General features: G+C 38.2%; 5 protein-coding genes and 1 pseudogene across 13 annotated transcripts in view; 2 read left to right on the top strand and 4 right to left on the bottom strand.

The window, feature by feature from the left end:
* The window catches only part of LOC125473442 (polygalacturonate 4-alpha-galacturonosyltransferase-like), a 5,970-nt gene extending 1,964 nt beyond the window's left edge, over positions 1–4,006 (bottom strand). Inside the window, exons 1-9 of the mRNA XM_048576253.1 lie at positions 3,837–4,006; positions 3,577–3,732; positions 1,759–1,793; positions 1,597–1,656; positions 1,348–1,476; positions 1,167–1,230; positions 1,043–1,086; positions 503–837; positions 28–385 (exon numbers count right to left, since the gene is read on the bottom strand). Coding sequence (XP_048432210.1) covers positions 28–385; positions 503–837; positions 1,043–1,086; positions 1,167–1,230; positions 1,348–1,476; positions 1,597–1,656; positions 1,759–1,793; positions 3,577–3,718 — 1,167 coding nt within the window. The 5' untranslated portion in view covers positions 3,719–3,732; positions 3,837–4,006. The remainder of the gene's footprint in view (positions 1–27; positions 386–502; positions 838–1,042; positions 1,087–1,166; positions 1,231–1,347; positions 1,477–1,596; positions 1,657–1,758; positions 1,794–3,576; positions 3,733–3,836) is intronic.
* A 75,052-nt stretch (positions 4,007–79,058) lies between these two features.
* Positions 79,059–86,962, top strand: LOC125473435 (agamous-like MADS-box protein MADS3). 7 transcript variants are annotated; one of them, XM_048576224.1, is made up of 10 exons: positions 79,059–79,464; positions 81,846–81,921; positions 84,849–84,910; positions 85,008–85,107; positions 85,197–85,283; positions 85,567–85,608; positions 85,699–85,746; positions 85,982–86,023; positions 86,135–86,274; positions 86,686–86,962. In XM_048576224.1, exons 1-10 carry the CDS (start codon positions 79,283–79,285, stop codon positions 86,771–86,773), a joined length of 867 nt encoding a protein of 288 aa, XP_048432181.1. In that variant the 5' UTR covers positions 79,059–79,282; the 3' UTR covers positions 86,774–86,962. The 7 variants fall into 7 exon arrangements, with proteins under 7 accessions (XP_048432181.1, XP_048432182.1, XP_048432184.1 ...); XM_048576225.1 differs by having other exon boundaries at positions 79,060–79,464; positions 85,699–85,719; XM_048576230.1 differs by lacking the exon at positions 79,059–79,464 and adding an exon at positions 80,459–80,582.
* A 14,527-nt stretch (positions 86,963–101,489) lies between these two features.
* On the top strand, positions 101,490–104,472 carry LOC125473447 (annotated as a pseudogene).
* Positions 104,473–105,284: 812 nt separating this feature from the next.
* On the bottom strand, positions 105,285–112,669 carry LOC125473441 (MADS-box protein SOC1-like). Of its 2 annotated transcripts, XM_048576251.1 has the most exons (8): positions 112,090–112,669; positions 111,730–111,946; positions 106,786–106,873; positions 106,615–106,676; positions 106,398–106,497; positions 106,235–106,276; positions 105,987–106,028; positions 105,285–105,649 (listed from the first exon to the last, which is right to left on the bottom strand). In XM_048576251.1, exons 2-8 carry the CDS (start codon positions 111,909–111,911, stop codon positions 105,518–105,520), a joined length of 648 nt encoding a protein of 215 aa, XP_048432208.1. In that variant the 5' UTR covers positions 111,912–111,946; positions 112,090–112,669; the 3' UTR covers positions 105,285–105,517. The 2 variants fall into 2 exon arrangements, with proteins under 2 accessions (XP_048432208.1, XP_048432209.1); XM_048576252.1 differs by lacking the exon at positions 112,090–112,669 and having other exon boundaries at positions 111,730–112,026.
* Positions 112,670–120,461: 7,792 nt separating this feature from the next.
* LOC125473443 (lysophospholipid acyltransferase LPEAT2-like) lies at positions 120,462–126,976 on the bottom strand. Of its 2 annotated transcripts, XM_048576254.1 has the most exons (14): positions 126,409–126,975; positions 125,724–125,904; positions 125,551–125,610; positions 124,790–124,953; positions 124,641–124,704; positions 124,468–124,536; positions 124,233–124,334; positions 123,919–123,963; positions 123,102–123,172; positions 122,396–122,462; positions 121,657–121,707; positions 121,252–121,362; positions 121,094–121,141; positions 120,462–120,986 (listed from the first exon to the last, which is right to left on the bottom strand). In XM_048576254.1, exons 1-14 carry the CDS (start codon positions 126,870–126,872, stop codon positions 120,816–120,818), a joined length of 1,668 nt encoding a protein of 555 aa, XP_048432211.1. In that variant the 5' UTR covers positions 126,873–126,975; the 3' UTR covers positions 120,462–120,815. The 2 variants fall into 2 exon arrangements, with proteins under 2 accessions (XP_048432211.1, XP_048432212.1); XM_048576255.1 differs by lacking the exon at positions 124,468–124,536 and having other exon boundaries at positions 126,409–126,976.
* Positions 126,977–132,882: 5,906 nt separating this feature from the next.
* On the bottom strand, positions 132,883–141,603 carry LOC125473444 (TMV resistance protein N-like). Its single transcript, XM_048576258.1, has 5 exons — positions 140,626–141,603; positions 139,431–140,520; positions 139,034–139,306; positions 136,380–138,154; positions 132,883–136,248 (listed from the first exon to the last, which is right to left on the bottom strand). Coding segments are annotated over exons 1-5 (3,633 nt in total). The 5' UTR covers positions 141,120–141,603; the 3' UTR covers positions 132,883–136,247.
* Positions 141,604–144,179: the final 2,576 nt, after the last annotated feature.

Raw genomic sequence — 144,179 nt, 5'->3', positions numbered from 1 at the left:
CCAGCATAGAATAACAGTTCAGCTCACCTTGGCATTTATGACAGTAGAGTTGACGACGACTGATGCAGCCAAGACATTGTCCGAGAAGAGAGCATAATGATAAAGATTTGGATTTTCCAAGTTCTCACTTCTAGGGAACTTTCTCTTCTCAAGGGGGAGGAGGTAATAATCTATGGTTAGGCGCATAGATAAGCAGTGGATTCCATTTGGGATGGTCTTGGCAGCTAACTGACTAAGAAATGTGCTCTGCTTTTTCAAGCTCCGAACTTGTTCATCTGCAGTCTGAAGCATTGCTCTCAGCTTCCCAGTGACCAGGTTGCAATCATACAGTTGCTCTCTTGCTTTTGAAAGAACTTGGCCCATAGCTTTTATTTTCTCCAGTGCACTACAAGCAATTCAGGTGTGGAATAAGTTACTGTCATAATTACCAGTACAGATCAAAGGAAGAGGTGGTAATATTTACTATGTGCTTACAAACATTACATGCCCATAATCGCATTACCTTTGAGATAAATCCGCATCAGCAGTTGCCTCTCCCACTGCACGCTGGGATTCTTTGAGTCGAGTTTGTAGTCGTTGGAACAGATCAGGCTTGTTCTTCATCTTTGCAATACTCAAGTAGACCCTTGCCATTATGATTTGGTCCCGTATCAAGCGCACAGTTGAATCAGAGTTCTCGTTCTCATTTTCTTTCCTCCAAATACTGTATTTTCCTAGAACTGCAGAATCAACTGATTTGGACCGCTCAATGGCTGCAGTTTCAAGCCTTACAACTGATTCATCATCCCGTTGTATCAACTCATTTGCACGCTTTTCACGTCTCTTCTCTCTTAGTTGCTGCAGAAGTGTTTATAAAAGAAAATATTAGAACCTCAAAAAAAATGATAAACAGTTACAGAACTAATAAAACTTAGGTAGACAGAACCATGATTTAAGTTTATTTCATTTTGATTCTATGAGTTGGAAAAAGGGAAATAAACAATTAAAGTCAAGAAACATATGACCGTGGCAAAAATATAGCACAATGAAGTATGATCATTACCCTTCTGGCTAGTTTTGCAGGATCAAGAGGTTGAGCGTGATCATCTGCAAATGATACAAAGTCAAAAAAGCAAGTAGAAATGTATTACAGACAAAAGAAAGTACTACTAGAAAGTTATTACCACCTGAAGAATCATCCACCTTAACCCTAGGTGTCTCTTGTCTGGCATCTACAGCAGTCAAATTTATCTTCACAGGCAAATCAAAACACAAAGAATCAGCAGTGACAAACAATGATAACTTTGCAGCAGAGAACAAAAGATATCAAGAATGAAAAAATTCAAGAAGCATACAAGGCTTACTGACCTGAGAATCTGTAACAACTGAATTATTTGCTCCAATGACCTTCCATGAAGCCGACAAATTGTTTTTCCTAAAGAAATCAAGGCTCAAAGGCCCCATGTCATTTGTGCTGGCTGAAATTACATCAATGACCTGATATGTTGATCCAATCAGTGTGCTTGTTAGCAACAAAAGTCAACATAACAGAAAAACCGCTGCCACTTATAGGAATTACATGTGGATAACTCATAGATTCATTAAAGTTGCACTTGCCTCTTTTGAGAAAAGTGATTTGACATGTTGCAGTGCCAGCTTTTGTCTCCAATCCAGATTCTGCACCAGCTTCTTGTTCTCAAAACGTATTTTGTTTTCCAAAACAAACTATTATACACTACGTAAGATATCCAGCTGAATCGATGAAAGTATGAAAAATACCTTTTCACCAGGACTAGATGTGATGTCACTATGATCTGCAAAATTTGCAATAAAAAAACAGTTATACTACAGCTGGTAAACACAAGTATTTCATACCCATATTCAAATCAGAAAGTAACGAACAAAGCTGGGCCATAAAAAGCAGCAATTGGCAAAATCATTTTTTCTTTTAGGTTTTGACATTAGTAAAAGTTTCAAGATTCCAACAGGAGTTGACCCAAGTGTACAAGTAAACAAGCTATCAACAGACGTCTTTCCCATAGGATTTTTATTGGATCTTAAGCCCCTGTGGGTTGATCAATAAGGTATAAAATAACCAAGTTCACACAAACTCTGACAAACTACTTCATATCAATCGATTGAAGAATTTAGAAAACGAATATATCTGAGGCAATGATGGGAAGCATCACAAAACATGAGCAATGTGTTGTAAGACTTGTGACAGAGAGGGATATATAGCTCTCTTCTTAGACACTCGTATAGGTTATAAGATTCATAAGTAATTTTCAAGATTTATGTCCTCTGAATTCTTGTCAGTCTATTTATCAAGAGACAATAACTCCAAAGGACAGCCCAGTGGCACTTCTTCCATTTTACCACTTCGAAAAAAACTTCACAATTAATAGAATATTATTTTCATCAAGACGTAGTCTTAACAAACTAATTACTTCACAAACTGAACCGTATGAGCAACAAAAGATAAAATCTTTCATTGTCTACTTTTTTCTGAGAAAAATAAATATATTCTTGTCTATGTAGGGCGTCTGTTCGCTATTTCTTCTATGCATGTAACAGAAGCACATAAAGTCTCAAAATGCTATTTCGTTTTCCAATATCCAAGAACAAACAGTCTAATACAAATTGAAGTTAGGAAGAGGCTTTTTTTCTTTTTTCTTTTTTTTTTTTTTTTTCTGTCAAGGGAAGAGGTTTTGTTAAAGTTGCATAAATACCAAACAAGACATATGAATATTAAGCATTCTGTGATCACGCTTCAAAGTATGTGACTCAACTATCATAGCCTCTTGTAATGCTAAAGATAAAGTATATTAGTCCGCCAGTCAGCGTAAAACAGACATGGTAAAGTTATCATTTGCTGAACTGAAAATGGTATCCATCACACAATGCTCATCTTCTTTATTACATAATATGTGGTAGACCCTTACAATGCATTTTGAATCCAGATGTCAGCATCATGAAAAGAAAAAAAACTCAGCAATTCTTTGAATAGTAGGCTAGACTGGTATACAGCCCAGTATACAGTACACGGTGTGACCATAACTGTTGTATAAAAATTGTATATTTTCATTTTTCATTGAAGGGATGATACTAATAAGCACAATGATTATAAATCCTAAGCAAGTTAAATCTATCACCATAATATGCTTAAAACTTGGTGGCCGAGGTACCAAAAAGAACAAGGAGCAACATGAAGCATTAGATTCAACAACAAAAATACTTGATAAGTCTGAAACAAATGCAGCATTCTTCTTGACTCAAAAAGTACCAGCATCGCGACACGAACACTTGGAAAGTGAAGCAACAATCTTGTTTTTCGAAGCGGAAATTGCCCCAATATGGCATCGATTTAACTGTTTTCTGATTTTTCTGAAGCAACGAAAATAGCAATTGCAAGCAAGAGAGGTAAATTATACTAAATTGGAAAGCCGAAAAGGATCTAATTGAGATCTGAATTCTAATGCAAACCTAAACTTTAATTGCACAGAATTAGTTACATACGCATACATATAATATTACACACACATACATTTTCAACAGAAATGGAAATAATAAATTAATTGAGAGGAATTGAGCACTGACCGGAGATGTGGAGGCCACGGCCGACGAAGAAAATCAAGGGGACAAGAAGCGCAAAGAAAATAAGAATCGCAAGAGGGAATCGAGATCCAGAGGCTCGGTTCCTGTGGGCGCCCGCATTCGATGGCCCCCGCTTCGACGCCATTGCCGATCAATCCCCTAAAGTTGATCAAACCAACAGAAAAAGTCAGACTTCCAGAATCCATAGATAAGAGAGAGAGAGAGAGAGAGAGAGAGAGAGAGAGAGAGGGGGGGGGATTTACAGAGGGGATCTTGCTGAATTGGAGACGATATGAACCGAAGCTAGAGCCGAAAGTGAGGGAAAGAATCGGAATCCATGGATGGGGAAGGAGAGTGAGTTCGGGAGGAGTGTGACTGGCAAAACACAGCGATTTTTTATTTGGATAGACTGCCAATTCCTCGTGAACTATCACTTCAACTTTCCATTTCCCCTTGAACTTTTTAATTAGAAAATTAATCACTTAAACTATTTTTTTTGGCCTATTTTTTATTTAAATTAACGTTAACTCTTGTCATGTGTACATCACGTAACTCTCATTTATGGCCAAAAACATCATTTTACTAGACCTTTAGATACAAAAGCTATAAAATCACACATATTTGCATAGGTTTATATTTTAGAAATCTAAGGTTTTCAATTATTTTAAAGAACGAAGCGATCGAACTATCTAGACTTGTTATGCACATGCTTTCATTTAACATAAATTAGGATGGAATGAATGAAAAATTAACAGCAGGGGTAAATCGCCCAAAAAAATTAGTTTAACTCCTTAATTTTCCAATTAAAATGTTCAGGGAGGAAATCAAAAGTTAGGTGATAGTTCAGGGGTATATCAGTAGTTTACTTTTTATATTTTTTTCATTTTTTTTTAATTTATAGTTTTGGTTTTTTGGGAGTGTTTTGCTTTTTCTCAACATTTTCTTTGCCTCAATTACTCAGATGCTTTATTTTGTTTAATAATGGAATTTAAGTACTAGGACCATCGCTATCGCTAGCTGTAATTGTGATAGCCCGTTCTAGATTTTCGAACCGTAGGGGTGAAATGACGATTTTGCCTCTAGCATGGTTGTTTCGTTGTGTGGTTGTTTTTGGGTGTTGCTTGGCTGGTTTTGGACCACACACTCTCCCACACCCCCTCACCCTTTTCCCTGCCCTGCACCCTTATCCCGAGCCTTTCTCTCTCCCATTTCCATCCCCATTTGTACGAACACACCCCAAAAAACCTCCAAAGTTTCACAGATCGAGGAAACAAAGTACATATTCATGCTCATGAGGTCTGTAGAAGTTCAACCATACCTATTTCAAGAAAGGATACCTTCGTTTTCACATCGAACTCGAGATACCCTGATTTTGTCACTGTTCATGCACACGTTAATTCTTGTGTTTTTGGGAATTTCAAGCTTGTAGGAAGCTTGGTGAGGTCCTTAGGAGGCTCGGGGTGGTTCGTGTGAAGGTTTTGGACGTCGAGATCGTGAGTTATAAGCTTGGCCAGAGTTGGTGGTGTTTTCCCGTCGAGATTCCGTGGGTTTTGTGCTTAAAAGTGGTATGGATTTGTTCCTCTCTTTGTAAGCTTCATTTTGGTACCAATTTTGTGAAATTTGGTTGAAAAACGAAGAAGATATGAAGTTTTGAAATTTTCACGATTTTTCGGTGATGCGAACTAAGTAAGCACACAAATTAAAACCCTCTTGTGACAATTGTAGTATATGAATAAGTAGGGATCGTTCTTAACCGGGGATTAGGAGGGATTGCAAAATCACTTGGAAACTAACTCAAAAACGTAAAATAAAGTTTGAAACACTAAACTAGACTCAAAGAATGCAAAACTAAACAATAAAACACAAAAACAAATCAAAAGACTCAAAACAGCCCCAAAACACTCAAAACTGCCTTAAAATCACTTTCTGGGCAGTTTTGAGCACTTTGACAACTTTGGACGAAATTGGGTAATAGAATGACTCAAAATGCTTAAAAACACAAACTAAGACACTTTCTAACTAAATTGGACACTAAAGTAAAGGGGGATTGAGTTTTTGATGAAAATAATTAAAATGCACAGATTGTAAATTAGGCAGATTCTAAATATGAATTGGATGAAATTATGGATGAATGCTAGCTAGAAGGTTCTTCTCCACACATGTCACACTTGCATACACTTTGATTTTCAGTTGGTCTTTCGATAAATTATGAAACTCAACACTCCGGGTTAATTAGGTCCGCTTAAATTAACCGTCAAGTTCTCCTTAAGTTAATGAATTGGATGGGTTAGCGCAACGCAATTCAAAACATTCTCCAAAAGTCCTTTACGTGAAAAGCACAATAAAGATACAATCAAAGATCATTAAACATCATGAAAACTATAAGTGTTGACGAGGCATTTGTTACTATGATGAGCATGAAACTAGTGCCAAGAATTCATTTAACACGATTGTTTATAAGCAACCTCCACTACTTGTGAATATAAGTTCATAACTATTAGGTGAAACTCACTTATATTCTAGCGTCAAATTCATGCATGAACATTAAGCGTGCACTCTCAATAAACATACACAAACAAGTTATCAATCACACAGTTAAACGAATTGAATCAATCATTCATGAAATTCCAACCAAAAGTAATCAATTCATATTGCAAGCATAAACATGGTTTCGAATCACCCCCTAGCTAACTAGGGGGATTTAGCCTCTCATGTTCACAAAAAGAGAATTACAAATGAATTTAAACATAAAGCACAAAGGATTGATTACACCTAGAACGCCCAACGAATCCACGTGAATTGATGCGCGTCGAAGCTCCTCTTTCCTCTTCTCCTTGCTGCGGCAGATTGGTTGTGGGTGGTTTTTGGATGTATTTCTGGGTTATAGATGGGTTTAGGGTTGTTTAGGGGTGCGGCAAGGTTGGTAGATGGTGTGTGAAGGTTTGTATGGTGGTGGAAAGTGGTGGAGATGGCACGGCAATGGAGAGGATGAATGGGTTTTTGTGATGGTAGCTGCGGCTTGTGAATGAATGGGAGAGTTTTTGATGCACGGATTGGGGGGTATGGTGGCTGAATGTATGATGGTGGCTGCGGATGGAGGAGATTAGGGTTATGGAGGCTACGGTTTATGGGAATTTTGGGTGAAAATCTGAATTAGGTTGAATGGATACGGTTTATGGAATGAAAAAAATTGATGTGTGGCTGAATGAATTAGGTTAAATGAGAGTGAGAGGGTGCGGCTGCAAGGTTGCAAAATGTGTAGGGTTCATGAATAAATGGCTGAGATGGTTTTGAAGGCTTAGGGTGAAATATGGATTGATACTTGCGGCTAAGAGGTTTTGTGACTGAAAATCTGAAAAGAATGGATGAATAGGGTGCGGCTAGGTTTAGGAACATGTATGATTTCAGAAAACAAACCCTAGCTTATTTTGGTTAATTAAAATTAAGTTAAAAGCTTCTAAAACTAGGAAATAAAATCAGAAAATAAAAGGGATGGCTGCAAGGAGCGGCTAGGGTTAGGTTAGGAGGGGAAATAGGGTTTAAGTGAATGACAATGGACCTAAATACCCCCCCTTGCACGGCAAGGGAAGGAAAGAAAGGCTTGGGCACGGCAAAAGGTTGTGTTTGGGCTAGGGCCTTCGTTTTGTGTCCTAAAGCGCCTACAAGGACTTCAAAGTGGCTAGAAAATACGGACGTTTAAGTTTAGGAAAGGTTACCAAAACGGGAAACTTAGGGTTAACTTTCCTAAAATAGGAAACCTTGTTTGAGTAGGATTCCTCGTTTTGGTAAGAATTCATCGTTGGCGTAGGAATTCGTCGTTTCTTCAAGTCTTCAACTCATTCATTCCCCTTTCGCTCCAAAAGACTCCAATTTGCATCTTCTTGCACACTTTGGCCTTATAATCTGAAAATACACAAAAGTGGCCTTAAACACTAAAATAGATAAGTAAACACAACATAAATGCACGAGAACAAGCTAATTAAGTCGCATGAATATGCTCCTATCATTCGGCGCCAGCGACGGCGCCAGAGCCTCGCCGGAGAAGACGATGGAATATTCCTTCAGTTTGGACGGAATATTCCTAACAACGTTAACGGAATCCGTTAAAGTTAATGGAATATTCCTGACGGCGTTAACGGACGCCGTTAGTGTGCCAAGCACGTGCCTGCGCGTGGCCGGCGTGTGGGGGCTCGTGCGATGGTGCAAAATTTTTCTAAAAATATGGGGATGTTCCTGAGGTTGAGTAGATCACGTTGGTGTATTCATACTCCCCATTTGAGCATTGTATGAGAAGTTATTTCATAAGGTTGGTTATGTGCTTTAAAATTAACGTTTTTATAGTTGTTTCGCATATAGGTGAGACCTATCCCGAGGACGAGCACGATCACTCAAGGCAAGGGGGTTACGACCCTTCTACGTACCTGTGAGTGGGCTTTTGGTTTTCCGAATATACCTATATACTTATGTTTTTCCCAGAAATTGATTTGAAACATTATACATTTATATGCCATGCTTATTGTTTGCCATTTATTTACGCATTATTAGTCACATATGTTTATATATGTTTGGTGCTGTGGACGCACAGGTAAGTGCCAAGTGATTTATGATTTATATTTATGTTCAGTAGTGGTTTGAGATGCATAAAGAGCTCATAACCTGCACCCCCGGTATTAGTGCTTCCGCTCAGAGTTGGGCACAGTCCTTCACGTGATGTTCACCTCCCGCACCACACGCTCATCTTGGATCCAAGTTAGGTGCACAGTCCTGTCGTACAGACCACTCTAGGTGATTCCGACTCGTGTGCAGGTATAGTTAGTGAGATAGAGAATTGAGCTCTAGATTTAGCCGTACGGGTCACGTTAGGTGACTCCGGTTGACAGCTTACATGGCATTGATTTGACATTCCTGAGCACTTGCATTTATTCGAGGCATTTGGTATGGCATATATTTCTGAGCATGACTTATATATATGTATATTATGTTTCTGGGAAGTATACAGGTTTTACGGCGAGGGGTTAGAATCTGTTTTTGAAATGGTTTTTGAAAAGTTTTGTTTTTGCCCACTCACGCTTTTGTTTTGCGCCCCTCCAGGTTCTAGTTGGCTAGCACTATTGGTGGCTCCCCAGAGGATTTCCCCGACATATCTGATAGATTATCACCAGTGTAGGGCCACCTTCAGGTGTGTTTATGTAGTGTTGTTTCTCTCGGACTGCATTAGGTTTTCGAGCTCTGAACTTTGTTTTTTACACTTACGCTTGCACATGTATGTTCTTACTTTGTGTAAAGCTGGTTTTTATTTATTCGTACTTTTATTATTATTTTATTAGCTTCCGCACTGTGCACATGGTTACGTCACTCCCACATGACGGTCAGCATGCCCTGATTTTGGTCGGGGTGTGTCAATAATTGTGGCTTAAAGAAGAAAAAATAAAATAAAAATAAGAAATCACAACTACACACATTTTTATCTTTAAATAGTTTTGTTAATTTTTTATCATCAAATTAAATCGAATCAAACGAAACGCAAAATAATATTAAATAATATGTAAAAGTATTGTTCTAAAAATCTCCACCTAAGGCCGCTCTCAAATTTGAATTCAAATTAGCCACAAGATAATTAGTCCTCGCACCTGAACCCGTACTTTAAATCACTAAAAGCATCTTACTGAACTAATTAATACATTCAAGTATTAACTAGCAATTACATGCACAAAGTTTATTTATTTATTTACTTTTTCTTTCTTGATGATCTTTTTTAGAGAAAAGAATTGGTATAAAATGAGGAATCATGGAACCAAAAGAATTGACTTGGACAAACAGGAATTATAAATTCCCTGTAGAGTTTACGGAGGAGATGCGTCAAGTAACAAAATTGAGTTGGACGAGATTCTGAAAGTTGGAATGGAAGACATAACTCTTTCGTGCATATGCATAAGCCCGGGAGTTTGGGAATGAATTAAATCTATTATAAACCTAGTAAGTTGAAAAAAAATTCAATATATATTTGGTGAGCTGTTAGACATTAAAAAATGAGATAGTTTAGTTGTAATCCTTGATCCCTAACTGTTATAAACTCAAACTTTATGTACTTCAGGTTTTTTATTGAAGTCTCTCTCCTACCACATAAATGATAAAATAAAAAAGATGCAATAATACCAACAAAGACTCAACCGTCTTTTTTTTTTTTTTTTTGCATTCATTTACACTACCAATTCAATTATTCAAAATTGGATTTTAATTTTATTTTTATAAAATGTGAGTACATTTATATAATAAAATTTGGCTGCATTTTACATGAATAATTGGTACATTTATATAAAAATGTGGGTACATTTTACATACAAAAAATTGATACATTTTATATAAAAAACAATTGGTACATGATATATATATATATATATGTGGGTAAATTACATCTTACCTCCTTAAATTTTGGGTGCAATTGCAACCACATACAACATTTTTAAAACATTTCAATTTCATATATTTAGTTATCATTTCATTTCAATTTCATAAAACATTTAAAATATTTGTTAAGTTAGTTGTTAAGTGATGATATGGTAACAGTGGATCTCCCATTTTTGCTTATGTGGATGACAACTTCTGCCACATGGACAAACAATTAATATTTTATTTAAAAAATTACAGGAAAAAAAAAAACCCTTAAAAAAGAGAAAAAATAAAATAAAATCAACCTTCCACAACCGCTCTCCACCCCACGCTGCAAATGTAAAGGCCCAAACCCTAGATCTTCCATCCCCTCCAGTACGTCGTCAACATCTTCGTCCACAACACATCCACCACTGCAAGCTCACCGGCAACACCAACATTGCCTCCAACCCCACCCACGTCGACTGGCGTTGCAAATAAGACGACAACATCATCTTCTTCCTCGCGCGACAATCTGTTGCGGGTCGCGGTGGTTCAGGCAGAGAGCACAAAGTGGTGAACACCCAAACTCCGGCTGACGAATTAGGTGGCGGTGTTCAGGAAGAGAGCGGAAGCGGACTGACAATTTGAGACGTGGATCGAATTTAGGGGTTGGGTTGGATTCGACAAAATTTGGGGATTGGATTTGGTGAATTTGGGGTTTGGATTTGTCCAAATCCCAAATTTTCCCAAACCCAGGTCCAGGTTGCAGGGGTCGAAGTCGGCGTCAATGGCAACGACGGATGAGGAAATGGGGTTTGCAGGGGAATAGGGAGAATGCGGCTGGGGATGGGGATCGAAGGGGATGACATGAGTTTTAGGGTTTTTTTCTTTTTTAATAATTATTTTAGTATTTAATATTCTGATTAAATTATTATTTTTTAAATACATAGAATTTTTTTTTGCATAAATTTGGTAGCCACATCAGTATAAATGTGGATCCCATATTTATCATGTCATCACTTAACGATTTACTTAACGAATTTTCTAACGGATGTATAAAATTGAAATAAAATGATAAGTAAATGTATGAAATTGAAATGTTTTAAAGATGTTGTATGAGGTTTCAATCAATCTCAAATATGAGGGGGTAAAATGTAATTTATCCTATATATATATATATATATATAAACAATGGTACATTTTAGATTAAAAAAAATGAGTATTACTAGATCCACAACAGTGTCTTATTTTCCCATCTACATGATAATCACACACACCATAAAAAGTTAAAAAAAGTAAAATGTTATTTTCATACCCACCGTTGTTCCCAAAATAGCCCTAATATATTTCGTTTTAAATAACTCTAAAATATCTTTAAATAAATGGAAAAATGAAAGAAAATGCAAGACCTAGACATTCATCATCTCCTTGAAACCACGTATGTCTTTAAAATCATGGCATACCTTTCATAATATCTCTTCCTACTAACCCCAAGTTGCCACCCGATCTCTTTCCAAATCCCCACCCTCTATTTTCACCGAATTCCATATCTATGTCCCAATATTCACTACCCCTCCCCTGAGGCAGACCCTATTTGCACGGACCTCGGATCCCAAACCACTTTTCGTCCTCTTTTTCTGTTAAAGTGGCAAATCTCACTGCCAAGTCTCTTTCTCCTCCGTTGAAGTTTCTCGCCTCCATCTAACACACCCCATTCCTTCCTCCAACCTTTCCGTCGATTGTAGCTCAAATGTGACAACCCGTCCCTAAATTTACGTTTTTATTTATTTTAATAGAGGGAATTGATGGAAATGCCCTAGGGCAAAACGTAATTTTTCGAGGACGTATTTGATCCTCATATATTCTGTTATGTTTCTTGACATATTTGGATAGAGCTCGACCTCACGAACACGTAGGCGCAATAACACACCCTAACCTGGCTCTAACGCCTCGATCTAGGTTGGGGTGTGTCACGCAAACCGTTCATGAAATGGAGTGATAACTAAGGAGTTATTAACGAGTGAAATGGAGGGCAAAATATATAATTTACCATTTAAATAGAAGGCTCCAGAAAATCTAGAGTAATGGGATGAGCCACATATGTGGCCGAGATTGAAAAAGGAAGTGAGAGATGGATGGTTGGGATGAGAAGGAGAGAAGAGAAAGGAGAGAAATGAGGAATGGAACCGGCCAAGGAGGAAGAAAAGGAAAGGAGGGAAAGGAGGGAAGGGAGAAGGAGAGAACACGCCTAAACCTGGTTTCTCCACCCTACTTGCCAACTTGACCCACTCATATCTCCTTCAAATGAACTCCGTTTTAGGCGATCTTGGTGTCCATGAAAAGTCATTGACGAGCCCTACATCTCTGTTGTGTTAGATTTTCCAATTTCTTTCTCATTTTCTAGTTCGAAGCCAAAAACCCATGACCTTTCCCGCGGCTTTAATCTTTTTCCGATGGCTCCGGCGAGCTTCACCGTCAATGACCACCACCAAAAGACTTCTCTCAACTCCAAGAGAAAGATCCAAGCCTTGTATAAGGCATTGGAGTTTGTTTTGGTGACGAATCAACAACTACCTACATCAAAAGTTTCCAGAGGGTTCGAGTCAATTTGGAGCCTTTCTCGGCCAAATTAGACTTGGCCACAGGTATAAAACTTGCTCTACTCATTGAGATCTTCATTCTTGTAAATTTTGGTAATTTTTGGAAATAGTTGGATTTTCCGGCGAGTCGGGGCGGCCTACTGCCATGTGCAGCGGTGCGTGGGCCGAGGTATCCCCTGACCTTCCTAGGCTAGATTTGATACCCCCAATTCTAAATGTGAAGTTTGATTGATGAAATTTAATTGTTTGAACATAGTTAAGATAGAGACCGTCACTTGATCCTTATATGAATTGACGATCCAACCGTTGGATCGTCACCAAACTTTAATACATTATAATATGTGATATTTGAGGACAATAGGAACTAATGGATTGGAAATCCAACATACAGATCTTCTCGAACTGAATTTGTAAGCTCGTAAAATAAAACGTCAGCCCCCCACTTAAATCTAGCATTTGGCAGAGATCCGACCGTTGGATCGTAATGAAATTTTAGTATGATGTTCTAGAAGCATAATGTGGATCTTTGGAAGTTATGGATCGGAAATCCGAGGTGTGGATCTTCTGGCTTGAGTTACGTAGGATTGTGGACCCTACTGTCAACTTTTGACCAACGGTTGACTTTTGGTCAATGGGTTTCAAATCATTCTAGACCGTCCTTGGGGATGTATTTTATGTAAATTACGTGTTCTATCAATAAGAATTCTGAGACATTATTTGATAATTGTTCTAGGTGATGATGGTTCATGACGCCTCGATATTCGTGTTAGGGAATTGTAGCGCAGACTTCAGGTGAATAGGTCTTTTCGTTTTTATAGTATATATATGATTGATAGTTCCACATGCTTTTAAATTGATTTATGCATTTTATGCCATGTCATAAATATATATATCTATATATATATATATTTATATAAAAAAAAATACTATGATATGGTTGAGTTTTAGATTGCATCATGACATATCCATATGCATATTACCTGCATATAATTGTTGTGAATGCTTGGAAGTGCTAAGGTGAATGCGGGACGCGCAGGTAAGTTCAAGTGAGTTTATGGTGTTATTTGAAATGATTGAGTTATGGCATGACTATATTTATGTTTTATGCAACTTCAACATTGTCGTACAGGTTGCAATAATAGGCAACTCCGACACTATCGTACAGGTTGCATTAGGCAACTCCGACTAATGTGTTATCATATATTGATTTATGAGTCATAGGGGTTGCCTTAGACAACTCCGACTCATGTGTCAGCATAGATTGATGAGCACCTAATTTTATTATGCTGCTGCTAATATGTAGTGATTTGGAATATTTCTGGATGATTTCATACTTATACGTAGTATGATTTTCTGGAAATTATACAGGTTTTACAACGAGGGGTTACAACGTTTTCAAAAGGTTTTTATTAAAACTTTATTTTCAGGCCCACTCACCCTTCTGTTTTTCACCCCTCCAGGTTTTAATAGCTGACCTTTCTTATCGATGAGGATTCATGGAAAATCTTGGTATTGGAGATTACCTTCGATGGTATGATTCTCAATCCACTCTACTGTATTTTACTTATACTCTAATGCCACGTGTGAAATGGGTTCATTCCTGCTCACAATGCACTCTTGTATTTAGGCACTTTTAGGTTTAAATTCATTCACATTTTCCACATCACTGCACTTTATGACTTCGTCATCTTCCAGGTGTCGACTAGCACAACTCGATTCGAACAATCTGGGTCAAGATGTGTCACCAATTATTTCCCAGTGTGTCTCCGCGATATCACACCTACCCATAATTATATATTTATTATTAGGTAAATATCAGTTTACTAACCTTATGTTTCGTGGTTTTCAACATTTAATACATCAAGTTTTTTTCGTCCCAGAGTCATATCTAAAGTGTTCATTTTAGGACAGTCTCATACATCCGTTAGTCAAACTGTTAAGTCTGCCGTTAACTAATGACGTGGCGCCTATGTGGACAATGACTGGGTGCCACTTGGACCCCTTAATGGCACGTGGTGCCCAGTCATTTTCCACATAGGCGCCACTTCATCAGTTAACGGCAGACTTAACAGTTTGACTAACGGATGTATGAGATTGTCCCAAAATTAACACTTTAGGTATGAATCTGGGACGAAAAAACTTAATGTACTAAATGTTAAAAACTGTGACAGCCCGTTCCGGAGATTTTAAGAACGTACACGTGAAAAGACGATTTTGCCCCTAGCGTGATTTTTCGTTGTGTGATTGTTCTTTTTGGCTTGGTGTGGCTGGTTTTGCACCACACACTCTTCCCCACACTCACCCTCACCTTTCCCCTGCCCTGTACCCCCTATCCTGAGCCCTCTCTTTCCCATTTTCCATCCAAACGTACGGACACACACACAAACACACCAAATCATCACAGATCGAAGGAACAAAGTGCATATCCATGCTCGTGAGGTCCGTAGGAGTCCATCCATACCCATTTAAGGTAAGGTTACCTTCGTTTTCACGTCGAACTCGAGATACCTGATTTTTGGCACTGTTCATGCACACGTAATTTCTCATGTTTTTGGGAATTTCAAGCTTGTAGGAAGCTTAGTGAGGTCCCTAGGAGGCTCGGGGTGGTTTGTTTGAAGGTTTTGGACGTCGGGATCGCGAGTTTCGAGGTTGGCCGGAGTTGGGGGTGTTTTCCCGGCGAGATTTCGTGGATTTTAGCACTTGAAAGTGGTATAAACTTGTTCCTCTCGTTGTAAGCTTCAATTTGGTACCAATTTTGTGAAATTTGGTTGAAAAACGAAGAAGATAGGACGATTTAAAGTTTTCCCGATTTTCCAGCGCCGGCGACGGCACCGGAGCCTCGCCGGAGAAGACGACGGAATATTCCGTCAAAACTGACGGAATATTCCTAACGCCGTTGACGGATACCGTTAAAGATAAAGGAATATTCCTGACGGTGTCAACTGACGCCGTCAGTGTGCCAGCACGTGCTTGCGCGTGGGGGCGCGTGCGGCGGTGAAATTTTTTTCTAAAAATATGGGGATGTTCCTGAGGTTGAGTAGATCACGTTGGTGTATTCATACACCCCATTTGAGCATTGTATGAGAAGTTATTTCTTAAAGTTGGTTATGTGCTTTAAAATTAACGTTTTTATAGTTGTTTCGCATATAGGTGAGACCTATCCCGAGGACGAGCGTGGTCACTCGAGGCAAGGGGGTTACGACCCTTCTACTTATCAGTGAGTGGGCTTTTGGTTTTCCGTATATACCTATATACCTATACTTTTCCCAGAAATTGATTTGAAACATTTATTGTTTATATGCCATGCATTATATTGCCGTTTGTTTATACATCATTGGTTATGTATATGTATGTATGTGGGTGCTGTGGACGCGCAGGTAAGTGCCAGGTGAGTATGACTTATGTTATGTTTAGTAGTGTTTCGAGATGCTTAGAGAGCTTATAACCTGCACCCCCAGTGTTAGTGCTCCCACCCATAGTTGGGCACAGTCCTTCACGTGATGTTCATGTTGGAAATGTGCCCTAAAACCAATCATATGATGATACTTTACGGACATTTCAAACTAATGTAGTTCATTTCAAACTAATGTAGTTTAAATGTAAAGGGCAAAGATTATTGTTTGAGCCGTCTAATATAAATGTTATATGCTTAAACGATAAGTCCAAGGAATATGTGATTGGAAGAATGCGATCTAAAGAAGTTAGATTCATGAGACCATTCTTTCGTTGACACATCCTAAACGTTCCTGATCATAGGATTGTCAATTGGGCATTGACAGTCCGTTAAGATCAGTACGTGCTATGTCTTCTCTCAGGGAGAGTGACTAGTCTCGAGTCATTGGTGTGTGTGACATCAAGACAAGTACGTAGGTGCTCAATAGAGAATGAGTTCACTGAACACGATCAACGAAGAGTTCTCATATTCATGTCACATGAGAACTCATGGTTAGGATAATGCAAATTAGTCTTTTGACCTGAGGCATCACAGTTGTCTTGTGGTTAGGTCCTTAATCTTTGATTATGTCAAAGTCACTCTATCAGGGTGTCCACGGCATCGTTGGGGTTAAGCCACTTAGCCATGGAGGCAAGTGAATGCGCAACAAGGGATCTCTAACCTTCAAACTGTTTGAGGGAGAATACTCTATGATATGATTTAGAATCTCTGGCCAGAGTATGAATGAGATGTTGGAATGCGTTCCAGATCACATTCAAGGTAATCATATAAGTACAAGATTCACATTGGATAGTAGACATGAATAAACTATCAAACCAAACAATGTGGTCAAGAGTATTGTATTAGAGAAAGACCGTATTGCATTTGTAATCCTAAACTGAATAGGTTCTCCACCTCTTCTGATTAGCTTGGGTAACCATGATATGCTGCTAGGTGTCACTCATGGTTTGTGGAAGCCCTAAAAGTGTATTATCACTAACGGGAGAATTGAAAGTAAGTTTCAATTCACAATCGATTTGAAAGAGTTTGAATCGCCCACTGCCTCGCTAAAAGGAACCTAATGGATCGTACACCGTGTAAGGTAGAGATTGAAGATTCAACGGAGATGAGTAAGAATAATTAAATGGTTTAATTATTTATCTAAGGCTAGGATTAATTAATATGTTAATTAATCAAACGAATAAGTTCGTTAAAGACCTCGGGTTAGTATTGGGCCGCAAGGCCCAATGGGATTTGAATGTCAAGCCCATTAACTCAAGTTGTATGACAACTTGAATAAAACAAAGGGCTTGAAAGCCCAATAAACCTATAGGCTAGCCATGTGTAAAAGAATAGGGCTTTTGGTCCATTAGGTCACTTATTTGAAGGGACTATATAAAGGACTTTATAGCCTAAAATTTACTAAGGGTTATTTTTGGGGAAAGGATGAGAACACAAGCTCTCCTTTCTCTCAAAAATTTTGGCCAATCTAGAGGGGAAAATCTAGCAATCTTACTTCCTCTAGGTCACTCATTTCTTCTACAATATACCTTGGTGTGGAGACTTAGAGGTTCTCAATTTTGGGAACTTGGAGAAACCTTTTCATCCATCCAAATCCATGGATCCAAGATGCAAGGAATGAAGGCCCTCTCTTTGGGTGATTAGCCTTTGCTTATGCAAAGAGGAATCTACAAAGGTATTGATTTCTCAACTCACTTTGTTTTGAGTTGAGTCTTGGTTCACCTATCTACTAGGCTTTGAATTTCATGGGTAAATGTTTTGTTTTAAGTGCATACAAGCATGATTCCGCCTTTAATTGTTAATTGCATGCTATTGATGTTGCTTAAATGAACATGTTTTTCACAAATTTTCCTTCAAGTGGTATCAAGAGCCTAAGTCTAGTAGTTGGTGAATCCTTTTGGGTTTTGTAGTTCATAGTTTGTGATTTGAATGTTGTAATTGTTACAAGCTTTATTCTTGCTTCTTTGAATGTAAATTTTGTTAGAAAATTTGCCATCTCAAATGTTGTAGATGTAGTTCATATGAGCATGAATTTTGGAGCTAAAATTTGGTGCCATGTTTTTGGGGAAATTCGGCCAAATCCAAAGGGTGGAATTTTGGGTTCTTGTTTGACTTGTTAAAAGTGTTTTAAAGTGACTTTTGGAACCCCTATGTACCCTAGTATGGTTGTATGTTATTTCCCTTAAGTTTGAGTGGTTTTGGTATGTTTTTGGGTGAAGAATGTTCATGGAGCTCTTATGGGTTTTCATGAATGTTCTTCATTGTTCTTGATATGTTCTTGCCAAGAACAAAAGGTTTGGTGTTTTGATTCAAAGTTTTGATTTATTTCATAAAGTTTTTGTTTTGAAATATTTCTTATGTTTAAATATATTAGATATTTATTTTGAAAAATTAAAGAAATTTTAGTGGGTTGGTGTGTAATGATTTATTCCATTACACACACCCCACTTACAAAAACTTTGAAATTTTTTTTTATTACTTTGCTTCAAAATCAGCCACCCTACTCAATTAGGGTCCTTGTGGGGCTTTTGTGCAATTATATAAAGTTTTGATACTTTTGTGTATTTGCATTTTGACCCAAAAGTTTACGTTTTTACGTAAAGGTCCAAAATCACTAAAAGGACAAATTGTTTTGCTCCTTTAATGAAGTTTTATTTTTTGTGGAAATTTTGGGTTCTAGTTGTAATTACATGAAGTAGTGGACTTTTGTGTTTTTACAAAGTGACCCCAAAAGTTTAAGTTTTTGCAAAATAGCCCAAAAGTTGAGGTTAATTGCACTATGGCCCAAACAAGTTGAGGTCATAGCATTTTGGCCCAAATTAGGTAGAGAACAAAATTGTTTTGTCTCTTTAAATGAGAATTGGATTTTCATTTCATTTAGCTCCATTTAAATCAATTCTATGGATACAAAAACCAAATGAAAATGTTGCATTCAAGTTTAATTAGTTAAAGCGTTAATTAATTAAAGAAAGGGTGATTATGAACCTTAGCCTACGATAATTGAGCTATGTGAAAGGCCGTTTCAAATTTGTTTGAACCATGGGAATGTGTAGATTAAATTTTGGTTGTAATTTGATATGATCAATTGTTGTAAAAGAGCATAAGCTCTTCTTTACTTTAAAGTAATTTGATTTGATCAATTGTTGTAAAAGAGCATAAGCTCTTATTTACTTTGAAGTACTCCTTTCTTGTTTTATTCGATATGCATGAAATTGGAGTAGTTGGGTCCAACGCCCAATAAGACAACACGCCTTAATGTGATTAAACGCGTAACTAAAATCAATCTCCATCCCTAGACCGAGATTCAACACTAGGCTCGTGTTGAATCGAATCAAAGGTTCATAGTCATCCTAAGGCCCTAAGGCAACTATATAGTCCATCAATGAATGCAAACCTTATGTTAGTAGTATCATATACTCTTGCTTTAAAAACCGTTTTAAAAGCTTAGTGGGAGTATTATATACAACTAAATCAATCAAATGGACCAATAGTTGTAATAGGACCAAAATGTTTTAATTGGATTAAAATGTATGTTTATATGTGATGAGACCTAAAAACCCTCAACCAAATCAATATTAAGTTGATAAGCGAGAGATGCTTTGAATATCTCTTCGTGGCCTTCCACCGTGGTAGGCTCCAATCGTTTGTGACTTGTACACCGGCTTCACCCTATCATGGGGGAGTACAAAGTGCATGCTTACACTCAGGAGGAGTCTATACGCATATGATGAGGTGAGTGTAGGCAACGAGGATGGCCAATATCATATCATTGTGAGGCTATTCTTGAACCCCTTCATGAACTAAGCATGGTGGGAATAACTTAACTAAGTGCAATGGCGCCGATATCATATCATTGTGAGGCAACATTCTCTAGAGGCCAAATAAGATGGGTACTTGCATGAGATGCAAATGAGTAAGCGTACTCTCTCATTATTATTAATGCTAGCCAATATCGTATCATCGTGAGGTGGGCTTGGTAATAGTGAGCCTCTCATACCCTACTAAGAGTTTCCTCCAAAACTCTCGAATTCCGATGAGGGATATGGAATTTGCCAAAAAAATAGTGGGTGGTGCTATTTGATTTAAAGACCCGAATCAAATGGCTTAAAATCAATCAATTTATATTCGTTATGTATTTGTTTACCAATATATTTGCATACGCTATCCAAAACTTGACAAAGAAAAACCGAACGCTTTAATTTCCGGACTTAGTTCTACAATCCCATAGATTGTCTTTAATGGCTTGTAGATGTAACTAAGTAGTCTCATCCTCACAATCTTCCTATTGATAATGTATCAATGGAAGAACATGTTAGATAAGTCTACCATGAAGAGGACAATGCAAACTCTAGTGCTTGTCTCTTTGTTACACGAACAAGGAACTTGAGAAGTAAGCACAAGGGCATGGACACTTTATGTGCCATGATTCTTCACTTACAAATGTTGTATGAAGAAATGAGAGTTGCCTTGAACAACTCTTGAGAGTTTGTTGTTATGTTTAGAACATAATGGTTGGTTGACAAAAATAGTCCATTTATATGGACTTATGATGATTTTGAATCATTGAGTGTTGAAGTGTTAAACCACTTAACGAGACGGAAACTAGGCAAGGACTTCACCTTTGTGTCCCTATCCTAATGGTTCACTAAGTTTATTGTAAACTATATAGTGAACAATAACCGCACGCTCTCCAAATCGTTTGATGTGTATAACACATTTGAAATGAGTTTCAAGAGAGATAGTGGGAGTTTAGGGACCATGACTATTGTAGTCAAAAGGGAAGTCAAATGAAGAAAGCAAAGTAACTCCAAGGGAACAAACTTTCTTTATGAAAGGATGGACATTGGAAGGGGTATTTGCAAGAAATGTCTTGCAAGTGTCAAGAACACACCTTTCGAAGGTGTTGTAATATGTTCTTGAAATAGTTCAAAACAGTTGGTTCTTCTACTTGAATGCTTGATTCCGTATTAGTAACTATGTTTTACAATTGTTGTAAAAGTGTGCTAAAAAGAAGTAGAAGATTAAATGAGAGAAGAGAAAGTACTTCACATTCCAAACGTGAATCGAATATAGATCTCTGCGAAAGCGGATTGTACTTACTTCCTCATATGAACTACCAAAGAAATTGGAAAATACTAAAGATTGTCTTTACATTCCAATTTTAAGGAACTTAAATCCGTCACTATAGTAGATATGGATAAATGTTTTGTTTGACAAAAACATTGTTCTTTATTAATCAATAAATTAGATTATTGTAATTTAATTGGTTGTCTCTATAGTAGAGATGATGAGGTAGTTTAACTGTTTAGAATACGATGATGCTTAAAACCCAAAAGGTTGCAAGGTAGTGACTAGTCCCAACTGAGTTGTGATACCTCTAAAACATAAGTTATGAGTTGGTCATAGATGGATGCTTTGGATCGTTAGATCCGGATCCAATACCTTCTTGTTAAAATTGTATAGAGGCGAAATGTTCGAATCTTTATTCTTTTGGAAAGAAGAAAGAATCACAAAGTTGTTGAGGTTAATTCACTTAGATGTTAGTGGCACTTGTCCACAACATAATACTACTCATGTTGTATGACATTCACCGAAGATCACTCTCGGTTGGACTATAGTTTATTTTGAATAAACACAAGTCCGAATACTTTGCAAAAGGTTTCAAAGAATTCAAGAAATGTAAGTAGATGAGTAAGACGTCTAAAGTATTTACCTCCTTAGATTTGATCCAAGGAAAAAGTAACACTTTAGATTAATTTCCTTGAAAAATATCAAGGAAAGTAGCATCGTAAGATAATGAATTTCTCCATTAGGAGAAGAATGAACATGAATAAGATTTAGTTCGTTGGACATTATCAATTACCCATATATATATGATATATACTTCTAAGACATGTTAGTTGTAGAGATCCATCCATCATGGATCTTAGCAAGCTAGTGGGAGCTATAAGCTTCTTATGAGAAAAGATCAATTGTTTGATTTCTCATAAAGATGTAAATGAATCTTTTGTTTACTAGGTTTACAAAAGATTAGTGGGAGTTGATCATATTCCTAAATTAGAATATATATATACATGATATATATTAATTTTGAAAAAGAAAGGAATTCTTCATCGTTAAAGTTATGACTTTAAACATTCTATAATGATAGAATGTATATGGGAGACATAGTCTATATACATAGGATGGAAATCTATAATGATAGATTTCAAGATATAATTGGATTATATCAATCCCTAAAATAGACAAGAGATGCTAGGAAGTTTCTCATATGATGATAAACTTCAATTAGAATGACAATTCTAGTGAGACTAGGAAGTTGTTCTTCTCAAAGGGAATGTACCCTTTGACTCCCAAAGAAATAATGCGTAAATAGAATCTTTATGCATACGCAGAAAGGTGATTTATGTATTTCATATTGTATGAAAACATTGATATAAGTCGTACCTAGAACGGTACAAGATGATATCAGTGCAAGCCCAGGATCAGAACCATGGCAACTGTCAAGTGAATCCTTAGGTATTTAAGAAATACTAAGGATGAATTCCTCAAGAATGAGGAAGAATTAGAGTAACGTAATGGAAGCGTAAATGTATTAGATTATGAATCTAATCCATCATAGAATATCTCTTCATTATGAATGAAGTGATAAAGAGATATCTCTTTATTATGACTAAAGAGATATTTGGATGGAAACGTTAAAAGTAAATGACTTTAATGTGTTCCATCATGTATGCAAAATATATTGCCATATAGAAGCTTACAACATTGTTGTTTGGATGGGAAAGTTCATTCATGAACTCTCCATTCGGTTCCAACCAGAAAGTGTATGACACTAATGGGGCGATAGCTCAAGCCAGGGAATCAAGGTCTCATCAAGGTCCGAACTCAAATGAGAGACTGAACCACATGATTGAGAATCATGTATAATGGTGACGTCGTTATTCTCAAGGTTGCTTCTATGGATAACATATAGATATCCATTGTTTAGGCCTACTACTCAGCCATTTATGAAATGAATTACAGAAGAGGTATCATCAAAGATGACTAAGCTGATTGGCTCTAGTGCAAGTGGGAGATTGTTGGAAATGTGCCCTAAAACCAATCATATGATGATACTTTACGGACATTTCAAACTAATGTAGTTCATTTCAAACTAATGTAGTTTAAATGTAAAGGGCAAAGATTATTGTTTGAGCCGTCTAATATAAATGTTATATGCTTAAACGATAAGTCCAAGGAATATGTGATTGGAAGAATGCGATCTAAAGAAGTTAGATTCATGAGACCATTCTTTCGTTGACACATCCTAAACGTTCCTGATCATAGGATTGTCAATTGGGCATTGACAGTCCGTTAAGATCAGTACGTGCTATGTCTTCTCTCAGGGAGAGTGACTAGTCTCGAGTCATTGGTGTGTGTGACATCAAGACAAGTACGTAGGTGCTCAATAGAGAATGAGTTCACTGAACACGATCAACGAAGAGTTCTCATATTCATGTCACATGAGAACTCATGGTTAGGATAATGCAAATTAGTCTTTTGACCTGAGGCATCACAGTTGTCTTGTGGTTAGGTCCTTAATCTTTGATTATGTCAAAGTCACTCTATCAGGGTGTCCACGGCATCGTTGGGGTTAAGCCACTTAGCCATGGAGGCAAGTGAATGCGCAACAAGGGATCTCTAACCTTCAAACTGTTTGAGGGAGAATACTCTATGATATGATTTAGAATCTCTGGCCAGAGTATGAATGAGATGTTGGAATGCGTTCCAGATCACATTCAAGGTAATCATATAAGTACAAGATTCACATTGGATAGTAGACATGAATAAACTATCAAACCAAACAATGTGGTCAAGAGTATTGTATTAGAGAAAGACCGTATTGCATTTGTAATCCTAAACTGAATAGGTTCTCCACCTCTTCTGATTAGCTTGGGTAACCATGATATGCTGCTAGGTGTCACTCATGGTTTGTGGAAGCCCTAAAAGTGTATTATCACTAACGGGAGAATTGAAAGTAAGTTTCAATTCACAATCGATTTGAAAGAGTTTGAATCGCCCACTGCCTCGCTAAAAGGAACCTAATGGATCGTACACCGTGTAAGGTAGAGATTGAAGATTCAACGGAGATGAGTAAGAATAATTAAATGGTTTAATTATTTATCTAAGGCTAGGATTAATTAATATGTTAATTAATCAAACGAATAAGTTCGTTAAAGACCTCGGGTTAGTATTGGGCCGCAAGGCCCAATGGGATTTGAATGTCAAGCCCATTAACTCAAGTTGTATGACAACTTGAATAAAACAAAGGGCTTGAAAGCCCAATAAACCTATAGGCTAGCCATGTGTAAAAGAATAGGGCTTTTGGTCCATTAGGTCACTTATTTGAAGGGACTATATAAAGGACTTTATAGCCTAAAATTTACTAAGGGTTATTTTTGGGGAAAGGATGAGAACACAAGCTCTCCTTTCTCTCAAAAATTTTGGCCAATCTAGAGGGGAAAATCTAGCAATCTTACTTCCTCTAGGTCACTCATTTCTTCTACAATATACCTTGGTGTGGAGACTTAGAGGTTCTCAATTTTGGGAACTTGGAGAAACCTTTTCATCCATCCAAATCCATGGATCCAAGATGCAAGGAATGAAGGCCCTCTCTTTGGGTGATTAGCCTTTGCTTATGCAAAGAGGAATCTACAAAGGTATTGATTTCTCAACTCACTTTGTTTTGAGTTGAGTCTTGGTTCACCTATCTACTAGGCTTTGAATTTCATGGGTAAATGTTTTGTTTTAAGTGCATACAAGCATGATTCCGCCTTTAATTGTTAATTGCATGCTATTGATGTTGCTTAAATGAACATGTTTTTCACAAATTTTCCTTCAGTTCACCTCCCGCACCACACGCTCATCTTGGATCCAAGTTAGGTGCACAGGCTTGTCGTACAGACCACTTTAGGTGGTTCCGACTCGTAGGTGACCCACGATTATTCGCCCAGCCTTCATGTGATCGTAGCACTTGAGCGTATTTATACATTACACCCAGGCCTGTTGTACAGACCACTTTAGGTGGTTCCGACTCGTGTGCAGGTCTAGCTAGTGAGATAGATATTTGAGCTCTAGATTCAGCCATACAGATCACGTTAGGTGACTCCGGCTAACAGATTATATGACATTGAGGTGACATTACCTGAGCACTTGCATTTCACTTTGAGGTTTTAGCATAGCATATTCCTGAGCATGACTTATATATATATATATATATATATATTCTATTTTTCTGGGAAGTATACAGGTTTTACGGCGAGGGGTTAGAACTTGTTTATTAAATTGGTTTTCGAAAAACTTTGTTTTTGCCCACTCACGCTTTTGTTTTGCGCCCCTCCAGGTTCTAGTTGGCTAGCACGTTTGGTGGCTTCCCTGAGGATTTCCCCGGCATATCTGACAGACCACTACTTATGTAGAACCACCTTCGGGTGTACTTTTGTTGTGTCGTTTCCTTTTGCACTGCGTTAAGCGTTCTTGCTCTGAACTTAGTGTCGCACTTACACTTGCACTTACTTGTTATTACTTTGTGTAAAGCTAGTTTTTATTTATTCGTACTATTTATATTACTATTTTATTAGTTTCCGCACTGTGCACATGGTTACTGATGCGAGAATTATATGCACACAAATTAAACCCTCTTTTTGTCAATTGTAGTGAAGTGTATAAGTAGGGATCGTTCTGGACCGGGGATTAGGAGGGATTGTTAATCACTTGGATTTGACTTAAAAACGTAAAAACACAATATAAAACAATATTTAATGCTCAAAGAATGCAAAACTAAAAATAAGAAAGATTAAGACTAAAACTTAAACAAAATAAGGGGGGATTGGATTTGGACGAATTTACTAAAATAAATACTTAGACACAAAACAAATTGTGAAAATGGATTTGACGGAAATGAATGGATGGGAAGCTAGCTAAGGGGTTCTTCTCCACATATGTTATACTTGCATACAAGATTGACTCTCAGTTGGTCTTTCGATAAATTATGATACTCAACACTCCGGATTAATTAGGTCCGCTTAAATTAACCGTCAAGTTTTCCTTAAGTTAATGAATTGGATGGGTTTGCGCAACGCAATTCACAACATTCTCCAAAAGTCCTTTACGTGAATAGCACAATAAAGATACAATCAAAGATCATTAAGCATTATGAAAACTATAAGTGTTGACGAGGCATTCGTTACTATGATGAGCATGAAACTCGTGCCAAGAATATGTTTAACACGATTGTTTATAAGCAACCTCCACTACTTGTGAATATAAGTTCATAACGATTAGGTGAAATTCACTTATATTCTAGCGTCATATTTATGCATGAAAATTAAGCGCGCATTCTTAATAAACATTCATAAATAAGCTATCAATCAAACGGTTAAACAAATTGAATCCACAACTTATGAAATTCCAACGAAAGTTAATCAATTCATATTGCAAATATAAACATAGTTTCGAATCACCCCCTGCCTAAAGGGGTTTAGTTCCTCATAACCTTGAAATCAAAGAAACACCTAAACATTCCAACAACTCAAAGCTTGAATTGTATGAACGTTTAAGCACTCTTCTCTTCCATACATACAACACAAAGAGAATTAAAATGAAACTTTGAAATCAAAGAAACACCTAAACATTCCAACAACTCAAAGCTTGAATTGTATGAACGTTTAGGCACTCTTCTCTTCCTCGTTGTTGTAACACAAGGTTTAAGGGATGTTGTTGGTGTATTGAATGGATTGGGGAATTTATGGAAATGGAAGAAATGGAGGAGAAATGGAAGGGAAAGCTTGCGGCCAAAGGGAGAGGAATGGATGATTTTGAAGAGTGTTGTGTTGTGAGTGAAAATGAGGAATGCCTTGAATGATGAGAATGCAAGGTATTTATAGGAGTAGTGGAGGGAACATATGGCTGCAATGCATGTGATAAAAGACTAGGAAAGTGGGTGGAAAGCTGAAATTTTCACAAGGGGGCCAAAGGGATCCCACGGCAAAGGAAAGAATTTGATGCATGTGGGCTGATTTGTTTGTTGAAGAAACATGTGTTTGGGAAGCTTTCTTGCTCATTTTCTGGATGCAATGATGAAAAGTTTAATAAATAATGCATGTAGGTGGCTGAAATGATGAAGAATGAGTGGTGGAAATGCAAGGGAAAGCTAGAAATACATGTGAAGATGTTGGAATTTCACAAGGTGAAGTGCACGGCAATGATGCTTGTTTGTTGATGAAAATGTGTTGGTTGCATGTTTGTGGATGAATGGGGTGTAAAGGTGGCTGCAAGGTTGAATGATTAAATGTGCATGTGGGTTGAAATGCAAGGTGAATGAATAATGAATGCATGTGTTGATGAAATTACATTTGGAAAGCTGAAATGTGGAGGGGATGCACGGCATGGATGTTTTGGTGTGTGAATGGTTATTGTTTTGCATGTGAAGTGTGTTGTGAATGTATGTGGGTTAAATGATTAAAGGGGGTGGAAGATGGATGAATGATGGATGAATGGAATGAAATGTGTATGCACGGTTTTGGTATGGAGAAAGGGGTGAATGTGCATGTGGGAGATGGAATGGAATGTATGTGAATTATGTTGGGAAAGCTATGAATGTGCATGGCACAAAGGTGTGGATGATTTATGAATGCATGTGGGTGAATGATTTGTGGTGCAATGATGAAGAGTGAATAAAGAATGCATGTAGGGTTAGCTAGGAAAGTGGGAATGTGGTTGAATGATTAAAGGGACATGCATGTGGCTTGTTTGATTGCTTGGTGAGATGATGCATGCTTGTAGTTTAGGGTGTTGAATATGGATTTGCATGGCATTTGAATTGATTGTGGGCTTTTGGAATTGGAAGGAAATGCATGGCAAAGGGCTTGGTTTAAGAGAGAATGGGCTAGGCCCTTTGTTTTATGTCCAAAATGAATACAAGGCCTTCAAATTCGTCCAATATTTTGGCTCCAATCATATGCCATCCATTCCAAGCCCAATTTTGCTCCAAAATGCTCCAAAATGCATCTTTTTTCTTCCTTAAGCCCTTAGAACCTGAAAACACACAAAAGAAGCATAAAGGACTAAAATAACTAGAGAAACATAACGTAAATGCACGAGAACAAGCCGTTTAAGTCGCATGAATATGCTCCTATCAAACTCCCCCACACTTATCTTTTGCTAGTCCTCGAGCAAAACAGAAAGAAAAACAAAACAAAACGAAACGAAACAAAACAAGTAAAACACACCTAAACCTTCCAACAATCGTCTTAGGGATTTCCAATGCACATGACAAGTTAAAAATCATCATTCCCACAGATTTTAGTCATCTTCACACTTAAGTACATTCTTAATCATAGTCACCATATACTAGTTCACAATTAAGCATTTAAAACCATGTTTTGAATGTAGTAACATGCCTTAGAGAATTTGCTCAATTCCTTACAAGATATGCACTCAATTTTCACTCAGATTTTCTAACTACACACCCTACACTAAGTATATGTGAGAAGATTGATGTAAATATGAAAACGAACACTCACATATATGTATCACAAGGAACGCAATTTCTGGAGTTAATAAGCATGTTTAGATATGATCTCATGAATGGAATGCTACTACTTAGACGCGAGAACCAGTGACACCATATGCTCATACCAAGTTCAAACTCCACAAATTGAAACACATAACACTCAAGATTGAAGTCACGGGTTGTAATGGGGCTTGGGGTGTGTGGATAACAAAGAAGGGATATGGAAAACAAAGGTTCTTAAAGAAATAGTGAGCAAGACAATTGAATCAACTTAGAATTCACTCAACTTTGGAACAAAAAGGGAGACAATTTAGGGCCAGAATTGGTGTTTTGAGCCCTTTCTTCAATCACTCATTCTTTCATTTTTCAAGCTCTTTTTTTTTTTTTTTTTTTTTTTTTTTTTTTTTTTTTTTTTTTTTTTTTTTTTTTTTCTGTTTGAAACTCAAAACATACTTAAGAACAAGCATTCCTTCCCCCACACTTATTTTCTTACATAATGTTTTTCAAAAGGAATTCATTTAAGTTATGCTCACTATCTTTTAAGAACAAGGGTGTGGATTGTCCTAAACTAGGCTAGGTGAGGAAAATGTGGGTAAACAAAGAATAAATGCTACACAAGGCTCAACGGGGTTAAAACTTATAACAAATACGAAATATGGGAAGTGAGGCTATTTGGCTGTGGTGGCAACTACACAACTTCATCTTGATATATGTTATGCAAATCAATAACATGCTTTGAATGAAATGGGCATGAGTTCTAGCATTTGGAACTATATGATGAAACGCCTTCTAAGTAGTAACCAAGCAAAGAATAATGAGATCATGCAACGACTTTAGAAAACAAGAAATCACAGATTATACTCTCCAAAGAACGTTATAGGCTTAAGTCTCTCAGGGTTGTAGCGTTTGTTTGAGTTCCTTCCTTCAAGCATGTTACAAAAACGAATTTTTCTTTTATGATTGCATGTGAAGTCATACATTATAACCATAATCAAGCATATACCAAGAGTAAATCAAACTTTTCTCCATGTTTATAACTCTTTTCAACAGTCATGCAATTAGAAACCAAATCCTTATTATTGTGTTGGAAGGTGACCTACGACACAAAAACGACTCAAAACACTCTTTTTAGGCTTTTCAAAACATGTTTTTCAAATTTTTATGTGATTTTCAAAATTTTAAGTCAAAACACACTAAACACACTTAAAAACAGCAAGAAACAACATTTGAGGTTTATGGTGGATAAAACCCTACGAATTTGCATCAAAACACTTTAATAACTCCCCCACACTTAAATCAAACATTGTCCTCAATGTTAAAAACCACACTAAACACAAACAAACATATAAACAGCAATTAAACATACTAAACATGGCTGAATGTATCTAACAAAGAGAAGAGTTTAGAAATGCAAATCTGGTTGTGGAGTGTTCGTTCCATCTTCTCCTTGATCATTGCAGTGAGGCTTGGATCTTTGTGATTCCACAGGCTTACTCTTGAACTGCGCTGCTCCCATCGTTGATTTTCCTTTGTGCTACTCTTGAACTGGGCAGCAGGCTTCCTTTCGTCTCCCCCGAAGGTCTGAGCTTCCTCCTCTTATCTGTTTCTTTGTTCAATCTCTCCAATTCGTATTGAAGAGGGTTAGAGGATAGCTTAGCAAAGCTAGGTAAGCAACCAGGGAATAGAGTCCAGATAGACTCCAAGTGCCGGCTGATTGCTTATTTCACTTTGCCATGCAAGTAATATCAAGGACAAAGGAAAAGACAGGGAAAAAGCATGATATGAGATACCTTTGCTTTTGCCCTTGATGATATGAGATACCTTTGCTTTTGAAGAAGCGGTGAATGAATCAGCACATGTATGTGTTGTGCTGCTTCCTCCTGGATCATCTGTACTCCAGGCATCTGGTATCATCTTTGGGAAAGAAGAGAGAATGGAGTATCTCGAAAGGCTTTGCTGGGAGTGCACCCTCAGAGGTGAGAAAGAGTTGGGCATTTTCTTCAGTTCTGTCTTGCCAAAAAAAAATGAAGGTCGACATATATAGGGAATTCAATAGCAAGTGGTGATACTGTGCTTTTACCGTTGTCGACAAACATTTTGATCCCGCAAATCCGGCTTTTTGGAATAGTGACGACTCCTCGATCTTTGAAGACGTCTCTTCGATAAGGCTGCACGCGCTTTCTGAAAAGCAGAGAAAGCGTCGCCGAACTTTGCGCCTGTCGGCTAAAGACGTGTAGCTGCGATGATGGCCTCCACGTGTTGAACGCGTTTTCTGAAAAGCTGAGGGAGCGTCGCCGAACTTTGCACCTCAAATTCCGGCTTTTTGAATCGGTGGACGCGTTGCCTTGGCCTTTTATAGAGCTATCGATCACCGCCAACTTACACACTCTGAAGATTTCCCATTCTGAAAAAAAATTGGTTCCGGCCTTTCGAAAATTTACTCCGTCCACCCCTTCTTTTTGAACACTTTTGAAAAATGGCAAACCCATCGAACCTTAGCTTAGAATTGAGTCTCCGCAGTGATTCGGGCGTGCCGCAACAAGATAACGTATGGCGCCCTTCTTTCTTATCTTCTGACGGTCCTCTTACAGTTGAAGACTCCGTGATGCAGGACGCCACAACAGCTACGATAGTAGCTCGGAACCTCCTCACTCCCAGAGATAGTCAGCTGCTTTCAGGACGGTCCGATCAGTTGGCCGTTCAAGAGTCCCTGGCTCTCAGCGTGCAGTGCGCAGGCTCTGTGTCCAACATGGGCCAACGCCTCCTTGCTCGCTCCCGTCAGGTTGAATCTTTGATGGCGGAGGTTGAGATCCTGAAACAAGAGATCAAACAACTTAAGTATGAGAATAGAACTTTGCATGTGCTTGCCAATAACTATTCGTCGGGCATGAAGAGGAAGCTTGATGAGATGCTGGAATCTCAAGGTCGGATGCAAAGTGACCGTCAACGGCTTGCGTCTTTCTTCCAGGGGCACCTCTTTCCTGGGTCATCCAGCGTTTCGCCAAGTATTGGGGCCTGGAATGCTCTATATCCTATGCCTCCCGCTCCTATGCCTTCTGCTCCGATGCCTCTTGCTCCGATGCCTCCTGCTTCGATGCCTTCCGCTTCTAGAGTTTTGCCTCGTGGCGGGTCTTCACGCAAACAAAAACAAAAACAACCTTTGTGAAGCTCCATTTGTTAGATACATTTGTAATTTCTCGAAAATTAATGAAAAAGCTTTGTTTTATTCACTGTATTGGGTTGCCTCCCAAGTAGCGCTTTCTTTTACGTCTTGCAGCCGGACGGTACCTCCATTTAAGCTTGACTAGGTTCCACGGCATGGAGGGGTACCTCCTCCACGACATGCTCCTCAAACATCTCGTAATAGGGCTTCAATCGATGCCCATTCACTTTGAATTCTTGCTGCGTCCTTGAACTTTTGATTTGCACTGCACCATGAGAGAAAACATTAGTGACAATAAAAGGGCCAACCCACTTTGAACGTAACTTACCGGGGAATAATCGAAGACGAGAGTTGAATAACAACACTTTCTGCCCAATTGAGAAGGTTTTGCCTCTAATCATCTTGTCATGAACGGCCTTGGTCTTCTCCTTGTAAATCCGGGCATTCTCATACGCTTCATGCCTAATCTCTTCAAGCTCGCTCAATTGTAGCTTCCTATGGTTTCCAGCCGCGTCCACATCCATATTGAAGGTCTTGACCGCCCAATGTGCCTTGTGCTCAAGCTCTACGGGTAGATGGCACGGCTTGCCATAGACTAGCCGAAATGGGGACATTCCAATGGGCGTTTTGTACGCCGTTCGATAGGCCCATAGTGCATCCTCCAAGCGCAAGCTCCAATCTTTTCTATTCGGTCCAACGGTCTTTTCCAGGATTTGCTTGATTTCTCGATTTGAAACTTCGGCTTGGCCACTGGTTTGGGGGTGATAAGGTGTGGAAACCTTATGCATCACGTTGTACTTCTTGAGCAATGCTATAATGGTGCGGTTGCAAAAATGAGTCCCACCATCGCTTATGAGCACTCGAGGCATCCCAAATCTAGAGAAAATGTTAGATTTCACAAAGTCTGCAACAACTCTAGAATCGTTAGTTCGGGTGGCTTTAGCTTCCACCCACTTTGACACATAATCAACGGCAAGTAAAATGTACGTAAAACCAAAAGACATAGGGAATGGACCCATAAAATCAATACCCCAAACATCAAAGATTTCAACAACAAGGATTGGGGTTTGCGGCATTTGGTCTCTTTGGCCTATACTTCCGGTCTTTTGACATCTATCACATGTTAAGCAAAAAGCCCTAGCATCTCTAAACAATGTAGGCCAATAAAAACCACTCTCAAGAACCTTAAACGCGGTGCGTTGTGTGCCAAAGTGTCCACCACATGCATATGTATGGCAAAAACTCAAAATGGAATTAAATTCAGATTCATGAACACAACGACGCACAATCTGATCAGGGCATATTTTCCACAAATAAGGGTCATCCCAAACATAAAAACGTGCATCCTTTTTTAATTTATCACGTTGAGCCTTGCTTAAGGTGTTAGGAACTTGCTTAGACACCAGAAAATTAACCAAATCAGCATACCAAGGCTCACTTACCTGGATAGACATTAATTGCTCATCGGGAAAGGTTTCAGAAATTGGCGCTACTTCCTCATGTACCATTCGACTTAGGTGGTCAGCCACCACATTCTCCACGCCTTTCTTATCCCGAATCTCAATGTCAAACTCTTGTAGAAGCAACATCCATCGAATCAATCTAGGCTTGGCCTCCTTTTTCGTGAGCAAATATTTGAGAGCTGCATGATCAGTAAAAATAACAACTTTAGTACCAAGTAAGTAAGATCGGAACTTATCTAATGCAAAAACCACAGCAAGTAATTCTTTCTCAGTGGTTGAATAATTTAATTGAGCATCATTTAGTGTCCTAGAAGCATAATAGATGGCGTGGGATTGCTTATTCTTCCTTTGACCCAAAACAGCCCCTATTGCATAATCGGATGCATCACACATGAGCTCGAAAGGCAACGTCCAATCAGGTGGAAGGATGATAGGTGCCGTGGTAAGCTTGTTCTTGAGAAGCTTGAATGCCTTCTCACACTCCTCGTTGAACTCAAACGTCACTTCTTTTTGCAGGAGACGGCATAAGGGTTGTGCAATCTTGGAGAAATCTTTGATAAATCGCCTATAGAATCCTGCATGGCCAAGGAAAGAACGAACCTCTCTAACAGAAGTAGGAGAGGGTAAGTAACGTACAAGATCTATTTTAGACTTATCAACTTCAATTCCTTTTTCAGAGATGATATGACCCAAAACTATGCCTTGTTTAACCATAAAATGACATTTTTCCCAATTTAAAACAAGGTTAGTTTCCACGCATCTTTTCAGGATTAAAGTAAGATTATGCAAGCAATCATCAAATGAGTCCCCGAAGACACTAAAATCATCCATAAATACTTCAATTATCTTTTCAACATAATCTGAGAATATACTTATCATGCATCGTTGAAAAGTGGCTGGTGCATTGCATAAACCAAATGGCATACGACGATATGCAAAAGTACCAAATGGACAAGTAAAGGTAGTTTTTTCTTGATCATTTGGCGCTATGACAATTTGATTATATCCCGAATAACCATCAAGAAAGCAATAAAAAGAATGACCGGCTAACCTTTCAAGCATTTGATCAATGAATGGCAAAGGGAAGTGATCTTTCCTTGTTGCAGTATTTAGCTTCCTGTAATCAATACAGACACGCCAACCTGTTTGGATACGGGTTGGCACAAGCTCTTGTTCTTCATTCTTCACCACCGTGACTCCGGACTTCTTCGGAACAACCTGCACAGGTGACACCCAACGACTATCAGAAATAGGATATATAACACCACAATCAAGCAATTTTATAACCTCCTGTTTTACTACTTCCAACATGGGTGGATTAAGGCGACGTTGAGCTTCACGAGATGGCTTGGCTCCCTCCTCCAAAAGGATGCGATGCATGCACGTGGTGGGACTAATGCCTTTGATATCCGCCAAGGTCCATCCAATGGCAGATTTGTGCTCCTTTAACACCCTTATCAACTTGTCTTCTTCTTGGGCCGTGAGTGATGAGGAGACAATGACGGGCAATGTCTCGTTGTCTCCCAGAAAGACGTACTTTAAATGATCGGGCACTGGTTTAAGCTCAAGTACGGGTGCCTGAATCGCTGAGGGTAACAACTTATTAGTGAGAACTGAAATTGAAATTGGGTTAGAAGGCTTACCATGGTGTTGAGGTTGTGACTCAAGGGCAGCCACTATCTCGGCCTCCTCCACACTTCTAGGTACGGCAAAACCAGATTTTTGCCCAATTCCTTGTGCAAGTGTTGTTTCAAGTGTATCCCTCTCCAAAGAATCGAGAAAATCCTGCGCCAAATCATCAATTATATCAATAGAAAAGCATGAATGGTCCTCAATAGGGTATTTCATGGAATCAGAAAGATTAAAATTAACAACTTCCCCATCGAATTCCATGGACAAAGTTCCACTATACACATCAATCTTCGTCCGGGCCGTCTTCATGAATGGCCTTCCAAGTAGAATGGGCAGTGAAGGAGCATGGTCCGATTCATCCATTTCGAGGACATAGAAATCCGCCGGGAAGATCAAATGATTAACCTGCACAAGAACATCTTCCACAACTCCCTTTGGATAGGCGTTAGATCTATCGGCCAATTGTATTATTACCCCATCATTTTTCAATGCTCCTAAGTTCATAGATGCATAAATGGAATATGGCATAACATTTATAGAAGCACCTAAATCAAGCATGGCAGATTCAAATCTAGTATTCCCAATGACACAAGGAATGGTAAAGCTACCTGGATCTTTGCATTTGGGAGGTAGTTTGCGTTGCAAGATGGCGGACACATTCTCACCTACCTTTACCACTTCTTTAGTCGACATCCTCTTCCTAGTGGTACATAACTCCTTCAAGAACTTAGCATACCTCGGAACTTGCTTGATTGCATCTAACAAAGGTATGTTAACTTGCACTTTCCGAAATGTTTCAAGGATGTCCTTTTCGGCTTCTTCTTTCTTCATTTGCCTGAACCTACTAGGAAAAGGAACATTTGAAGGGAAAACATTAGTAGGAACTGAATTTAACACATTTTTACCTTTATTGGCCGAATTGGGCAGATTTGGGACCATAGGGACTTGCGGCAAAGGTGGAATCACCTTTGCCGTGGGCAACCTTGTTTCTTCCTCTTCCATTTGCAAAATTTCATCCTCGTTATGACCTGTTTTTGATGTAGGACCTGCCCCAACTTCCTTACCACTTCTTAGGGTGATTGATTTGGCTGATTCGAAACCTCCCTTCGGATTTGGAATGGTGGAACTAGGGAGTTGTCCGGGATCTCGAAACTTCCCTACAAACTCGGCAATCTGCCCAATTTGTTTCTCAAGTTGATCCACCCTCTTATCTTGGTTTTGCATAGCCTTCGCTTGATCTTCCTGCCCATTAGACAACTTAGTTAGTATCTTAAGAAGTGCATCATTGTCAAGAGACGTACCTGAGGCACTTGGGCCGGATTGGGCTTGATTTTGGGGTGGGTCGTAGGTTTTGGGAAAGAACCCCGGTGGTTGTTGCCTAAAGCCTCCTTGGTTCTGAGGTTGCTGGGAATCCCTCCACTTGAAATTTGGGTGGTCTCGCCATCCTGGATTATATGTGTTGGAGTATGGATTATGTCTTGACTGATTTTGGCTTTGAAACCCAATGGCATTCGCACTCTCCAATCCGCCATTCTCAATAAGTTGAGGACACGTGTCTGTAGGGTGTCCTTGCATGGAGCATACGCCACAAGAAGCTATGGGTTTGACTTTTGGACCTTCCACCACCTGAGAAATCAATGTAGTAAGGTTAGTCATTTGATTTTGAAGTTCGGTTATGGCACTTACCTCATTGACTTGGTGTTGCCGTGGGGGGTCTCTTTGTCCAACACCTTCGTATTGTTGTGCATTATGTGCTCGGTTGGCAATTAAAACTTTTGCAGCCCCCGGGGTTTTATCCACCAACGCACCTCCCGCCGAGGCATCAAGCATTTGGCGTTCCATGGGGAGGAGTCCTTCGTAGAAGTATTGAATGAGCAGCTCCTCCTTCATTTGATGCTGTGGACAAGAAGCAACAAGTGATTTAAAACGTTCATAATAAGAAGGAAACGATTCACCTTGATTTTGTTGGATACCACTAATCCGTTTCCTCAAGAGAATGATTCTTGAAGTTGGGAAAAACTTCTCCAAAAAAGCTCTTTTCATACTATCCCAAGATGTAACCGTTCCGGGTGCTAATTCGAAAAGCCAATCCTTTGCTTTTTCCAAAAGTGAGAACGGAAAAGCTTTCATCATCAGAATGTTCCCGTCAACATTTATGGGTGTCATGCTCGAACAAACAACCTCGAACTCCTTGAGATGCTTGTTGGGATCTTCCATGGAAAGCCCATGGTATTTCGGAATGTGGTGTAACAAACTTGACTTCAACTCGAATTCATCGGTCTTGCCTTGGGCGGCCGCGGGGTATTGAATGCATAATGGTGCGGCATTGGCCAATCCAGAAGCGGAAAGCTCCTTGATTGTTCGGTTTTCTGCTGCCATGTCTTCTTCACCCACTGTTATCTTGGGTTCTTCTTCAGATTCAGAAACGGACTCGGAGCTTTCGCTTAATTCGCTAGGTTCTGAGTTCTTTCTCTTTCGTCTTAATTCTCGCTCGAAATCGGCGTTAAAGCTTGAGATATGTTCACGAATCGGATGAGAACTCCGAGTCATAAACTAGTACCTAAAACAAGAAACAAAACAAGATTAAAAATCTGAAATAAAATAAAACAAAAGGAAATGAAACAATCCAAGAGATTAGCAAAATTGCTAATCCCCGGCAACGGCGCCAAAATTTGATGCGAGAATTATATGCACACAAATTAAACCCTCTTTTTGTCAATTGTAGTGAAGTGTATAAGTAGGGATCGTTCTGGACCGGGGATTAGGAGGGATTGTTAATCACTTGGATTTGACTTAAAAACGTAAAAACACAATATAAAACAATATTTAATGCTCAAAGAATGCAAAACTAAAAATAAGAAAGATTAAGACTAAAACTTAAACAAAATAAGGGGGGATTGGATTTGGACGAATTTACTAAAATAAATACTTAGACACAAAACAAATTGTGAAAATGGATTTGACGGAAATGAATGGATGGGAAGCTAGCTAAGGGGTTCTTCTCCACATATGTTATACTTGCATACAAGATTGACTCTCAGTTGGTCTTTCGATAAATTATGATACTCAACACTCCGGATTAATTAGGTCCGCTTAAATTAACCGTCAAGTTTTCCTTAAGTTAATGAATTGGATGGGTTTGCGCAACGCAATTCACAACATTCTCCAAAAGTCCTTTACGTGAATAGCACAATAAAGATACAATCAAAGATCATTAAGCATTATGAAAACTATAAGTGTTGACGAGGCATTCGTTACTATGATGAGCATGAAACTCGTGCCAAGAATATGTTTAACACGATTGTTTATAAGCAACCTCCACTACTTGTGAATATAAGTTCATAACGATTAGGTGAAATTCACTTATATTCTAGCGTCATATTTATGCATGAAAATTAAGCGCGCATTCTTAATAAACATTCATAAATAAGCTATCAATCAAACGGTTAAACAAATTGAATCCACAACTTATGAAATTCCAACGAAAGTTAATCAATTCATATTGCAAATATAAACATAGTTTCGAATCACCCCCTACCTAAAGGGGGTTTAGTTCCTCATAACCTTGAAATCAAAGAAACACCTAAACATTCCAACAACTCAAAGCTTGAATTGTATGAACGTTTAAGCACTCTTCTCTTCCATACATACAACACAAAGAGAATTAAAATGAAACTTTGAAATCAAAGAAACACCTAAACATTCCAACAACTCAAAGCTTGAATTGTATGAACGTTTAGGCACTCTTCTCTTCCTCGTTGTTGTAACACAAGGTTTAAGGGATGTTGTTGGTGTATTGAATGGATTGGGGAATTTATGGAAATGGAAGAAATGGAGGAGAAATGGAAGGGAAAGCTTGCGGCCAAAGGGAGAGGAATGGATGATTTTGAAGAGTGTTGTGTTGTGAGTGAAAATGAGGAATGCCTTGAATGATGAGAATGCAAGGTATTTATAGGAGTAGTGGAGGGAACATATGGCTACAATGCATGTGATAAAAGACTAGGAAAGTGGGTGGAAAGCTGAAATTTTCACAAGGGGGCCAAAGGGATCCCACGGCAAAGGAAAGAATTTGATGCATGTGGGCTGATTTGTTTGTTGAAGAAACATGTGTTTGGGAAGCTTTCTTGCTCATTTTCTGGATGCAATGATGAAAAGTTTAATAAATAATGCATGTAGGTGGCTGAAATGATGAAGAATGAGTGGTGGAAATGCAAGGGAAAGCTAGAAATACATGTGAAGATGTTGGAATTTCACAAGGTGAAGTGCACGGCAATGATGCTTGTTTGTTGATGAAAATGTGTTGGTTGCATGTTTGTGGATGAATGGGGTGTAAAGGTGGCTGCAAGGTTGAATGATTAAATGTGCATGTGGGTTGAAATGCAAGGTGAATGAATAATGAATGCATGTGTTGATGAAATTACATTTGGAAAGCTGAAATGTGGAGGGGATGCACGGCATGGATGTTTTGGTGTGTGAATGGTTATTGTTTTGCATGTGAAGTGTGTTGTGAATGTATGTGGGTTAAATGATTAAAGGGGGTGGAAGATGGATGAATGATGGATGAATGGAATGAAATGTGTATGCACGGTTTTGGTATGGAGAAAGGGGTGAATGTGCATGTGGGAGATGGAATGGAATGTATGTGAATTATGTTGGGAAAGCTATGAATGTGCATGGCACAAAGGTGTGGATGATTTATGAATGCATGTGGGTGAATGATTTGTGGTGCAATGATGAAGAGTGAATAAAGAATGCATGTAGGGTTAGCTAGGAAAGTGGGAATGTGGTTGAATGATTAAAGGGACATGCATGTGGCTTGTTTGATTGCTTGGTGAGATGATGCATGCTTGTAGTTTAGGGTGTTGAATATGGATTTGCATGGCATTTGAATTGATTGTGGGCTTTTGGAATTGGAAGGAAATGCATGGCAAAGGGCTTGGTTTAAGAGAGAATGGGCTAGGCCCTTTGTTTTATGTCCAAAATGAATACAAGGCCTTCAAATTCGTCCAATATTTTGGCTCCAATCATATGCCATCCATTCCAAGCCCAATTTTGCTCCAAAATGCTCCAAAATGCATCTTTTTTCTTCCTTAAGCCCTTAGAACCTGAAAACACACAAAAGAAGCATAAAGGACTAAAATAACTAGAGAAACATAACGTAAATGCACGAGAACAAGCCGTTTAAGTCGCATGAATATGCTCCTATCAGTTACGTCACTTCCACGTGACGGCCAGCATGCCCTGATCTCGATCGGGGTGTGTCAGTTTGGTATTAGAGCTTAGGTTTGGCAGTCCTGTACTTTTGTGAGTATTCTAATGATTTTGGTGTCTTCTGTCAGAATTATGCCGCCTCGTCGGGAACCACGTCACTCTGCTGAGCCTAGTTTCCCCGATATTGCTCAGCTGGGGGAAGCTATTGCTACAACTATTCATTCAGCGATCCGCCCTCCCCAGAGGACTCCTCTGGAGACTATGTACAATTTGAAATTGGATAAGTTCGAAGGCAACGAGGGTCATGAGGGTGCAGAGCGGTGACTAGAGCATATTGAGAAGACTTTTCGTGTTTTGCACAATCAGGGGAATCTCTCTGTCGAGAAGTGGGTAGAGACGACCTCGTGGTTTTTGGGTAAGGATTCTGCATCCTGGTGGGAACAGGAACTTCATCGTTTGACTCCAGCTGAGAAGACTGATTGGGATGTTTTCAGTGAATTGTTCAAGAAAAGGTTTATGCCTCCTGAGTATATTGACCGTAAGAAGCAGGAATTTACTGAGTTGAGACAGGGGAAGCTGACAACGAATGAGTACCACCGGAGGTTCACTGATTTGTCTCGCTATCATCCTGAGGTTGCTGGTAATCCGGCGGAGATGCTTCGCCGTTTCCGTTTAGGCACTAAGAAGAAGTGGCGTTCGATAGCGACCACTACCCACTGTGATACCTACCAGAAGTTTTATGAGATTCTGCTGAGAATTAAGGATTCAGAAAATATGCCGAGCGAGAGTGAAGAGAAAGAAAAAGACGGGAATCAGAAGAAAGATGATAAGGGTAAAGGTCAAGCGTCGCTCGGGCCTCGTCAGACTCAGAACTTCAAGAGGGGTGGCACTAGTTCTAGCTCTTCTAGCGGTGGTTTTAGCGCCACTGGTCAGGAACGTGGAGGTAGGTTTGCTGGTGGTGCTAGAGGCCAGAGACAGGGTAATGGTGGTAGAGGTAGGGCCCCACTTTGCCGCAGGTGTAATAATCGGCACTTTGGTGAGTGTAGACGTGGCAGCAGTGGTTGTTTTACTTGTGGGCATGTGGGACATCGTGCTGCAAATTGTCCCCAGAGTCAGCAGCAGAAGCCGCAGCAGACTTTCTTGCCGCCACCTGCACCGATCCAGCAGATTCTTGGTCCTGGTAGTTATGGGCAGACGGGCCGATATTGTGCCTTTTACTATCAGGGCGATGTTGTTCCTTATGCCTCGGGACAATATTAATATCCCCAGGACCTATATTCTCAGGGCGGTTATCCTCCGTATTCTGGCGGCTATATGCCATATCCTCTAGTTCTAGCAGGTGGTTCACAGTGGTTTCAGGGAGGACAGATTCAGCAGGGGGACATTGCTACGAGTAGCGCGGGGTCTTCGAGGCAGTCTGGTCAGCCCAGTCAGGGGCGTGGTACTCATAATATTTCTCTGCAGGACGCTCAGAACAATCTGGATTTGATCATGGGTACGTTAAATATCCTTGGTTATTTTGCTAGAGTATTAATTGATTGTGGTGTGATGCGAGAATTATACGCGCACAAATTAAACCCTCTTTTTGACAATTGTAGTATAAGTATAAGTAGGGATCGTTCTTAACCGGGGATTAGGAGGGATTGCAAAATCACTTGGAAACTGACTCAAAAACGTAAAATAAAGTTTAAAACACTAAACTAGACTCAAAGAATGCAAAACTAAACATTTAAAACACTAAAACAAACCAAAGGACTCAAACAGCACCCAAAACACTCAAAACTGCCTTAAAAACACTTTCTGGGCAGTTTTGAGCACTTTGACTACTTTGGACGAAATTGGGTAATAAAATGAATCAAAACACTTAGAAACACAAACTAAGACACTTTCTAACTAAGTTGGACACTAAAGCAAGGGGGAATTGAGTTTTGGACGAAATTAAACTAATTGCACAGATTCTAATTAAAACAGATTGTAAGTATGAATGTGATGGATTGCTAGCTAAGGGGTTCATCTCCACACATGTTACACTTGCATAATAAAAAGATTTCCAATTGCATTTCAATAAACCATGAATTCTCAACGCCCCGGGTTAATTAGGTCCGCTTAAATTAACCGTCAAGTTTTCCTTAAGTTAATGAATTGGATGATTGCATACGACAACCCAAAGCATTCCTCACAAGTTCCCTACATGAATTGCATAATAGAGATACAAGCAAGAATCATTAAGCAACATGAAAACTATAAGTGTTGACGAGGCATTCGTTACTATGATTGCATGAAACTTATGCCAAGAATATGTTTAACGCGATTGTTTATAAGCAACCTCCACTACTTGTGAATATAAGTTCATAACTATTACGTGAAACTCACTTATATTCTAGCGTCAAATTCATGCATGAAAATTAAACGTGAACTCTCAATAAGCATACATAAATAGGTTATCAATCAAATAGTTAAACAAATTGAATTCACAACTTATGAAACGCAATTAGAAGTAATCAAATCAAAATGCAAGCATAAACATATATTTCGAATCCCCCCCTAGCCAAGGGGGGTTTAGTTCCTCATACGTACAAAACAAAGAGAATTGAAATTAAACATTGAAATCAAAGAAACGCCTAAACATTCCAACAACTCAAACTTGAATTGTATGAACGTTTAGGCCCTCTTCTCTTCCTCTTCGTTGTAGCACAAGGTCTAAGGATAGGTTTGGAGGGATGGGGAGTTATGGATGGTGTAGAATGATGTGTTTAGGATAGGGATGGATGTAGGGGACCTCAAGGCTTCTTTTTGGGCAGAAAATATGAAGAATGGTGAAGTATGGATGTGTTATAGAGAGGGGATGAATTTCTGGCGTGAATGGTGAATGAATTGTGTATGAATGGGAATGAATCCATTGTGGCTGCAATGGATGCTTATTTATAGGTGAAAATGAGGGAATATGACAGCTAGGAACTTGGTGGAAATCTGGAATGGTGATGGGAGATGCATGTGGCTGATTTGTGAAGGGAATGCATGTGGATTAAAGTGGAATGACAGCTAGGTTATGATGATGAATGCATGTGCAAAGTTGGTTGAATGATTATGGGTGCATGTGGCTGATTTATATGAAGGGAATGCATGTGGAATGAATGTGTGAATGATGGCAGATTGTGTATGTGAATGATTAGGGTGAATGTGCATGTGCTTTAACAGCTAGGTTGAATAAATTAAAGGGAGTGCATGTGGCTTGGCTGGAATGATTGGAATGCAATCTGAAATGGGATGTGTTGGTGTGAATTTCTAGTACAAAGGGCCTCCTTTGGTCTTCAATTTCGTCCATCTACTTGGCTTCAAGTATATGCAATCCATTAAACGCCCCAAACTACTCCAAAATGCACCAAAATGCACCCTTTTGCATACTTTGCCCTTAGAACCTGAAAACACACAAAAGAAGCATAAAGGACTAAAATAACCAAAGAAACATAACATAAATGTACGAGAACAAGCCATTTAAGTCGCATGAATATGCTCCTATCAAATACCCCCACACTTATCTTTTGCTAGTCCTCGAGCAAAACAGAAAGAAAAACAAAACGAAACGAAACGAAACAAAACAAGTAAAACACAACCAAAACCTTCGAACAATCGTCTTAGGGATTTCCAATGCACATGACATGTTAAAAATCATCATTCCCATAGATTTTAGTCATCTTCACACTTAATTACATTCTTAATCACAGTCACCACATACTATTTCACAATTAAGCATTTAAAACCATGTTTTGAATGTAGTAACATGCCATAGAGAATTTGCTCAATTCCTCACAAGATATGCACTCAATTTTTACTCAGATTTTCTGACTACACACCCTACACTAAGTATATGTGAGAAGATTGATGTAAACATGAAACCGAACACTCACATCTATGTATCACAAAGAACGCAATTTCTGGAGTTAATAAGCATGTTTAGATATGATCTCATGAATGGAATGCTACTACTTAGACGCGAGAACCAGTGACACCATATGCTCATACCAAGTTCAAACTCCACAAATTGAAACACATAACACTCAAGATTGAAGTCACGGGTTGTAATGGGATTCGGGGCGTGTGGATAACAAAGAAGGGATATGGAAAACAAAGGTTCTTAAAGAAATAGTGAGCAAAGCACTTGAATCAACTTAGAATTCACTTTTGAATGAAAACTCAACTTTTGAACAAAAAGGGAGAATTTAGACAATTTACGGCCAGAATTGGTGTTTTGGACCCTTTCTTCAATCACTCATTCTTTCATTTTTTTCAAGTTTTTTTTTTTTTTTCTCTTTCTTTCTTTCTTTTCTTTTTTTTTTTTCTTTTCTTTTGAATCTTAAACATACATAAACACTTAAACATTCTCTCCCCCACACTCATTTTCTTTCATAATGTAACTCAAAAGGAATTCAATTAAGTCATGCTCACTATCTTTTAAGAACAAGGGTGGGGATTGTCCTAAACTAGGCTAGGTGAGGAAAATGTGGGTAAACACAGAATAAAGGCTAAACAAGGCTCAACGGGGTTAAAACTTACAACATATACGAAATATGGGAAGTAAGGCTATTTGGCTATGGTGGTGGTCACTACACAACTTCTTCTTGAATATGTGTTATGCAAATCAATAACATGCTTTGAATGAAATGGGCATGAGTTCTAGCATTTGGAACTATATGATGAAACGCCTTCTAAGTAGTGACCAAGCAAACAATAATGAGATCATGCAACGACTTTAGAAAACAAGAAATCACAGATCATACTCTCCAAAGAACGTTATAGGCTCAAGTCTCTCAGGGTTGTAGCGTTTGTTTGAGTTCCTTCCTTCAAGCATGTTACATAACTAATTTTTTCTTTTATGATTGCATGTGAAGTCATACATTATAACCATAACCAAGCATATACCAAGAGTAAATCAAACTTTTCTCCATGTTTATAACTCTTTTTAACAGTCATGCAATTAAAAACCAAATCCTTATCATTGTGTTGGAAGGTGACCTACGACACAAACACACAAAAATGACTCAAAACACTCTTTTTAGGCTTTTCAAAACATGTTTTTCAAATTTTTAAGTCAAAACACACTAAACACACTTAAAAACAGCAAGAAACAACATTTGAAGTTATGGTGGATAAAATCCTACGAATTTGCATTAAAACACTTTAGTAACTCCCCCACACTTAAATCAAACATTGTCCTCAATGTTAAAAACCACACTAAACACAAACAAACAGCAATTAAACATACTAAACATGGCAGAATGTATTTAACAAAGAGAAGAGTTTAGAGATGCAAATCTGGTTATGGAGTTTTCGTTCCATCTTCTCCTTGGTGATTGCAGTGAGGCTTGGATCTTTGTGATTCCACAGGCTTACTCTTGAACTGCGCTGCTCCCATCGTTGATTTTCCTTTGTGCTACTCTTGAACTGGGCAGCAGGCTTCCTTTGGTCTCCCCCGAAGGTCTGAGCTTCCTTCTCTTATCTGTTTCTTTGTTCAATCTCTCCAATTCGTATTGAAGAGGGTTAGAGGATAGCTCAGCAAAGCTAGGTAAGCAACCAGGGAATAGAGTCTAGATAGACTCCAAGTGCCGGCTGATTGCTTCTTTCACTTTGCTATGCGATTAATAACAAAGACAAAGGAAAAGATAGGGAAAGAGCATGATATGGGATACTTTTGCTTTTGACCTTGATGATATGAGATACCTTTGCTTTTGAAGAAGCGGTGAATGAATCAGCACATGTATTTGTTGTGCTGCTTCCTCCTGGGTCATCTGTACTCCAGGCATCTGGTATCATCTTTGGGGAAGAAGAAAGAAGTGAGTGTTTCGAAAGGCTTTGCTGGGAGTGCGCCCTCAGAGGTGAGAAAGAGTTGGGCATTTTCTTCAGGTTTGCCCTGCCATAAAAGATGAAAGTCGACAAATATAGGGATAGCAAGTGGTGGTACTGTTCTCTTACCCTTGTCGACAAACGTTTTGATCCCGCAAATCCGGCTTTTTGAAATAGTGACGACTCTTCGATATTTGAAGACGCCTCTTCGATTTCTGAGCAGGCGCTTTCTGAAAAGCAGAGAAAGCGTCGCCGAACTTTGCGCTTGTCGGCTAAAGACGTGTAGCTGCGATGATGGCCTCCACGTGTTGAACGCGTTTTCTGAAAAGCTGAGGGAGCGTCGCCGAACTTTACGCCTCAAATTCCGGCTTTTTGAATCGGTGGACGCGTTGCCTTGGCTTTTTATAGAGCTATCGATCACCGCCAACTTACACACTCTGAAGATTTCCCATTCTTGAAACTCGTTTCCGGCCCTTTGAAAATTTACTCCGTCCACCCCTTCTCTTTGAACATTTTTTTTAAAAAAATGGCAAACCCATCGAACCTTAGCTTAGAATTGAGTCTCTGCAGTGATACGGGCGTGCCGCTTCAAGGTAACGTATGGCGCCCTTCTTTCTTATCTTCTAACGGTCCTCTTACAGGTGAAGATTCCGTGATGCAGGACGCCACAACAGCAACGATAGTAGCTCGGAACCTCCTCACTCCCAGAGATAGTCAGCTGCTTTCAGGACGGTCCGATGAGTTGGCCGTTCAAGAGTCCCTGGCTCTCAGCGTTCAGTGCGCTGGTTCTGTGTCAAACATGGGCCAACGCCTCCTTGCTCGCTCCCGTCAGGTTGAATCATTGATGGCGGAGGTGGAGAACCTGAAGCAAGAGATAAAACAACTTAAGCACGAGAATAAAACTTTGCACGTGCTTGCAAATAATTATTCATCAGGCATGAAGAGGAAGCTTGATGAGCTTGATGACCGTCAACGGTTTGCAGCTTTCTTCCAGAGGCACCTCTTTCCTGGGTCATCCAGCGTTCCACCAAGGTTTGGGGCCTTGAATGATCTATCCTCGGTGCCTCCCGCTCCTATGCCTCCTGCTCCGATGCCTCCTGCTCCTATGCCTCCTGCTCCGATGCCTCCTGCTCCGAGAGTGTTGCCACGTAGTGGGGCCTCACGTACACAACCTTTGTAAAGGCTCCATCTTTCTGCCATGTTTAGATACAATTGTAATTTATCGAAAAAAATCAATGAACAAGCAAAAGTTTTATTTACTGTATTGGGTTGCCTCCCAAGTAGCGCTTGCTTTTACGTCTTGTAGCCGGACGAAGAACACAATCATGCCTTAATGGAACCCACGGCATGGAGTTGATCATTGAATGGATGATGATACTTGAAATGTTCCGGCAATGGTTGAATTTCAAGAGTGGGTGCCCTAATCATTGACATCAACAACATATTAGTCAAAAACGACTTTGGATTTTGAGTTGGTGGCTTACCTATGGGCTGCAATATTGGCTCTAAAGTCGCAGCACATTCAACAAATGCACAAGGGATGTTTTCATTCAGATTGGACATTTTGAAGGTTGTGGCTGTGTGATCCACTCCAATTTCCTCCTTGATGAATTCAAGATGCTCCTCAACCACTTTTTCCTCGTGAATTGTTGGAAAGGTGTCCAAGATGTCTTTCTTCCCCTCATCTTTCATGGATTGCATGAACCTGCCAGGGAAGGGTGCATTTGGGGGAACAAAGTTAGAAATAATTAAATTTGGAACAACCTTACTTGAATGGGGTGGTGTAGGAATATTGGGAGGTTGCGGCAAGGGTTGTTCTTCCCTTGCCGTGCCTTGTGCATCCTCCTCCTCTTCGAGCAGTAGCAATTCATCCATGGGCTCATCTTCAACCATTTGTTCTTGAATTTGTTCCATGCATTCTGCATTCTGCCTAAATTGACTGTTCCACTCAGCCAACTTTTTTGCTTGATAGAAATCCTCAATTGGTCGCCAAAATGCGTCTTGTTGAAATGGTTGAGCTTCCCTGCCCTGCTCCACAGAATTCAGTTGTTGAATAACTTCATTATAATAATTTGATATACCTGAATTTGGATGTGAAGATTGAGGGGAAGGCTGTGGTGGTGCATATGAATCCTCATATGGTTGCCAATATGTTTCTTGGTGAGTCTCCTTAGCTTGATTTTGTGAACCCTGCACCAAAGAGTTTAATTCATTAAGAATTTGATTATAATCTATTGACGAATTTGAGTTTGGTTGGGCATATTGAATATGAGGTGGCTCCCAATATCTTTCTTGTTGAACATTTTGAGGTTCCCACCACATAGAAGTTGAATGATCACTCCAATCCGAATTGTAAGTATTGGAAAACACGTTATTCCTTGATTGAAGATCAACTATATCAACGTTTTGCATTTGGGACCTTTCCATGAGCTGTGACAAAAGATAAGCATTATCAAATGCCATGTTGTGCTTCTAAAATCAACAAAATAAAACTAAAAATATATACACACAAACGAAAATAAAACAATCCAAGGGATTAGCAAAGTTGCTAATCCCCGGCAACGGCGCCAAAATTTGATGCGAGAATTATACGCGCACAAATTAAACCCTCTTTTTGACAATTGTAGTATAAGTATAAGTAGGGATCGTTCTTAACCGGGGATTAGGAGGGATTGCAAAATCACTTGGAAACTGACTCAAAAACGTAAAATAAAGTTTAAAACACTAAACTAGACTCAAAGAATGCAAAACTAAACATTTAAAACACTAAAACAAACCAAAGGACTCAAACAGCACCCAAAACACTCAAAACTGCCTTAAAAACACTTTCTGGGCAGTTTTGAGCACTTTGACTACTTTGGACGAAATTGGGTAATAAAATGAATCAAAACACTTAGAAACACAAACTAAGACACTTTCTAACTAAGTTGGACACTAAAGCAAGGGGGAATTGAGTTTTGGACGAAATTAAACTAATTGCACAGATTCTAATTAAAACAGATTGTAAGTATGAATGTGATGGATTGCTAGCTAAGGGGTTCATCTCCACACATGTTACACTTGCATAATAAAAAGATTTCCAATTGCATTTCAATAAACCATGAATTCTCAACGCCCCGGGTTAATTAGGTCCGCTTAAATTAACCGTCAAGTTTTCCTTAAGTTAATGAATTGGATGATTGCATACGACAACCCAAAGCATTCCTCACAAGTTCCCTACATGAATTGCATAATAGAGATACAAGCAAGAATCATTAAGCAACATGAAAACTATAAGTGTTGACGAGGCATTCGTTACTATGATTGCATGAAACTTATGCCAAGAATATGTTTAACGCGATTGTTTATAAGCAACCTCCACTACTTGTGAATATAAGTTCATAACTATTACGTGAAACTCACTTATATTCTAGCGTCAAATTCATGCATGAAAATTAAACGTGAACTCTCAATAAGCATACATAAATAGGTTATCAATCAAATAGTTAAACAAATTGAATTCACAACTTATGAAACGCAATTAGAAGTAATCAAATCAAAATGCAAGCATAAACATATATTTCGAATCCCCCCCTAGCCAAGGGGGGTTTAGTTCCTCATACGTACAAAACAAAGAGAATTGAAATTAAACATTGAAATCAAAGAAACGCCTAAACATTCCAACAACTCAAACTTGAATTGTATGAACGTTTAGGCCCTCTTCTCTTCCTCTTCGTTGTAGCACAAGGTCTAAGGATAGGTTTGGAGGGATGGGGAGTTATGGATGGTGTAGAATGATGTGTTTAGGATAGGGATGGATGTAGGGGACCTCAAGGCTTCTTTTTGGGCAGAAAATATGAAGAATGGTGAAGTATGGATGTGTTATAGAGAGGGGATGAATTTCTGGCGTGAATGGTGAATGAATTGTGTATGAATGGGAATGAATCCATTGTGGCTGCAATGGATGCTTATTTATAGGTGAAAAGGAGGGAATATGACAGCTAGGAACTTGGTGGAAATCTGGAATGGTGATGGGAGATGCATGTGGCTGATTTGTGAAGGGAATGCATGTGGATTAAAGTGGAATGACAGCTAGGTTATGATGATGAATGCATGTGCAAAGTTGGTTGAATGATTATGGGTGCATGTGGCTGATTTATATGAAGGGAATGCATGTGGAATGAATGTGTGAATGATGGCAGATTGTGTATGTGAATGATTAGGGTGAATGTGCATGTGCTTTAACAGCTAGGTTGAATAAATTAAAGGGAGTGCATGTGGCTTGGCTGGAATGATTGGAATGCAATCTGAAATGGGATGTGTTGGTGTGAATTTCTAGTACAAAGGGCCTCCTTTGGTCTTCAATTTCGTCCATCTACTTGGCTTCAAGTATATGCAATCCATTTAACGCCCCAAACTACTCCAAAATGCACCAAAATGCACCCTTTTGCATACTTTGCCCTTAGAACCTGAAAACACACAAAAGAAGCATAAAGGACTAAAATAACCAAAGAAACATAACATAAATGTACGAGAACAAGCCATTTAAGTCGCATGAATATGCTCCTATCATGGTGCTACGCATTCTGTGATTTCTCATACATTTGCTCAAGTAACGCAACCTCGCCCCACACCTCTAGGGTATGATTTAGAGTTCTCTATGCCTAGAGGGGAGAGATGTATTGTAGATCGTGTGTACCCAGGTTGTCCAATGATAGTGGAGAATGTTGTTATGCCGGTTGACCTTATCTCGTTGGATATTGTTGATTTTGATGTGATTCTGGGCACAGATTGGTTGCATTTCTATCGTGCCAATATTGATTGTTACGGGAAAATAGTTACGTTCCATCGTCCTGGACTACCTGTGGTTACTTTCATGGGTGAGCAGAGTGGGGTGAGACATGGCGTTATCTCTGCTATACGAGCGAAAAGGTTGTTATCTAAAGGTTGCCAGGGGTACTTAGCTCATGTGATGTTGGATGAGGCTGCTCCTAGTAGAGTTGAGGATGTGAGGGTAGTCAGACACTTTCCTGATGTTTTTCCTGAGGATTTACCTGGCTTGCCGCCAGATCGAGACATGGAGTTCACCATTGAGTTACTTCCAGGTACTAATCCTATTTCCTTGACTCCTTATCGTATGGCTCCCGCTGAGTTAAGGGAATTGAAAGTTCAGTTGCAGGAATTAGTGGATAAGGGTTTTATTCAGCCTAGTACTTCACCTTAGGGAGCTCCAGTATTGTTTGTGAGGGAGAAAGACGGAACTTTGAGGCTATGTATTGATTATCGGCAATTGAATCAGGTGACGATTAAAAACCGTTATTCGTTGCTGCGTATTGATGATTTATTTGATCAGCTTCGAGGCGCTTGTGTATTCTCCAAGATTGACTTGAGGTCTGGATATTATCAGCTGAAGATTAGTAGGGACGATGTTCCTAAGACGGCGTTCAGGACTCATTATGGTCATTACGAGTTTCTGGTTATGCCATTTGGGTTGACGAATGCACCAGCTGCTTTTATGGATTTGATGAATCGGGTGTTCCAGCCATATTTGGATAGGTTTGTTATTGTTTTCATCGATGACATTTTGGTGTACTCTAAGTCTAAAGCGGAGCATGTTCGACATCTTACTTTGGTGTTGAAAAGGTTGAGGGAACACCAACTGTATGCAAAGTTTAGCAAGTGCTAGTTTTGGTTAGACCAAGTTGCGTTTTTGGGGCACGTCATTTCAGCTCAGGGTATTTTGGTGGATCCTCAAAAGGTGGCAGCTGTAGAGAAATGGGAGCAACCGCGAACTGTCACTGAGGTGAGGAGTTTCCTTGGTTTAGTAGGGTACTATCGACGGTTTGTTAAGGATTTTTTTGTGATTGCTTTACCACTAACGAGATTAACGAGGAAAGACGTTAAGTTTGAGTGGGATGATAAGTGTGAGTAGAGTTTCCAGCAGTTGAAATATTGTCTCACTCATGCACCTGTTTTGGCGTTCCTGGACGACAGTGGTGACTTCGAGGTCTATAGTGATGCTTCTTTGAGTGGTCTGGGATGCGTGTTGATGCAGCATGGTAGGGTGATTGCTTATGCTTCGCGACAGTTGAAACCCCATGAGTTGAATTACCCTACGCATGATTTGGAGTTAGCCGCTATTATCTTTGCGTTGAAGTTATGGAGACACTACCTCTATGGAGAGAAATGTAAGATTTTTACAGATCACAAGAGTCTTCAGTATCTTTTTACGCAGAAGGAACTTAATCTTCGTCAGCGGAGGTGGATGGAGCTGCTCAGTGATTATAACTACATGATTGATTATCACCCTGGTCGTGCAAACGTCGTAGCTGATGCACTTAGTAGGAAGTCTCAGGGCCGTATCAATGCGTTGTACGCTAGTCGCATTCCTCTTCTGGCAGACTTATGTTCTACGAGAGTGAGGTTGGAGGCAGAAGATCGAGAAGTGGCTTTACTTGCTAATTTTCAAGTAGGCCAATTTTAGTCGATCGGGTGCTTGAAGCTCAGGTAGCTGATAAGGAAACTCAAGAACTAATCCAAGCTCGAGATGGAGGGAGGAGGAGAGACCTCATAGTTCGTGATTCGGATGACATGCTGATGCAGGAAAGTAGGATGTTTGTGCCTAATAATTTGGATTTAAAGAAAGCAATTCTCGATGAAGCACATATCTCGGCTTATGCTATGCATCCAGAAGCTACTAAAATGTATCATACCATTCGACCGTTTTATTATTAGCCCGGTATAAAAAGGGAGATAGTTGAGTATGTGAGCAGGTGTGTTGTTTGTCAGCACGTTAAGGCGGAAAGGAAGAAGTCGTTTGGGTTGTTGCAGCCGCTTCCCGTTCCAGAGTGGAAATGGGAAAATATTACTATGGATTTTGTGTACAAGCTTCCGCGTACACATAATGGTTTTGACGGCATTTGGGTGATTGTTGATCGGCTTACTAAGTCAGCACATTTCATTCCAGTGAGGGAGAAGTATTCTTTGGGCCGATTAGCGAAGTTGTTCATCTCGAAGATTGTGAAGTACCATGGTGTCCCTGTGAGTATTGTCTCGGATCGTGATCCACGATTTACATCTAAGTTTTGGGTGGCTTTTCAAGAAGCTTTGGGTACTAGACTACTTTATAGTACGGCGTATCATCCTTAGACGGACGGACAGTCAGAGAGAACCATTCAGACTTTGGAGGATATGTTGCGAGCTTCGGTGTTATAGTTTGGGGATGCTTGGCACCAGCGATTGGATTTATCGGCATGGCACCATTTGAGGCATTGTATGGCAGATCTTGTCGCACACCGTTGTGTTGGTCAGAGGTCGGAGAAAGAGTTTTAATGGGTCCAGGGATTGTTGAGGAGACTACTCAAAATGTTCAGGTAATTAAGTCTAACCTGAAAGTAGCCCAGGACAGGCAGAAGAGTTTAGCAGATCGGCATGCTACTGATAGAGTGTATGAGGTTGGCGATTGGGTATTTCTGAAGCTTTCACCATGGAGAGGCGTTGTACGGTTTGGAAAGAAAGGCAAGTTGAGTCCCAGGTACATCGAACCATACATGGTCACTGAGCGAGTGGGTGAGGTAGCTTACAGGCTGGAGTTGCCTCCGGAGTTGGCTAGAGTACATAACGTTTTTCACGTGTCTATGCTTCGACATTATGTTGCTGATCCATCTCATGTGATACCTCCTCAACCCTTGGAAATCAACCCGGATTTGACTTATGACGAGGAACCAGTGACGATTCTAGATTGGAAGGGAAAGGTTCTGAGGAACAAGACAGTGAACTTGGTGAAAGTTTTGTGGAGGAATCATTCCGTGGAGGAAGCTACGTGGGAAACAGAAGATCGGATGAGGGATTTGTATCCTCGGTTGTTCTTTGATCACTAGGGGTTGTGTATGATTGTTTTGAATTTCGGGACGAAATTCTTATAAGGTAGGTAGGTTGTGACAGCCCGTTCCGGAGATTTTAAGAACGTACACGTGAAAAGACGATTTTGCCCCTAGCGTGATTTTTCGTTGTGTGGTTGGTTTTTTTGGCTTAGTGTGGCTGGTTTTGCACCACACACTCTTCCCCACACTCACCCTCACCTTTCCCCTGCTCTGTACCCCCTATCCCGAGCCCTCTCTTTCCTATTTTCCATCCAAACGTACGGACACACACACAAACACACCAAATCATCATAGATCGAAGGAACAAAGTACATATCCATGCTCGTGAGGTCCGTAGGTGAGATTCCATACCTATTTCAGGTAAGGTTACCTTCGTTTTCACGTCGAACTCGAGATACCTGATTTTTGGCACTGTTCATGCACACATAATTTCTCATGTTTTTGGGAATTTCAGGCTTGTAGGAAGCTTGGTGAGGTCCCTAGGAGGCTCGGGGTGGTTCGTTTGAAGGTTTTGGACGTCAGGATCGCGAGTTTCGAGGTTGGCCAGAGTTGGGGGTGTTTTCTCGACGAGATTTCGTGGATTTTAGAACTTGAAAGTGGTATGAACTTGTTCCTCTCGTTGTAAGCTTCAATTTGGTAACAATTTTGTGAAATTTGGTTGAAAAATGAAGAAGATAGGACTATTTAAAGTATTCCCGATTTTCCGGCGCCGGCGCCGGACCCTCGCTAGAGAAGACGACGGAATATTCCGTCAAAACTGACGGAATATTCCTAACACCGTTGATGGATACCGTTAAAGATAAAGGAATATTCCTGACGGCGTCAACTAACGCCGTCAGCGTGCCAGGCACGTGCCTGTGCGTGGCCGGTGCATGTGCGGCAGTGAAAATTTTTTCTAAAAATATGGGGATGTTCCTGAGATTGAGTAGATTACGTTGGTGTATTCATACACCCCATTTGAGCATTGTATGAAAAGTTATTTCTTAAAGTTGGTTATGTGCTTTAAAATTAACATTTTTATAGTTGTTTCGCATATAGGTGGGACCTATCCCGAGGACGAGCGTGGTCACTCGAGGCAAGGGGGTTACGACCCTTCTACTTATCAGTGAGTGGGCTTTTGGTTTTCCGTATATACCTATATACCTATACTTTTCCCAGAAATTGATTTGAAACATTTATTGTTTATATGCCATGCATTATATTGCCGTTTGTTTATACATCATTGGTTATGTATATGTATGTATGTGGGTGCTGTGGACGCACAGGTAAGTGTCAGGTGAGTATGACTTATGTTATGTTTAGTAGTGTTTCGAGATGCTTAGAGAGCTCATAACCTGCACCCCCGGTGTTAGTGCTCCCGCCCATAGTTGGGCACAGTCCTTCACGTGATGTTCACTTCCCGCACCACATGCTCATCTTGGATCCAAGTTAGGTGCACAGGCTTGTTGTACAGACCACTTTAGGTGGTTCCGACTCGTAGGTGACCCGCGATTATTCGCCTAGCCTTCACGTGATCGTAGCACTTGAGCGTATTTATACATTGCACCCAGGCCTGTCGTACAGACCACTTTAGGTGGTTCCGACTTGTGTGCAGGTCTAGCTAGTGAGATAGAGATTTGAGCTCTAGATTCAGCCGTATAGGTCACGTTAGGTGACTCTGGCTAACAGATTATATGACATTGAGGTGACATTACCTGAGCACTTGCATTTCACTTTGAGGTTTTAGCATAGCATATTCCTGAGCATGACTTATATATATATATATATATATATTCTATTTTTCTGGGAAGTATACAGGTTTTACGGCGAGGGGTTAGAACTTGTTTATTAAATTGGTTTTCGAAAAACTTCGTTTTTGCCCACTCACGCTTTTGTTTTGCGCCCCTCCAGGTTCTAGTTGGCTAGCACGTTTGGTGGCTTCCCTGAGGATTTCCCCGGCATATCTGACAGACCACCACTTATGTAGGACCACCTTCGGGTGTACTTTTGTTGTGTCGTTTTCTTTTGCACTGCGTTAGGCGTTCTTGCTCTGAACTTAGTGTCGCACTTACGCTTGCACTTACTTGTTATTACTTTGTGTAAAGCTAGTTTTTATTTATTCGTACTATTTATATTACTATTTTATTAGCTTCCGCACTGTGCACATGGTTACGTCACTTCCACGTGACGGCCAGCATGCCCTGATCTCGATCGGGGTGTGTCATGTATATACTTATTTAGTATTATGCTTTTCATTTAAATATTTATTGGTTTAAAATATATTTTCCTTAACGGGTAACGGGTCGGGTCATATTACCTGTTAATATTATTGGGTCGATTTCGAGTTGGGTCATTTTACCCGTTTATTTTAACGGGTGTTACGCGACATGACCCGTTAAGATATCGGGTATGACACGAACACGGAAAACACAACATGAATGCCAGGTCTAATCTCATTCGTTAAAATAAGTAAATGAGATAAAATAAGATTGTCCCATAAAGAAATAATAGCATACAAAATGAGTGTATACCAGTTGCAATAGTGCACCAAATGTATACCATTAACATTAATTAGAGAATAAAAGTTTTAGAGTAATGCTAGGAAGACTAAATTTGTAGACTTATTTTACAAATAAATGATGTGTCACCAATAAGAAATGAGCACATTTATCAACGTTTAAGTAATAATCTAATCATCAATTTTCATGTCATTTAGTTTATAAATGGGAAATTTTATTTAAATCCATCTAACCTATTTCTACACCCAACTTACTCTTTGCACCCATTTGATTTTTAACTAAACTATTAATATCTCTTTAAACCCAAATTTAATACCTAATATATCCCCATAAACCTAATTCAATATGTGGATTTATTTTCACACCCATTTCTTCAACAATTGCTTCAAAGCATTTTTTTTTTTTTTTTTTTTTTTTTAGAAGAATGAAAAATGTAACAGCTTTATTCTCATTTCTTTTATTCAAGCAAAGTAGATGAACAAATATACATACATACATACATATATATATATATATATATCAAAGCAATTCACATATTCCTCGACTCGAGAATCATATCATGCCATGCAGCACTCTTAGTCCTTTATTTTCCGAAAAGCCTTCAATTGTAAAATGATTGAATTCAAATGTACTCATACAAATTTACAGAGAACAAGTAAAATGATTGAGATAGGGGCTTGCACGCACTTCACTTTCATCATCGAGAACTCTTTTCATGAGATACAAATCACAAAATTTTGTGATCTCCAAGAGTGCTTCCAGCACTGAGTACCCTCACAATCACTTGTTTCTGCCAGGAACAACGTTAAAAGGCAATTTTAATCATTTTTCAGTTACAATTTCTATCACCAAATTTAAGGAAAGATGTTGATGGAAAGAAAAGTAGACCACCTGAAGTTCCTCTGCGGTACTTTCCTCAAGGACTACTCCGAGTAAACGACAAGTTACCTACAGACAAGCTTAAAAGGGTGAATTTGTTGATTCAAATTGTCACCCCTATAAAAATCAAACAAATTCTCGGGACATTAAATTATTTCACAGGGTATCATATACCAATTATTAGCCATTATTGAACATTTGAAGCTTAGCAGTTTTAATCGTGAAGTATAGAAACATCTAAAAGTAAAACCCATAGGTTCCATAACTTCACCATGAAATTTTCACAACATGCAGGTGCATGCCGCTTTGGTTGCCTTCTTTGTGGTCCACTGGGTGATCTAAGCAACCTCAATGTGAAAACTATTGCAACAGAAAATCCCGTGATGGCTTCAATAGAACGCGAATTCTGACACCATTTAAAATTTCTTGAGAGAACTCAACTGTACCATCTCCATTCGAACACAACTTCGATACTTAAATGCCAAAGATGAAGCAACAGACTGGGATAATCCCAAAAGTGATGTACTGATACTAATTGCAAGGTAATTCACATATTCCTCGACTTGAGAATCATATCATGCCATGCAGCACTCTTAGTCCTTTATTTTCCGAAAAGCTTTCAATTGTAAAATCATCTTCCGAGGATTGTATTTGTAAAATAGAATAGCCTTATAACTTGCGGCAGAGGGCGAAGGCAGCGATTCATCCTTGGCCTTAACGATAAGTTCATAGTGTGAACCTCCTAAAAGCAATGCGGATCTCCCCGAACCACGCGAAGAGCAAGAAGGACCATGTTGAGATTCTTAATCCTAAACTTCAAGGTTACCCAGACACACAGGTACAAGAAATGCTCCAAGCTCTTGGAATCTCACTCCTCTGCACCAGTAACCAGGCGGAGGATCGTCCCACTATGAAGGACATGGCTGCATTGTTGAGAGAAATTCGACACGATCAGGGCCCTGTGGGAAGTGAGGTGCATAAGCCGGGCTACCAACGCCTTGAAGAATTCATCGTCTTCTGTGAAGTCCAAATATATGTAAAAAAATTTACCCCAAATTTAGACACAACGTAATTAACACTGAACTTTATTAACGACAGTAAATCATATTAGAGTCAAACTGCATTATAATTAAAGTGTGAAATCAGGATCACTGCAGTTTACAAGCCCGGTGCTACCACACTGAAGTCCCCTCGAGCAGTCTACAAAAGAAATTGGGCATCAACCGACATACATATTTACACTATTAAGACTAACTTAAATAAGGTCTGAGTTCTGTTCATGATACACAAATTGAGGTTCATGGGTGTCGAGAAATGTTTTGATGTTTTAATCATCTTCAAGATCCACAATCTCATTAGTGGCTACATTCTCTAGCCCTCGAAGTTGCTTAAATTGATCCACATGCCCCTGGTATTTTGAGTACAAGTTTTTCACTGTAATATCACCACTCGTTTGACTCTTTTTGTGCCACATGGTAGAAACTGGTGGCATAGGGTGACCTTCACACAAATGTACCTACAGTACACAAAGTCATCAATCAATTTAGAATTATCAAATAAGATAAAATACACACACACACACACACACACACACACACACACACACACACATATGTAAAAAGAAAAAACATATCCTATACCTGGATAAAATGATGATCTTCAATTAGATAACCAATGGCAAGCTCACATAGGTTAGTATCACTTGATTGAGTTGATGACTCTCGAGAGTATGGAAGAAATGTAATGCATTGTGTCATGCTCAAGTGTCTTTGATAGAGACCAAGATATCTTTGGGCCTCACCAAACTCTTAGACATGTCCACCAACAATTCATTCTACTCTTTAGAAAGTCGCCCCGCAAAAGAATGTCCTTAAAGATACTCTGAAGCAAGATGATTATGCACTCCACATACTACCTTCAATGTCCAATCGTCCTTATTGCCAATATTCACACCTTTCAACAAGAATGGACATCCACATTTTTTCGTACCAGAACTCCTAGATTGTTTTTTTGTGTGACCAATCTCATCTGACCTTTGGCCATATGCTACAACACATTTGTATGACGGATATGTACCGTTTCTTTCACAAGCAAGTGTTAGTCGAGGGTGACTCACAGTCTTACCTTCACCTCCTAAATCAAACCTTTTAATAACAATTACCATATTATTCAGCTTTCCCTGTTCACGAACCCATGTAATCAATGCATCTTTTCCTTTGAATATCTGCACGTAACACGTGAACAACACTATAAATATATAATTACCTCGTAAGTTATGAATTGATCAGTATAATCCACCACACATTCTTGTCCAACCTCGTTGCCTTGATCAGAGGCATCATTGAATTCTTGTTGCTAAAAAATGAATGACAAAATTATGATTACAGTAAAAAATCTTTAAGTTATGATTAAAAACAAATGGACAAATAGCTACATTGATGTAACTGGTGTTTGGGGTGTAGTCAAACTACACCGACAGAGAAGAAAAAAAAAATATAAAAACAGAAGAAGCAATCCTTGCAATATCTGCAAGACATTTTTGGGGTGCAGACTTTGTATTAGGACTTTTAGTTTGCACCAATAGCGATGCTATGATTTTGGGCTGACAGAGAAGAAAAAAAATTATAAAAAAAAATAGAAAACAATCAGAATCGCAACCCAGCGTTGGTGGTAAAGTGCTATAGCATTAATCCTCGTGATTTTGAGTTCGAAGGCTGGTAAGGAACCAATCAGAATGCCTTGCCTCGTCTGCATGTCCTCCCCTACAGCGGCATCGATGCAGGCTCAAAATAAACTATGCAGTATTTGCCAGTAAGACTTTTTTGGGGTGCAGAATTGGGTATAAACAAACCTTAAGGCCAGAAAAAGCTGGTGAGTTTCGAAGTTAGAGAACTCATGGGAGGTAAAACAAAACAATCACATAGAACACAGAGAAAAGAGTGGTTATAATCATAACACAATGAAGAGAATGGTTTCAGGTTTTAGGGGTTTAAACCCATGCAACCCTAATGATCCAACTACTAAATTGAAGAGAGTGGCCAGAATCATTGGTTGCTGGACGCGACCCTATGTTGCAGAAAGATAAACAAACTATGCATGATTGATTGAAAAAGAAGTATAACCAAAATACTCATCTTCTAAACTCTTAAAAATTGAAATCGAACGAATAAAAAATTCATAAATTGAGTCATACCTTAGTTGGAGGATTCGAAACTTCAAAATCACCATCCATCAATAGAAAAACTTATTTTTCTCTATGAGGGTGTTTGGGCCCAAAATAATATTGTTGGGCCGAGTGTAGGTTTGTGCTCGACCCAAGGTCGTGTCAAAATACTATGGGCTGCCTGATGATTCCAGGCGATTTAGCAGGGATGGTCGAGTCTTATCGCGAGAAGGAGTAGTCCAGATAAGCAAAGAGGGTCGAGGAGGTCCTGGTGCAACTAGGATTCTCAACCAGCAATGAATAAAGCCCCGAAGGGGGGTGAGTTCAAAGTCCTAATGGGAGTAGGGTTGTTCAAAGCAAAGTTGGAACGGAGCAAGGACTCCCAATCCAGATAGGAGTCTAATTTGATCTCAGGAGTTGGTGCTATAAATACAAGAAATCATGCAATAATTGAGGACCTTCAATTTAACACATAATTGCCCTGCGCAAAACTTCTCAACATCTTGAGATTTTTTATTTTCTTTTCTCTAGCTGACACATCTTCAGTTTGGATAAACAGCACTGTGAAGGCAACCGGCGAACACCTTCAGTTTGGATAAACAACACTGTTGCCGTAGAATCAGCCGACCAAGGAACACCTTCAGTTTGGATAAACAGCACTGCGTCGAGGCCGACTGGTTACCTACCCAAGTCTCGGCCGAGAAGGGTTTTCGAATCCTTGTCGGCAGAGGTCACCTTATTAGCCCTTTTGGCGAAGTAAGGTGGCACGAGTTACGACATTCGGCGTACTAGACGCTGAGTGATTTTATGATTGGATACTTACAAGTGAGTTTCAGAGTTCGACATTTTAACGGCCGAACCACATTCACCATCAAGACATACATCACCTTTGAATATTTGTGTCCGTACAGTCTCGTGTCGATTCGACGTGCTTATACTCTTACGAATATAATTACGGTGACCGAATCGGGCATCGACGATTTGTGAACTTCGCAGAACTAGCAATCTTGTCTTCAAGCTCAAGAACCCAAAGACCGAGGTCCCAATCGCAAGATAAAAAGTCAGTAACGCGCTCAACGCGACATCAACAAATTCTACTCCTCGGCTAGGCTTGGCCGACAAGTTGGCATGTCCCGCATCCAACTGAAGGACTTAGTTAGCTTATTAGTTACTCGGTCTGCGCGCCGCGTAGGTTTTGTAATTTTTAGAGTCAACATTTTGGCACGCCCAGTGGGACCTTGTGCTAGACCTTCGGAGTTCATGACCATTGAGATACGATTCGTAAAAAAGAAAACAATCATGGGAAAGTCAACAACTGACTTACCTGGGCGAAAAATCCGATCATTGTTGCGCCGCCCGAGGCTATATGTGCAACATGCCGAGATAATGAAATCTGTCTCGGTGGATAGCCTCACAACCCAGAAGTACCTAACCAAACAGCAGGCATTTTCATTGAAGGAATAGTGGAGGATTGCGACAAAAATGGTGGGGAGGGTTCTGATCCGCCAACTAGGTCGTTTCTTTGGAGACGTCTCGATGAACAATATCGACAGGTCGAGCAATCGATTGGCCAAAAAATGAATGATTTACTAGACGCAATACGAAGCAACAGTGACACACAGACAATGATGCTTGAACTATTGGTCAGTAAAGCTTTTGAAGATGGCCATATTAACCAACCTCGGTGACTTTCTTTTCCAAATGTTCCCGCACAAGTCGAGAAAGGGTCCGCTCGGCTGCAGCCAATCGATTTGGAGAAAAGAGGCGGATCATGCAATAGATCTGACAGACCAAACCAAGTAGAAGAAGCAGCATCCGTCAATATGACCGAGGTCCAACAAATGATCGACTCGGCCCTAAAAAAAGGGCTGAAGTTCCCAAAGTTCATCTACCCGTACCCAGCTTATGTAGAAAGGTTCGAATACCCTCGAGGCTTCAAGATCCCCGATTTCAGTCTGTTCGCCAAAGAATCGTCCTTATCCTCGTTAAAACATGTGGCTCGGTTCACAGCGCAATATGGAGACGTCAATAGTGACTTCCATAAACTACGGTTGTTCAACTTTTCACTGACAGGGTCAGCTTTTGCTTAGTACATTAATCTTCCACCAAACTCCGTCCAGAGTTCGGAGGAACTGGTCGAGAAATTCCATGAACAATTCTATCAACCAGGGATGGAGATGTTCGTTTCACCATTGGCTAGGATGGCTCAAGCGTCCGATGAATCCCCAATGGAATACTTGACAAGGTTCAAGTCGGCCAGGAATTGGTGCCGAGTACCTCTTCCTGAAGTTGAATTCATCAGAATTGCCTTAAACGGCTTGGACGTGGAATACAAAAAGAAGTTTCTGGGGGAAAATATTCGAGATATGTACGAACTCGCTCAACACGTCGAGTAGTATGATTATTTGCTCCGAGAGGAAAAGATATCGAAGTCACCATCCCGGGGAACATTATATAAGAATCCCATGGTTAGCTATGCATTGGTTGAAAGCGAGGGCACCCAGTATACTAGTGTGGACGAGGCCGAAATAGTGATCGATAAACCTTACTTTTGCAAGGCGTTAGCTCAAGTTAGTCCCAAAGATGCCAAGACCCGCTTGGCCGCAGAAGAGATGAGTAAAACATCGAAAGTTTATACTTTCGATTTCACCAAGGCCAATGCAATTTTTGACCAGCCGTTGGTAGCAAAAATCATCAAACTTCGGCCAGGACACAACATCCCTAAGGCCGAAGAATTGAAGGGCAAAACATATTGCAAGTATCATAATTCAAACAAGCATGCCACCAATAATTGCGTTGTGTTCCGAGACACGATTCAAAATTGGATCGAGAAGGGAAAGCTAAAATTCCCGAAAAAGCAGATGGCGGTCGATGTCAATCCCTTCCCCTCGACAACAATTGGTTTGGTAGATGCTCATCTCCCTAAAAATAAAGGAAAAGGGAAGGTCAAATACATCCTGGTGCAGCATGTCCGTAAGCAGAATGGTCAACCAAGACTAAAGATTGATTTATTTTCAAATGCACCACCTACGGAGCCCTCAGCGCCCGCCATCGATAAACCTATGTCAGGTTCTAGTTCCGAAGAAACTCATGAATCAATGGTTTTATGCGACCATTGTAAAACACCAGTTGAACCTAAAAAGAGAACATCTTCGGCACCAACTTCAGGCCCACCATCCACGACCTTTACAAAATCGCCAAAGGAACTCAGTAACGGTCCACGACGCCAAGTGTTTGAGAGACTTGGCCCACAGGTACAAACAAAAGACCAGGCCCCAGTTAGGCAGCGTCTTGACATTCAAACCACCCAGGCCACGAGACCAACGTTGGTACAGTCACAATTCTCCAACCGGCCTATATACGGCGTTGTCTAAATCTCGAAAACGTCATCGCCAGCGGATAGATTGCATGGCTCGACGACAAGAAGCGTAGGCCAACTCTGCTACCCGGTGGCAGCCAAAAGAGGTCGTAGAAAGCGTTGACGATCGGTCGACCCCGACTATCATGACCGAATTACTCGAAAGCGGGACTTTCATAAGAAATATTCCGTCAATGACTTGTACGGACTACCCAAGGCATGTCAAGAAGCCCTCGACCTAGCACTAACTTGCCCTGATGCCAAGCAAATTATCCAAAAAACTTCTGATCCAACAATGAAAGCTAGGTTCCAGCATATACGGGAGGCTCGGGTCCTCGGCTTTGAGGTCAATCCCTACACAGATATCGACACCGTCGAATTACCTTTTTCACCCAAAGACCTTTAGCATTTGCGATATCATTTCGAAGTTTTCTCGGCTATATCTCTTTTCGACCTTACAACCGATGAGGAAAATTGTGTGGCACGTTTAGATGCGTATCTAGACACAAGGAACGCCCGCATCGTCTACGAAGAATGAGCCCGTAAAGTACTACAAGAATGAAATAAATCTTCGACAATAAACGCACTCGAGGAAGATAACCAGAATAAGATAAATTCGATCCATACGCCTCAGGAGCAGGTTCATGCCGAAGCACTAAAAATTCCAATTGAAGACGTTTCAACGACTGATACTACGTTTACTACTCTGGAAGACGACGACCAAGACCGGATGGGTCCCTCGGTCCTCGAACATATGGAGATCAGTATGGTCCATGTCCTACAGGCTGAGTTCCATCCAAACACCCATCAGTTAAATTTCTTAGATGAGGACGTAGTTACCGAAGAAGTAATACAAGTAGACTTCGTCGCTAACGACGACGATAGGGAGGTCCGAAAATGCAACAACCTTAAGGTAGCCCTGGCCAAACTATTTCCCCATTCCCCTTCGATTAATCTCCAACATCTAAAGCCGTTATACGTCACGGCTCATATTGAAGGATTTTCCATTTCTAAGGTGTTTGTCAACTGTGGAGCCACAGTCATCATCATGCCGATGTTCGTCATGAAGGCATTACGCCGTTCCGATGACGAGTTTATCCTGTTAGGGATAACGATGAGCAGCTTCATCGGCGATAAGTCTCAAACCAAAGGAGTGCTCCCGTTAGAAGTCAGCATTGCCGGTTGTCACCACATGACAGCATTCTTTATAATTGACTCCAAGACTGATTATAATGCATTGCTCGGCCACGATTGGATCCACCAAACCAGTTGCATTCCTTCATCACTATACCAAGTTCCCATCTTTTGGGATGGCAAATCGGTCGTAGTACACCCAGCCGATAATCAGCCATTTGAGACCAACATGATTCAGGCTCGCTATTACGACGATCACGTCGGCTATATCACCTTCTAGGGTTTTAACGAGGATGGACGGCCGACCAGAATTTCGGTACAGAAAGCTATCGAGGTAGGTGCTGAGACTGTCCAACAGGATTTGGTGACACTCAACTTAGCAGATTTAATTACCAATGCCGATGATTAACGCCGCCAAACAAGAAAGGTGTCAGGCCGCAATTTCGTCGACCATGGAACGTCTGCTGGCCCATTGGTACGCCATTGCCAAGCAACCACATTCTGGCATAAACTTAATCGAATTTTTGGTCGAAGTGGATAACGGCCCCATTCTATCTTTCGACAAAGTTCAGGCCACACCGGCCGAACTCGAAGACAATCGGCCCCAGGTTAAGTACCCATTGGAAGAAATCAATGTTGGCACAGCCGATGATCCTCGACCATTGTTTATCAGCGTGTTACTACCACCTTCTATGAAGGTCGAGCTTTGTAAATTGCTTGCTTCATGAGTTTAAAGATTGTTTCGCGTGGAATTATCATGAGATTCCAGGCCTTGATCGAAACCTCATCGAACATGAGTTACGCATCAAAGAGGAGTGTAAGCCTTTTCGACAACCCCCACGTCGGTTCTTGATCGAAGTACAACTTGGCATAAAGGACGAATTAGTTCAGCTTCTAAAAGCTGGGTTTATTCAGACCGCTCGGTACGTCGAACGGTTGGTGATAGGAGCATATTCATGCGACTTAAATGGCTTGTTCTCGTGCATTTACGTTATGTTTCTTTAGTTATTTTAGTACTTTAAGCTATTTTCGTGTGTTTGTAGGTCCAAAGGGCTAAAGGAGCAAAAAGATGCATTTTGGAGACTTTTGGAGCACTTTTGGGCTAAGGATGGATAGCCTATGCTTGGAGCCAAAGTGTTGGACGAAATTGAAGACCTAATTGAAGACCAAAGTGTTGGAACCTTGTTCCCTTTAGTTTTAGGACATTTAAACCTTTCCTATATCCTTAGCTGTGCATAACATTCCAACATTCCACTCCTTCATTTCAGCCACACTCCCACATATCATTACTTATCATCAGCACTTATCACTTATCCTAATCACATATCATTACTTATCATCACCACTTATCACTTATCATAAATCATTACTTATCATCACCACTTATCACTTATCATAATCACATATCATACACTTATCATCACCACTTATCACTTATCATAATCACCCATAATCATTCACATAAATCAGCCACATGCATTCACTCTTCATAATTCAACCTAGCTGTCATGTTTCCCCTTTCATCATTCCCTCACATTCTTTAATTCAGCCAACACATGCTTACACATGCATTTTCAGCACCAAAGAATCATTGCACATGCATTTCCAACCCACATGCATCATTTAATCATTCAAACATGCAGCCACATTCACTTTACCTAGCTGTCATGTTCCCTCTCCCACCCATTTTCAGATTTCCACCAACCAATCTAGTTGTCATTACACATGCATTCCCTTCTTTAATCATTCCTAGCTGCCATTCACATGTTCTCCCATCCCTTCTCTCCCTATAAAACCATGCATTGCATTCATTCAATGGATCTCATTCTTCCATACACAATTCATTCACCATTCACGCCAGAAATTCATCCCCTCTCTATAACACATCCATACTTCACCATTCTTCATATTTTCTGCCCAAAAAGAAGCCTTGAGGTCCCCTACATCCATCCCTATCCTAAACACATCATTCTACACCATCCATAACTCCCCATCCCTCCAAACCTATCCTTAGACCTTGTGCTACAACGAAGAGGAGGAGAAGAGTGCCTAAACGTTCATACAATTCAAGTTTGAGTTGTTGGAATGTTTAGGTGTTTCTTTGATTTCAATGTTTAATTTCAATACCCTTTGTTTTGTACGAATGAGGAATGGAAGAGAAGAGGGCCTAAACGTTCATACAATTCAAGTTTGAGTTGTTGGAATGTTTAGGCGTTTCTTTGATTCTCTTTGTTTTGTATCATGAGGAACTAAACCCCCCCTGGTTAGGGGGGGATTTGAAATATATGTTTATGCTTGCATTTTGATTTGATTACTTCTAATTGTGTTTCATAAGTTGTGAATTCAATTTGTTTAACTATTTGATTGATAACCTATTTATGTATGTTTATTGAGAGTGCACACTTAATTTTCATGCATGAATATGACGCTAGAATATAAGGGAGTTTCACGTAATAGTTATGAACTTATATTCACAAGTAGTGGAGGTTGCTTATAAACAATCGCGTTAAACGAATTCTTGGCATAAGTTTCATGCAATCATAGTAACGAATGCCTCGTTAACACTTATAATTTTCATAGAGCGTAATGATTCTTGCTTGTATCTCTATTATGCAATCATGTAGGGGACTTGTGGGGAATGTTTTGGGTTGTCGTATGCAATCATCCAATTCAATAACGTTAGGAAGATTTGAAGGTTAATTTAAGCGGACCTAATTAACTTGGGGTGTTGAGAATTCATGGTTTATTGAAATGCAATTGGAAATCTTTTATTTATGCAAGTGTAACATGTGTGGAGATGAACCCCTTAGCTAGCCATCCCATCCATTCAATTCCATCACATTCATCTTTACAATCTGTTTTTAAATACAATCTGTGCATTTTAGTTAATTTCGTCAAAAACTCAATCCCCCTTTACTTTAGTGTCCAAATTAGTTAGAAAGTGTTTTAGTTTGTGTTTATAAGTGTTTTGATTCAATTTGTTATACAAATTCGTCCAAAGTACTCAAAGTGCTCAAAACTGCCCAGAAAGTGTTTTTAAGGCAGTTTTGAGTGTTTTGGGTGCTGTTTGAGTCTTTTGGTTTGTTTTAGTGTTTTAAGTGTTTAGTTTTGCATTCTTTGAGTCTAGTTTAGTGTTAAAGTGTCTTAATTTGTGTTTTAAAGTGTTTTGAATCAACCTATAATCTTAAATTCGTCCAAATTTGTGTTTAAGGTCAGAAACTGCCTAGTTAGTGTTTTTAGGCAGTTTTGAGTCTTTTGAACCTGTTTTGAGTCCTTTGAGTCTTTGTGAACATTTTTAACTTTGTTTTTATGTTTTTGAGTCAATTTAGAGGTTTTAGCAAGCCCTCCTAATCCCCGGTCTAGAACGATCCCTACTTGCATCCTTACTACAATTTGACAACAAGAGGGTTAATTTGTGTGCGTATAAATTTCGCATCAGTTGGCCAATATCGTCCTGGTGTTAAAGAAAAGTGGAGCCCTCCGCATTTGCATCGATTTTTGCAATTTAAATCTGGCCACTCCCAACGATGAATATACAATGCCAATCTCGGACTTACTAATTGATGCCACAACCAATCATGAACTACTGTCCTTCATGGACGGCCATGCCGGTTACAACCAAATCTTTATCGCTGAGGTCGACGTCCACAAAACTGCCTTCCGCTGCCCAGGGGCACTCAGTACCTACGAATGGGTTGTCATGCCATTCGGCCTCAAGAACGCCGGCGCCACATACCAACAAGCCATGAATACGATATTCCATGACTTGATTGGCATGATCGTAGAAGTTTATATCTATGATGTGGTGGTGAAATCAAAAAGTCGCCGAACGCACCTAGATGATCTTCGACAATCGTTCCTCCGCATATGCAAGCATAATCTAAAAATGAACCCGGCCAAGTGTGCCTTCGGTGTATCAGCCGGTAATTTTTTAGGGTTTTTGGTGCACCATCGCGGCATTGAAGTCGACGAAAATAAAGCTCGCGCAATCATTAGCGCTTCACCCCTAGCAACCAAGAAGCAGCTCCAGTCATTGCTTGGGAAGATAAATTTTCTTCGCTGTTTCATCATTAATTCGGCAGTCAAAATGAAAGCATTATCTACGCTTCTCAAACTCAAGGATTCCGACAAGTTTGAATGGCGCGAAGAACACCAAACGGTTTTTACGCAAATCAAGGTGTCCCTTTCCACACCACTCGTACTAGTTCCACCTTGTCGCGGTAAACCTCTCAAACTATACATTTCAGCAGCCGCTGAATGTCGAAACCATTGGTTGTTTCCTCGCGCAAGATAATGATGTTGGGCATGAACAAGCTATCTTTTATCTTAGCCGTAATCTGAATTCGTCGGAGCTCAATTATTCACCCATCGAAAAACTTTGCTTAGCTTTGTTTTTCGCCGCATCAAAACTTTGGCACTACATGTTCCCATCTATTATGCAGGTCATTGCCCAAACAGATGTGATTCATTACATGCTCACTCTGCCTATCGTCAAAGGCCGAATTGGGAAATGGACACTAGCTTTATCCGAGTTCAGTCTACAGTACATACCCTAAAAGGCCGTCAAAGGCCAAGCTCTCGTCGATTTTTTGGCCCAACACTCTTCTCTTTATGGTTTTGGGGGCAGTGACGTTGAAATCGGCTTAATCACAACACGCGACAACCACTAGACTATGCATTTCGATGGTTCCAGTACTTCGACCTCGGTTGGTGTTGGTATTGCCATTCAATCACCTGACCACTACCGCTAGTATTTCTCTCTCAGGTTGGATTTTGGCTGTACAAATAATCAAGCCTAGTATGAAGCTTTTATCATCAGCCTTCACGTCTTACACGATTTAAGAGCAACCCGTGTTCTCATCTTCGGTGATTCTAAACTAGTGATTAACCAACTCAATGGCGTGTTCCGTTGCATGAGTTTTGCTTTGGCGCCCTATCACATGGTCGCCACCTATTTGGCCGAGTCGTTTGAACGGATTACATTTGAGCATATTTCGCGTATTCAAAACACGGACACCGACGAACTCACCCAAATCGCCTCCGGAGCACAACTCACGGGGGCAAGCTAAGCTGGGGAACACCCACAGTCCTGCGATCGTACCCAGCCTTGGTCAATCAGCAAATTCTCCAGCACAATCACGTGATACGCACAAGGGTGATGTCGTTACCATCATTAATGGAACGGGGAGACCCTGTAGAAGTATGTGCCGTCGAGACACTACCAGACGATTAGAGAAAAATGATTTTACGATATCTCGATAACCCTAATAGGAAACATGACCAAAAAACGAGGGTTCACGCCACGAATTACGTGTCATACCAAAATGAATTATACCGAAAGGGTAAGGATGGGTTACTATTATTATGCCTCGCCCCACAGAAGGCTGTCTAAGCAATGGCCGAGGTACATGAAGGAATTTGTGGAGCTCACCAATCAAGACGTAAAATGCACTAGTTACTCCGACGACATGGTTACTTCCGGCCAAGTATATTAAAGGATTGTATCGAATACGCATGGGGATGCATACCGTGCCAAATTCATAGACCAGTGCAGAGAGCCCCGGCCGAATTACTCCACTCAGTTACTAAACCATGGCCATTCAGGGGATGGGCAATAGACGTAATCGGCAAAATCACACCATCGTTGGGAGCGGCAAAACATGCATGGATAATAGTAGCAACCGATTACTTCACTAAGCGGGTCAAGGCAAAATCATACGCCGAATTAACAGCCAAAGAAGTCTGCAGTTTTGTAGAGGAAAATATTGTGACCAGATTCGACGTGCCAGAAACGATCATAATCGACAATGGCACAATCTTCACGGTCGACAGGTTTAGGGAATACACGGCAAATCTGAATATCCGACTTGAGCAGTCTACGCTGTATTACCCACAAGCGAACAAGCAGGCCGAAGCAAGCAATAAGGTATTAATCGGCATTCTGGAAAAAATTGTAAGAGAGAGGCCTGGGATGTGGCACTTAAAGTTAAACGAAGCATTATAGGCATACCAAACGTCACCTCGGACGGCCACAGGAACAACTCCTTACGTGTTAACTTACGGACACGACGCTATGTTACCAGTCGAGCTAAGTATAAACTCATTACGAGTAATCGAGCAGAGTAGTTTGTTTAGTGCGGAATATAGTCAAGCTATGCGACAAGAATTAGAAGACTTAGAAGAAAATCAGATCGACGCGGGTAATTTATTAATGACACAGAAGAAAATTGCCGAGCGAGCTTATAATCAACGCGTCAGACAAAAAACGTTCGGCAAAGGAGAATTGGTTTGGAAAACGGTGTTGCCTGTAGGGATTAAAGACCCCAGGTTCGGCAAATGGTCATCGAATTAGGAAGGACCATTCATCGTTCACAAAGTTCTCGGCAAGGGAGCATATCATCTTAGAGATCAAACCGGTTTAATTTACAAATTGCCGATTAATGGAAAATTTTTAAAAAAGTATTATCCAATCACGTGGGAAATGCAAGAATAAATATCATTGTATTAAACTCATGAAAAGGGGCAAACAAATACATTCAAAAGGCTCCTAAAAAATTCTAGGGGGTCGAAGGGAGGAAAGTTTCGAGAGCAGCCTTTAACTCCAGCCACCTCACTTCACTCAAAATTATCTCAGCTTGCCTCGTCTTCTTATTAAGCTGCAGCTAATGGATGTGCTTTAAGCCGGCAGCGAAGGTCGTAAGCCGAGCTTTATTTGCCTCGAAGTCCCTCTCAAGCTCTGAAGCAGCAGCTGACCTTTACCGTTGAAGCTCGGTGATTTGACACTGAAGCTCGGAAATCCGACGATCAAACTCAGTCAGCTGCGCCTTCTTTGCTTTTATCGCCTCCACCTCTGCCCGGCCAGTCTTATTCGTAATCTTGGCCGCCTTCAAGTCGTCCTCGGCCCGTAAAGCTTGTTAAAAAATGATGAAGTGTTGCTGAATCCGCTTTAGAAGGGCAGTCAGATAAGCGATATTCTCCGTGCTCAGGAAACCGCCATTTGCTAGGTCATTCAGGCACTCCCCGACGGATTCAAGACCCTTGCATTGGAAGACCTGAGAGGCAAAGAGGGACATAAGCTATTGTAGCCTAATAAAAGCCTGGGCCTCGGCCACAACCTCCACTGGTTCGGTAGGGGCAGCAAAGGAACCGGCCGGGCCAGTCGTGCTTTGAAGAAGAGCATCGAGCTCGACCTCCCACGAAGGTTGCATGTAGAGAAAAATTCGTAAGCAGAAGGAAAATTAGATGGAATGCATGACAGAGGGAATGTGTTTCTAGACTTGCCGGGAAGAGACCTCAACCATGCCCTCTGGTTCATTGCTCGAACCTAAATAACTTAATGGCCGAGCCCAGTGCCTAAGACCACTTCTCAATTCACCCGCCCGATGGAGGTTATCTACATTTGATGGCCACTGAGGCGGCCAGGAAATGTAGACAATACCTTTCGGCGCATAAAATTATCGATGAAATGAACGTTCGAGCACCTGACATTGAATATTATCCTAAGTTCAGATGCATCATAATAAAATTGATGAAGGAAGGAGAGTGAGCCTTACAAAGGCCGAGGTAACTTCTTACGGAGGAATGTTGAGGTCTTCATCTTGTGGATGAAGCGGCATTTCGGCCGTTGCCTCAGGCTTAACCAGGGGCCTCTTCCCACGGTCGGCTATAGGAGGATCCGGATGGACAGCTGCCTCGACCACAGAAGGAGGAGGGACGGAAGAAAGGTTGGCTGGTCGAGGACGACACTCTAGCGGAATTTCGTCGCTCTCGTCGTTCTCATCGTCCTGAAAGAAAAAGCTGTTATGATTTGAAAATCAGATAAACAAAGATCATTAGTAATGGAATCATACCTCTTCCAGAATAATCGTTGGTCGCTGGATAGAGGGCGCCTCGACGGGTGCAGTCGTCTCCTCCAAGACGGGCACAATGACCAGCTCCGAAGCCACAGCTGGAGCAGTGCCTGGTTTGGCCAGGGGTGGTTGGTCCGCCAGGACTGGGATAACCGGGACGGGAGGAGAGACGACAGAAGCGGTTGATCCCGTGGTCTGGCTGGAGATAACGTGAATCTCCTACTCCTTATTTTTTGCCAATTTCTTGACGCATTTTGAAGGGCGAGGAGCGTCGTCTACCATCTTAACGGCCTGATGAGGTCATTTGGTCGGCACAGTTCACTCGGTGGTTTTAAACTTCAAGGAAGGGACCGATTTTTTCTTGGTTGCCGCCCCGACGACCACATCCACTTTCTTCAACGACCTACCATCTGAGAAAACAGGATCACATTAGAAAAAAGGGTATTGATAATTAAGGAAAGAAATAGGAGAAAATGGTAGCTGTCTACCTCGGGTCGGCTCTTTGGATTGAAAGGCAGAGATTCTCCTCGGTCGATCACCAAAAAGTCTGTCGGTAATGTTTTCGACCACAGCCCCAAAGAAGGCTCCAGTATATTCTTCCCACCAATCACCGAAGGTGTCTGTGCCGAGAGATTCTAGGAGAGCGGGTTGGAGGTGGAATGTTTTGCACCGATCCTGAAACTCCTTCTCGGAATCTCGGTACTCCCTCTCTGATGAGCCGGAAAGGCGTTGTCGGTTGAAGAGGGAACGGGAAGTGAGTAGAGGGATCAGACAACCTTGAAGGTATACAAGTTGACAGGCCGTGAAGTGGGGGTGGTAGACTTCCCAACTTGCTCGGCGAGGATCACAGCCAAGGGGAAGGTGGCGTGATAGCACGATCGACCCCCAGTTCTGGCAGAGGGTAGCATCAGCACCATCGGTCTAGGCTGACGATGGAAGTCTAATGGAGCAAGGGTGCTTTTGACGACGACATACTAGAAATTTGTTGTCGGAGAGGACTTCTAGGTCGAAGAGGTACTTGAAAACTTCTTCGGCCTGGTGAGGAGGCGGCGGTCGAGATGCTAGCCGAAGGCCGAGCCAAGTAGTGGGTTGGAAGGCAGAGACATCCGGGCGAAAGGTGGTAAAATAAACTTGTAGCCAGAGTTGGAAGACCCAGAGGGGACCATTCTGGTTTGGGTCAATTTTTCCAATGGTCGCTTCGGCCAGACAGCGGAAAAGGTTGGCGAGAACAGCCGAGCTAAGCGCCAGGGTATGACCACTAGCCAAGGCCTTGGCCACTGGCATGTTCTCGACCAAACATTTGTTCGACCGGGTACAACAAATGAATTTGTTGTACCAGTAGAATAAGAAGGCTTCATGTTCTCCCTTCCTAAGACTCTCCTCACCTCGGCTAGCGAAGTGAAGGATGAAGGTGTTGTAGTTGAAGAAGTTCTTGTTTAACTTCTGATCTTCTTCTTTTAAGGGCTCTCGGCCATCTTGTTTCAGTGTTTTGATATCTCGATCTTCGAAGAGCACCTTAAGGTTGAGATTCGACGGGTTCCCAAAGAGAGCCGTATCTATTGGGATCCCAGATGGAGGAGTCCCAAGAATAGCTGAGACGTCAAGGATAGTGGGGCCGAGAGGGCCAAAAGGAAGGACCATGGTGTTGGTGGCCGAGCACCAAAAACTCAACGCTGCCATGAGGAGCTATTTATCTATGGTTAGCTCCATGATCGAAAGCTTGAGGGCGTCATAGATACCAAGGGCCTTCCACTCTTGGTCGAAGAAGTTTTCCATTTGGACGACCCAAGCCACCCAGTTGGCGTTGGTCGTGGGCTAGGCTCCTTGTCAGGCAGTGAGCCTTCAAAAGAGTAGTGATTGATGAAGGAACCGTATCCTTGAAGAGCGGCCCTAGGATTTGGTGGGTAATGCTCAGGTCACCTTCGAAACGCAGAGTTTTGATGGCGTTTCGATCAATGAAGCTTTTGCATTTGCTGCATTCGTCGCTAAGCTTGAAAATGAAGGTATTATGACTCATTTTGGAATTTGGAAAATGCTTGGAGAGGATTTCTGGGGCAGGAGTTTGTTTTCTAGGATATAGAAAGTAAAATGGCTGAGAGAGTCTTTGAAGGTTTCTGGAAACGTTTGGTATTCGAAAGCACTAGAGTTTGAATTGGGGGGAAAATTAACCGGGAAATGGCCAATCATTTCGGATATTTTGGAAACTTTCAAGGATAGGATAGAAGTTTTCGAGGATCTGGGACGCACGATTGCATGCGGCGGCGATTTTAATGCACTAATGAGGAAGAGACGCTTCGACGGGCGCACGTTTTCGAGGGCCATGATTGAGAGTTGTTAGGATTGGCAGAGAGTCGACATGTGGCAGTACGTCGGGAGTAACAAGGATAGTGCAATCATATTCCATAAATGCGCATGGTAATGGTTATCAAGAATAGTTAAGTCTAAAAAGCAAAGATGTTTTTGTTTCTTCAAGGTCGAGATCTGACCAAAGGTTGGCAGTCGATGACCTCAAAAGTGAGGGGGCAATGTTTGGGCCCAAAATAATATTGTTGAGCCAAGTGTAGGTTTGTGCTCAGCCCAAGGCCATGTCAAAATACTATGGGCTGCCTGATGATTCCGGGCCATTTAGCAGGGATGGTCGAGTCCTATCGTAAGAACGAGTAGTCCAGATAAGCAAAGAGGGTCGAGGAAGTCCTGGTGCAACTAGGATTCTCGACCAGCAATGAATAAAGCCCCGAAAGGGGGTGTGTTCAAAGTCCTAATGGGAGTAGGGTTGTTCGAAGCAAAGTTGGAATGGCGTAAGGACTCTCAATCCAGATTGGAGTCTAATTCGATCTTAAGGAGTTAGTGCTATAAATACAAGAAATCATGCAACAATTGAGGACCTTCAATTCAACACACAATTGCCCTACGCAAAACCTCTCAACGTCTTGAGATTTTTTATTTTCTTTTATCCAGTCGACACACCTTCAGTTTAGATAAACAGCATTATGAAGGCAACCAGCGAACACCTTCAGTTTGGATAAACAACACTATTGCCGTAGAATCAGCCGACCAAGGAACACCTTCAGTTTGGATAAACATCACTGCGTCGAGGCCGACTGGTTACCTACCTAAGTCTCGGCCGAGAAGGGTTTTCGAATCCTTGTTGGCAGAGGTCACCTTATCAACCCTCTCGGCGAAGTAAGGTGGTACGAGTTACGACATTCGGCGTATTGGACGCCGAGTGATTTTATGATTGGATACTCACAAGTGAGTTTCAGAGTTCGGCATTCTAACGGTCGAACCACATTCACCATCAAGACATACATCACCTTTGAATATTTGTGTCCGTACAGTCTGGTGTCAATTCGACGTGCTTATACTCTTACGAATATAATTACGGTGACCGAATCGGGCATCTACGATTTGTGAACTTCGCAGAACTAGCAGCCTTGTCTTCAAGCTCTAGAACCCAAAGACCGAGAGTGTTCCTTCCTCGATCGCAGTCGCAAGATAAAGAAGTCAGCAACGCGCTCAACGCGACATCAACAAATTCTACTCCTCGGCCAGGCTTGGCCGACGAGTTGGCACACCCCGCATCCAACTGAAGGACTTAGTTAGCTTATTAGTTACTCGGCCTGCGCGCCGCGTAGGTTTTGTAATTTTTAGAGTTAACAGAGAGCTATTAGGGTTTTAGTCAGAATTAACGTAGGATAAACAAAGAATGATCGTAGGGTTTAATTATAGTGTTTAGGTTTATTGATAAATTTGAGATTTATTATTAATTTCATTTTGTATTTAATAGTAATTATGCAATAGGGTAAAATAGACAATTAAGATTCAAAATTTTAAGTTGGGTATAAAAAGAGGTTGCATGGATTTAAATAAAATTTCCCTTTATAAAATTTAGCCTACAAATTTAGTTTCCCTAACATTACTCAAAGTTTTATTAATCAAGTATATAATGGGAATGAAAACGTGCAAATTACAGATGAATGCAGTACATAGGTCTATGATCAATTAATGAACTAAGGCATCTTTATATGCTGCAAAAAAAGCACACACGACTCTACTTAACAATGGGACCATATTTTTTCACCACCATAATTATAGTATATACTTATCATACACTTAATCATCTATCATGTGTTGTTTTATTTAATTCTAGTTAACTTTCACATTAAATGTTACTTTTTCAATTTTGAAAAAAAAAAAAAAAACAAAATTAAGTAAAAGGATACGTGTTCGATGATTACGTGTGTGACGAACATACACTATAGTTTATGATGATAAACAAAAATGCTCCCACTCAACCATAAGTCAAAGATTAAACTTTGGATGATGGTACCAGATAAAACAACAATAACTATCATAAGCAGTTATACAATATTTGGTAACAATATGTTATGACGGTGTACTTTTCTTTGTATCCCGTATGCTGGTTATATAACTATATTGCTACAAGTAATATTAGACCTTAAATATGAAAATCAATACCACGTCACACATTGGTTTTTATAGGTGCCAAAATTTACATCATCCAAGTTGTTCGTATCATCGCGGTGTATTGCTCGTTTAATAAAGAACAATAAACAAAATTAAGAGACGATCTTGCTAATAACGTGTTGAAATGAAAGTATAAAAAAGAGAGAATAGATATAGAGATTAGAGGAAGAAATTAGAATATCATTTCCTTCTCATTAGAGTGCCTTACATAGAAAATGTCTTCACTAATTACATATTACATATATATTGACCCAAAAGTGCACAACCATATAATAATATTATTTATAAAAAAAATCTCAATCATTACCATTAAACTTTTTTCTTTTCTAATTAACTACATAAAAAATGTTGACGGTAAAAAGACATAAATATTAGGACAATACTTACGTCCGTCGTGGAGGAATGCACATACCTTATTGCTTGTGAAATGTATTTGTATTCTTCATTTGAATATCATCCATACAAAAAATAGAAAAAAAAAACATTCGAATTCAAAGATCATTTATGTATCAAAATGTATGAAACAAATTGATGGTTTGAGTAGTACTAATTAACATATTCATGATGAACCATCCGTTTATTTAATACATATAAACTAAAGAATACATTAATCTGATGAAGATACATTATTCACAATGATATAAGTGTATTCCCTATCACGGGGTTGCAAGTATTATGAAACTCAAATGTATAATCCACTCAACTTTTTGGAGAATTTCCACCCCTTATTCAGAAACTTGAAAAATTATGGAATATATGGAAATAGTAAGCATCTGTACCAAATATGAATGAATTAGTTGTGGATGTGCGCGGAATACTGTCACCACCACTCTATCAAGCATGTGTGTCTAACTCGAATGGGTTTTGCATGACACAGTTCTTCCATGATTTTTTCTCCACGGTTTTTTCGGGTGTGGGGGAGGGAACTTCCATATGGAATTCTTAAGATCTTATGGCTTCAATTTAGTTTCTTGTCCTTAATTTGACTTTTTCATAACGTTTAGACAAATAGTAACTACGATTTAACAATATTCATCTTTACTTATAAGTAAGAGGTTTAAAAAAAAAAAAAAATCAAATTTGACTCAAATGGATGGCAATAACGTATTATATTTATGTTCAGATCAACATCTAATTAATAGCTGGCTCATTGTGTGATCTAACCCAAACCCATGTGCCTCCACGTTATCCTATATATGTTGAACATATGTTAGTCTTAAATGACGCCACACGTGAGGAGCATGTTGAGAGTATGAACCCAACCCCCATCGAAAAAAGAAACCTTGCCTAATAATGCAAAGAAAAAACATTTTTTTATACCATATTTTGTAAGCCACATGATATGGCGATTGATAGTTGAATTTAATTTTTAATAATTTAAAATTTTATTCAATTATTAACCGTCACGTGATATAAAATCATCAACTTTTCCAATTTACATTAATTAGGGTTAGGGTTTAGAGAATCTAACACCTACGTGAAATTTTCTTATTCCGGTATCTTTCATGTCATGGAGTCGGGCCTAGTGAATGTGATACATACCATCCCTATACCTATAGCTAGCCAATAGCTGCGTAGCTCCTCCTCCACATCAAATTGGGCGCGTGGGTTTGGATAATATTCATTGCCCTAGGGCACAAATCTGCCCTGTCAACAGAGCTCATTAATAATGGACAATGCTCAGTAGATCAATTTTAAAATTAAATTTGTAAATTGAATAATGTATTATTACATGTTAATTAATATTTAAGTAATAATTTAATTATTAATAATCACATCATTTAATTTACAAAATTTAGTTTACCTAGCATTATCAGGATGCTCCAATAATTATGTAAAATTTCTTAAATTGTTAAAATATGAAAAATAGAGGGAGCAAAAAGGAAGATTAGTAACTACTGGGGGTTTCCGTATTTTGTTGTAATAGAATTAGAAGATGTATCATGTGCCACTTGAATTCTCTCTGCTAGAACATCCCATTTCTATAAAAAAACAAACCTAGCCCCCTTCTGAACTCCCACTCCACACGGACAGTCCATTTTTGTGTAACCCCAAATCCTAAAGAGAAGAGGAATATATATCTATAGTTTATATATATGGGATAACAAATACAGAGACAAAAAGCACAAAATATATTTCATATTTAGTTTGGAAAAAAAGAAGGGGAAATTGAAGAGGGGAGAATATGGGGAGGGGAAGAGTAGAGCTGAAGAGAATAGAGAACAAGATTAACAGGCAGGTGACTTTCTCAAAGAGAAGAAATGGGTTGTTGAAGAAAGCCTATGAACTCTCTGTGCTCTGTGATGCTGAGGTTGGCCTTATCGTCTTCTCTACCCGTGGCAAGCTCTATGAGTTTGCCAGTGCTGGGTACTCTCTCTCTCTCTCTCTCACTAAAGTTTAAAAAAGATTGGTTCTTTGTTCATTTTATGGATTATGTGGTAATGGGTGGTTCTTAGATTTTCTTCTTCTTCTTCTTCTTCTTCTTTTTTATTTTTTTTATTTTTTCTATATTTTTTGATGCATTTGTTTATCTCAGAAAGTTCATTCCTTTATTGTTGCATATTTCTTAAAAACCATTTTCTTTTGGAATTTTGGTTTCACATTTGTTGTTACTACTTCTTCAAAGATTATAACTTAAGTTTTTTTTTCTCCTCCCTTGTTTTTGTTTCTTTAGCTAATTGCACCTGTCTCTTACACCTCTCCTTCTCTGGCTGAGTAATCTTTTTTTTCTGATACTCCTTGTGCTCTTAACGTTTTTTGGATCAAACAAAGGCAGGTTTACTGCGTCTATTATTATGCATTTTCCCAATCCCAGATCGACACGTTTCATCCCCTCTCTCTCTTCATCTCTCTAGCTAGCTAAGCTCTTCTGGGTATATGGATGTGGTTGCTTGTCTTTGTTCTTTCATATATGTGAGAACAACTTCTCATCTCATATCATGTGGGGAGGTTTTAACAAAACTGGACCTGCAGAAATCACCTGACTAGGAAACTCATCTTTTACCTTTGTGTAAGAACTGGGCTCTCTCTCCCTCTCACGCACACATACACACACACAATATCCAAGGTTCATAGAAACTAGTCCTCATTTCTTTAAAGCCTATGGTCTTTTGGTTTTACCAGTATTGTCCGTCTCTCTCTCTCTCTCTCTCTCTCTCTCTCTCTCTCTCTATATATATATATATATATATATATATGATGGCCTCTATGGTGGGAGCAAATCTAAGCCTACAGTTCTGCCCAGATACATTATGTTGGTCACTTTGTTTCATCTTTTGATCCCTAGGTTCAATGGGATTCTCTCTCTCTCTCGCTCTCTCTCTCTCTCTCTCTCTCTCTCTCTCTCTCTCTCTATATATATATATATAGCAATTAAGCTGTGTAGAAAATCAAGCATTGGTAAGCTCAAGAGTGATGAAATCTTGATCTTCAGATCTTTGGTCCCTTTTTTTTGGTAAAGAGTTCTTTGGTCCTTCAGATCTATGGTAATCTTCTTTATTTTAGTTTCTTAAAGGAACGCAGCTAGGGTTAAGTCATGGTTTTTGGTCAAGGAAAGTATTTGTATTTGAATCAGAATATTTTCAGAAAAAGATGTTACCTAAAATTGCCTTTTTCCTGGAAAGAGAGTCCCAGGTTTTGTTTAGCAACAACCGGTAGTCAAGGATTCGATTTGACAAACTGGACCTCAGTTCCAACATTCAAATTGTATGATCCATATTGTTGAATGGTACATTAAATGATGCATGTTCAACTGCATATGTATATACATATACTTTTATATATGCTGACGATATATATTTCCATAATCAATTATCCCCAGGTTCCCGAGTAGATTTTGTTTTGTTTTGCTACTTTGGTGAAAATATTGCTCTCTCTCTCTCTCTCTCTCTCTCTCTCTAAAAGCTTTTGATGTGTGAAGACTTGCCTGCAATTGTGAATCATGATATCATAAGCTTTTGATGTGTCGAGACTTGCCCGCAATTTTGAATCATGATATCATCAGCTGTTTAGTATTTCCTCCTCTTATGTACAATTAATGTCACAGACCATATATTAAATAGAAAATTTCCAATTTTGGTTTCAAAATTTATTTTTCAGTTTTTCTTACATTCTGGAAATAGATTCTGAACCTGGGTTCTAAAAAAATTCATTAAAATAAAAGGAAAACATATTCAAGCATATCTATAAAGCTGCAACACTTGCATAAATAAGTACAGTTCTATTTCATATTGCATATGTAATTAACATCTATATTTTACTTTTTATTTTGTGGTGGTCTTAACTTATAAAGATCTTTAACCTCAACCGGAATCTCTGAATCATGAACTCATTAGTGTATGCGTGTGTAAAGAAGCTAGAGAGTTAATTTATTGTTTCATTGATTTTAAAGTTAATTTCCTGCCATGTTTTTAACTTCATATATATATATATATGTTCATTTTACACTAGAATATATATATATTCATTTTACATAATCAGCCCAGAATATTTATTCAGATAATGAAATGCTTGAAACTTTTGCTCATAAGAATTTATCTTGGTGTACTTGAGATCAATGGTACTTTAATTAGTGAATTTCTTGGTATAATTTGCTATTTAATTAGGTTTAAATTTGTGAGCCGGTCGTTTACCATAAGTTTTAAAAATTATGTGCTGATCTGATGGCTTTGCTGTGGGAATAATTTCTTTATTTGATTCACCAACCAGTTTTCACAAACAAAATTTTAATTTATACTTTCTCATCGCAGTATGAGCAAAACCCTTGAACGGTACCAACGTTGCTCCTTCACTCCACATGAGAACAGCATTGAACGTGAAACACAGGTTACTCTAGTTAATTTCTACTGTTTATCAAAAGTAGTTTCCTTTAGGTTAAACTTGTACTGCACTCAAATCAGAAATTAATTTCATGGGTTTAACAGTTTAGTTAATTTTGTAGAAATATCAAGAACACAGCTTCAAGGTCACCAATGGTGACTAAGTATTTAAGGAAGACGAAGAGACAGAGAGAGAAAGGGATATACAGTGAGAGAGAATTTCTGATATATTTCTTAACTAACTCTTAATACAAGCATATTATCTCCTTTTATACTAGTTACATTACTTACTCCCTAAGCAATCAATATCTTAATAAACTAACTATACTGCCTAATCTATTGACACATGGCAGTATCTTGACCCTTATCATCCTTACATCCCCCCTCAATCTCATACTTGTTCGAACCAATCATGAGATTGGAACAATGCTTGTGAAAGAGAGAAATAGACAAGCCTTTAGTGAGAATATCAGCAAACTGCTCCTTGGAAGATACATGTTGCACATCTAAGTCTCCTCGAATCACCCTTTCTCTGACGAAATGGTAGTCAAACTCGATATGTTTCACTCAAGAGTGAAATACCGGATTGGAAGACAAGGCTATGACACTGATATTATCACACAGCAGTAATGGAGGAGCAAAAAGAGGCACTTGAAGATCACACAATAGTGTCAGATCCATGATAACTCTGAGCTGTGATGGCCAATGCTCTATATTCAGCTTCGGTAGATGATCTGGAGACTATATGTTGCTTTTTGGAAGCCCAAGAAATAGGACTAGAACCACAGTACACAATATATCCAAAGGTTGACCTTCAATCATTGGGATCACCAGCCTAATCTGCATCACTATAAACTTGCAGAGACAGGTTTCCAGGTTGAAAATTAATACCATAATGAATGGTACCACTGAGATATCTAAGAATTCGCTTGAGAGCTACAACATAAGAATGCATAGGCTGATGCATAAACTGACAACACTGATTCACTGCAAAAGCAATATCAAGCTGAGTAAAAGTCAAATATTGCAAGGCACCAACTATACTTTGATATTGATCCGAATTGTGATATGGATCACCATCATCCTTTAAGAGCCTATGATATGGAAGCCAAGGTGTAGTACAGGGTTTGGAGTTGCTCGTGTCCACTCGAGCTAGCAAATCTCTAATATATTTCTACTGAGAAACAAATAAACCATTTGAATGATATGAAATCTGCAATCCGAGAAAGTAGTTTAACTGTCCCAAATCTTTCATATCAAATGCCTTGGTTAACTCTAAGATTACGACAGCAATATCAAATGAACTACTACCAGTGAGGATTATGTCATCAAGATAAAGTAACAAGACCACAATCCCAAGATAAGTGTGTTTGACAAACAAAAAAGGATCAACAAGTGAAGCCCGAAACCCCAATCTTGGTAGAAAGCTAGTGAACTTGTCATTCCAGGCTCTTGGAGCCTGTTTAAGACCATACAAGGATTTATTAAGCTTGCAAACAAAATCAGAAGGATGATGAGTACTACCAAAACCAGGGGGCTGTGACATATACACTTCCTCGATCAAATCACCATGTAAAAAGACATTTTTTACATCAAGCTGCCTTAAAGACCATTGAAATTGAGCTGCAAGTGCTAAAATAAGTCGGACAGAAGTTGGCTTGACTACAGGACTGAAAGTCTCACTATAATCAATGCCCTCATCTTGATTATACCCTTTAGCAACTAGCCGAGCCGTATACTGGGCTATAGACCCATCTGGATTCTTCTTGATCCTATAAACCCATTTACACCCAACCAAGTTTTTCCCAGATGGAAGAGGAACCAAATCCTAAGTATGTTGAGCATGTAAGGCATCAATTTCATCTTTCATGGCTGCTTGCCACTCTGCAACCTTACTAGCAGCTTTGAAGGATGAGGGTTCTATATCAGAATGCTCAACACGGGACAAAGAGGCCACAAAGGCTTTCTTCTTAATAATGCCACTTTTAGATCGAGTTTTGATGGGATGTAGACTCACAGAAGGCACTAAAAGAACAATTGTGAGATTTTCTGGTTGAAAATCAGGATCCGCAGGGACTGGAGACTGTGTAGATGTTGAAGATGTAGATATACTAAGTGGTAGAGAAGTCAAAGACTCTAAAACGTTAGATATAGGTTCAGGGATATGGATAGGAGATGAAGATAACTCTGGGGCTCGAATTGGGGAGGCCAAGGACTCAGAGGCATTAGTGGGTTCATGAAAGAACTTTGAAGCTCTAGTTGGTTGAGGCAAGGGTAAAGATGCATAAGATGTAGATGTGTTATTTGAAACAACTACATTTTGACTTGTGATCAGTGGTGCAATAGATGGTGGTGTGACAAAAACAGAATAAGAACACTATGAAGGTTTGACAAGTAAGTTTTTGTAGGGAAAGGTGCTCTCATCAAAAACAACATGCCTAGACACATAAAACCTCCCTGAGAGTGGATTAAAACAAATATAACCTTTGTATTGACCTGCATAACCAAGAAATGTACATTGAACTATTTTGGTTGAAGTTTGTTGGTATTGTAAGGCTTTAACAAGGGATAACAACTACACCCGAAAACTTTTAAATGTGTCAAACCAGGAGGTTTATCAAAAAGACAAGTATAAGGACTAAGTATTTAAGGAAGATGAAGAGACAGAAAGAGAAAGGGATATAGAGTGAGAGAGAATTTCTGATATATTTCTTAACTAACTCTTAATACAAGCATATTATCTCCTTTTATACTAGTTACATTACTTACTCCCGAAGCAATCAATATCTTAACAAACTAACAACTATACTGCCTAATCTATTGACACATGACATTATCTTGACCCTTATCATCCTTACAAATTCAAGCATAATTTCATGAATGATCTTAACTACGTTTTCTTTTTGTGTGTATATATGGCTAATAATCATGCAGAGCTGGTACCAAGAAGTCACAAAACTGAAAGCTAAATATGAATCCCTTCAGCGAACTCAAAGGTTATGCAATAACTCATTAGAAAATAACAAATCAATAACTATATATCCATAATTATTTGCCGACCTTGGTTTATTTTTGTGATGCATTTGGATTAAGGTATTTGCTTGGTGAAGATCTTGGACCGCTGAGTGTGAAGGAGTTGCAAAATCTTGAAAATCAACTTGAAGTGGCTCTTGCACAAGCCAGACAAAGGAAGGTGATTATTAATGCGTAATTACTTGCTATCGTTAAGAAATTAAATTGTTAATTTATAGCATTGAAAGCTAATCCTTTTTTTAATTTTAGTTGTACGTCGATCACAAATATGAAAACACAACTAGAGGATCCTATTTCTATAGCTATCATCATCTGTCTAATGATAGTGACACTCAGGTATCACAATTTTTTTTTTCTCCAAACTTTATTCTAAGGTATTGCAAAATAAATTAATGCCTAACTTTGTTTTGCCTAATTAACTTTTAATAATAAATGTAGACCGGCAACCAACCCATCTTACAGGCTGCACTCCTTTTGTTTTCTTATTTTTCTCACTAAAATACATAAACATACATATTAAGTTCACAATGGTAAATTAATTAACTAGCCAGTTAAATGGACTGATAAGCTAATTGGACAATGAGATAATCTTATATATTCGGATTGTTCTTGATTGTAGACACAGCTTATGATCGAACAAATGGAGGACCTGCGCAAAAAGGTAAGAGAACTCTGAATTTATATAGTTAATTAAGTAATCATCTTCTACAAATAAAGAGCTCTCATCATCTCTCTTGCCATCGTCTTACAGACTGCAGTAATGCCATTGCACGTATGTGGTGATCGATGGAGGGGTGGGGTAATATCGTAATCAGTTAGGATTATGATAAGTCTATACTTTGATTCCCTGCAAAGTAACCAGAACAAACATTTCTACTAAAATAATACACACCATGTTCATAATTTTATTAGCTGTATAACTTTCACAAACACAAATAATTTCTAACCTACACTTGTTCTTTTTTTCTTGCAAATTCTTGTGTTCTAAACTTGTCATTAGCATCTAAATATTTTCTAATATTCAAATATGGCAGGAGCGTCACCTTGGAGACCTTAACAAAGAGCTCAGGGTCAAGGTAAATATGGTATGATATTCCTCCATATTTATGCCAGTAATACTCCATATTTGTGACACTAATTAAACTAATTATAACTAGTATTGTGTTTATGTGCTTTAATTTGATTAGCTTGAGGCAGAAGGGCATAATCTGAAAGTCATTCAGAACATGTGGAGCTCAAATGCAGCAGCTGGAAGTAGCAACTTTTCTTTGCATTCTTCACAAACCAATCCCATGGACTGTACACCTGAACCTGTCTTACAAATAGGGTAATTATCTCATCTCTCTTTTGTGCTTTTGGCTAAACTCAAGCTAGACTGATCAGATCATTGTTTTTCTGGAACAACTTCAACTACAAAAATACTAGCGATTAGGGTGAAAAAATAATCTTTGTCCTTTCTTGCAAAGTAAAAGTTTTCTTGTAGTTAATTGTGTTGGTAAATTTTTGGGTTTATGTTTAATGATCCAAAATTGTAAACTATTGTGCAAGTTTCGAACCATGCGAAACGGGTAAAACAGTATTCTTATCCGAAAATTGCTATTTTTTGAACTTAAGCGGAATGAATTATTATTCAGGTCATCCTTCTCATAATATTGTTAGTTAATTATTTTACCAGTATGCAAAAGTTGTGCAAGAATCATTTGATGTGATAATAGTTGCTCGTTTGAACGTTGAACAGGTACCAGCAATATCTTCCAGCTGAGGGACCTTCTATTCCAAAGACCGTGGCCGGTGAGACCAACTTCATCCAAGGATGGTTTCCCTGAAAACCTTCAAGGCCAAAAATGAAGGATATATATTTATATATTACTGCAGCATCACTGTCTGATATATACACACATATTCTGCTTTGCAAGAATATATGACTTTATGCTTTGTCTAGATTTATTGTTTTGCTTTAACAATTGTCATGGTGCCAACATATTTACTTGAGTATGACAAGAGGTGTTTATATTTGTACGTGATTCAATATTTTAGTGGATAGGGTATTCTCATCGAAAAAAACTGACCTGACTACTACTATCACATCAAATAATTCTTGCACATTTGCACGGATTCAAAACACCTCTCTCCCCTAACAGAGTATGATTCTCTCTCCTCCCCTTCCCTCCTCTCTCACTTTCCTTTTTGTCTTTCTTTCTCTATAAAGAAGTCAACATGCTAACATAACTTAATTGTAATAATTTTGAACACTCCCCTTCTCCATAATAATAGTAATAATGATATTTAAAAAAGAACAAAAAAAGGTGTTTATGCTTCTAGATTGCTTGTGTTTCCTTATTCTTATTTGTTTCTTTTTACTTTTTATTTATTGATAATTGCTTGTAGCTTTGGGCCTTGATTGTTGGATTTTGGACATCTATCAGTCAGTTTGTTTCTTGAGTTTTAGGACCACACTTAGCCCAGTAGGTATTTTGAATAACCATTCAATTGGGCCTTCGCTCACATTAAGGTGTTTGGAGTTTGATAAATCAAATCCAATCAAAATTCTTTTTTTTATTTTTTATTTTTTTTGTACAAGAGATATAGCCATATAGAAAAGAAAAAAGAGAATCGATCACAAAACTTATATTGACTATTTTATGGGTGGTTTAGGGATATGCTGAGGTTTGCCAGCGAACTGTGGTGTATGTGCAAGTGCATGATGGAGCAAAAGCTTTTCTTCCTCGATGATTATAAGATAAGAAAATTTTATGTCTCGATCATTTTTAATTAATTAATAAAATTTACATTGGAGGGTCTAAGTTCTTTTAGCAGTCGTTTTACAATAGAGTACAAGTTCTCAATCGTATTTAGTTATCTAAAAAAAAATTGACATTATTATGTAATAAAGATAGCATGGCGTTTACCTAAGGAGTCGTTGGTTTTTTCTCTAGTACCATTTGTTACGATCCAAGAGTTCATCCATGAGTGCTAGTTGAAGTTGATTTTGGACTTCTAACCGTTACTCAGGTATCGAAGAACTCCACATCACATGTGAGATTCAAGGTATCATTGTATTATAGGAAGCTTTTTAACACTTGACCAAGATATTTACCAAATTAATTTAGTATTTATTTCGTGTAAACTCGACTAGAGACCTTGCCCCTACAATGAATTAAAATTTGATTGACGATCTCATTTCAGAAGCGACGATAATCCAACTCCGTCTTGACTTATAGGTAAAATTACTTTTGAGTGCTATATTGGCACCAAATGAAGGTGTTTTTTTTAAAAAAAAAAAAAAAAATTAGGTTCCCATCCTTAGTGAGGACAATTACTTGATTGAAACCTTGTGTCCTTTTAACTTTTGATTGAAGTGCTTGACCCTTTTTTTTTGGGTTAAATTTTATTATTATTGAGGGGAGGGAAAAGGATTCGAAACTATTACAATAACTTAGGGGAGGAGAGAGTTTCGAACTCGGGATGCATGAGTGGAAAACCAACACTCTATCCACTAGGACATTGGACCACATGAAAGTCCTTGACTTCATTCTACATTAGCATTTTATATTATTTTTATTATAAATAAGTATTTAATTGAGTGTTTCTATTTTGGGCAACTAATTATCATCCTAAATTAAATTCTTTTTAATACAATTAAACCTTTAAATCCTTTTTTCATTTTTTTGAATCAATCGAAAAAATAAAATGACCACAAAACTACTACCATATATGTAAGTGGGCAAAATATACTTGGGATATTTAGATTTGGTTCCAAAATATCAACATGCTTTGGAGTAAAACAATATCGCGTTTTTTAAGGTGTGGACCGAATATGGGTCGTTGGATGAAATCTGAATTGGCAAAAAACAAATCCACCATACTGAGCTTAGGGTAAAATCGGGTCATAAATGGCCCGTCACTTATTAAAATGGTACCCGACATGAATTCAAAATTTCTTAGGATTTAAATTGTCCCTCCTTGACATCAACACTTACCATCTTTAATAAGTCTTGTCCTCCAAAAAAAGTCCCTCTCCTGCATTTGCTCAAACATTGTTGCCGTCGAAAACATCATTCTCGTTCGAAAACTTGCTTCCTGTTCTAAACCTAGTAATAGTTGGTATGTGCTTGTATTCTCCAGCCTTATAGAAATTCTAGACATCATTGAAGAAAGTCAAGATAGTTTGGTTGAATGTTGGGTAGTCGGTTCCACATAAAGAATGTACTATTTGCTTCATTCGAGCTGGGTTGAGAGTGCTTCCACAATAACCGACGTCATATTTGATTCCCCCAGTGAATTTCAAATTTGGTAAGTTTTGAAATTGGAACCTTAGAATTTAATTTTGTTATTTTTGTTAATTAGTATAAATTATGCTTGGTGTATGGTTAATTATGCATGTTCGTTGATGTAATTAGCTGGAATTTGTGGATATATGTGAAATTTTTGAGAAATTTGGGTGCCTTGTGAAATTATGAATCTATACTGACGGTTTGTGTAGAGGCTAGGTCGTTATATGTTGGTTTGGTAAAATTGTAGTTTTGAGTAAGGATTGATTTTTGTATTTGAATCATTGTTAGTTTTATGGTTGCAGGGATTGATTTTGGATCTGAATTATTGTTAATTTTATGGTCAGACTTGAAATTGCTTAAGTAATGATGTTTTGTTCACAGTAGATGTATAGCTATGAAGCTTTGGTGACCAGTTGTTGTAAGGTTATGTGTTGTTGATTGTTGATGTGTGTGTATTGTTATGTGTACATGATATGGCAACCCAGGATGTTCAACTAGCAACCAGAAAAGAAGAACCATATAGGAAAAAGGTCAACAACCTATCCCATGTTGAAAATGTGTCCTAAATCCAATCATATGATGATACTTTACAGGCATTTCACATGTTAAACTAATTGTATATGGGCAAAGATTGTTGTTTAAAGCCATCTCATATAAATGTTATACACTTAAACAATAAGTTCGAGGAATATGTAATTGGGAGAATGTGATCTAAAGAAGTTAGATTCATGAGGCCATTCTCTTTTGTACACATATCCTAAACGCTCTTGATCATAGGATTGCCAATTGGGCATTGGCGATCCATTAAGATTAGTACATGCTATATCTTCTCTTTAAGAGAGTGAATGGTCTCGAGTCATTCGTGTGATTGACACTAAGATAAGTATATAGGTTCTTAATAAAGAATGAGTCCGTTGAACGTGATCAACGAGAAGTTCTTTGACTTATGTCACATGAGAACTCATGGTTGGGATAATACAAAGTAGTGCTTTGACTTAAGACACCATCATTGTCTTATGGTTAGGTTCTTAATCTTTGATTATGTTAAAGGCATTTTGTTGAGGGTGTCCACAACATTGTTGGGGTTAAGCTACCTAGTCGTAGAGGCATGTGAATATGCAATAAGAGATCTCTAACCTTCAAACTGTTGAAGGAGAATACCCTATGATATGGTTCAGAGTTTAGGGCCATAGCATTTGAATATAAATTTAGGAAGTATGTTCCAAATCACATTCAAGGTAATCATACAAATGAGAGGATCACATTGGATAGTAGACTTGAATAAACTATCATCCAAACAATGTGATCAAGAGTATTGGTTTAGAGAAGGACCATATTGCATTGTAATCCCAAACTGAATAGGTTCTCCACCTCTTGTGTTTAACTTGGGTAGCCATGACATACTGCTAGGTGTCATTCATGGTTTATGGAAACCCTGAAGATTAGCAATCACTAATCTTTGTCAAGGGGACAATTGAAAGTAAGTTTCAATTAACAATTGATTAGTAAGAGATCTAATCGCCCACTACCCAGCTAATTAGAACCTAATGGATCGTACACCATGTAAGTTGGAGATTGAAGAAACAACGGAGTTGAGTAGGGACAATTAAATGGTGTAATTGTTTATGGCTAGCATTAATTAATATGTTAATTAATCAAACGAATAATTTTATGTTAGCTTTTGAGTAATTATTGGACCTTAAGGCCCAATGAGCTTAGAACCATCAAGCCCATTAACTTAAGTTGTATGACAACTTAATGACTAAAGACTTAAAAGGGCCCCAAAAGCTTTTAAAGGGCCGGCCATAGCATGAAGGAAAGGTTCTGCTCTTCTTGTCACTTAAGTGAAGTGACTGCAAAAAGGAATTTATAGCCAAAATTCATTAGTGTTCTCTTTGAGGCAATTGGAGAGAACAAAAGCTCTCATTCCACCTATAAGAGGCAGGCCCTTTGGGGAGTTTTTACTAGCATCAAATTCTCCCCAAAGCCACTCATCTCTTCTTCATCCTCTCTTTGGTGTGGTGATGTTAAAGGTTCCCTTTCTTGGAAACTTGAAGAATTTATTCATCCATCTTTTCAAGAAATCCATGGAGCAAAGAATCAAGGAATGAAGGTGTGAAGTCTAGACTTAACTGTTTGCCTTTCCTTGTTAAATATTGTAATTGAACCACACATGCTCAATCTACCTTTAGGCTATTATATGTTTATGAGTTATGTCTGCTGGGAAGAAATGTTCAAGAATGCGTACATCTCACTTCAAAAGATTTGTTCATGCATATGCATTTCAAGCCTATATTATTGTTACATTCTGACTAGTTTGGTTGGCATGTCAGTTTTGTGCGCTGACTTCTAGTTGTCTGGGCACACAAATTAAGACAACCCATATGGGCTAACTAATACCTTTTTGTTGGTGGTCAATCTTTGGCCTTTAATCTACTCAGATTGTCTGCTGGGTTGACAAATGGTTTTTGTCCTTGGATGTGCAAAAAATCATATTTGTCTATATAACCTTAGTTAGGGTTTTCATTTTCTTTGGTTAGGGATTTTACAATTTCACAAGAGTGTTCTTAAAGCTTTTAAGCTGCCTTTTGGTGTTCCTCTTAAGAAATCCTTTCCCACAAAATCACATTGATGCACTAAACACCCAAATCGTTGTATATTAGGGTAGCATTGTCTTTGTGATTTTTGTTTTAAGTTTGTGGCTAGAAGATTCATACTTTATGTCAAGACTGTTTTCAAGCTTGCAGCTGCCTCTTGTGTTCTTACTTGAAACCCCAGCCACAAAATCACATTCATCTAAATCGTTGCATATTATGGTAGCATGGTCTTTGTGATTTTGTTTTGTGTTTTTGGTCAAGTTTTCCAAGTTTCAAATCTTTAAACTGGCCCATTTTGGATTCACGTCAGTTTCATCCTTCAAGTGTTTGACTAGTGAAACTGACTGGACATTGAATCCAGATTTGCATTAACTTCATCATAACATCATTTGCATAAGTTGATTTATTGTCGGTGCCACAATTTGATGAGCTCAGAAGGAGCTGCCACTTTGTGAAGACCGAAGAAGTCCATCTTGTGTAAGGCAATGTTGGACAAAGATATAAGCTGCTCCATAGATTGATCCCTCCTTAACCGAGGGTACGTAGGCAACTTGAAACTTCAAAACTTCAAGTACAGCCACATCACCAACAAAAAAAAAATGCAAACACTTTCAACTCGGCAGGAGCACAGTGCTCAGCTGAACCAATGGCACCTGACGAATCTAAGTTTCCCTTTGGCTTGGTTGTCTTGTTGTGGCCACTTTTCTTTGAAGGCTTCTTATACTTCATGGCACCCCAATACCAAAATTGAATCCATAAAGATATCTTCATGCCTAACTTACCCTGAGGCTCCTAGGAAAGCTTGTGATACGCCCAAAATAAATAGCAGTAACTTGTAGGCAATCCTCGACTATTACGATGAGAAAATTCCTCCACACTAGGAACAACCTCATCATAAAACTTACCATGGATTGGCAAGCCTCCTATCTTGTGGAGATCCCAAAATGAAATCGACATCTCCCCTTGAGCCTTGAGAAATGTGTTGATTGCTAAACACTAATGCTCAAAAAACGTACGAATGACGAAAAAATGACGATCATAACTAAACAAAGATGCGTATACGGCATGATAAAGGCCCACATTAGTAAGCACATCTTTGGATCGCATCAAGACATCTTCAAGCCATTCCCAGTAAAACTCAGCAAAGTTTCAATGATGCACAAAGTTTCAAGCGTCGTTCCCCTATCTTGCGAGTCGCCTTCCTTCGCAAGAATAGTGATGGTATTACTCTTAAAGCACTTGAAAAATACCATGGCTGCAACGAGAATAAAAAAAAAAATTAAAAAATTAAAAAAAAAAAAAAAAAGACAACATAAGCACAAGGTGGGACAGCAAGAAAAGAAAAAAAGATTGCTTTGCTAAAGCAAAAGACATGCGAGACAAACCTCGTGAGTGTTGAAGGATGACGATGACAAAGTCACAATGATGAAAAGAAATCAGCCACAAAGCTTGAGCAACACAGCAAAGAGGGCAGCTACAAGACGGTCCTTTGGAGCATGCTACAGTAGCAAAGAAAATCAAAATGCTACGCAACCCCGCAACGATTATGCAAGCAGTTTCTTGCACTGCATGGCAACGTCACCACCAAGGGAAAACTGCGACCAAAAGGCACTACATGGTGTAACACCGTTGTAGTCTTTTGCACAGAGCATTAAACGGTAAAAAGTGACACACTGCAACAAACTTCAAGCAGTTACAACTCACAGCAGCAGCAAGAACAGTGCACACAGCAAGGAGTTATTGTGACAAAAACACACTCCCAAGTGTCCTATAATTAAGGGTCAATTGCTTCCTAATGCTATAGGGAGAATATATACCAAATAGCAAAAGGAAAATCAAAATGAGGAAGCATATTCTAGCTACAAGAAGGAAGTAAATTCCAAGCTCAAAAAGGGCGAACTGATTTCAGCACAAATAAAAATAAAAATAAATGCTATTTTTGCAACAAAATTAGCAAAGAGAAGAAAAGGAAACAAAGAAATAAGGAAATGGCTTCTAAAAACATCAAAGGAAAGTACCTTTCCTTGCCAAAATACAAAAGGGAATCCCTCCAAGGCAAGGACAAGTCTTCAAGTTTCCAAACCAAGAGGGAAAACACCCCCTTGGCCCAAAAAAATGGAAAGGAAAAGGAAAAAAAATGCAAATCCTACTTACCCAAGGACAAGAATTAAATCTTTCCAAAACCTTAAAGGAAAGCACTAAAGCTTTCCAACATCTTGAAGGAAATCACCCTCATTACCAAAATTGAAGGAGATTCCTACCTAAGGGAGGAAAAGCATTTTTTTCCCACACCCACAAGGAAAAAATTCAAGTCCCAAAATATACCAAATGTATTTTGTCAAAAAAATTATGGCAAGTCAATACACACAATAAGTATGTGCTGATTTATCCATTTTCAAAATTGTCATTCAAGATTAAGCCTCTACGACCCTTAAAGAAAATTTTCATTTCATTCAAGATCAAGCCTCAACGGCCCTTAAAGAAATGTTTCATTCAAGAAATACGCCTCAATGGCCCTTGACGAAATTCATCATTTGCATTCAAGAAATACACCTCTACGGCCCTTGAAGAAGCAAACTAATTCAAGATCAAGTCTCAACAACCCTTGAGTTAGAACATTCACATTGCAGGACTTCAAAACATGTTTCCTACATGTGACAAGCACATGCCTACAACACGCCTTGAAGTGGGGGCAATTGTAGACATGTAAATTTCGTTGCATACAAATGATGCATCACAAAGCTCCACGTGGCATATGACTCATCATAAATGGACAAGTCATCAATGACATGTGGCACAAATCAAGCAAAGGAAGCTCAAAAGCATTCCTAAAATTCAGCAGAGGGGAAGAAATCTCCTTAAAATCGGCAAGGGGCCCAAATTGCTACCAAAATCGGAAAGAAAGCTAAAGCATCTTCACAAAACAAGCAAGAATTGAAGATTGTTCACAAAATAGGCAACAAGCCCTATAGATTTTGGCCAAGCAAGGGCAAGTGGCTTAAAACAAGACACAAAACATGCCTAAATTCTCCCATGGATGAATCAAGACACAAATCAAAGGCATGGCTTTGGAAGTCTATAAATACAAGGTCCCAAGGCAAGCATAACTGGTCGACAATTTCTACATTGAAAGGCTAAAATTCTCACATTGAGAAGAACCTCTACCAAATCTTTAAAGACTAATATGCTGCCAAAGCTCTCTTCGAAGAACGTACAACCAAAGCCGAAGCTTTCTTTCCACCAAAGCCGAACCATTCCCTTGAAGAATCAACAAACACTTGCGCCGATTCCTTCAAGACTTTGTTGCAAGCTTAAAACTTGTAACGAGATTCAATTCAAGATCAAGTCGCCAAGACTCTTGAATCAACAAAATCCCACATCAACATCACCTTTGCCGCAAGCCATACACAAACCTAGAGGTGGAGACTATCCACACATTGTTTCAAGCTCAAAACTTGAAGCAATCGTTCAATCGTTCGTCTGAGATCAAGTCATCTCAACCCTTGGATCAACAACCTACGCATCTACATCAAATTTGAAGACTAAATCAGAGGAAATTTGTAAACAAAGGTTGTAACCCTACAAACTCATCAATACAAATCTACTTTGTACACATGTTCTCATTTCATTCGTTACAAAATTATCGTGTTTACAAAAACATCGAAATTCATTTGAAGCAATAAGGGTTTTTAACACTAGAATTCGAAGAAAACAAAAACAATAAAAAAAAAAGAAACAAAACAAAAAACAAAAAAATCTGGGATTTCTCGCAACTGAGCGGTGACTTCACGCTGCGCCGCCGAGTCGACATGGCTGGCTTGCAGCCACGCCATCACTAGGACAACATTGTTTCGACGTGACTGCACAGCACCAGGCCTCGAACTAGGTTGGTCTTCATACGGGACTGAAGCCCAAAGTCCACCAGCAAGCCCTAAAAGCCTTGTTAGGCTTCACTCGCACGACCCGACCCGCCTGTAGCAAGTTTTGCTTACTGGGTTCACCATCTGTCACAACCCGCGATTACCAAATCTAGCCCAGATGGCTGGGCTTATTTCCCCACTCCCCAAATCAAAGCCAGCCTGTGATCGGGCTTCTCGCGCACCATCTAGGCCAGCTTTCATATGGGGCATGTATCCCCCACATCAAATTTGGCTCACAACTAGTAGGTTGGGCTGTTGGGCCTATCCCAAAAACCCCAGCCCGTGGCCAATAATCCTTTTAGGGCCATACCCTTTACACGGCACCCAAGCCCACAAATATTGGGCTATGGTTTTTCGAATCCAATGTTAGTTTTAGCATTCTCTATAATTTTAACCTGAATGTTATCATTATTTTTTGCTTCTATGATCAACCCTGTATGGCCCGATCTATTAAATTAATTAAAGTGACCAACAGTCCATTAATCTGACAATTAATCCAAAATTATTGGCCTGAAGCTCACTTTTGGACATTAACGATTCAATAAATTATTTCGTTTCTTTGAACAGTTGACTCATTTTCATAGTCCCGAAGCATTCACACTCAAGTTCTTGAAGCAACCCAAATCAACTATACTTAGTTGTATATTGTATTCTGTGTTCTTACAGGTACCTCCTTTTTAAGAACCAGAAGTTTATAACTAAACTCGAAACTATGGTTTCAAATTTAGTCCCTTTGAAACTTGAAGTTTTCTTAAAACAATAGACCTATGAAAACCCAACGATTTTCATGAAAATCATGTCTTAGAATTCGAATGTTCTAACTTTGATGCTTATGGATGATTCATTCCCATAGCACCAATCACAATCTTATTCCCTCCAATTCAGTGGATTGTCAAACCGTCACAAGTTCTATTTCCCCTATTTGAACATTTCTAATAGAAACCACTTTATATGGGTACAAGACGTGAATCTCCACTTTACTATCAAGAAGCTGAGAAATCAATGTAGCCAACAATGGCATGGAAGAGCTGAATAAGCAACTGCTATGATCTTCACTCGAAGACTTATGCCCGAAGCATTACAAATGGAAACACCTCCCAAACGAAGATTTCATGGCTCTTTCGCTCGCTTCTATGGACCGTTTAATCATGAAAGACATTGCCTAAAGCACACCACGATTACGTCCATGAATGAGTACGATTCTGAAGTTTATAAATCCAATCGAATTTTGACTGGAGAATATTTTTCTTGTCCTTCCATGTTTCTAACTCGCTCTGGAAGTAGCAATGTAGAAAGTGGAAGTTTACCAAATTCTCGTATCTGATTACTACCACAAACTTGAAAGAAAGGTATAAACCTAGCTTCGGCTGAAGTTTACCGAACAGTATAGTCTCATTTCAGCTGGAGTCTACGTAATGGCTTAACCCAGTTTGGTTAAAGCCTACCAAATGGTGGTGCCCTCCTTTGGCACGGATGCACCGAACAGAATTGCTTTACTTCGGCAGAGGGTTACTGAACAAACCCCTCTTGCTTCGACTGGAGCCATCTTACATGGAGCTAAATTAGGTTTTTTTGGTGTTTTCGTTGAAAGCTATTTACTATAGTTAGGGTATTGAACAACGGGTGGCAACTTGCCCAATACGAAACCCAAGTTCGAGTCTGTCTCTCTCACAATCCAATTTCAAGTTTGTTTTTACAACATATGGTAGAATCAGGGCTTGTCAAGGTGTGGCATCATGCCCAAGGCGTGATCCTTGGCACCTAAGACCTAAAACTTCAAGAATAAGGGATAATATTTCCAAACCTTAACCCTGTAGAATCTACTTCCATTTTGACGGAATAGATCATTGGTTATGCACCTGTTTATGCCCCTACCAATGTCATTAAGGAGTATCATTCTCGTAGTCAATATGTGAGACTAATTTTTCTCCACCAAACATTGTTGGAAAAGTAGAATTTTGACATGGACAGCCTTGTTGGCCGAATCCCCTTAGTAAACCATTTACTTTGTGAACACTTTTCCATGTTCTTGGATTCAAGTGTGGTGTATGTTTTAGTTACGGATAATCTTATTGATATTGTCCTCAAACACGAGTTAATGGAATCATGTTTCTTGTATACATGTGACCGAATTCACTTAAACACGTGATTAGGTAGGAATGTCGGAAAGTTAGTTGTCTGGATGAATATGATACTACGCACACTAACTTTACCCCTAAATCACATCTCTAGCAACGACTCCAGGTCTATCCAACCTGATTAAAAGCATTGGCACGCTCCTCATTGTATGCATGGTCCTGAATTACCATGTCAGAGACATTATACTCTATCCATTCTGGAAGAATGTCGTGAGTTTTCTTAAGGATATTCGAGGTGACAATGATCGTAAATGAAACCACTGAAGAAAATAGAGTGCAATATCTTTACACCACCTCCAAAATGAACCTGAAGCTTTGATTTGGGGCCAATGGGCTATCTCTCAACTGGGAACACACCACATATGGCTAGCCTGGAGCCTGGTGATTGAGCAGTTTACTTAGTAAGGACCTTGTGCCTACAAGCACACTTTGCTAAACCTTCTCATTAAGGAAATTGATTTTCTAAATCATCCCTCGCAAAGATACGAAATCACCCTTTTTCATATTGGATTCAAAGGAATATATGTGGACTAATCCAACAAAAATGCATACCATATAAATACTTATGGTTTTGGTTGATGAATCGACAAATTGGTCACATATTTGTCCACAAACATAACTGCTAAATCCCCTGGCCGATTAAGGGTTCACTACCCTGCTTATCCTTTAAAGTCTAGGAGACTAGATAATGCCGAAAAGTTTATATTGATGGTTTTCAATAAAGTATTGCATGTCTATTGGGTTTATAATTGGACATTGAATTCCCATGTTCACCCCAAAACAGCCTCACATAGCAATCATAAAGCGTAATTTAATTGATCGCCCAGACCTTGGTGAACGCACCAAGTTTTTTATTTCTACCGAAGGCTATGCAATCTTGTACACAGCTATGTTGGTCCGCCTTGAGGCCCATTTCCACCCAACCTATTTGACATTACAGTTGGTTACTAGGTACGAACCTGACATTTTTCGTATTTACGCATTTGGGTATGCATTCCAACGCTGCCGCAATGTACCCTCAAAGAATGATGTGACTCCTTGTTGATTATGATTCTCCTTCACCCTCGCTCTCTTAGAGCCCTTGCATGCGATCTCTTTATCTCTTATTTGCAAGTAGTCACTTTAATGAGACAGTATTCCCGCCGTTAGGGGCAGATAAGAACATCAAAGTTCCTGTAGAACGATGCGAATTTGCATGGACGTTACCCACTAAGTCTCATCTCAATCCGTATACTGCACAAGTATGATAAGCAAGTGTGATGAATTCTAGCTTTTAGAATGTTGCTCCAGACGCATTCCCCTGATCTAGCTAAAGTGACAAGATTATATACCAGCTGCAAACATGCTTGCAAGGATAAATGTACTTAACAGACGTCGAGTCAACATCCCCGAAGGGTATGCCGCCCCTGTTGGACGGTCCGATACACTGGATGATAGCCAATCACACTATCTTGTCCTAGAGCACGACAGATCACTCGGTTCGTAAGATTTACTTCCCTAGAAGTGGAAGACATGGCACAAAATGAATATATACATGATCGATATCTCAAATCATTTCCATCTCATAAGAATAATCTGGATTACTCCCAAGACTTGAAGTTCTTGGTCCAGTATACTAGTTTGGATGAGAAAATGGAATTGAAATGAGATTACCATCGATGATGTTTTCACTTATATGGCAGCTACCGAAATAAATGAAAAACGATGATATTGAACCGTGTTCCGTTGATTAAGTGACAACGTAGAACTGATTGGACAACCGAAATTACAATCCAGGTCAAATTCCTTACAAAGTGTGTTTTGGACCTATCGTTCCTACACTGCCCAATGTAACCTCGTTGTGTTACAAGTGGGAAAGGAAGCATTATGAGATTAATGAAATAGTGCGATATGATGCATGTCTTACGACGCAAGGTTTCTCTCAAATGTCCTGTGATTGATAGCAACATTATGAAATGTGGTTAGTGTTTTCTCCATGGGGATATAGATATGGAGATTTACAAGTAAGTTCCCTAAGAATTACATTGATTGACTCACATAGTTCTAAACCACTGAACACCCTCTCAACTTATTTGAGGCGTTCACTTACGGATTGAAGCAATCTGGCTGATGAGGTATACCCATCTAAGTGATTATTTGATCAGTCAGGGATATGAATGAATGCCCTTGCGTGTTAACCTATGAAGTCTTATTCCAAATTGCTAGAGTTACAGTTTATGTCGTTAACACGAATCCCACTAAGACTCTAGAAGAGCTTAAGAAAACTGCCTCGTACCTGAAGATGGAATTTGAGATGAAGGATCTTGGGAAAACTCTTTTATGTCTTGACCTGAAGCTGAAGCATTGTTCTAATGGTACTTTGGTCTACCAGTCGAACTACACCTCGAATGTGTTATCTTGGAGTATACCTATGATCATCTATACATTATATGCAAACGAGACCCTTGAAGAGGTTATGGAATCTAAAGTTCCATATCTGAGTTCAACTTTGTGCTTTATTGTACTTAGCTCGTTGCAATTAGAAAGGGCATCTCCTTCATTGTTGATCTATTGGTAAAGATGCAGCACCACGCCTACACACACCCCTGATTTGGTATTAAAGACATTTTCGGCAACCCTGAAGGTACTACGGATTTGGGCAAATCCTAACGCATCTCGAGTAGATCCGATATCGCAATATCTTCGAGGTTCATGATATGACCTTAGTTGCAAAATCTTCGAATCATTCCAAGACTCACCTCACTTCACTACACCACAAGTGAGACATGGTTAGGAGTTCTTGTTGAGCATATTCGAAGTACTTGCTGTTTTCATCCATTGTTGAGTCCCAACGACGATCCATGAAAACTATGCCGCATGTATCCACCCGACCAAGACATGATATATCAACAAAGTCAACGCCAAGACATATTGCATCTACAAAGCATCAGGAGATTGAAATCATGCAAGCCGATCCTAAACAACCTTGCCGACCTCTACACAACGTCACTGCAGAAGTCAACCTTTCAGAAGCTTGTCCGAGTTATTGCTATACCTAACTATCATATGCAATGCTTGTAGTTCTCATTTGAATGTTATGTCAAACTTAGGAGGAGTATCCAGAAGTATACTCACTTGATCTTAATGTACTCTTTTCCCATATGATTAAGAGCATTTTTCCCACTAGATTTTTACTACCTAACTAGGTTTTAACGAGGCACCCATCCTAGGCTGATCATACCCTTGTGAGCTCTTCTACTTACGTCTAGAAGACGTATAGTTTTGACATAATGCAACTTCTCACTTTTCTCTGTAGTCTATGGGTTTTTCTCCCATCTTGAGTTTTACCATAGCGAGGTTTTTTTAGTTTTACCTTTTTATGCATTCTTCCGTTGATTTAAGACTCCCATTCGCTCATTGTGCCGACGACTTCATCAACTGTACTTACTTCATCGCTAAAGACTTGATGCACCATTTACTTGAGTATTTACACACTCAAGGGGGAGTGTTGCAGTCCTATTAGATTAGGAATGTGATTGTGTAAATGCTAGTGTATCTAGGGAAATCTTTGAATATTCCCCTTAGTATTTAACATTCTATTAGAGTTGTAGTCTTAAAAGGGTAAGGAATTAATTTTCCCTACTTCTATAAATAAAGACACAATGGGGTAAAATAACAACACACCTCAAAATTACACATCGCTCTCCTGTCTTTACTATTGTCGCACCCTCTCTCTATGACCTCCATAATTGTTCGGTAAATTATACCTATAACAAAATTCAATGTTTTTTTTTTTCTTTAAATTAGAATTCAGTTGGAGATATATAAACTCTCGATTAATTAATTAATCTTAATTCTTGTAAAAAAAAAAAAAAAAAAAACAGCGTTGATTTGCGTTTTAAGTTTTCAACTTTTTACTCAATGTTTGGTTTTAAACATAATTAACACCACTCTTGATTAATTTAATTATAATAATGGCACCAACAGGATGCAGCTGCTTCCCCCTCACACTTGAGCGATCCAAAAAGGGCAGCTGCAAGTTTACTAGGAATTCTTCCTCTCTTTCTGGTGATAATTTCTACTTTCTTTAAGTTCGTTGACGTCCCCTTTTGATTCTTCAGTATAACTGTGTTTTACTGTTGTAAATCTTGGATTTCATTTGTACCCAATTGGATTCTCGAGGTAAATTATAGGATACTTGTCAACTAGATATACATTGTTGGTCGATTTTCTTGAAAACTAAGATTTTGGTGATCATGTTTCATGTGCGGATGGAGTTGCTTAGCTTGATATACACTGTTGACTTATTTCTTGATGACTTAAGCTTTGAGAGCCTATTGATTGTTTAACGATATCGAGAATAGTTGTTGGCAAAATTTGATCAAGAACATTTTCCCAAAGCTATAAAATATGATCCTAATTAATAAATTTTTGGCTATGTAATATCTAGGACTTTTACTTGAATGTATCACGTCATTTTCTTTATGTTGAAATTTTGTTTAATAACAAGAATGTTTGAGTCATAATTTCCTTGGCTTTCTGAACTGATCTTAAGTTCTTAACCAATTGGTTCTTTGTAGGTTCATATAAATCATTATCCTTAAAGAAAAAGAGTAGTATCCTATAGAAGAACTCAGAGCTGATTATTTGCTTTGGGGAGATGTTGATCGACTTCGTCGCGACTAGTGCCGGAGTTTCTCTTGCAGATGCAGATGGTTTCAAGAAAGCTGTTGGTGAAGCTCCTGCCAATGTTGCAGTTGGAATTTCAAGATTGGGAGGCTTTGCAGCTTTTATGGGCAAGGTGCTCTTTCTAGCCATCCAAAATCACTTTTAACTTTTCTGCTTCATTGTATTACCACCAGTTTTATCAAGATTCTGTTATTTCGATTTGGTCACATTATACGTAGAACTTTTTAACTCTGCACTAACTCAACTTTTTTGAAATGTGGATATGTCATTAATTCTATTGACATTGTTGATACTCCAACCTTGCAGTTGTCCATATGCAACTAATGTGGTTGTCAATATGGCGTGCACAAATTTGACTGCACTTTTTTAAGTGTATGGTAAAGGACTGTGCTTAGCATTTACATCCAACATGTAAAACATCCTATACGTAGCATTAAGATCTGTCTTTAGGTCACATTTGTTTCAGATTCTTCTATCGAGTCATTCCCGTTTGTGATAAACTAAAGTCTAGCAGTTGCATCCCAGGTTGGTAAGGATGAATTTGGATACATGCTGGCTGACATTCTGAAAGAAAACAATGTGGACAATTCTGGCATGCGCCTTGATCCACATGCAAGGAGTGCACTGGCGTTTGTTACACTCAGAAGTGACGGGGAGTGCAAATTCATGTTCTATCGCACCCCTAGTGCTGATATGCCTCTTCATGAAAAAGAACTTGATGTAAATTTAATCAAAAAGGTGAAACATTAAAACTTTAAACCTGAAATAGTCATTTATTTCCTTCAGTTCGTGACAATTTTTACTGATGCAGGCTGGCATATTTCACTATGGATCAATTAGTTTGGTTGAGGAACCATGCAGATCAGCTCATCTTGCCACAATGGACGCCGGTTATATCCTATCATACGACCCAAATCTGAGATTGCCACTGTGGCCATCTGCAGAGGCTGCTCGAAAAAGGTGTTATTAGCATATGGAACCAAGCTGACATTATTAAGGTGCATTATGCTGTTTGGTGTAACGGCCACACATAGTTATCTGGTGTTACTAATCCACGTGTTATAATGTATTCACAAAATTGTAGATAAGCGAGGACAAAATTGAATTCTTGACCGGAGGTGATGATCGTTATGATGATGGGGTGGTCTTGAAAAAGCTTTACCATCCGAATTTGAAGCTTCTGCTTGTAACTGAAGGGTCAGCAGGCTGCAGATACTACACAAAGGTTAACATCCATCTTGATGTAAATAGCAGATTGGATTTTTATCTGCAGTTAATTTGGTTTTGTTGATCCCTCTTTTTACTGTGGAGTGCAGGAGTTTAAGGGTAAGGTTGCAGGTATCAAAGCTGATGCTGTTGATACTACTGGTGCTGGTGATTCTTTTGTTGCTGCTATGCTCAACAGCTTGGGTTCAGAAATTAATCTGTACAAAGTATGCATTTGCAAGGTTTTTTTTACCCCTAAACAATATAGATGGGCTGAGCAAGCTGGCACAACAAATTGGGCTTCAGTGTCATGTTTACCATGACACGACAGCCCATTTTGTAATCAAAAGTTGTACCGGATTCTCTATAAACTTGTTGAGCTATGCCGTATTCAAACAAGCCCAATCCTTTTCATTCAATTTCTGAACACATGTCAACTTATATGGTACTGAAAGTTTGAATTCTTTTACCTATCCAGGATGAACAAAAGCTGAGAGAAGCTCTCTTGTTTGCCATTGGCTGTGGTGCTCTCACAGTGCAAAAAAAGGAGCTATTCCTGCACTGCCCACAAAAGAAGCTGTGAACCAACTTCTCCAACAAACCACTGCTTGATAAACTCCCAAACACTGTACTTTCTTTTATTCACATTCATGTAGCAAAGCTTGTTGGATTTTTGGATTGCCGGACCCGTCCCACTCTAATGACACCGATACTGTCCCCAACTTTACCACTTGCCCAATCCATGTGGGGTTTTACCACAAAAGGCCTCAGTATTAATTAGAGTAGGGTAATCCTATTTAAACTCATTGTGTTTTTTTTGAACCCACTTATATGGGACTTTAACACTCCTCCTCACGTGTAACCTCATTTAGTGGTTCACACATGGAGATCCACATCGGTAATTGAATTCAGAGGTCGGCTCACGTTGGGCCCACTTGTTTTCAATGGCACTCAAAAAGAGTCTTTATATTAAGAGTTCAAACTTGTTTCCTTATGAGTGACAAGCTCGTTGGCTTGCACCGGCCCAAAACCGTGGGCTCTAATGCCACGTTGGATTTTTGGATCACCGGGTCCGTCCCATTCTAACAACACCGATATTATCCCTAACTTTACCACATGCTCAATCTGTCAGATGTGGGGTTTTACCATAAAAAATCTCAGTGGTAGTTAGTAGGATAATCCTATATAAACCCATTGGGTTTCTTTGAACCCACCGATGTGGGATTTAACAAAGATGCAATGTATTCTGTATACAAATGCTTTCCAATGTTCTCCAACATTAAAAATGTTTTGTAATATTGTTTGCTGAAAAAGAAAAAGAGACGAATCCGTGATGACAGTCAACATATTTATTACTCTTCTTATCTTCATTCAACAAGTGTCGTTTATGAGATTTGAACTCATAACTTCCTCAACAAAGTAGAGATGCGACCGAGTAGCTAATTGACGACAGATGCTCTGCATGTGATGAAAGAACACAAAGTGAAAGGACCAGATAAGAAGAACTGGAGAATTTCAATAAAACATAAGGATATATAACAAAAATCAAATAGTCCATATATATGCATCATAGTCATTTCCACAACGGCACCATGATCCCTCTTACAATATAGTTGTTATATATTACTTGCAGAGCAACATTACAGTATTAATTTAGTGGAACAACAATCTAATGCAGAGCAAAAATCCAATCTGAAACTATAGAAATAATAGATCTGCTCAACCATGGATTTTAGATTGTTCACACCCTCTCTCTCGGAGTGGAAGCTAGCGCCTCGCTCTACTTTCTGGCGGTCCAATGAACAATTCAGTCTCAACATCTGAGCTTGTACTACTATCAGTGTAGGTTGTGTTTTCTCTTCGCTCGTCCAATGTTTTCCTTGGCTGGAAACTACCACACTACAAAGAAAAAATGAAACTGTTATTTTTTGTTCAACCATTAACATGAAGTTTTATCGATGATAATTAAGCCTGGTAACCAAATGTATATAACTCAGGCTTATGGCATTGATATAATAGTTAACATGATATAAATGCTAGGTTTTGCTACTGTAGAGAATTTGTAAAGAAAATTGACTAGGAACAATCACTCAAGTTTCTTGAACACAAGAAATTCTTTCCTCTTTCTCAGATGCCGTATCTCTGTATTCGTATTTGTGCAACATAAGGAAACACTGGTGACTGCAATTACAATATACATTATAAAAGAAGATTATGATAACTTATAAGTGTTTACCTCCTCAACCAGTCGTGCAGTTTCAGCTTTGAGGAGTTTCTCCTGAATTTTATCAACAAAAACAAAAAAGCAAAAAAACTTATTTAGTTAGCTACCATATCACAACCTCTTGTTGGCATTAAGTGTTCTGCACTGTCTGTAGATTTCTTATTTTTCAGCTACACATTTTGTAATATTTAGTCAGCTAGCAGTAGCACAACAGACATGCAAATTTTTTATTTTTTAACTTTATGTTGTAGCAGTTTTACCTTTTCTCTCAGTTGCTCAATCTGTTCCTTGAAAACCTGACTCTGTAGTATTAATTACACACAAAAAAATTAAAGTTTGTTTGATATCCATTTAATCAAGGATGAGAAACTGCTAGTGTCAGAATCTACTGGTGCTTAATTATCTTTAGTTTCTCAGATAAACCTTTCGGGCTCGGACGTTGTTCACGCTCTTCTCCAACTGGTGCTCTATTTCTTGTAGTTCTGCAAGAGTGCATGATCCTAGACCCTCTCCCAAGAGTTTCCTGAGGCAAAATTTGCAATTCCACGTTTAAAAAAGAAGCCTTTTGAAAAGGATAAAAAAAAAACTGAATATTTCGACATGTTAAGACACAAGAAAAGTTTCAGTCAAGGCCATGAACCGTTTTGATACTTCAAGAAGCTCTAACTGTTTCATCATGCTAGTTGCTTTTTGCTTCAGATGCTGCATGTTCCGATTTAAACGAAAACTCATCACCGAATATTTCGTCGGACTGAATTGTGAACACTTTCTGGGATGAGCTTACGTACAAAAAGGAGGCACAAGTACGTACCTGCATGTTTTGTTCACTGGAACTGGATTTGTTGCTGGTTTGATTGCCTTTCGCGTGCTTCTGATATCGCTCTATGGTTCCCTGCATGCTGAGTTTATAACCAATTCCAAGTAACGATAAATCCTTCTTTTATATTAGCATATATGCAAATTGAATGCTCCAGCATGCATGTCTGTTGTTTTAGTATTGCTTCATAAAACTTTCCCTCTTTACACTATTCAACTCTACATTTCTGAAAAAGGTTGGTGACAATATATATTACTTTCATGAGCTACATTAAATATAATAGGTCCCTATAGAAACCCTATAGTTGCTATAATATCCAAAATGTTTGCATAAAGTTCATAAGTTAACTAGTTCGACTAATTTAGTATTCCTCTCTACTCTGTAAATAGAGGTCTTAGATTCCAATTCGTTAATGGCAGTTAGATATCAAATTATTATGACTTAGTCCGTATTAATCTCCCCTGTCATTGTAAATATATAGTTGTATTTTTTTAGTTGGAAAATATGTTTTGTTCAAACACCAATAATACATAGGACATCATAATGAAGCTATCCAAAAGCTTACAACATAACAATCAGGAGTTTTTGAACTTTAATCCTTGAAGAAGATTAAAATTCAATAAAAATCTGATGTTAGATTGGATATTGATTTTAATCCTCTAATGAGTACTTAATTCAAATTTATATTAATTTTTGTTTTAATATTTAATAGATATCTTATTTAATGTCATTACATTAAAAGTAATTACTATACACATTTTAATTCATTATATTTATTTTACTTCCTCAAATTAGTGTACCTAAACGTCTGTATTATAATATATTTTACTAAATTAGTGTACCGAAATGTCCGCACCTAAATATATGATACTAAATTAGTGTACCGAAATGTCCGCACCTAAATATATTATAATAAACTAGTGTACTGAAATCTCCGTACCTAAACATATTATACTAACCTAATGTACAGAAATGTTCGTACCCAAATATATTGCAATGGATTAGTGGCACATAAGAAAATATGCAAAAACATGTGTACCGAAAAATCTTTAGGAAAATATTTTCTTATATAAGATACTTACCATAATGAGAACTAAAATTTATAATATTTTCATAAAATTTAATTTGTGAACCATAAAATTATAAATAAAAAAGAGAGACATTTAATATGCTGACATTAAATAAAGTGTAGGGGCTAAAATCAATTTTTAAACTTGTATAAGACATTTTTCTAAATTTCATCTTATATAAAGATTAAAATCTAGTTTTCTATTAAAAAAAAAAATTTACAATTTAAAAAAAAAACTGCGTCTTATAGATCGTACATAGTACATAGGACATCATATATCGATATATTAAGAAACCAAAAACTGCTGACTAATTTGCATTATTTATGTCCAGATAATGTATACCATATTGTAAAAATTGGATCATATGGAATTAGGTTATGTAATGCATTATGCCAAAAGTAGATTGTTTTACTGTTTTCTACATAGTTTCATACATATTTTGTTTCTTCTTTCTATGAGAAGAAAGGTATTCGAATTTATGACATATTCAATTATGAAAAGAGACTTACAGCTAAACTTTGATAGTTTAATATAGGGTAGGGCTATCCACACACTTATTTTCACTTCTCACACATTTATTTCCAGTCATCGAATTCAATGAATTGAAGATCAATAACAAAAAACTAATAAGGGTGCATGGAAAGCAAAAATGAGTGTGTGAATAGTATAAAGGATATATTACTTATGAGTCTTGTTTGATAATTAAAAAATAGGTAGTTTTATCCATATACCTCTTTTTACCTCTCACGCACACTTATTAATATTTGTTCATTGATCTTCATCAACTTATTCGATTAGAAAGCCGAATTTAAGAGGGTGTGCGAGAAGTAAAAATAAGTGTTTGGATAGCACAACCCTAAAAGAAATCCTATTTTTTGTAATTTTTGTAGTGTTTTTTTCTAAAATGAATTGAAATCTTTACATTTTTCAAACAATACCCTAATGAAATGAATATAAATCATGTTGAGAGAAAAGTGGAGATAACACATATGTGTCAAAGTAGATTTCTTGAAGTGAAATACCGAATAGGAATGAATTCGGATCCTCTTTGCAAGGATCTCGAAATCACTTCATCATATCCGTTTATTAATCATCCTATGATTAAAAATCATTTTGAATTTTATTATTTAAAATTGAACACAAATAACACCTGACGAAACTATCTGCACAATGTACAATGAACTGACAAAATGAAGTAATCTCTAAAATTCGCACAAACAGAATCGAGATCATCATCCGTGAAATACAAAATAATATGCAGGGACTGATTATGTATCCGTGAATTGCAAGGAAAAAGAAAAACGTGGGACAAAGCCTCATCCACTTGACTTCTACTAGATGATGTTGTTATGATGTTGATGAGGTTTGGTAAAATCCCCATAAAAGATAAAACTAAATTTTGTAAATCAGTGTCCTTTTTTGTTATTTCTGCTAATAAAATCCCTTATTAAATTCTCTTTTGTCAGCAAGATCCTAAATAATTTTAAAAGTCATACAAGTTAACCCAAACTTTGTGATTAATCCAAGAATAATTGAATATTAATTTTAGTTAACCCAGATCTTGTGATTAACCCATTTCCCTAATATTAATTCATTTGAACTTTATTTTTGTCACAAGGAAGGTTTTCAACTCCAAATTGCTAGCTTACTCTTACTTATCACTCGACTCACCCTCACTCCTGAACTAACCATACTGCATTAATTCTTTTGCATTTTTTCCTACCTTCTGTTATTGAAAATGAAAGGCAAAGAAGAGAGGAGGAACGGAGGAGGAAAAGGAGGAGATACAAAAGAATTAGTTGGTTCTCCCCTTTTTAGTCTCCTTCCTTCGTTTTCATTCTTGGTTTTCCTTTAAGTTTTATCTCAGTTTTCTTTGAGCTTGGTCTCATCTATCCCTGACTTTGTCTCATATTTGGGCTTCATGCACCCTTATCCGACGTTTTTCATCCGCTTTTACTACTTTCTATCTTTTAATTTTCCTTCCTCCTTCCTCCTTAGTTGTGATACTTCATCCACATCCCATCATGTGCTCAGATCGAAGGCTCCGATAAGAAATTGGATATCGGATCCACTTCCCTCCATCAATTTCCCTCCCCCAACTAGCATGTCGGATTCCCATCGAGGCCAAGTTTGGATATTTTACATACCCCCTTAGTCTGACTCTCTACACGTATGATACTTTGTATATATTTGCAGGGGTTCATGAAGGGGACTTGGATCTAGTGTCTACTTTCTCGATTCAATGTTTGGCTTCCCCCGAGGATGTGACAGCAACGGTGGTGTGGTTTTTGCTGTTGAAGATTAGGGTTTTTTGTTGTTTGTTTTTTGCAGCCTTCGGACCTAAACTTATATGGGCCTCTCATTGTATATTGTTTTGCCGCTATCATTTTGCTGGGGCCTTTTACTTTATCTGTAGTTGTTTGTCCAGTTCTTTTTGGCCTTACCCTAGTTTTTAATGTAATGAAAAATATCTTCCTTGACCAAAAGAAAAAAAACGTAATAGGCAGCCAAAGTCGGTGGAAGTAAAGGTCATAGGTAACCAGATCAAATGAGCCACTGCTGCAGACTATGTATTAAAGTTTACTATAAATAGTAATGCAAGGACTACTACCGAAAATAAATAACTATGCAACTTGTTTCTGGATGAAAAGTAAAACAGGACTTACTAAATATAACCAAATATATAACCTAGAGTAATGCTAGGGAGATCATAAGATAAATTTGTAAACTATTTGATTTGTCACCAACAGGAAATAAGTACATTAATCAACATTTACATAATATTCCAATCATCACCAACGGCGAAGCTAGGTAGAGGGCTACACTGGGCTCTAGCCTAGGGAAGTTTTGTGCTCTAATTCATTTTATTTCATGTAATTTATCATTTTTTTTCCAGTTTAGCCACCTCTTGCCCACCCATATTCACAATGAAAAAGCTCGATGCCATTGATCATGCAACAAACTTCCTTGATCCAAATGAGTCCAATGTTATAATTTTTTTGGTTTTTATTATCATATGTTGGTTCAATACTATTATTCTTTTTCTTTTTAACATTATTCATTACCAAACACATCATATGATTTACACAATATAATTTAAATAAATAATCTTTCCAACATTATTGATAACGCTACTGTGTTAGAAAAAGGCTTGTACAGATCATCACAGTATGCATGACATTATTCATTTTAATAGCGGATCTACCATTCTCTTTCAAATTAAATAAACAATTTTTATTGTTTTTTCTTCTTAAAATAAAAAGTTGTTTTATTGGTATCTCATATTTTGTTGATTACACCTACGTACTAAAAACAACTCACACCTACTTTTTATATTAAAAAATGTCTTAATACACTCATTCTTTCTCAAGCTACCCTCACACCCTAAACTCTTCACGTACACCTCACATCAACCCCACATATTCGTCTTCACAAACTTGTTTCCTCCTGTTTTCTTTTCAATTTTCATATTAGTAACCTATATAATTCTTCAATCTTTCTTTTAGCGAAATGGGATTTCATTAAAGCAAAGACAAAAGGACACAAGCCTCACCCAAACTAACTCGAGGGCAAAAGGGTTTAAGTCTTGCAGTTGTATGTATATGTATTAAAGTGATAGAGTTTCACATTGAGTTTTCAAACTTTTACCGAAAACATGTTCATTCTTTTTTAAAAAAAATAATCATATTGCTTATGTGAGAGCGTAGAAGTAAATTTTAGGCATGATTCAAAGAAAGAACTTGAGGCTATTTAGATACTTCTTTTTAATTTTTATACAATTTTAGGGCTTAAATAGTCATTTTATGAGCAGTTTAATATTAAATCACTATGTGAGGGATCTATAGTTAATTAAATTAAATTAAAATACCTGGAACTTGCAAATTCGAAGAGTTTTCCTCTGGGAGAGAAGATGATGAGGGAAACCTCAGCATCGCAAAGAACTGAGAGCTCAAAGGCCTTCTTTAGCAGACCACTTCTCCTCTTTGAGAATGTTACCTGACGGCTCGTCGCGTTCTCTATGCGCCTCATCTGAGTTTTTCCTCTCACCATTTTTTATGATTTAATTATACTAATTTCCTTCTACCCTTTTGACACAAGAAAATGAAATTCTGAGATCAGTTTTTTTTTTTTTTTTTTTTTTTTTTTTGTCTCTGCAGAAATCATCAAAACAAAAAGGAGATACATATGAAAATAACTAAAAGAAGAAGAGAAGATAATTAAATCTTACCAAATAAGCAAAATTAACCCAGAAAGCTTTTTTTTTTTTTTTAAAGGTTTTGTGAGTTGGAATGATGGTATAGATCAGGTGGAAGGCAATAGATCCTTTTCAATTCAAAAGGGTTGCAAGCAATCAATATATATATAGATAGATATAATCTGTGTAAACAAAGGAGGAGTGCATAAATTAAAATGAAGATATATATGAAGAGTAAAACAAAATCAGCCAAAGAAAGTGGATGCGACAGAGAGAGGGGTGAAGGAATACTAAAAGTGGAAAGAGATAGCTCTCTTCTCTAAGTTTTTTGAGCAAAGACCATGATTCCGCCCTGAAAAAACACATATATTTGCATATTATATATATATATATAGAGAGAGAGAGAGAGAGAGAGAGAGAGAGAGAGAGAGGAGGAGGTGGGTGTTTTGTGATTGATTGATTGATTTCAAAGAAAAAGCAAATCTTCTTCAGAGTAGTGGAAAAGTTTAATGGGCAAATTTTCCAAATATGCAAACAGACCCAGAAAAAAGTTATGGACAAATATGAGAGGAAGAAAATGCCAAAGAAGAAAGAAAAACGAGAGGGGAGAGAGGGAAAATACAAAAAAACCAAGAAGGGAAGGAAATTACAAGGAGGGAGGGTGGAGTTGATTGACCTTTTACTTGGGGTAAGCAGAGGCAAACAACAGACCTACCTTTCCTTTTTCTTATTTTTTTTCTTGCCTTATTTTTCTTCTTCCTCCTTCCATCCTCTCTTCTAACCCCACCTTGAAAAGGAAACATTAAATAGTGACACCATTATTTTTACACACATTTTTGTAGGTCTAGTCCATAACATATTTTAATAATTCGAACGGTCTATCTTTTAGGTCTTTTACAAAATATCATATGTACCAAAAATTATTTAAATCTAAAACTATATGACCATTAGATTCAATTTAGGTTTCTTTACAAAACAGTATTCGTCCATTTCCTTCACTATAAATGAATGTTTTAATTGTTTTAAATTTATCTAATTTTTGGTAAAAATAATCTATGAATGATTTTTAAAATATAGAAAATTTGGATCGTTAAAATATATTAAGAAATAGACCCTACAAAACTTGTGAAAAATTGTATAAACAAAATAGTATCACTAATGCGCCGTACTCTAGTAGTCCGTTAGGAAGGGGGACACTCGAAGCCTATCAAATAAAATACACTTTAACAATATAAAAATCAAAGGTTGAATGTTTCATCCTTTGCTTGTTTTGGTAACCCCACAAAACACACCAGAAAAAGAAATTGTGGACACAAAAGGCAAAAACTACGAGAAAGCAAGGAACTTTTTTTGTGAAATGGAGAAAGCAAGGAACATAAAAGTGCTTGTTTGATGAAAGTTCTCAGAAGAAAAACTAAAGAAAGGTACTGAGTTTCTGGGTTGGTACGTTATTCTATTAATATTTTTTAGATGATGTTTTAAGGAAAGTAAATTTTCTAAATTAAATTTGTAAACTAAATAATGTGATTGTTGATGATTAAATTATTACTTAATCATTGATTAGCATGCTTATTTTTTATTAGTGAGATATCATTTGGTTTGCAAGTTTGGTTGAAAACTTTAATCTCTCTAGCATTACCCATATTATTATTGTTTAGTATGTACTGAATTTTTTTTTTTTTAACAAACGATATTATTTACTCTTAGCCTCACAATAAGTTAGCAATAATGTGATTCAAATTTGTCTTTGGCGAGAATCAAACCTAAGATCTCTTGATTACAAATGAAGAAAAATATCATTAGATCATAATACTAAATAACAATTTATTTTCTTTATTAAAATTAATATTTTACACCAAAAAAAAAAAGGAAAAAATTTAAATTCGAATCACAGAGTCTTAACTAAAAAGACCCCAACCACCAGATTTAGATCATCTCCTGAGCCCAAGGAGATGATCCTCCTGATCAAGAACTGTGGGTCGTAGGATTTTCATCCAACGACTATAAACAGAAAAATTCTTTTAAAGTTATAATAATTTTAACCGTTAAATAAAAATCTAACAGTCCATAATTTTTGGTCGGAAGGATCCAAGGAGAAGATCCAAATCCCCAACCACCATAAATATTCATCATTTTCCCATTAACTTTTGATATTAATGGTATGATGCGTTGATTTTTATTTGGTTTCTTGTGATGGACAATTAACTAAAGAAAGCGCCCACAAATGAAAGTAGAGGAAAAGGGCAAAAACAGAAAAGAAAGAAAGTATAAAATATTGGAGGGGTAGAGTTTAAAATGGCAAAGATCGTACAATGTTAGCAATACATCAACGTCGTCCGTACGAATCGTACTCCTCCAGCCAATTAGAAGTCGAAAACGCAACAATCCTATATCATTAGTTGCCCTTTCAAAATATAATGGGTGCAGTCCCCACCGCCCACCACCTTGTTCGGCACATCACATTTTCCCCTTTTCCCCAGTTTTCGTCCTTTAACGTTTTTAATGCCAAAATAATATATATATATATATATATATATATTTATCATTTGAATTGATGGATTGGTTGGATGTCATGAATCAAGTACGCCCGCAAATAAATTCGCAATACGAAGGGCTACTCAATTATTTATAATTAAAAATACATAAAATATCTTTCTTTTTTTTTGAAGTTTTAACAAAAACCTGCATTATTGTTCACTTTAACGAAAAATCACATTTTTACATTAAAATGTCAATCATAATACTATTCATTTTACCCTTTATTTTGTCTTTATTATTAAAACTCAAAGTTTTCAAGCTCTTTCATTAGTTTTCATTTTTTTTTTCCAATGTTAGATTCAATTCAATTATTTATAAATATATGCAGGTATATTCTTTTACAAATGTTAGATTCATACTCTCTACACATTTTCATGTGTGGTGAATTTTTAAGCCTAGCACGTGAAAAACACAAATTAAGTGTCATAAAGCATATGTGGCCGATAAACTTCACACATAGGACAATTTGTTTTGTTAACAAGAAGAAAGTTGTGGTTCTTATGACAATTTGTTTTCATAAGAACCAAAAGTTGTAACATTGCATTCTCTCTTACATATTTCATTTTTCTTTTGGAAAAATAATATGGTGACGAACTTGGAAAATTTTGATTTTGTCGCACTTGACATCACTGGAAGGAATTACCTTACATGAGTCATAGATCTCAAGATTGGGTGAAAGCCATGATCTTTCGTCGCTACATCCATTAAGGATTGAAGGGTGATGTGATAATTAACTTGATACACAAATTAAACCCTATTGTTGACAATTGTAGTATATATGTAAGTAGAGATCGTTCTAGACCGTGGATTAACTAGGGATGCTAATCTAATTAAAACTGACTCAAAAACACAAAACTAGTCTTAAAAACACTCAACTAGACTCAAAGAACTCAAAACAAGCTAAATAGACTCAAAACACACAAACTAAGTTGAATTGACTCAAAACAGATCTTAGAAAGTGATTTGAACGACAATTGAACTAAAAAGACTCAAAAGACTCAATATGGACAGATTTTGACGAATTGAAACAAAACTAACACAAATAAGAACTAATGAGGTATTTGGACGAATTTTAACCTTTACATGACTCAAAACACTAATAGAATTAAACTTAAACAGATTCTAACTAAGCTAAAACACTAAATAGGATTGATTTTGATGAAATTAACTAAACTAGGCAGATTGCAAACTAAACAGGTTAGACACTAAATTGGTTGAATTGAATCGGTGAAAGGCTAGTTAGAGGGTCATTACATATGCATACAAACCAATTTCTAGTTATTATTTCTTTAGACTATGAATGACAACGCCCCAAGTTAATTGCATTGCACAACCAACCATCAGATTTTGCTTATTTCATTGAATTGAATGAATACGCATTACAATCAAATTATCTTTCTCAAGTTCTCTAAATGAAACGCATGATAGAGATACATATCAAAAGTCATTGAGTTTTATGAAAATCATAAGCATTGACAAGGCATTCATCACTATGAAACGCATGAGATTCCTGCCAAGGATTCACTTAACACGATTGTGACTAGCAACCTCCACTACTTGTGAATATAAGCAAATAACTATTACGTGAAACTCCCTTATACTCTAGCATCAAATTCATGCATGTAAATTAAGTGTCGACCCTCAACCAACATACATAAACAAGTTTTGATAACTCAGATAAGCAAATCACATTCAAGACTCAAGAAACAATAACTGGATGTAATCAATTCATATAAAACATATAATCATGGCTTCGAATTCACCTCCAACTATAAAGAAATTAGTTCCACATGTTCATCATAATTGAAAACCAAATTAACATAAACATTGAACTAAAACTAAGGATAGAAAGAACCCAGAAACACTCCACACTCCAATGGCATGCACGGCACTCCCTTGGATGGCAGATTGCACAAGTCCTCTTCTCCTTCCTTCCTTGCTACGGCACTAGGGTGAATTAGGTGTTTTGTGGTGTGAATTATGGTGTTTGATGGCTGAATATATGAATGAATGAATGAATGAATGAATGAATGAGTGAATGGATGGTGGTCTTTTCTACGGCATAAGCATGTGTGTGTGTGTGTGTGTGTGTGTATATGTGATACACGGCTGAAACCCTAGGGAAATTAGATAAGGGTGTGGTAGAAATCAGGTGGGAAAAGGACTAGGGTGCACCAAAATCCTTGGGGAAAAGGATTGCACAATCCTTGGGGAAAAGGATTGAGGGAGAGGCGCCACCTTTCTAGGGATTCTAGAAACAATGTGTTTTGTGGCAGAAATTGGACTTCTAGAAGGGATAAAGGGTGCGGCATGTATTTAGGATCAAATAAGGTCTTCTAGAATCTGAGTTATGTATTTAAATGTATAATTAATCCCTTCTAAATAGCTGGAATTAAGGCACAAACTGATTTGGATAAGATAAGATAGGATAATATAATATTTAGGAAAGGATAAGGTTCGTTAGGATAGGATAAGATAAGGTTTGTTTGGATAATGTTTTGGATAAGAGAGGATAAGGTTCCTTATTTGTAGCTGATTCCTTATCTTCAAAACTTCCAATTTTGCTTCTCCAACTCTTTAGCACATTCCTAGACACCTTTGGTCTTCAATTTCGTCCATCCATCTTACTCCACTCATAAGCTATCCAATTAATGCCCAAAACTGCTCTAAAAGGCTCAAAATTACCTTTTCTTGCCAACGTTGTCATTAGGACCTACAAACACATGAAAATGGCTTAAAACACTATAATAAGTAGTAATTAACTAACTAAATGCAAGGAAACAATATAACTAAGTAGCATAAATATACTCCTATCAAGGGGCAAATACCTAACGGTTGAAAACCCAATACCTAACAATTGAAGACCCATTGGCTCTTTGGAATACCTTGAGAGATAGATATAATCATCAGAATAACGGTGATTCTCCCAAGAGCTCATTATGATTGGACACCTGCAAAATTAAGATTTTAAGTCAGTTGCTAAGTATAATTCTGCAATGTTTAGAATCAGCTCCCAAATGAACTTTATAGGGAGAATGTCATTGAAGCAGACATTCTGGAAAAAACATTCAGCAGCAATATATAGATAACATGATTTTATAAAGTACAATCAACCGATAACAGTACTCCTTGTGGTTAAGCAGAATAATGAGGTGTTGATGAAAAATCATTTGTTCCGATCAAGTAAATCAATGCCATACTCAAAAGTGAATGTTGCTTCCCTTGAAGCAAACACTACCTCCTTTCGTGGTAGTAACTACAAACAAGGATGTGACCATAAACGAGGCCAATGGAATGAAATTGGTAAAATCCAGGATTTTCATAGTTATAACCAGGGTCTAAGGAATAATCCAGTCTCAAGCTTTAAGAATGCAAATCACTATAAAGGAAAAACTTATATGAATAACGCTCCCAAAAATTGTTAAGGAGGCTGCCATAACAATTGCCCAGTCCCGTGTTTGTTACCATGTGGGACAAACTTTAAGGGTGCATTTGTTGCGTCAGACTATATCGGACTGGACTAGCTTTAAGGACTAGACTGGACTAGCTTAGACTAGATTAAGTTGGACTAATTTAGTGAAACATTTGGAGTAGTGCTAGACTAAGAAACTGGACTAACAACAAATTATTATTATATTTCAATTTATTTTCTATTAAAATATTAAAATGAATATAGGGAAAAATAAAAGGGCATGGCCTTCTGCTTCTTCTTCCTCACGAATTGCTGGTGCTCCTCTGCAACTTAGAGAATTATTGAATTTTCAATAACAAAATTAACCCCCAATCAAGGCCCAGAAAATAGAGATCCAAATTTCCAATAACAAAGAGAAAATTTTGATTATTACAAATAAAAAATACCCGAAAAAGACCCAATTAATTGCTAGTGCTCCTCTCCAAGCTCGGGGGTTGTTCAATCTGATCTGAAACCCAGATCCATATTCCAATCTTGTCTGCAACTTAAAAAATGAGACGGAGAAGATGCTCGACCGCAAATCTGCGTCGAACTTGACCAAAATCAAGGCCTCCAACAATTAATTTCAAGCTGAATCAGTAATTTTGAATTAAAAACCTTTGTAGGTTCAGGTCGTTCTAGGCCGTATCAATTTGTAGAGGTTCATATCATCTGTAAAGAATAGTGGGACGAAATAGGCGTAATCAGAGTTTCAGAGAGAGAGGTTAATTTTCGCGACTAAGGGAGAAGTGAGAAAAGAGAGAGAAATGGGGAGAAGGGCAAGTAGATGAGGGTGAGCAGATGTAGATGAGGGAAAACGCAGAGATGAGGGTGAGGAGGATGATGATGAGGGAGCAGGGCAAGGAGGGCGTGATGTGCGACGAGTAGGACGAGCGACTATCTCGCGGTTTTATTTCTATTAGAAGGGCTTACGAGTTCGGCCGAAATTGGAGATCTTCGTTAAGAACTCATAGCGAGGTGTATAATCCGAGCGAGTTCGACCTAAGCTCATTAAACCTAATCCTTGTCCAGGCCAAACAAGGGACTACAGTCTAGTCTAATCCAGTCCCTCTAATCCGGTCAAACAAACACCCCCTAATGGGATTAGCAGGGACTCACCCAAACTAATAGGGTCGCTAGAGGTTCTTAGTGAGTCCCCTCAGAAAACCATAGGACTAGCTAAGACCTTTGATTCGTCTTTGCTATGTCCTTTCTCTTAATCTGGCCCCTCTTTGCTCTCTGTCCTCTCTCCGGCGAGAAAACACCATCAAACCATCAACACTCTCTCCCTCTCTCCTTGTCTTGCTCAACTGCAACCATTAAACCACCACCACACGACCATCACCAGAAGCTCGACGTCGATCTCCGCGTTCACGCGCGACCCAAACACAAGTCGGGACCGAAAGCGTACCAAATGCCCAAGTACCAGTTGGGGTTTTTGTCGGTGGTGGCAAAGAAGCTAAGAAACTTGTGAAATTTAGTAGAAAGTTGTGAAAATTGGTATTTGAATATTGTAATCTATGAGAAACTTGTAAAATTTGGGCTTTATGTTTTGTGATTCATGAGAAGCGGGAGATCGGGTTTGATGGGAAAAGAGGTAGAGGGAGAAGGAAAAGAGAGGTTTCACGAGAGAGGGAGATAGTTCGAGAATAGGAAAAGACAAAAAAAAAAAAACAAAAAGAAAAAAAAAAACAGAATTACTTTTTATTATCCTGCTTGTAGTCTGATACTACACCAAATGTATCACTAAGTTAGTCCAGCTTAGTCTATTCTAAGCCAGTCCAACTTAGTCCTTGAAGTTAGTCTAGCCCGAGATAATCCGGTACAACAAACGCACCCTTATGTGAATTTGGTTTGGGGTGGATAACCATTGTTTTCCATTATTGCCCCTTTCACATGCATTTGCTTAAAATGGAATCTAAGGGGATGTATTCAATTAGGAATTTGAAATATTTTAATGGATTTATAAATCCATAGATTTTTACGGAGCTTAACTAATTTGTAGAGATTCTATGTAAAATTTTAATTCAATTCTCTCGAAATCTTATGAAGTGAGATTTGTAAATGCTTAAAATACACTATAAAATTTCTCTAATTCCCTCTAATTCCTCAACTTTTCCAGATTCTCTAAATTCTAATTCTAATTGAATACACCTAGAATGTTATAAACTTCTTTAAAATTCTAATTGAATACACCTGGATTTCTAAGAATTTTAATAAACTATCTTAAAATCCTGATTGAATACACATTGAATTTCAGAGAATCACTTAAAATCCTGATTGAATATCCCTAGATTTATTAAAAGAATTAAAATCCCTCAAAATCCCAATTGAATACACCGCCCTAAGTAACAATTTTGGGGAGGTACAATACAAGACAAGACAATTTCCAGGACAAATAACAAGATCACGTATCTCCCAAATTCCTCACGTTAATGGGAGAAAAATTGCAAATTTCACAGTCAAGGTTGCTACAAAGAATTTCTCTCAATTAATGTCCAACTGATTATGTAACACTTAATAATAAGCAATGATTATACAAACTTACAAATAAAAGGAAACAGCAATTAAATCAAAACTCTGGTATGATATGAGCAGCTTAAGGGTGCAAGGTAAAAATATTATGCCCCCTCCTCCCTCCTCTATACTTTAGCAATCCCGAAGCTCCGCCCCCTTCCACTCCCTTCTCCACCCAAAATAATACCATACCATCGGAGGTTATAAATGCTGCACAATATCTCACACAAAACCTAATAGAGAAACCCATCCACTACACAATCTCCTCCACCAACCTATTTCCATCTTCTGAAATGTCTTTGTTAAGCAAACAAGGCGAGAAAACCGCAATCAGTAGTGGGTTTTTTCTTAGGCAGGTCAAAAAATCTTCCTTGCTGATTCTTCCATCATTATCAGAATCAAATAGATTGAACAGTCCACGGACCTGCAAGCACTCAATTAAACATTAGTCATCTTGCAAAAGGGGCAACCTGAAGATGTTTCATGGTAATATATCTTGAAAATCCTAGCCTAAAAGGGTATGGCCATCACCTCATCCTCATTCAAATCTGGGATTGCATGTCCAATGGACTCTCCAAACTGATTGAAAAGCAATTAAGAAACAAGGAATCACATGTCAATTCGTCATAAAAAAGTTATCTGGGGACTTGAAAAGGATAAAAGAAGGGAAATCAGTGCAAGCAACATACATTTTGTTCTGAAACGTAGTCATTCTCCCCAGAAACACATTCACAAAAGGCTAATTCACAGGCTCTGCGGAACAATGGCCGCTTAACGACATGCGCTGATCCAAATAAGAACTGAAAGCAACAGAATGATATGATTATGCTCAACTTGGTATCATGGCATTTAGCATTTAGAAAAGAAAAACCAAAACCAAAACAGATGCGCAAACAATTGCATCTATAGCCAATTCCCATATATGCGCGAGTAATAAGTTATTCCAGTTGTGAAACTAAATTATTTGGTATCTAACCAAATATGAAATATACAAAGCTATTACGGTAGTTCAATATATGCCTGTCAACATGTATTGAACTCTCTAAAGTAACTTTGTGGATTTCTAGAGAGAGGGCTTGGGGGTGTTCGATTACCTGCTTAAACGTTATTACTCCATTTCTCTCAACATCCATGAATGCAAATATCTGTGACACAAAATCTTTCAATGAGAATGACGGAGAATTGAAAGTTAAATCCATTCGTGAAAACATTTGACATGCTGTGATGCCCAATCACGTGTATACTTTGTACAGTCAGAAACAAAAAGCAATCATGGTAGTTAAAATAAGGAAAAGACAACAGACAAAATAAAATAAAAAATAAAAATAGCAGAAAAGTTATCATGCATTCTTCCCATAATTAAAGCCTTTTGTACAACATGTTCCCCTGTCCTTGTACATTTAGACACCATTCCAACACACTAACCACTAAGCTAGTTGTAATAGAGGATACTGAAGTAAGTCCACAGGAGGAGGACAAACACTTGAAGCAAACAATTGCAGCATATAGACAAAAAAGTAACTTCACCCAAGGGCCAAGAGAATGGTATCAAAAGCCATGCAACCATATTTCTATCCTAGAGGAGAAAAAAAATTAGGGTGCTTTGAAGTATCAATTCATGTTACGTCTACCAACTCTTACTATTCTAAATCCCATACATGTACACATGATTCTGATGTGGATATCTCTTATATTATATGCCAAAGTTCATTTCATAAAAGCTAGAACATATCATATAACCTTTCTAAACTCTAAAACTCAGCATTAAGTTCAAGTGGTAGCACACCAAGAGATAAGAGAAATTGTTTAGCACAAAACTATACGGCAACTGACCTCTTTGGAATAGCTACAAGCCTTGAGTCTTAGCACCCTTAGGAAATCATGGTAGTGAACATGACCTCTGCAAACAGGACACAACAATAAGAATCCTACATGTCTTGTGTTTGCAATAGGTTTTGCATAGATTCAAAGCTCTAGTACGTTAAGCATTTCAAATGGCGCAGCATTTAACTAAATTATTAGCTAGAAATCTAATTACTAAATGATGTTAGATGCGTTGTTCAAGGTTCTAAGCATTGTTAAGTGAAGTATCGAAGTTGCAAACATAAGACAAGCTTCACGAATGACATTGTACAAACATGAAAAGAAAAAAAATATTGTCAAAACGCATACAAAATAGAAGCAGGATGAACACATACATATGCACCCTTTTGGTTTTCTTGGTTGGCAGAAGGACTGATATTTGCCCAATAGCATTTAATACATTGTCTTGAACAAGCAATCTTACCATAACTAATTGCATTTATCTAACAAGAATTTCCACCATACGTGTTAAGATCATATGGGGGGAGGGAATATACTTACAAGAAACAAGGTGGAGATAAAAACTATATATGAACCCTATTCAGATGACAGATGCTAAATTTAAATAACCGCGTCATTTTCTTAATAATAAAAATAATAATAATAGCTGACAAACACCACTAGCCAAAAGGGCGATGTAGCGACAACTTCACTTTAATAATAGTTTCAAGAATACCTTGGGTCTGGATTCATACAAAGAAACTTATCTAGAAAGTCCACAGCCTCCATGCTGCTTATATGGAGTAACTGAAAAACAAGACATAAACTCTATCAGGTCTCACGTATATCGTTAAACAAAGCAAAGGGCACAATAACGAATAGATAAAGGACATAAAACTTAAGACACTCTTGTACTGGCAGCAGATAGAAATAGCATATACCATGTAAAAAGTTAATGCATCAGCCTATTAAAGAGCTATAGCCACTCTGGTAGAATTTCAAACTACTATAACTTGTCAATGCCTTGAATCAATGAACTAAGTAGGATAATATTGGCAACTTTATCCTCACCCTGGTATACTTGTGAACTATTCTGTTTTCAAATACAGTCCCACAAGCAACACGGTCATGACCAAGGGAATTAAATAGTCATCTTATACCATTTCAACAGACTTGCCCTTATTTACTGAATGCTTTTATAGGGCATATTTGATCAGATCTATAAGCGTTAATGGCTGATTTTGCAAATCATCCACAATTTGAAAAGTATTCAGAGGTAATATATGAGGTGCAAGAAAATATTAGACGAATCTCCGAATGTAACTCTTTTTTCTCAGAAAAGGACAGAAGTTATGTCAACCATATAAGCTGAATGTCGCTCCTGTGGACATATCCAAAATCAGTTCTATTATCTAAAACTATATATGTTAATCTACACACCAGGATGCACAGCTATAAATTCTCTTTAAGTTTTATAATATTATATATGTATACACAGAGAGAGATAGAGAGAGAGAGAGAAAGAGAGAGAGCAATTATATGCAATCACTTACTGACTTTACACTTGCCATTTCAACCATATACACTGAAGGTTGCTCCTGTGAACATATAGAAACGTTTAGTGTACTATAAATAGGTTGTGAATAGCTCTTAAACCATTTAAACATAAATTAAGAAATAGAAGCTCATTTAATTCTAAAAATTGTTGGGCTTTGGCTAGGATAAACGAATGTGGTGGGGGGGGGGGTGTGGTGGGGGAGGTGGGGGGAGTGGGCGAGGGTTGGGGTGGTGTTAGAGTCAGTCTCAGGTTGATAGGTTGGTTTCAAACAAAAAAAAAGTTTAAATAAGTATTAACCAAGATGTTTACCAGTTTCAATTTTAACTGAGATGCTTTCATGAGAAGCATTAAATCTCCATATGAATGAGACGTCTGTACAACGTTGAGTGCAGTTGCAATAGCATGACTAGTCTGCATATATTCATACGTGCCAACTTCTATTAATAATCTACAAAACAATGGCAGAACAGAAAATGTGCAATGCAAAACTAAACTCATGGCTCAAGAAAAACAGACAGCAGATTAATTTCACCAAGATTCTCACCCTCTCCGAAAAACGGGTAGCACTTTCTTTCTTGTTATCAAAGAGTGAAACAACAGAAAGGTACTCTACCTGTTCAATTCAGATCAAAATACCTAAATCAATGCCGATGCAGTACAAAATGTTATAACACCACACAGTGCATCAACCACAATCAAATAGGAGAAAGAGATTACCTCCATGAAATTGTGAAACTGTGTGAACATTCTAAACATGAGCTTTGCCAAAGAAATGTGCCCCCTGAACGGTATTTCACATGAAAACATTAATAGATACCACTGAAGACAGCACCAACAGAAAGTTTCAAATTAGAAAAGTGTCCTACCAGGATTGATCAAAGTGTACATGGGGATATCGTACAGCTACTGGTTGGACGGCGAAACCAGGGATGAATGCACCAAGTTCAAATGAAATGAGATATCTCCCGTTGGTTGTGGTTCCCTCGGGAAATAAAAGAACTCGAGGAAATCTACCACATGAAGCTTTTCTCTGTATATTTCAGATCCTTGAAAGCACATTTCTGTATCAAATAGCTTATAAAAGTGATAAAAACACTTGACTTTTTATCTCCAACACTATTATAGGTTCATACAATTACATCCAACATGCAACTAATTAACCGAAGATAAATACCTAAAAGGTGAAGTACAAGTATTCCAGCTGCAGTTGGACTAAAAAAGCGTGTATGTACTACATTCTATGGAACACATGAGTAAGAAATACATTAACATAGTGATGCAGGCTAAAATATCACAGAATACAGTATCCAAGTCAAGACATCTAAGAACTAGACCACATCACAAGGAATACAATTATAGTTTTAAGGAAACAACAATTTACAGTTGAAAGAGAGATGTTTCAAAGGCATCCAAACTTATAAAAAAAAATAAAAATAAAAAAAAAACAACAACAACAACATAAAACAAAAAAAACTTAGTAATTATAAGAAGGAACACAGAAGCATATATGTGCTTACTTCTATAATAAACGACAGGCAGTGACAATGGTTGCCAACCTATGATTCTAAACGGGTTTATAACTTACTAATAAAATAGGGATAACCAAGAACTAACAGAAACTTTTTACCTTGATTTCACTGACAGCATGCTTCCTTGATGATGCTGAAAACCTGTTAACATATATCACCTGAGAACGTAAAACAATAAGGCAAACAATGAGAACAGAATATAAATTCTATCAACTAAAGAGAATGTAAAAAGTTTGCTAGCAAATGAAGTGCAGAATTACTGTGAAGTTACCTGCATTGCTCTGATGATCGTCCCAACAAAAGGTAGGGAATCATGGGATTCGGATGCCACAATTGTAGGGAATAATTCATAGAAATAGAAGATAGGTTCAATAAAAGACACATGGTTAGAAACAACTATTGGAGCAATGTCTCGGGGAGCAGGTTTTCCTTTCCGTCTTATCCAATGGTAGCTGCAACAAGAGGTGCAAAAGGGAAAAATCAAATTTTTAAAAACTACGAGGAAACAGAGATTAAAACGAAAATCAACTATAACATGAAAGAGATAAACTATCAAACGATTACCACCGGTTATCATTCCGCTCCAGTTTGTATTTTTCAATTTTCCAAGAGAGTTTAATAGTTTACTCCAATACTCTCCTTATCCTTCCTTTCAATTGAATCTAATAAAACCATTCACTTCACTTCGATTGCAGCAATTAAATCTCCAAAAATCAAAGTTCACTTTCCTTGCTCAAGTTTTCACTTTTCAGCATCCAAACAGACCAGAATCCTAGGCTTCCATCTGACCCCTTCCAATCGAACTAACTACTTCACTTCAATTAAAATAAAAATTCCAAATTCCACTTTCTAGTCCATTCCTCCACTTTCCCAGCAACCAAACACAGCTAAACCAACCCAGAACAGAATAACAAACAAAATAACAAAAACCCAACAAAAATTATCATTAAACTTACCCAAAAGCGAAGAGAATGCATCGAGTACAGACCCTAGTGATCCACATAATCCTGCACCTCCACCTCGGCATAGGGCTCTTCTTATCCTTCCACCCCTGAAGAGCCAATTTCGTCGCCAAAAACCCAATCAGCAAAGACGCCCCAAACAGCACCAGCCGAACCAGCGCAATGGGCAGGCAAATTCCGATCTTTAACCACTCGTAAATACCCGTAATCTCGAGGGTGTGGTTCCGAAACGGGTCCGCGGTGGTGGAAACGGGCACGGTCAACCCATCGGACCCGAGAAATGCAAATGGGTTGCAAGAGTGGTGGTGGTGGTCGGCGCTGGTGCTCTGATGGGTGTGGATGCCGTTGTGGTTGTGGTGCGATTCGGTATCGGTGTCGTCTTGGATGGTGAGGATCAAGTGGGGGTGATCGGAAGGTGGAGGAGAGAGGAAGGGGGAGGTGAGATCGTGGTCTGCCATTACTGTGGGTGTTTTTTCTTGGGGGAGCAGAGTAGCAGTAAGGCTAATGAAGCTCCACGCTAGCTTCCGTAGGTAAGAGAGAGAGAAACAAAAATTTACAAAGGGTTCATACAACGCTATTGAAGGCATGGATCTCTCTCTACATGCGGCGGAATATTATTCGGTGATGAGAATATTAAATTTTTTAAATTAAATTTACAAATTAAATACGTGTTATCAAATTTGAATCACATTCTTGATAGTCTTGTTCTCGTAAATAATATTGTTTGTTAAAAAAAAAAAATGCATCACCAATAAATAAGTACGTTAATAACACTTAAGTAATGACTAATCATCAACTTCCTCATTATCTAGTTTACAAAGTTTTGTTTAAAAATTTAATCTCTCTAATATTATTTACTTCGCCGCGTTTTCTTAATATTTTATTGGAGAATACAAATTTACTTATGTAATGTGATCAAGAAATGCTTATCCACCCACTTGTGATCAATATAATTTTTATTGTATAAATTTTATAATCAGAATCATATATTCTTTGTCATCATCGAAGAGCACCTCTACAAGACTCAAATCCTGGCCTGCATCCTTATGGAAAATGCTAGGAAGTTTACATTTTTATACAACATTCGTGTGGCAAGCGCTGGTACACCAATTTGGTATATGTTGGAACCAACTTTGTGCCCGTGTATAGAGGAAAGCAAGAATAGTCATCTACAAGAATGAACAAGCAACCATGAAATTACTAAGGTACCGGGGTGATACAGGGCAAAGTTTCTCTAACGGTCAAGTTAATATAAAAACCTTAAAACCCAAGCGGTAGGCAAGAGAGCAATTCAGAACAAAGTAGGTGTTACCCATGTTAAATCTTAGGGAGATGTATTTATACCAATCGAGAGAGAGTCATTTAGGATAGTGATATCCGAAATAAACCGAGAGATCCTAGAGAATATCTAGCAATAGATATTCTTTCCTTGTAGGATTGTTATTACTTGAGGCTTAAGTCAATTTCTAAATTGTAGGAATCTGCAATATTATAGGAAACGAGTTCGTCGGAACAAACCTCTGTACTTTGCAGAGTAAGCATGATCATTCTCGATAAGATCTGCAAGCCTTACCTACTATTTCGGAGCCTAATAGGTGTGTTGCCACAATCGGTCCATTTACACAGTCCAACATAATTGGAGCCGGTTAGTCCATGCCCAAATTTATGAGGTGCTTGTATTTTGATCCTCCTTATTTTGGCCTAAAAATTCATGTTCCCACATATAAATATTCTCCTTAGCGTTATTCTATTTTATATTTGGGTCCAAAAAACGTAAGAGATTCATGCATTTTGGTTTTCTTCTCCAATGCAAGGACTCAAATCCTAAAAATCAAACATAATTTTGAGTTTTAAGATTTGAGTCTTTAAATTAGAGAAGACAACATTGGACTCAACTCATATTTGAGTTTAAGAATTTGGTTATGTGCATAGGAGATAATTTGACTCAAAACTCAAATCTCATTTTTCTTTGTTGAATAATATTTTTCCTATTTGGCATGGGATCCACCTTCAACTCAAATCTCATATCGATTCCAAATTTATATTTCGACTTCAAATTGGAGATGCAAGACAATCTATACTCGAAATGCTACTTGTTAGCCATAATATGCATTAAACAATAGACAGGTCATCTTGGGAATGCTACTTATTATCAAAATTGTTAATTTCTTTGACACGCATAGATGACTAAACATTTTCAAATTGAATGATATTTGGTAAAGATGATCTTTAAATAATAGTAAAGAGAATGAATAGTTCTGATTATGATGTTTGTCTGATAAAAATACATTGGTCATAAATGAGTGGACAAGTAAATTCCCCAAAGGATAAACATATGTACATCTTCTTTTTTTTTTTTTTCTTTTTTTTTTTCTTCCTATTTTGACAAAATAAATGAAGGGTAATTCTCAGTTACTACCTTGAAGTATCTTGGTTTTCAAACTTTTATACATTAAACGGAGGCCCAAGAGTGGTAGTTGAGAAAAAAAACCATGTGAGTTTTTATTGATTTTACTTGTTTAGGTAATTTATTTGCATTTTAGTATATTATTTTATTTATTAATTTTAAACTTTAATCCACACATTCATAGATAGAAGATGTAGAGTCCTCATATTATAAGAAAGAGGGAAAAATCATTCCGGTTCATGAAATGTTGGGAGATTTTACGACCTTCCCCGAAGTGGAATGAAACACTCTTCATTAATGAGTTATCTCCAATAGCAAATAGTTTTTCTGTCAACAATGAGGATCTTATAGAGTCGGTTCTGAAAACTCAAAATAGTGCACAAACTTCAACCCAACATCAAAGGCCTATTGGAAACAAAAAAGCTAAAGCACAAAAAGAAAACGGTATTGCGCATGATATTGGCGAAGAAGCAAAACTTTTAGCTAGCTCGTTTATGGCTTGCAAAGAGAGTTTTGACAACAAACAAGAGCTTAAGCTTATGATGACGGAAACATCAAAGATTGACACTCCGGCTAGGAGTGGATAAGAGGAACAAAACTCAGTTCTCAAAAGAAAAAAAAAAAAAAAAAAAAAAGAAGAAGAACTGCACGCCTTTCAACTCCCATTTGCATCGGAAGAGTATCATGGAGAGATTTGATTATTATGTACTTGTTCTAATATAGTTTGTTAATGTTGTAGTTTGTGTTTGTGTTTATACTTATCCAAAAATATTGTACTTTGTGTTATTGATAAAGAAAGTGTTGTGCTTTGAGTTTAATTGCATGCCTAGGTTAAAAATTCATAAAAAAAAAAGTGATGAATTTTAAGATACCACGCACATAAGTGATTAAATCTAACTTTATCAAAATTTGAACTTTTTTTAGGTTGAAATGTTCATGAAAACATTTAAGATAACATGTCTAAAAATCAACTTAAGACAAGTTAAGGAAAAAATAAAATTTACTGCATAATCAAATTACTACATAATATAAATATATAGCTCCATATGCAGCTCAAAAAATATATAACCCCTCTGGGATAGATTTTTTTAGAGCCCTGAAGGTTCCTAGGAGCTCTAAATTGGAGTATATCCACCACTTTTCCAGCCTTATATAAGACCCCTCATTAGAGCATCCCCAGTGAGGGGCTCTATATGAGGCTGGAAAAGTGGTGGATATAGCCAATTTTAGAGCTCTGAGGAATCTATAGAGCATTATAAAAGAATCTTTTCCAATGAGGGGCTATTGATTTCAGGCTATATATGGGCTATATGTCACATCCTAGACCGGCTCCGCTGTAACAGAATATTGTTCGTTTTGGGCCACGTCCTTACGGTTTTGTTTCTGGGAACTCATGCGAGAGGTCACCCATCCTAAGATTGCTCTCGCTCGAACTTGCTTAACTTTGGAGTTCCGATGGAATCCGAAGCCAGTGAGTTTTCAAAAGCCTCATGCTATTGGAGGTGGGCATGTGCATATAAGGCACATCACCCCCTCTCCTTTGGTCAATGTGGGATGTTACACTATATATATTTATTTATACAATTTTATTATGCGATAATATTTTTTTTATGCTAACTTTTCTTAAGTTGATTTTTGGATGCGTTATCTTAAATTTTTTTATGAACTTTTCAATCTAAAATGGTTCAAATTCTGACAAAGTTAGATTTCATCACTTATGAACTGTTCGTTGGATTAAATTTTTTTATCTCAATCTCATATGTTAAGAGAAATAAACCCTCACTTCGCCATTTGAAATAGTTTGATTTTTGTGTCCAACACAACAATTTACCTAGCACCAATTGGTAAATTAGAATTATACAATTTTGAAAAAAAAATTATTTGAAAATTTCACCCACCAATGCCCATGAACGTTAAATCAATTTGGAATTTTAATTCTTATGGAATTTAAAACAATCACTAATTTGCCAAACTGCAAGAAAAATATGCAAGAAAAGAAAATTAAAAAAATAATAAAAGGAGAGTACAAGTGTATTCGTAAGTTGATGGAGAGTGATAGAATTTTGCTCACATGAGTTGCTATTTTTTGTGGGACCCACTATTTTTTTTTAGGCTAGATGTAGCCCAATTTTATGTTGCTCAAGAAAGTAAGTTGCTAGCCCAAGTGGTGAATCTAGCCCAAATTTTCAACTCATTTATGATAAAATTTCTCACTAGTACTTAAAAATTAATAGCCTCATAAAAGATAAAACCTCCTATAGAAATTCTCATTAGGGATACTGTAACATTTCGCGTAACAGTATAAATCAATTTCATACAAGTCATTCCAATGCAAACGCAACATGTGAATTAGGTGGATGTGAAAGCCGCGCGGCCGCAGCAGCAGCTTCACAACGTCACTAAAGCCTAGGGCTGGCTGGAAAAAATTCCCGAAAATCCCAAACCAAACCGAAAAAATCCCAAACCCAAACCGAAACTATCCCAAACTTTGATAATCCCATACCGAAAAATACCGAAATATTCGGTATGTAATTGGTTTCCAGATTTCTTTTCTTCGGTATTCCCGAAGTCCCGAAATCTTCTTTTGTTTTTGGTTCCTACTTTCCAGCGCTACATCTGCAAAGAACAATGAAAAAATAAAATAAAAAGCAGAGCCTTTCGGTTCCACTAGCAAAGGAACAAAAATAAAATAATATGGAAAAGGCATGTGATGGTGATGCCTTGTCGATTTGGGATAAAAGCACAAAGCTTTTTTGGAAACTAAAAGCACAAAGCTTTTGTTTTGGTTTTGAATCTTGATTCTTGAGGCAGAGAGAGAGAAGCAGTCTTCGTGTTGGGAAGCAGAGATAGGAAGAAGCTCTCTCGTCTCTAGCCTCGACCCATTTCTCTCTCTATCCTCTCTGAAGCTCTCTCGTCTCTGGGTTATGAATCCTCAGCGCTGCGCATGCACGATTCATAACCCACAACAAATAATTCCATTTGATGATCACTGAAGCTCGAGAGAAAAAGATTGGATTTTTGCATGTGGGTTCTGAAGGATTTGTGCAGAAATGGCATAAGAACATGTGATTGTGAAGAGGAGTGGGTGTGGCCGTGTGGGGTTAGGAGCGAGGTGGACTCAGAGTCGCCGCCGTGCTCGAAGAAAAAGATTGGATTTTTGCATGTGGGTTCTAAAGGATTTGTGCAGAAATGGCATGAGAAGATGTGATTGTGGAGAGGAGTGGGTGTGGGGTTGGGAGCTAGGTGGATTCGGAGTCGTCGCCGTGGTCGTTGCTTTCTGAGAATGGTGGAGGTGGCGGAGGAGAATGGTATTAAGATATCTCAGGAGGAGGCTTGTGAAGAAGCCACTGGAGATTGCTGGTGTTGGTTGCGTCCCGAACCGTACCGAAAAACCGAAAAACATTCGGGAATACCGAAATTCGGGAAAGGCAAAATTTCGGATCGGTTTCGGTTGCTAAAATCTCATCCCGAACTTTTTCAGTTCGGTAATTGGTATATAGTTTTCGGTTCGGTATCCCATACCGAACCACCCCTACTAAAGCCAGTCTCACTGGGCCACTGCTACTGAAAAATAATATACTTTTAACTTTTAAAACATGCTTTGTTTCGAGCCAAATAAATAAATAAATAAATAAAGCTTTGCTTTGTGATAGGAGATGTCCACTTTGTTGATATGCAGTATGATGCAATTGGAAGGTTGGGTTAGTGGTGTAGGTGAAAAACAACGAAATTGTTCAAATCAACCACATAAAACCAATTTGAAAACCCATTTAATTTAGTAGTATTATTTTTTACTTGTAAGTAAGAGACTCTAAGCTCCAATCTCGTTAATAGTAAGTTCGCAATCAATTTATTTCTCCACTCTTTAGTGTCAAAATATCATTATATCAACAACAAAAATATTCGAACCAATTTGATCTCGTTTTGACATTAGAAAAAACATGCAGTACTGGACTGATTTGAAATAGCCCGCAATTAGTTTGGTTTGATTTAGTTTGACCTATTTGAACTGCTTAAACCTTAAATTAAAATCATGAATCATTCGACTTCGACATCATCACTGTTCTTCTAAAAATGTTAAGAATGAATATCATATTGACGAGAAAACAAATATTGCATAAGCTTATAATTAAGAAGTTGAGAGAACAAATATATTGCATGAGCTTTTAAACATATTAATGTCTTGATCTTTGCGTGCCCCTCTAGGAATCCGCATGGGGTCATCGTCATCACCGCTGTGGCGTCCGAGTCTGCCGCCAGCACCATCATGTGCTCCACCTCCGTCACCACGCCCAGCCCAACAGCAAGCACTGCCGGAGCCGGATTAGGAGCCGATTTAGGATCTAGATCCGGATCCAAATCCCGAAAGCCTCAACAAATAGATAAGGATGCACATACAATTCAGCATTCGGTTCAGGAGCCATGTCCTCCCTCTCTTGTCGTCCTTCCTTTCTCCACCATGGCCAACGGGAAACGGGAAACCAGAGTAGGCTTGCAAACTTCTCGAGGTCGCAGTTGTTGTGGCTGTTGCGTCAATAAAGGTTGCATGGTCGACAGAGCAAGCAACGAATAAAGCTAACAATGCCATGAATGGAACACTTGCTGCGAAAGATGTGGCACTGGCGGTGCTTGCGGCGGCACGCCAGCACTTGTGGCTCCTGGATCAGTTCCAAAACCGTTTATAAGGATCCTGATCCATTTGTTGCGGTTTTTCGAAACTTGGATCCGGATCTGAATCCTGAATTGACTCGCAGACGTGGTTCACCACTGGCTTTTTGCATCGGCATCGACATCCACGTTCGCCGCTAACACCTCCACGTACTCTACCTTCGTCATCACGCCAAGAGCTGCTTCATAAGTCACTTCAGGAGCCGAATCCAAATCCCGAAAATTCACAGCAAACGGATCAGGATCCACTAACGATTCCTGATCCGGTTCAGGAGCCACAGGGTTCGCCGCAAGCACTGCCAGAGCTGCGTCTTTTGCAGCCACAGGGTTCATGTCGTTGTTAACTTCATTCGCTTCTTGCTCTACCAGCTGCTAATGGCGATTTTCCACGGGATGGGCTAACTTAAAGATTTAAATCTTGTAAACAAAAAAAACCGGTATTGTATTTTTCACACTTTGTATAAGATGAGCCAAAAATTTTTCGTTATTAAATAAATATGTGTTAAAATTCAAACAAATTCAAACTTGAAACATATATGTACAAGAAGCGATGAGAAAGGAGGTAAGAAATAGAGATGGTTTGTAACTGTATTATATATTTTTATAATTAAACTGAAAGAAGTAGAATTAATGACTAAATATATGGTAAACTACCGGAAATCAATGAAAATTATGTGTAAAATTTTATTTTTTCACTGAAAACTACCAAGGCTATAGCCCATGGTAGCCCTTTTAGATGTAGCATCCAGAATAGTCGCGGCCTCGAAAAGTTTGAGAGCCCAACTCTTGGTTTTTGGTTGGCCATGGTGGAGAAAGGAAGGACGGAGAGAGAGATTCTGGCTTCTGAACCGGATTATGAACCGTTAGTGGATCCTTATCTATTTGTTGCGGCCTTTTGGGATTTGGTTTCGGATCTGAATCTTGAATCTTCTCTTGATTTGGCTCTGGCGGTGCTTGCGGTGGGGCCTAGGCATGGTGACGGAGGTGGAGCACGTGGTGGTGCTGGCGTCGAACGAGGATGCCACAATGATGATGACGATGACCCCTATTGATTTCTAGAGCAGCGCGTGAAGTTCAACAACTATACGTGCTCCACATCACTCTATTTGATGTTGTATACATGTTTGGCTTAAAAATTTGTCACATAATGGGGTGCTGAGAATAAAATCCACATTGTTGGAAGAAGGAACTTTGCATGAGCTTACAAGGAGTTGAGCTCCTCATCATATCGCTAACTAGTTTTACGGAAGAATAAAAGCTTTATTCACAAAATCTCTCCATTTTCAATGATAAGATGTTATCTTCAATTCGTTGTGCGAAGTTCCTTTTCCATATAGTATGTAGATAAATACAGTATTTTCTTAATTTCTCAAGAAGGAAATTAGCCGAACACAATCAATCACTGAGCACGTTTGCTGTTTAGTATTGACTTATTGACTTGGCTTAGACAACCCCACTAGATGTTGAAGAAAAATATAAATGCCAACTTGCAAGGTTTGTCCAAGTGAAGGTAGAAGACGGAGAAGCTATGAAGCAAACTTTATTGAATCTCGAGAGTAGACAACAAACAAACAAACAAGGCCTGAACAGATTGATTTGATTTGGTTATGTACTTAGTGTGAGGTGTAAACCAAGCCAAATCCAACGGAATCCTTTACATGGTTATGTTCCTAATTATATAATTAAAACGATTTACTGTGCAGATTATTCAGTAAAGTAATGCATATTGCATGTGATGTCAAAATAAAAAGCTTTAGCTGGTCTGTTTGTGAGTTCCAAGAAAAACTTGAGGCTTGATGGTGTGGTAAGTTGGCTAAATCTCCTACGTCACAACGGTATTCTGGATCAATAATGTAATGCTACGTGAAAAAGTTATATACATCATATCGCTTTATCCATCTAGAATGCCACAGTAATTACTAGCAGCAAAAGGAAGTAGCCCAAAAATAACAAAATTGATCTAGTGAGAAAGATATAAGGCTACTTACAAGTTACAATCCCGTGCCCTTGAGCATCAGACATGATCAGTAAGCCTTATGAATCAATCTTTCATGATGCCTTGTACTCTTTATCATTTGATTACCATCTTCTGCAGCCGAACACCATATTACAGAAAAATGTCAAGAGAAACAATGAATTGGGAGTGTCAAAATTCTCAAGAATTGATGTTTGGATGTTTGTGGAGTGGTGAAAGCCCATACAGTTACTATCACCGAGCAAAGTCTGAGGCAGTGTTGAACATTTTCAGAGTTGCCTTACTCAGAAGAACGAACCACTTGGGTACTTTGGTCCAAAGGAAGCTACATACAAAAGGATCCACACACACCAATCTCTGCAGTTAGTTGACATGAGACTATTGCCTCTACATCAACTGCAGGACTTTGCAATCTCATCAAATTTATCTGAACACCTGATACCAATGGATTATAAGTTTCAAGGATTCTATCAGAGCCACGTAATATGCAGTGGGTAATTGTCCGGAAAAACCCCAATCGATCTTGTTGATACAAAATGTGCAATGCACATATTGAACCTCTGCGCCAGGTTTATCGGTTTGAAACAAAATGCAGCTCATGCTACTAGAATTTGAGAGCATGAAACGCTCTAAAAACTGTGCCCGTGGTATGTAAAACCCCAAATTTGATGACAATAAGGTATTTTCTTCATAAGTACATACAAGTCCATGTAAAAATCTGCCCTTAGGAGTCCACACGCGAGATGATGAGAAAATCCCTGCAATCACAAATACATACATACATCTGTAAAGAGATATATGTATATATATCAAAGAATGAGTTAATTTTTAACTTTTTAGAAGACCATGTCACCTCAATAATGAAGAAATTTAACGCAATGCAAAGAACAAAGTTCAGGGAAAATGAAATTGTACCATCTGAAAATGTACTTATTGTCTAGATTAAACCATCCAGACTCAAATGTAGCTTTATCAACTTCCTGCAGATTCATTTCATGTTGGCCTCCACCAAAACACATCATGAATGTCTGGATAAACCCTGCAACATCTTGCTTGTAAACAAGACGTATCCCACATTTCTGGACCTCCATGCACGAGTTAATGGCTTCCAATAATGCCCATATTGACCTTGATTCATTTAACGTCTTTGGAAAGCGCATATGAGATTCATAGAAAAAACAAAGAAAATCATCAGAACTAGATCTGACGAGGGTGCAACTTTCCTTCCAGTCAAGAAGATATGGTTCCAGTCGAAACTCATGAGTTCCCAATGTGAATCTGTACAAGTAATCAGAAGTTTCTGTATCTGACTCACTATTGGAAACAGAAGGCTGTCCCTTGACTAAGAAAACAGCAGCAACCCCCATCCACTTCTTATTATCTTTCAAATTTGGAGGTATTGGGATTGCTATGGAATCGCCATTAACTATATTGCTGAACCACTCTGGGATTTCAATTTGGGCACAAACAGAGCTCATGGAGCATGACCTACAATCCAATAGGTCTCTTTGAAACACTTGAGTTGGTAACCATGAATCAACACATGGTTTCCATTCTTGATCTTCAGACGAAATACTGAAAGTAGTCATTCCAAAGCCTCCAGAAGTGTAAGTTCTTGAGATACGTCTTGGTGCTGAAGTATAATATTCTGGATTATCGGATGAACTGTGGGAATTGACAGTAGTCATTCCTGAGACAGCTGAAGTCCATAACTTGAATTTATCTTGGAAACACATCAGTGAAATACAATCTTCTGCATTCACATGCCGAACACTTAACGGTAGTTCAGGAAGCAACTGAAGCCTTCGACAATTGCTCAAGTTGAGAGATTCAAGCTTGGAGAGTTGACAGATGCTTTCTGGTAGCCGAACAAAATTATTGCCACTCAAATTTAATTTTCTTAAGGAGATTAAGTCACCAAAATCTTGGGGAATTGCTCCATCTATTAAATTGCAATAACTTAAGTCTAGCTCTGTCAAAGAAGTTAAACTGGAGAATGAGGTTAGCAACAACAAACTGGTGGGGACATAGCTCTTTCTGCACCACCAACAATTAAAGAGCGAGTGCCACGAATTTGAAGGCAGATCTCGACATCCCCGGAAGGATAGATATTTTAGATTCAACATACCTACAACAGACGGTGATTCTCTTATAGCAGTTCCACTTATATCAAGCTCCTCTAGGCATTCCACACAATTCAGATTCTCAGGTATCTCATCAAATTTTGAGCAACCAGCTAAAATGAGGCTTTTCAGAGATGTCAAATATTGAATGGTATTCGGAAGAGACAAAAGGTTTTTGCAGTCTCTTAAGTTCAAGAAGGTAAGACTCGTCAAATGTTGAATTGATGTAGGCAATTCCTCTATAGCAGTCTCATCCAAATAGACTCTCAACAAGCATTTCATATTTCCTTCAACTTCAGGAAACTTCTTGAGTCTTGAACAAGCGGACAGAGTAAGACTTTTAAGAGATTTCAAACTTTTGAAAGGTGGAAGGCTCTCAACAGATTTGCAGTTTCTCATATTCAATGAAATAAGGTTTCTGAGACCTCCAATGGTTGGGTGAACCTCAACCAATCTTGCACAACCTTGAAGCACCAAAATCTCAAGATTTGGAACCCCAGTAAAGTCTGGGGTCTTGATCAAGTACTGGGAGTCACTCATATCAATGAAAGTTAGCCTGCTCCAACACTGAAATCATTTGAAAAATAATCGCATGATTTGAAAGAAAAATAATTGGTAGAAAAATGGCAATACATTCTTGTAAGACACCAACTCGAAAGTTCAATTTTTGGTTTAAAATATTTAAGTGCTTTTTTTACGCATATTAAGTTAGACCCTTCACTTGGTGGGAAAAGGCTTTGTTGTTGTTGTTGTTAAGTTAGATACCTTATCTTTCCTTACAGTGTCTGTTTATATGAGATGAGTACACATTTTGGGAAAGTTGCTAGCAGTAGCCTGTAATTTTTAGACTACTACTTTTTAGAAAGTTTATTAATAATTCTAAATTAAATTCAAACCAATGCAACTTTATTTTACATGTGCATTGTTTATAAACTTGTATTTTATGAAACCTATCAAACAAGACCTAAGATAAACATAGAAGAATGTATACGAAAACACAGTGAGGACAATGTCCAGAAATAAAAGAGAGTTATGTTGCATCATGTATACATGATACTATATGATGTGAAATGTTTAACTGTATAACATTAAGAGAATATGGATACATTCTCATGATCTGTAAATGGGAATTATATTACACTAAGACAATGTGTCACAGATACTTTCATGTGCTTTGTTTTTTTGATAGAAATTTATGTTTACTATTGGTTTTGTATGATATATGTCAACCTAAACATTTTCCATCTATAAAAATTATGGAAAAAAAGATGATGTGTAACATACTTGCATGGATATTTCAGCACTAGACAGACTGAAAAGTCTTTATGGTATACAACCTAAAAAGGGCAGCAGGGTTTCTTCAGACAAGGAAGTGGATTCTAACAGTATCCTCAACTTCAAATTATATTCAAGGATATACATCCAGAAGACTAACTGTGATCTTACCTTTTTCCCCGTCCATAGCTGTTTGATGCAACTTGAATGTATCTTGAGTTCGACAAGCTTATCTGATTCAAATCCTGATGGCAAAGAATTTAAAGGACATTCATGCCATTCCAAAAGCGCCAACTCATTAGAAAGATATTTGGTGTTCCCAGAAATGTTTCCTTTCCAAATTTTGAGATATTTTAAGTTCTTCATTTCCGAAAAAGGATCATTAACCCTAATCTCCTGTTCTTTTTCAAAATTCAGGAATACACCTTGCACCGAAGTTGTTCCCTAATAGAGAAGAAGACAGAATTAGTTGTAGCAAGCATCAAAAAATATATATATAACAAGACACTCAACTAATTATTTTTTAAGTTTAACAATCTCTAAATCTGTATTTCGAGTAATTTCTTACCCTATTATGTACAAGCACAGGGAAAATATCTTTGGGAAGCCACAACCTGCTACGCTTGCCTGCCTCAGGATGCTCCCGACTAACAATTTCCCACCCCAATTGTTCTATCAAATCATGCATCCACAATTTTCCTCCGAATGTAGTTAGAAGACATTTTTCAGTGAGAACTTTAAAATGAATGATTGGACAGTGGCCATAACGACTTTCTAGTATTCTTTTTATACGATATTCGTCCTCTCCTTTAAAGAAACACGCAATGTCCAAAAATATTTTCTTTTCTATTTCCTGTAATCCATCAAAACTTACTTTAAGTACATCAAAAAGCATTTCAACAGGCTTTCTTTCTAGCCTTAACAATGCACTTGACCATTCTTCAACACTTCTACGAAAGAGGGATGAACCTGAAACTTCAATGGCTAATGGGAGGCCATAAGCATTTTTAACAAAATTCTTGGATAGCTGGAAAAAATCTTCTCCAACCTGGTCACTCCTAAAGGCTTTCCAATTAAAGAGCTGAAGAGCTTCATTGTTAGTTAACGCCTTAACTTGATTTATTCTGTCCACTCCACCTTTGACCAATACATCTTTATCTCTTGAGGTTATTATGATTCTACTCCCTTGACCAAACCAACTATGGTCACACAATGCCTTCAATTGTTCTAACCGATCCACATCATCAAGAATGATAAGAACTTTTTTAGTTTGTAGTCTTTCCCTTATTATACTGCTTCCTGTATGAGTGTTGTGCATCCTTACATTACTTTCCAGCAATATATCAGAAAGAAGTTTCTTTTGTAAATGAACTAGACCTTGTTTTTCACTTACCTCTCTAACATTGGCAAGAAAGCTGTAAGCTTCAAACTGAGCACGTATCCTTTCAGAAACTACATGGGCAATAGTTGTCTTTCCGATGCCCCCCATCCCCCAAATCCCTATGATGTGTACATTATTCCGCCCCATCTCTAAGTCCGAAAGCATTTCTTTTACGCGAGAATCCATCCCAACTAAATCCGTAAATACACTGGAGATTGTTTGATTCAATTTGGTGGAAATATTTTCGACAATAGTTTGAATAAGTTCTGATTCAAACCTGCAAAAGGTTACAACTAATAGTAATAAATCACCATCTCATATTTTGTGAAACCATAGTTTAAATATCACTACAAGAAGAAAGTAAAAAAGTAAGTTTACGTACCCGTCCAAATGGAATCCAGAGAGGTCAGCTACCTCTACAAGTGCAGCTCTCCACCTCCGTACTTTTTCTAAATTACCTTTAACGGCTCGTTCCTCAAGCTTACAAAACGCTTTCCCGAAATTCCCTGTTTGGTTTCGCAGCTCGGATGGATGTACGTGATAGAAAATCGGGACTAGTATCTGTCCCATTACTCTCCTGCACTCAACAGCCGTTGCAAGCTCTTCCATACACCAAGTTGAGTCGGCATAATTGCTCGAAAGAATGGCAATGACACACCTTGATTCTTCAACTGCATTGTAGAGTTCCGTGATGGAACTTCCTTTTTTGAGTTTCTCATCATCCCTGAATGTGATAATTCCCTTTCGAGTCAGCGCGGCATAGAGGTGGTCAGTAAAACTTGTGCGGGTGTCTGTGCCTCTGAAACTGAGGAACACATCGTACGTCCACAGCGGCGTCGGCGAAGAAGAAGAAGAAACGCCTGCTTGGGGGATCATTGAAGGACTGTGAGGGTTAGTTTGGACAAAATCTGCAAATCGGGTTTAGCAATTTCCAAAGTTCTTGACAAAACAAACGCGACATTGCCGAAGACTTTCGGTGTCAACGCTACTTCAGTTGTTAAAACGTTATTTTCAGCTGGCCAAATTGTGGGTAGTGCGTACAGCGAAAGAAAAACAGGGTTTCCAGACCCAAGGCTTCTAAGAGGAATTTCATCGAACGGTTGGTAGGCATGGTGTAATAAGTCACCAAACTTGGCAATTGGCATTCATAACTATCCGGTTGTTGGTGGCAAAAGCCAAGCTGGGCCAATGGGTTAATGGAAGAGCACGGCTGACTGCATGATTGAGCTGAAGGAGGAGTAAAACTACATTGACCCAGAAGATTACTGGTTTGTGACCTCAAGCTTGAAGGCGCAGGGACTAAAAAGTACTATTAGATTTGGTGAAAACCTTCTTTCTCGCTTTAGTAGTGAAAAATCGTAACCTGTCGTATTAACTTTGAATATAGGTTTTTTTTAGTCAAAATAGTTTATAAGGTTTGCATAACTTTTTATTTTAGTTTTAAGATTTAAAATCAATAAAAGTAGTCCATGAGTTTATCCATAATTAATCACTTTGGTCATTCCATGAAAAATCTCCATTAAATAAGGTTAAAATGACAAAAATACCCTTAATTTTTGTCAAATCATTTAGCCTATTGTTTATTAAATTGAGGATATTTTTATCATTTTGATCCTTATTTAATATAATTTTTCATAGAATGACCAAAATGATTGATGGTAGATAAACTCAGGGACCACTTCTATTGATTTCAAATCTCAAGGACCAAAGTGATGAGTTATGCAAATCTCAGATACTATTTTGACAAAAAAAAAACCTTGAATTTATGATTACTTTAGCAAGTGCATGCGTTTCTTCACTCCCACTTTACAAAGTTGCTCTTAAATATTATAATAGACAAAAGTGAGAGAGATAATCTTTGCTAGAGATAAAAGTGAAACGAGTATGTATCACATAAATGATGCAGGACAAAGAAATGAGAGGGATATTAGTATTATTGCATTTCACACTTAATCATATGTGTTGTTTGATCATGCACTGCATGCCTTTTATACAGAGCCTTTTACATGCATAATTCTACAAGGCAAATTAAGGCATGTTGAAAATCATGTCATCCAACAATACAACTGTTTTAGTTATCCTTACTTTTTAAGTTTTGATTAGACCATGTAGGCATTCAAACCCACAACTTGTACAACACTCACCTTTGGATATCCACATATTAACATCAGTTGTCTCGTTAAAACCTTGCTAGGAAAAATCTAGTGGGAAAAAACCGTAGTGAAGGAAAAATAGTACAACTTTGCTTGAATTATTGATATAGTGTTAAGTATGCTTATGTTGACTCGTTAAAACCTTAATAGGAAAAACTCAGTGGGAAAAATTCTAGTCGAAAGAAAAAAGTGTACATGCATGTGTCTTGGATGCTTCCCTTGATCTCGCATTCTTCAATTTGACTGATTGATAAGCAGATGTAATCCAATACCATGCACTAGTTTCTGAAACGTGCACTTTGGTAGAGATTTGGTAAATAGGTTTGCTAGATTTTATTAGAATTGATTTGTTTGACTTCAATAACCTTAGCTTTCTGAAGCTCATGTGCATTGCAAAACTTTGGAGATATGTGTTTAGTCTTATCGCACTCGATAAATCCTTCCTTCATTTGGGCAACATGATAGGATTTTTACCACCTGCAAAAGTAGGAATAAAAACACTTAAAAATATTTGTAAGAGAATGAGGTAGTTGTAGTATAAATGGCTCAAGTAGGGTCGTTCTCTTTAGGAATTGAATGAATAATTTGTATTTAAGCTAATCCTTAGTTAATTATTTGAAACAAAGTTTCGAAAAGGTTGATTTTGAAATTTAAAAATAAAAGCGAATTTAAATAAAAACAATTAAAGAAATTAGCAAAGTACAAAAAACAAAAGAAAACAGTTTTGGAAAGCAATTTAAACACGATTCCAAAAGAAAAAAAAAGTAATTTAAACACTAGGGTTCTGCTGTCACTACTAACAATCCTATGCAATTTTACCAATTACTTATGAGTTTCCATACATATGCTTTGAATGTTAGGTTTTCCTGATGCGTATTTTTCTCGTGATGTTCAAGTGAAACGTATATCTAACATGCAATCCGTCTGTGATGTTCAGATCAAATATCAACATGCAAAACTTATTAAGGTTTGTGAAAACCCTTTTGAAAAATCATGCAACCCTTAAAAGCGTGATGTAGTGAACACACAGTTACTAATCACAAGAAAGCCTCCTCAATTTCAGGGTGATGTTTCAACATAAATTACATCAAATTACTTGTCTAATTACCCTCATGGTCACGAGTCACTAACACAATTAGATAGTTTAAACATGGTGATTAATAATTCAAAGCAAGCATGCATCCATTCATAAGAAAATTAATAAAATCACATATTCTTGCTAAGGCTTATGGCCTCACACTAGGAAAAGGACTAGTTATCCATAATCAACATAAAAACTAAAGAAAATATCATTAACTAGAAAAAAGATCGAAAACACCTTGTAGGTAAAAGATCTGAAATTCTGCAAAACTTTGCTAAGTTGTCTCAATGTCGTGTGTAGAGAACCCTGATGGCTAAAAAGCTTTATTTATACTACCACAAATTAAAATCCCTCGTAGAAAAGGTTATTAAAAAATAAGGAAACAAAATAATAAAAGGATAACTTAAAAACACACTCCAAGCCTAACTAGGAAATCTGTCCAGCAGAGAAATACCCACGTTTTTGGACCTTTAGGGCTCCAAAGCAGGCCTAAAACAACTTGAATTAAAGATTAGGACCTCCTCTTCAAGTTCCAAGAAGAGTCCAAGTCCAAAATCCATCATCTTCCAGCCCAAAAGTTGCAAATAAGCTTTGCAGCTCAATTTGCCAACACCATGAGCTGGGCATAAATTAATTCGCCACAATCATACTTCAAGTTTAAATTATGAAATGTTGACACTAACCTTCTTGATAGACTCATGA

The sequence above is a fragment of a genome, unplaced genomic scaffold, assembly GCF_019419815.1.
Source record: "Pyrus x bretschneideri cultivar Hongxiangsu unplaced genomic scaffold, Pyrus_bretschneideri_v1 Contig87, whole genome shotgun sequence".
In the NCBI taxonomy this organism is placed as follows: Eukaryota; Viridiplantae; Streptophyta; class Magnoliopsida; order Rosales; family Rosaceae; genus Pyrus; species Pyrus x bretschneideri.
This window is presented reverse-complemented; position numbering and strand designations above follow the sequence as displayed.

Bases quoted from the DNA above. Each gene is read 5' to 3' on its own strand.
- LOC125473435 (XM_048576224.1), top strand. From the start codon at position 79,283: ATGGGGAGGGGAAGAGTAGAGCTGAAGAGAATAGAGAACAAGATTAAC. The intron at 79,465-81,845 runs GTACTCTCTCTC...TTCTCATCGCAG, and splicing joins TATGAGTTTGCCAGTGCTGG to TATGAGCAAAACCCTTGAAC. The intron at 85,747-85,981 runs GTAATATCGTAA...CAAATATGGCAG, and splicing joins GTGATCGATGGAGGGGTGGG to GAGCGTCACCTTGGAGACCT.
- LOC125473443 (XM_048576254.1), bottom strand. From the start codon at position 126,872: ATGGCAGACCACGATCTCACCTCCCCCTTCCTCTCTCCTCCACCTTCC. The intron at 124,705-124,789 runs GTAGGACACTTT...AATACCGTTCAG, and splicing joins GTACACTTTGATCAATCCTG to GGGGCACATTTCTTTGGCAA. The intron at 124,335-124,467 runs GTGAGAATCTTG...GAATATATGCAG, and splicing joins CTACCCGTTTTTCGGAGAGG to ACTAGTCATGCTATTGCAAC.
- LOC125473444 (XM_048576258.1), bottom strand. From the start codon at position 141,119: ATGATCCCCCAAGCAGGCGTTTCTTCTTCTTCTTCGCCGACGCCGCTG. The intron at 139,307-139,430 runs GTAAGAAATTAC...CTTCTCTATTAG, and splicing joins CTGTGCTTGTACATAATAGG to GGAACAACTTCGGTGCAAGG. The intron at 138,155-139,033 runs GTAAGATCACAG...AAATGATTTCAG, and splicing joins AGCTATGGACGGGGAAAAAG to TGTTGGAGCAGGCTAACTTT.
- LOC125473441 (XM_048576251.1), bottom strand. From the start codon at position 111,911: ATGGTGAGAGGAAAAACTCAGATGAGGCGCATAGAGAACGCGACGAGC. The intron at 106,498-106,614 runs GTTCATGGCCTT...ATTTTGCCTCAG, and splicing joins CTTCTTGAAGTATCAAAACG to GAAACTCTTGGGAGAGGGTC. The intron at 106,029-106,234 runs GTAAAACTGCTA...GATAAAATTCAG, and splicing joins TTGAGCAACTGAGAGAAAAG to GAGAAACTCCTCAAAGCTGA.